Source organism: Chelmon rostratus, chromosome 10 (assembly GCF_017976325.1).
Source record: "Chelmon rostratus isolate fCheRos1 chromosome 10, fCheRos1.pri, whole genome shotgun sequence".
In the NCBI taxonomy this organism is placed as follows: Eukaryota; Metazoa; Chordata; class Actinopteri; order Chaetodontiformes; family Chaetodontidae; genus Chelmon; species Chelmon rostratus.
The window spans coordinates 10392725-10514620 of record NC_055667.1 but is presented as its reverse complement, the minus strand read 5'-3'; the positions used below and the strand labels follow the sequence as shown (position 1 = coordinate 10514620).

The window sequence follows — 121896 nt, the reverse complement described above, 5'->3', positions numbered from 1 at the left end:
AATTAGCATATGTAATTAACCTTTGGACTAATCGAGCTACTAGAGCTGTATTTGTTTAACTGCTTTTATAGAGCTATGCTCTTCTGAATTGGCAAATATTGTCATCAGGGGATTATTTTTTTTGCGCCTTCCAAAAATGTGTGATAAGGTTTTGACAATAAAACTCCATTAAGTGGATAATTTCCTTCCATTCATGTGTAAACAAGTACATGACGACGAGATTTTGTGTTCATGTTTTGATGACGGTGGAGGAAAGTGCTTCACGCCATCAACCATCCAGTTTATCAGACGTCACATCCTCTGTTAACACGTGTAAAACCAAAAGAAGGAACACAAGTTATGCCATTATTGTCCAAAATGAAGACAAAATATCCAGCAAAAGATAAAGAAAATGTTACAAGCCTAAAGTTTGTGCTGATCAAAAGCTTGCTTCTTATCTCCCCAACTCCACCTAAATAATATCATTCAAATCAGTCTTCATCTATATTTTCAAAATCCAGTTATGTTTCTCCACTTGTTTATTCAGGTTTCTTCTGTCTGAGTGCACGCATGTGGAAGTGTTTTGGGGCAAGACACTGAATCCCAAATTGCCCCCGATTGCCAGACCAGCGCCCTGTGTGGTAGCTCGCTGGAGTCGGTGTGTGGGTGTATGTGCGAAGGAGCGGCAAAAAGCCCTGTAAAGCGCCCGGGATAAAAGTGATATATGGTGCTCATCCCTCCGGTTGAGTTCAAGAGGCTTGAAGAGTCCATGCAAAGGAGCACTGAAGCTGTTCTGGCAACCAACCATGAACCTTTAAGACCCATCTGCGGAGGGATTGGCTGGTTCGACTTGGCGTTGCCCTCACTGAGACATCAGAGATCACTGAGGATATACTGTATGTTTGTTTTCTAACTTCTGTGCAATGTGCTGCTCTTAAGATGATTATTCCTGTTGGATGGGATTGTTGAATTGTTTTAGACGACTTAGCAGCAGGCTTACATCCACTTCCTGTGCATAAATGCCACGTCACTCGTCCTGAGGCACAGCGGCTTGATTTGCCGCCCTGATCCTTCACACAGATGTCTTTTCCATGGCCTGCTGTAACATTTGCTCAAAGTCTATCTGGCAAAATTAGGAAATAGTATCATAACATCCATGGAAATTTCTCAAACTGCTCAAAACAGTCTGAATTATTGCGTCTCTGTTATTCATCCGTATGTGCAGTCCTATTTATGCCCAAATCCAGCACTGCTTGTGTGTTATGCTGTCACCCTCCTCCAAGCGCTGAAGCTCTGCCAGGAGGAGCATGTTTGGCCCCAATAACAACAATCAATAAATACTGAATGGATGGAGGAGGTGTAGATTGTGCTGCAGGAGTGTTTGGGCAGTTTCTGTGGATGTTTTGATGCTCTTTTCTGTCTCCATCAGAATCCGCTGTCACTGACGTGAATTGAAAGCAGCCCACAGGCACCGTTCTCTGTGAGGGAGCACACCTTTCTCCAGCCCACAGCGAGCGCCGGTTTGATGCTGAAAACATTTTGGATGGGGGAGCACTTCAAGTGTCATTCAAACGTTGTGCACGCTGTGCAGCAAAACTCGACTTCTCGAACGCTCATTAAAAGTGAGCGTGTTCTGGGCCCAGAGTGTGGACAGCCAGCAAAGAGCAGCTACAGTGTGCTGCCCAGCCACACACACACACACACAGTCATGCTTCCATCACTTTTGGGGACATTACATAGACTTACATTCATTTCCTGGAGACTTCCTGTAACCATAACTCAAGTCTTTGCTATAAAAATTTAATGATTTACATTATGGAGACTTACATTTTGTCCCCATAAGGAAAACCAGTTCCCCACAATGTGACTGTGTAATTAGATTTATGTCCCCACAACATGAGTAATATACTGTATGTCCACACACACACACACACACTGTTGCATAACGTGATGTGATGGTGCTGCTGGCAGTTATCGGCTGGCTGGTGCACAGACGCTGCTGCTGTGGGTCTGATCTGTCCGACATCGGATAAACACAAGGCTCACGTGGACGGCGAGGGAGGGAGCTTATGTGGTTGGAAGGAGAAATGTGCTGCTGTCACATGCTGCACTTTGTTTACATCTCAGCCAGCGGCACACACAGATTGTGTCTAATGACGGCCGGGCGCCATTGTTCTCAGAGCTTGAGTTAAACAAAAAAGTTTTTATGGATGTGAACACACACAAAAAATCTGTATTAGGACAGGAAAGAGGCTGTCAATAGATAATCCTCATACCAGGATCCAATAGCAAGGGTTGGAGTTTGAATACTCAGCGGTATGTCCAACTTATTCCACTGAGAAACACAAGTTTTGATGTCAGTAAACGGCAGCTACAGTTTAAAGTGGTGCACGAACACTTTGCCGGCAGCTGGCGTGTTATTCCCAGAGCTCGTTCCCTCTAAATCGCAGCTGCGAAAGACGGAACGGGGAGAGCGAACAGATGCTCATCATCAGCACAGGAATAACATGGAGCCCTGTTTCCAAGCTGATGACCAGCAGACAGCACCACCTTTAAACATCTGCCTGAACCCCTGACAGGAGGATGTTTTATGTGACAAGTAGATTAACCGCAGTTAAGATGCTGCGGCTGTCGGCCTGAGTGGAGCTGAAGTGCTGATTAAAGGCTTTAAAGGTAACTAATGAATGCATGAGGACTAGCATGGAAATATGATAATTAAATGACTAACCCTCTTTAAAACAAACTCGAAACACTGACTAAAAAATGCCCCCTCAAGGTCCTCTTACTCGCTTGTTCTGGAGCTTTTCACCAGATCAAACAGTCCTCATCAGCAAATGAGGTTCGCTCAGTTGCTGCAGAACAAGTAAGAGGCCCTTGAGTTGAATTCACCTTGAATGCTGAGAATTTCACCACAACTCCCCCCCCCGCCCAAATGTTCTCAGAATAATTGAGAGCTTGAACTTTTACAAATGAGACTGAGATATGTTTGAAAGGCCCGAAACCAGTAAGTGGACCTTGAGTCGATTGTTTTGTCCTCAGCAGTTTCCAAGATCCTAAGATGTCAGATTTAATCAAATATACAGACTTGTCTTTGTATACAAGCTGCATTTTTCTGTTATCAGGCCGAACAGAAGGATCATTTTCTTCTGTACATGTAGCTGATAAAAGGAACAAAGAAATCATGATTTTACCCTTATTATGACTCTGCTGAGTACTTATTCCCCTGCGTGCCGAGCACGAGGCCCAGGCTGAAGACAAGCAAGTTTCTCTTCTCTGAGCTCGTCTATTTGAAGAATTTCTAATGGAGAAAAGAAGAAAAAGCAACTTTTCACTGTTTAAAATATCTTTAATGGTTCAGTTGGTATAGGATTTGGAAGCATTAAGTCAAGACATGGTCAGCAGCCATACAAAACAAAACCAACTAATCAATGTCGACTGGGAGGAAAATAAAATAAGAAGGCAACACACACGCACTCAAAAAAAAAAGAAAGAAAAAAAGACAGTTAGGCAACGTCAGGTCATCACAGTAAAAAGATACATCGATCCTAGTCAAACTCAACAGCATGCTGAAAATCAAAACCGGTAGCACTTTCAATGATGATCACACACACTCACACACACATACACACACACATTCATCCATAACTTGAACGAAGGCTGCAGAACAACCCTGATAGGTAAAATGTACAGTAAGACGCCTTTTAGAGAGAGAGAGGAAAAAAAAAACAATGCATAGACAAATAGAGAATGTTTTAAAACAAAAGTAAACATAAAAAAGACGAATGTCTTTGTCGTAGGTGGACAGCGTGACACATCTGTTGGCCATTTACATTGCAATGATTGCTGAGGACATTCAAATCGAAGTTATTGCCAACAGGATATATGGATAACACTGTACCCATTGAAAAATGATTTTTTTTTTTCTGACACATTTTAAAAGAGCGAGAAGCTTCCACAAACGTCAAGAATGTACAAACAATGGTCACTGTGGCAAAGCTCCAAAAAGCCTCCACTAGAATGAACATTATAAACCACGAGGCAGACATGCTTGGCTTCAAAACATTACGTTACAATTATTTTAAGTTATACAAGTTAACAAACTGTACTTAAAACACATTAAATATTGAGCCTGTCACTAGAAAAACATGTCAGTTGTTAACAAATATTCATTTGAGCTATTCCAGTTGAGTCAATTAACACAGCGAAGGTTTTTATTTTTTTTTTTTAAATCACTGAAGGAATAAAAACATGGTTACAAAGTTTTCTTTTATCCATTGAAACAAACATAGAATCTCTGTGCTAAATATCAAAATGTATTTTTTGCAAATATCCCATTGATAATAGTGCAAGAGATACAGTACAGTCAGAAATAGCACATAGTTCTTATGTTTGGCCTCACGTGTTCAGTTACAGGTAGTTTAAAAATTAGAGTTTGTGTGTATTTTAGTGTGAACAAGGAGCCACTGTGGATGACATTAACCAGCGACTCATGATAGGATTTCACTATCTACTGGTTCTCCACCTTTAATGATGTGTTGGAGGAGCTGGGAGTCAATTCAGTAAACAATAAATTACAACTACAGCTTGTCTCTTATCAATTTTCATGTTAATTTTATCTTAGATAAAAAACAACCAAAAAATACGTACAATTGGCACAATCAATTCATTGTTGTGTTTTCCCAACTATCTGTACAATAAAAAAAGGTTTAACATGTCACAATAACCCAAAACCAGGTTCTGTTTGGGGAGAATGTGTACACCTGTGTTTCATGTGATTATAATCAGCTAGTGTCTTTAATTCTTATGCTTTCCTCGTGAGAAAAGCATTGTTGCACAAACAACAGCCTATGTTTCAAAATAAAGCAGCAGAAGAACAAGGGGGGCCCCATTTATAAAACCGTGCATAGATTTGACATGAGAAGAAAGCGGCGTACTCTCACCTGAACAGTTTTCCATTCAGAAATATCGATCATGTCATGATGTTTGTTATCCTGCCCTGCTGCCTCCCATAATCAGACATGAAGGAAGAATGGCAGGCCTGTTGTGAGTGCCAAGACATCAATCGGCATGTCGTTCTATTATTTGACCAAAACTGCAAATCCACAAAGAAACGCTATGAGGTCGAGTGTGAAATGTTGCAGATCTTGAGTCACTTAGACTTGACTCTCATGCTTTTGCGTATATTTATGGTTTGACTGATAAAGAGACGTCACAGCAGCGGGGAGCACTGCATGATCAGAGTGAGAAATGACTGGGAAATAAACATCAGCAAGATCGAGAGAACAATAACATGTTGTAGAGGTCAGAGGTCACCGTAGCTCACTTCACTGCACTTGATGTTGAGGTTCTACAACTGACTTCCTGCTGCAAGAAGGTGATAAATAAACAGGCCAGGATTTGATATAAAGTGAAATTAACTGTCTGACAAGAAGTATGAATACTTTAGATTTTATTTGACCACTTTGCCTGCGTGGTGGGTGCAGTATGCACCTTTCACGCCTCCTCCTATACACATGAAATGTTTAGAAATGAGGCCCCCTGTGTGACAGAATACAATAGCCTTTATAACACAACAGCTAAATCAAAAACAATTTCAGCCCCATTAGGGTAAGCAGAGATCATTAAAATCTGTCTCCTAACACGATCAATCATCACACTCACTGCTTGACCAAAACTCTATTTCTCTTTGCTTCAATCCGCTGCTGACAGGTCAATTCCTCCAGTGACCACAGCAGATGTAACACGTAACACTGCCTAAAGTCTCAACACAGACAAAATAATACAAAACCACCAAAAAAAAAACTGAAAAAAAGAAAAAAAAAACTGAAAAAATACTACATTTGAAATTCATCCACACAATCTGTGAGTGTTTTCACTGACTGCCTTGTTGCCAAGGCTTCAACCCACAGTGAAGCACTTGAGTGCATCTCTGGTAATGGTGTGCCAGCTTGTATGAGGAGGAGTCGGGGGTGGAAAAGGCTGGGGGAGAGCGAGGCAGCCACCTCCTGGTGTCTCTTCCCCTCCTCTTCCGTCCCTCCCAGGTACCCCTCCTCTCCTGAGCCCATCAGTGTCGCGTTTGTTGTTGTGGATCACGTTGTGCATGGCGGGACGGGGGTGGGGCCGGATGCGGAGGGGCAGAATGGGGGGCTGGGTGGGGGCAAGGGTCACTGGCGTCGATCCTCCGTCTCTGACCGTGAGAACGCCATCACCACATCTTCTGCACCTGAGGACCAACAGCAGAATGTCAGGTACGAGCTTAATTTAAATGACACAGATGGGGATATTCATCATACGCTCTGTCCTGAAACAAAGAGAAAAGCATCATAAAGGACACAACTGGACACCAAGAACTGTCCAATTTATTGTAACAGCTAGAGATGTTGGGAATGAGGGCTTTTAAGGAGAATTGAGTGTTATAGTGGAGAAATCTGATTCATAATATAACCCACACTTCCAGAAACGCGTTCTTATCGACAGACTGAAGACTTTCAATTTCTGTGTGTCACAGATGATAAATCAAGAGGTACAAGCCAACTGAAAATATGACTTTTATTCCAGTTGACTCGTCAACTGAATCTGGTAACTTGGTCAGTTTGAGATTTGGACAGATGTGTTCGTGTCCAGCACAGAAAAATTATATTTGCCTTCATGACTGACTGGAAATGTCTCATCTCTTTGCTTCAGATCAACACTTGTGTGACCTGTAAAGGACAGTTTCTGTCTAAATGTCAGACTGCCAAGTGAAGCGTGCACTTATGCTCACAGAAACACACAGAAGAGATTATCTGCATGCGGATACAGTTAGGCCTTGAAATATTTGGACAGTGACACAAGTTTTGTTATTTTAGCTGTTTACGAAAACATACTCAGTATACAGTTATATAATCAACATGGGCTTTAAGCTCAGACTCTCAGCTGTTATTTGAGAGAATTCACATCCAAATTGGAAGAATCAGCTTAGGTCAGATCAGCTTCAAAAATAGAGAGGTCAGATGAGACTTTGCCAAAAAAAGTCTGAAGAAGCCAGCCCAGATCTGGAAGAGCATTCCAGGAGAAAGTATAGAGAAGAATTGAAAGAGCTCATGATCCAAAGCACACCACATCTTCTGGAAAACATGGTGGAGACAGTGTGACGGCATGTGCATCCATGGCTTCCAATGGCAGCGGGCCACTGGTGTTTACTGTTGATGTGACAGAAGACAGAAGCAGCCGGATGGAGTCTGAAGTGTACAGGGATACACTTTCTGCTCAGATTCAGGCAAATGCAGCAAAGTTGATGGGATGGCGCTTCACAGTACAGGTGACCCCAAACATACTGTCAAAGTAACCCAGGAGTTTTTTAAAGCAAAGAAGTGGAATATTCTGTAATGGCCGAGTCAATCACCAGATCGCAACCCAATGGAGCATGGAGGTCACTTGATCAAGACAAAACACGAGGCAGAAAGACCCACAAACAAGCAACAACTGGAGCATTCTTACTACACTGCTTTTCCAGATCTGTGATCACTCAAAAAGAATTCAAGTGCTAAATATGAAGCGAGCCCAGTTTTCTCCAGGTCCTTGAATCCTGCAAATCCTGTCAGCTGTGACTATAAAGGCGAGAGGGAATACACGGCCATGAAAACCCTTTTGGTGCATTCAGGTAATTTCATCTCTTCCCCTGTTCACCTGTTGTGGAAAGCCGCCGCCTGCCATCGCAGCGCCCTGATGGGAGATATTGTGACGCGCTGAGTAGCCAGCTGACGGCAGCATCCTGCTCTCCCATGATAACGCTTAGCTCTGAGGCTTCAAAACCGCTCAATCTCCTCTGCTGTTGTAGTTCAGCGCTGCAAAGCACAAGATCGTCTTTGAGTAAACAATGCTAGACTGCAGCCGGTGATGTTAACCTCACTAAACTGTGGAGAAAAGAATCAATGGGCCCAAAGAAAAGAGAGTGAAACGATCTGCAGTATACAAGATCTGATTTCTCTCTACTCACTTTCACCAAGTTAATGAGGACCAGCCGATAATTTCCCTATCATCTGGGTTGAGTCGACTAATGGATCCTGCCAGCTACACAATAGGACTTTGTCAGCTGGCTGTTGTTTAACAAGGAATCATTCATTAGTCTGTTGCCAACTGTGATTCATCAAGTCATTTGGGCCTGCCAACACCTGCTGAGACAGTTTTTCTCTGATAAACGAATATACATTTCGCAATTCTATTTGAGTGAGATTAATCTAAATACACAGCGGCTCATACATCCAACTGTTCTACCATATAGGCCTCCAGCTTTTGGCAAGGACTTGCTATAATTTGAGCAATTCAGTCTGCAGATCCTCTGCAAAAAGACAGAGAGCTAAAAATGCTTCTGCCAGATGAAGTGGGAAAGTATTAAAATCCCTCTTGCACCGTCATGCTTGGCAGCCTGGTCAACTGCTGTTTCCTAATGGAAGTAAACTGATTGTGAAATATATGAGAGCACAAAGTACATTCAGCAACATTTCCAGTATCCTCATACCCTTAATTAAATATGTATCTATTAAAGAAGAGAGCGGCGAATGACAACTAGGTGCCACAGCCTACATAAGAGCATGGATTGAAATAAAAAACATTTGACAAGCTACTATCACATAAATATCATTAACACCATGTTCCACACCTTTGCAGAGGGCTGAGAAGAACTAATGGCACCTCGAGCATGTCGGCTATGAAAAAAAAAGAAAAACTCTCTCCACCACAGCCCTCAAGTGCTTGTTAGATTTAATTATTGTAGAGATATGAAAGTAGGCCAGGGACTGAGAGCTTCCACATGTATTTGGCACAATGGGCGGACCCTCCTCATCAGACAGCACAGACCCTCCAAACAGAATTTTGTGTTTCACTTGGCTATCTCGGCGGGGAAGATAATTAGCGCGCTTCTATTCGGGTCGTCGTGAGCTTGGTGAGATAGAGACTTTTGGGGGGGGGCCTTTTAATATGGACTTTCATGTTCCTCTTCCCACCGGAGCTCGCTGGCTTACCAAAATGAGGCTGTGGCAAAGAGGAAGCCAATAGGCCAAAGCAGCGCCGGGAGAGGAAACGAGAGATAGAGTGATAAAAAACAATATTGGTGGAGACAAGCTGCTCGACTTCAGTTAATAACATAAATCACATCTGCTTTGAGACAGCACGTACGGATAAAGATGCTTAAACAAGAGACAATTATGTAATACCGCACAGCAGGGAACTCCTGAATACCACTGCTGCTCCAAATGATGCTTTGACACATGCACTTGCAATAAAACCCGTTTATCACAATAAATGCCAGTCTGAATCTTTTTGTGCACGTGTGAGGAGTTCACCCTTATGTAACAGGCGGTCCAGAGGACGGACATGTCAGACACTGTGTAACTCGAGCCCGATGACCAACAGAAAACGCTCTCAAAATACATCCACAGAGCCAAGCGCACGCTGGGCTATATCTGTTTTACTTGAGCACTTTGCCTGAGAGTCATGTTCGGACCTCACCCTGCCACACACAGACACACACACGCGCAAGCTCAAATCAGCACGGTGGAAACTTCAAGTCCCTCAAAGCTGTTGCCTAGCGACAGATAAAATCAGACTGCTCAGTGGACGACGGGCTGCTGCTGCCTATGAGCAAAGATCTTTTAGGCTGTTTCAATGCGGCTCTGGCCCCTCCCTCCACTGTGCACTGATCCCCTCCTCACCAGACCTGATGGGGGCCAGCAGAGCGGCTCCGGAAGGTGGATTACATAAAGTACAGCAACAACAGGCGTGTCATCCGATTTGTCCTCCATAAATACTTTTAAAGCAAAAAAAAAAAACCCTCATTCATTACAGACACGGTCTTTCCAGGACAAAAGCACAGAGGTGAATGAACTATTTCAAAAGAGTTTTTTTTGTCAAATGAATAATGCTCAGAGATCATGAAATGAAATCAGAAAGAAAGAGAGCAAATGTTCATGAAGCCAGGTCGCATTCAAACATATATTTAAATGAGACATAAATTCAAACACATGCAACATGCTTCAGTGCTAAAACAATTAATGCTTTGATTGATCAAACTGATGGAAAATGTGGGTAATAGATCAGTTGTCATTTATCAAGCAGAAATCCCTGACAGTTGATCTTTAGGTTTAGTCCCAGAGATTAATGACTAAATAATCATTAGCTGCAGCTTTAACCAAAAGCCACCAGAACCACAACATCCATATATTCACCTGAACTCATTCACAGGCAAGCAAAGTCTTTCTTCACACTTCTGAGAGACTAGAAATCAATACGTGGTTGAGAAAAGCTACTGTAGAATTAACAAAATATGTACAATGTTCCACTGAAACCTCTGAGGATAAGCTGTGAAATGAACCTGAAGGGAGTCTGTTTGAAGTTCCCTCGACTCCCTTCGCTCTGAATAAACACAGGCAGCCATATGAAGACAGCAGCGCTGCAGCGATGGAGCACAGGGTTATTTGTCAGAGCAGCAACAGCATTTGAGGTCACAATCTGTGCAGGGTCAGCTGAGAGGATAAAGACACAGGACCCCCCCTCACGAAAACGACAGCAGGGGCGGGTTAAGAAGCATGACACACAACGGGGGTGTGTGTGTGGTCCAGCTCGACATGTTGATGTCAACAAACACAGCGGGTCTACTTTTACACAGTGCATTTAAAGAACTATCTGCTATTTACCAGTCACAAACTGATTACTGAAGAATAAAGTCCCTTCACTTATCTTATAGCTTAATGCATGCATTTTATTTTATTTTATTTTTCCATCATGTTCAGACCTCTTCACCTCATACTGCTGATTGATTATTATTTTGCCGGTATTTTACATTGCTGCTGTTTTTTTCCCCCCAGATCTCCTGGTTAGCTAAAGGTTAAAAGAGAATCTAGGACTTTCAGTCCATTTGTCTATTCTAATGAGCTGCAGCTAAATGTTTGTCATAATATTGCAAATTATAAAAGAGATTAAAAAAGATGGCAGTGTTTTCCCTCAATTCTGTGTTATGTAGATTTTCAACAGGAAATGCAAACCTAAAAAAATTCTAATTAAGTGTGTATCATGCAAATGAATGATTCCACGGAGAATGTCAGATTTGTGCAACAGTTAGCTCTTCACTTCACACGGTGATATTTCCAACATTTAACAAGCTCTGAAATGAGGTTTAAGCAGCAGCGATGTTTCCTCTTCTAAATGGGTCCTTTAAAGATGGATTCGATGAATCTGACATTTTATAGGCCACATCCATAAAATAAATTAGAGTATAAGGCAGTCGATTTTCAGGGAGGAGGCACAGAACTTCAAATCAGGTTTGTTTAAAATCTTGGTTTCTGTTGCCAATGGAGCAGAGATCATTAGAAAGAAAATTGGCTGATTCAGCAGATCCGAGTTCCTACACTGATTGTCTAGACAACCACATTTGGGTTAGGGATGAGAGCATATTTAAGAAGCCTCTGTGTTTCAGTTAGTCGTGTAGACATGGCACTTCATAACTCTGTGTCTCTGGCTCTGATTCTTGCTGCAGTGAGGAACAGGATAAAGCAAGAATCGATGCCACTCTGCCCTGGCCAGACGCCAAACAAAGGCAGGTCCTCGCTCTGTGTCACATGCCTTTCACTCTAAAAGGCTGGTTTAAGCATCGCTTGATACTGGAATTGTAACACAGACAAAAAGAAACAACACTGTGTATTGATTGTGCAGGGCTGCAGTGATATCTGAAACAAGAGAGGCCATATTTCAGTAGGAAGGGATGGGTCTGGCAGAGAGAGAGGCTGGAATATCACACTCTGGCTGTGTAATTAGCACTCCAGCTTGCCTCCAGGCCCCCTAATGACACCTGCTTCAATCTACCGATGCGGCATGTCGCAGCAACACCAAAGCCCACAGGGAAGCTTGGCTTTCCTGGGACAACTGAGGTTGCTATGGCAACGACTCCTCATCTATCCTCCTTTGTTGAGGCTCTCAGACGTCCTTCTGGGAGGAGTAAACTTTCCTCGTCAAATCAGACAGTATGACAAGTCCTGAGATTGCTGGCTTTATGTGGGTCTCTGACAAACTGCATTGTTTAAAGTGACATGATGTCAGTTACACAAAGCCGTGAATAAGAGAGTTAAACGGGGAAGAACAACAGCCTGATTGTCAAGAAAAAAAACTCAGACCTCCCCATATTATGTTGCAACTACTGCTCCACAGAGAGACACATTTATTATTCAGTATTACCCAAAAAAGGAGCAATTTACACCAAAACAGAGCCCCAAAAAGCTGGGTTTCACTTAATGAGTTCACACTTCATTTCCAACGACAATAACAATGTTTAAACATAGCATACAAAGTCCTGCTCGCCCACTGTCCTCCATTCGCCCACTGTCCTCTGTTCCTCTGTGCTGCCAAAATTCAGCGACATCAAGGTATTTACAGTGAGAAGCTGAATGGAAAAAATAAATATATATATTCTCAGCTCCAGAGCCTTTGGCAGAGAATTCCTCTTTGGCCTGATTAAAATTGCAAAACAAAAATCTTCATTTGCATGTATGGTAATCAGCCAATTAAAACTATCTGAAATGCAAATTCAGTGACCCATAGACTTAAAAGAAATATGAGTGGCAACCCCAGAGTGGGTTTTCTCTTGTTTCTGACAAGGACAATGCACATTTGGGGAATGATTCAGGATTCCCAATCAGGCCTATCAGATGTGATGAACGATGACAACATTTATGGATAGATAGATTAGACTGCAACACCTACAAATGTGTTTTCTTATCAGAATATTCTGAGCTGACAACAGCAACGATGTTATCCATTGGTCACAATAGCTTCTGTGTGCTCTCACAATTCCCTTGTATTTAGTGTTTCCCGAATACGGCCTGGCCTTGACTTAGAGTATTCAATACTGGATCGTGTCTCCACTACGCCATCGTGCCCTTGGCGTTCTCTAAGCATGTCGCCACTCAATCGATGCGCCATGTCTGACACGTGACACTTTCGCTCCATGCTGAGACACCTTGAGGACGCTGGTATCAGAGCATCCTGCATCAGCAAGTTCAAACTGTCCTCTGTTTCAAACTGCTGTGTCTGGACAGTTGCTGAAAAATCTCCACCTTCCCCCAACGGTGACTCCAGTGCTATTACACTTTACAATTTAACAATATTCAAACAATACATATTTTATAAGGAGTGACAAAAGATTGCATAAACCTTTACAGTAGCAGACTAAACGGTATTACTTGACAAGCTGAAAGGGGTGAGTCATCAACTCTAAATTATTACTCTTCAAAACAGCTAGCTGAGCAGCAATGATAGAAAACAATGTGCTTTTTCAATGATTTTAATATCTCAGAATGATATAATTAGAAATGACCATCACTGTGACATCACACAGTGACATCACGCACTGTGACATCACACACTGTGACATCACACACTGTGACATCACACACTGTGACATCACACACTGTGACATCACACACAGTGACATCACACTGTGACATCACACAGTGACATCACACAGTGACATCACACAGTGACATCACACACTGACATCACAGTGTGACATCACACAGTGACCTCACACAGTGACATCAGAGATAACAATATCTCAGAATGATATAATTAGAAATGACCATCACAGTGACATCACACAGTGACATCACGCACTGTGACATCACGCACTGTGACATCACACAGTGACATCACACAGTGACATCACACAGTGACATCACACAGTGTGACATCACACACTGACATCACAGTGTGACATCACGCACTGTGACATCACACACTGACATCACGCACTGTGACATCACACTGTGACATCACACACTGACATCACACACTGACGTCACAGTGTGACGTCACACACTGACATCACAGTGTGACATCACACAGTGACCTCACACAGTGACATCGGAGATAACACAGTGACATCACAGTGACATCACACACTGACATCACACAAATCACGCTGACATCACACACGGTGACATCACACACTGACATCACACACGGTGACATCACACACTGACATCGCACTGTGACAGCTGGCCAAACAACAACAAACGGCTGCGCGTCCACGAGTAAACGGCAACTGGTGGTGTTCTTGTGGACAATGTTCATCGATGACAACAGAGGAGGAATGTCTCTGTTGCTCAGAGTGGGACTTGCGGCCAGGAGATACGCGTTTGTTGTTGTTTGGCCAGCTGTCCCTCTCTCTGCCTCCGCATCCTCCTTTCAACCAGCTCCTCGTCCGTGTACTCCGGCTCAAAACGGTAAGGACGTCCATCATAAACAAAGTCATCGTCCACCACCTCAGACTCGGAAAAATATTCATCCATTTGGTGAAAAATAACAGTCGCAAACTACAGCTAAACTAGCCGACCGCCGCAGAGTTAGCCGTGCTGTGTCTGGTTGCTCGCAGCGCGTCGCTCGAAAATGACATCATCCACGTTAGAGGTAGTTTCCTCGAGACGCTGTATATTGATAACATGCCACCACGGGCTCAGAGGGGAATAGCGCCAGCATATCATAACAAAATATTGGAATATGAACGAGTTTCGCCGCAGATTATGCGTTTATAGAGGACTCACGGATGCCCCGATTACTCGCATTATACGGATATACGCGCCGCTCCTCTGGGGCTAATTTCTTCAAAACGACTCCAAATGCCACCAAAGTTGTCTGGGTGTCTAATGGTCGTATCTAATGCAACAAATAAAGTCCAGGTTGTAAAAAACGAAAGTTATCCTTTAATGTACTAAGCTCAATAACAAATCGGCAGCTGATTTGAGAGGCAAAATATGGAGCATTTTCCGTACATTATTTTTAATTTGTTTGGAGAGAACCAAACACTTGGCTGGCAGCAAAAAAGACGAGAAAAGTTAAGAACAACGCTGGACCAACAGGAGGAGCGATATTAAGACACAAAAGACTTGAGGACGCAGAGATTGACCAGATTGAAGCCGACAGACACGAAAAAAACACCAAGAGAAACACAGCATGGAAGATCGGTCTGCTAAAAGACTGCTGAGTGGAGACAAAACTGGAGTCAGATTTTTTAATGTCTGACGCTGAAAGCAGAAATCAGCTGATGCAGGACTTTTATCCATCAGTCCGAAAAAATAGCGGTAAACCAAACTCTGTCTCCAGCTACGTCTCTCACAGGTCTGGGATATCCCATCACTTCTCCACATTTGACATGATTTCGCTGAATATCTGTAAAGAAATAAGTTTTCCTGCCGGCCTGCGCACGGTGACAGGCGGTTGCTACGCAACGTACGTGTTTACTTTCAGAGCCGCTGCGCAGTGAGAGCGGTGACAGGCGAGAGTAGACTCATTTTAAATCAATAAAATATGTTTTAATCAGTATTTTGTGTCACAATATTGAATGCTTTATTAGTAAGCCGTGTTCTAAGCGGGATAACGTATAGTGAGCAGTTTCCTACGGAGAAGCTTCGCGTCGGGCTTCTATGTCATCCTGAAGGAAGATACATGATCCCTTACTTCGACTTATCTATGTAAACAAACTGAAGAAGGGCAGTCCATAGTAAGTCAAGCACCATCACGTCCATGATTAAATCTTCAATAACCTGAGCCCGTGGGTCATCTTTGGCAAATTTCTTGGACTTTTCGAAAGCCTCGCCGTCGCGTAAGTCCCGGTGGCTTCTTTGCGGCTGCCTTGCTAACGTTAGCGTCTTTAGCAGGCCGGCCGTCCTCATACGCTTTCCAAACTCCGTCAAAGCGGTTGTTATGTTTCAGGTGACTGATCAGGTATTAAAGCTCGTGCAATGTCTCGCTCCTAGTGGAACTCGCTTGGATCATTTGTTACGAACAACCAGCGAACAATCTTCTTCGGAAACTTTGAAGAAGTCTGAACTCTGTTTTCATAAGCACGCTGTGCCGCATGCTGCATTCAAGGTGTAACGTACATTCCCACGTTCCTCGTTTGCCAGTCGTTCTTTTGGCCAATTTAAGTCCTAAGTTCTATTTTTTGTGTGTAACAAGTGAAAAAATTCTGCGAATATTAATTCAAGTCAGCAACTAGCAAAATTATGACCAAGTTAACGAGTTGTTTTCTGGCATGAAGGGGTATTCTTGATTTTTCCCAGTGAGAGAGTTTTTCTGATTATGCCAACGTCACTTGAACGCAGATAATTATCGTGCATCCCTAGATGTTAGGTATATGTGTGTGTTATCGGGTATCGGCCTTTAGGAGCTGAAAGTTATCGGTTATCAGTATCGGTTTTAAAAAACAGTTATCGTGCATCCCTACTTTTTATCACAGCTGCTACCAAACCGATATACACTATTACCATAATAAGCCTGTGCAGGAGAGGAGTTGAGGTTAGTTTAGGCCAGGAAGAAAGGTGGATTCAACATCTACAGCTCAAACAAGACACTTTTTAAAAACTATTTTTACTCAGTACAAAGTGGAAGACATTATTCTTTAAATTGTCTTTCTTGCGACTGGGAAATATTACTCAAGCTACCTGTACAGAAAAAAAATGAAGCTACAACCTCAGTGTCTGCTGCAGAGATCAGCCGGGCCTGTTTGAGGTCTGAAGGTGGAAGTGCTGCGAGCAGACACACTAATGATACAAGATCACACACAGACAAACAACCGCTGCCAGGAAAAGTGTGGGCTTCTCACAGAAGGTGCTGTCTTGCTGCAGTACTGTGTAATGGTCAACCACAGGGAGCACAACCAGATTTACCTCCACCAGCCAGGTCAGTGCAATTAACACACTGGAATTCAATCACCTCAGAGGCAGAGTCCACAAAATTTAAGAACAGAATCCACACAATTACCTACATATATTATATTGGAAAAGGAATCAGATAAAATCTTACTTTGTATAATTTCACACAGGTAATCTGCTATTTGAAGTTTGTACTTCATTGACGGTATGCTTTATTAAGAAGTGACACAATGACTAGTTGCGATGCAATAAAACATTTCCTTTCATCTAGTTTTCCCCCTTTTGCCAAATAAGATCAAATAGTGGACTTGTATATAACTGAACCTCTTCACACCAACTCAAAAGGATCCCCCAACATGCTGATACCTGCGCTGGCCTTCAGCGCAGTGCTTAAAGTGGTTAACTCTCAGCTTTCTCCACAATGTCCTAATCACAGTACTTTAGATTAGATGCAGACAACAAATAATTAATTGACACACTGAGGAGGTGGCAGGCTGCCAAATGACACTAAATGTGTGTGTGATGTATAATGCATACTCGAAGCACCTTTCACCAGTCATATTCATCCATAATTGATGAGGCTCTTCCACCAGTATTGACACAGCACAGACATGGAGTCCTGTATATACTAAAGGGTATGAAGTAAGAGAATGAAGGTAGGCAGCGATAACTGACAGCAAGTGTGTCGTTGTTTAAACTGCGTGACTTAAAATCAGTGCCAATTTCAGTTTTGGTGCAGCGCTTTTAAAGACGCAACGCTCCACATTCTTCATAGTTAATACAACGCTTTTGCTGTTCATGAAGAAAAACACTGTAATAATGCAATCGACACTGCCCATGATGCAATGACCCACATTAAAATTTCAATGATGCATCCCATATTGCAGAATGAGGAAGAATTTATGACAATGCAGTTTAATACCCTGCAGGTCAAAACAAAGATAATAAAAAACAGCAGGGAAGGACAAAAAGACAAAGTCATTGTTCCTTATACCTGCATCCTTAATTCCCTGTATAATCCATAGACTTAATCCTTCTCCAACACAGAAAATCACAGATTTATCAATTCAAACAATGCTGACTGTTTTCTTGCAGAGGAAGGACACAGACAAGGACACATAACAGTTCACTATAGGTAAACTGTCGCAAGCAATTTCCCCCTGACTTAAAGCTCCCCTGAGGGACCAATATCATAAGGGACAGAGCGAGGCCTGGGCTCCAGCAGGTTTACCAGGAGGACAGCAGGGCTCCTGTCTGAAAGCCTTGTTTGGAACAAGCCTGAAAAGCAGCTGATAAGTCTATTACAGAAAATTCCTCTGGAGCAATTTGCAGCTGCTCTCTCAGGTAAGCAGCACCTCTACACGAACACCACTTTGTTTAATCTAGCACCCTCCTGTGGTTCAAAATGTGATGTGTGGAGGAGATATAGAAAGCTCAACAGCACCCTCTGGTGCCCTGAAAAAGCATGACCACCATAGGCAAGATCATATTACCAAGCAAATCAAGTCTTTTAACAGTATGAACAGTGATTTGCTTGATCATATAAACACACCAACATTGGAACTCGGTGCTCTATCTGTGCCCCTCGTGAGAAGCAGCGGTGAAACTGGCGGTGTCCTCGTGCAGAGGATGAGTCACTCGTTTCCAGTCAGCCACGCTGTTTGCTGTGTGAGTAATCTCACAGTGCTGGTGGGCAGCTGAGTCGGCCTCAGTGCACAGTCAGGGAATCCGTCAGGCCTGCTGGTGCAAGGCTTAAGAGCAGCGATATGTGTGTCTGCGAGTGTGTGAGTGTGTGTAGGGATTTTCCCTTGTTTTCAGTCTGGGCAAAGTAGCACTTCTGTGACATGTGAAATGTTTGTGAGCTCATGTAAATGTGTTTCGAATTAGCCCACTGTTGCCTTCCATCCTCACACCTTCAAAAATTCAAATATTAAACTGGAAATAAAACTATATCAACTTCAACTGTTGCCCTGCAGAGAAAAGGTAAGTAACTCCCACTTCAAACTGAAGCAAATGTGAAGCTGTTTTGAATAAAAACAAATGAAATTCCCACTGTAATAACACGGGCTGGATAACTGCACTTTGACCGTGTGAGTGTGTGTGTGCCTGCGTGCGAGTGTGTGTGCGTCACAGTCTTACCCTGGTCTATGTTGTGCTGTGGTAGCTGGCTCATCTGACTGTGGACCACACCTGCGTAATTCCGGAGAAAAGCCTCTTCACTCGGTGTAAGCTGAAGAGGAGTAAACAAAGTGACATTTCCAGAGTTTGCTTTTATCATGCTGATCTGTGAAATAACATTTCAATCGATATAACTCTCCCAAAGGCATACACGTGACATTTTGGAGTTTTTACATGATTCAGAGAAATAATTTGCTTTTCGCCTCTCCTCTTGTATTTTGGTGCACATCGATCTCTTCAATCATAGGAATATTGGACTGTTTTGTCCATTTAGAAAGTGAAAGAGTAGTTTGTAGACGTTTGTAGAAAATGTAACTCTACTACGGCGTTAAGAACCACACAGTCAGCCTGTCAGTCACTGAAAGCAGAGCATGTTCTGATGTCGCCTTTGGTGTCAAGTGTCTCCACTCTGTGGTTCATACCTTTGGAAAACATTTGTTTGCTGACTGGAAATTTAGACCTACTTGCATAAAAATTTTATTTATTACAACAAACCAAGGAAAATAATACCTCTGTTAGGAACGGATTCATTTTGACGTGGACATACAATTGTGACCAGGTTACTCAACTTACAACAGCTGATAGTGATGGCAGCTTTTAGCCATGTAAAGTTTATTATTATTGTTATGTCATGGAAATATCAAATCATAGTATCAGAAGCTATCTTAATTCAGAGATGTTTTGCTCATTGATCACACAACGCTTGAGTGACAGAATGTGAAGTACTGCACACACTCGAGCTTATGTTGGCACAAACAGAGCATTTCCAGCATCACACACAATCAGATGATCGGGCAGGTCGGGCAACGATGCCTCATCTCAGGGTTCTCATTTCAGCCAGCAAGTGTAGACTGCCCAAATCACAGAATGACACTCTGACACCCACAGAGTGATGCCTATAAGGGGGGGGGTGTCTCTCTGACTTTTTGAGGACATGTTTGCATCGTAAACTTGCTGCTGTAAACTCGCTATCATTTAGAAAGCAGTGAGTTTTTTTTGTTCTCCAGAGGCTGTTAATAAGCTCATCTCTGCTCAATTCCTCCACACTGTCAAAAGGCCTTTACTACCTGAGCTGAACAGAAAACACATCTGACGCTGCCATCTTCTCTGCCTGATGCATACATACAAACTCAGGTGGATATGTTTTCTGGGTGAAGTTAGATTTGAACTAATTTAAGAATACAGTCAATTTAATTACAACTTGACATGGTAATGATGGCTTCCGTCCTGGTGGTCATTTGGTAAGGTTTCATAGGGGCAGATTTCCAGCTGATATCATCTGAAGATGTGTGTCAAAACACTGCACTTACCTTTTTTGACATACATAGGAAATATAGATGACACTAACACTTAAAATTTATAGAATTGTTCCTATATTGTATATAATCTATAGCCCACTTATATAATTTCAATTCCTTTCCTTTTATTATTTATTTATTTATTTATTTATTTATCTATTTAGGATACTTGAATATTATTTTGTTAATCTTGATTGCTATCTTATATATTTTATTCTAATGATTTATTTATTTTTTCACATCTGCTTATTTTTGATTTCTATATACATCTATTTTTCTATTTATATGTATAAGTAATTCTTTATAAGATCATTATTTAATTACTTAATGGTACAGTAATGTTGTTGTAGGGATGGGGCTCTGTTGAGTGTGTGTGTGTGGGGGCGTTATATTGTATTCATGCAGTTCTGTTTTTGAAGTGTCATTCTGTATAAATTTAATATGCCAATAAAAATACTTTGAGCAAAAAAAAAACAAAAAACACTGCACTTACATTTGATCCCATTTTCTTTAGCATGAGCAGGACCCGCACTTTCTGTTGGATGTACATGTCTTCAGGAGACTTCCCCGGGGCCTCCTCGCGGTTCATCCCCCCTGCTCCTGTGGCTCTGGACACACAAACAAATCCACATTACACAAGACCTGCGAAAGATCACAGCTACGCAAACACTCAAAGTGTTATTACAAGATGTAAATTCTTATATACTGGGTTGTTTCAGCCACACAGTCTGGCTGGCTGCAAGCTGACAGAGTGATAGCTAAGACTGTTTCAACCAAGTAGCTCAATAGTGATTTGACGTGTTCTTCTGTGCGACTAAATTATTATGCGTAAGTTCTGTGCTGAATATAAAACCCTTTAAAAGTCACATTATCTTTCTGGCCTGACTTCGCCTACATACAGCACTACATGTATTACTATTAGGGAAAATAACACAATCTGTGTGTTAAGCATGACATTGATCGCCTCATATGATCCAAACAGTGGTGGTGATATTACATGTCAGGGGCCTTGTCCCAGTGCAGGTTTGGCATTTCACAGCGTGAATAGCTGTTATTAATATTGCATGGCAGTTTTCACACAGATCTCGCCCCTGCCTGCTCCTTCCATCTCTTATTCTTCGTCTAACTAATGACCTATTTTCACTGTCAGTCTGCAGAGATGCAAAATATAGGCAAAAGCGGAGAAAAAGGGGGAGGGAAAAGAAGGCGATAAAAGGAGCTGCCAAAGCTAATGCGGATGACAGAAAAGGGATAGGTTCCGCTGTGATGGCACATATAACACACATCAAGGTTGGCTGCTGTCGCATTAGATCTCTGCTATAACGCACCAACAAGACAAGGCATACAGCACGGCTTGATATTCAGCCTGAATTTGCTAATTGAAACGGCTAAACATGCAGAAGAAATAATTCACAGAAAAGAGCAAAATTAATCTCTAAAAGGATAAATCTGGTGACAAAAATCTGATTTAATGAAGAGAATATCAGTATGCAAGTCAGGATTTGTTCTCCCCTAAGAATCTTTCATAAAAAGCCTACAGGAGCCGCAGTGACTATGATAGTTCTGGCAATTTATTTTGGCCTCTTATCTATACAAAGGACCACTAATGCATGTTGACAGGCTGTTTGATGTGGGGTTATATTTAATTGAGGAGCTGGCTTGCCGTCCCCCTTCTCAGAGCCCAGGGGGGGAGGGGGAAGATGAATGGGGTACCGTTGGCCATTGGCTAGCGTTTGGGTGCCACTGTGAGCATGTGGATTCATCAAGATCAGTGCAGCTGGAGACCATGCTTCTGGCTATAGTTCTCATAATTATAGCAAGCTTTAGTGGCCGGTTACTGCAAGCACCTAGGACTTGACTTTGTCAACTGGTCTGTTTTCAGTGACACAAAGTGGTAGCAGGATGCTGAATGAGGGACAGATGAATACATTAGTGAATCACTTCCACCTGAGCGTCAGGCATAGTTTATTTGGAGAGCCACCGAAGTCTCAAAGCAAGACAGACAGGAAAAGAAGGAGAGAGCTTGCCTGAAAGGTCCTGCTCGGCACCCCTAGGGTGGTGGTGGTTTGTGAGTGTATTTGAGTGGGGGTAGTGATGCAGAGAGGATGTTGGTGGAGGGTGCAGTGGGTGGCAGTGTCTTCACATCAGCAGCAGTGACACGTTTGATCACGTCTCCATGCTCTTGCCTTCAGAGCTGAGACCCCGGGCAGAAAGACCCACCAGTGAGATGATGTACAGAATGAAGGATAGGAAGGCTGGAGCACCAGTCTGCCCGCCTCAGATGCTCACTGGGAATAAAATGGTCACTGCATGTGAGTGGATGAAGAGTAGAGGATGAAGAGAATGACTGAAGAACAGACTTTACTGCAATTGTCAAAAGCTGTTTGCTTGATACGATACACCAAACATCCATTAAGATTCAGGCATATTTTGAGACTTGACAACTTCACCATTTTCATGTCTGCTAGAGCACAAAAGGCCAATATATTCCACAATCATCATCTGTATAAATAGGCCCACTGCTTTCATGACTGAGTCATTTCTGATCCTCTGATGTTTGCTTTTGAAGTTTGAAACTGGCCATATTTAGTACCATCTCTGCCCAGGCTGCTGACTGTTTTGAGGCTTGCGATTTGTATTTTTACCATCTTGAAAAAAACAAAAAGCAAACATATAATCTCATCCCACTTTCATGGTGATATCTGCTATAAGAAGAACAAACAGTGCATGGAATCCTGCAGGGAGTACTCTGTAGGAAGTGGAAACATGGTGAAATTGTAAATGAGGGTGATCTGCGTTGTTCTTCTATTACCGTGACATGTTTGTGAGTCACTTTGTAAAAGAGAAACAAGTCTGATCCCATCCTTTTGTAGATTTCACCTATTCTTCTTCTGGCTGACTAATTTGTAGATGACTATTTTGGCAGCAGAGCAGCTGCAGAACTGGAATCATCAGAATTCTGGTACACAGTGAACTGGATGACAACATGAATACAATAGTGATTAACACTGTGCATATGATTATGTAATGGGTAGTTTCATCCATGTAATCCTGCTGAACACACTTGCTTTCCAACCATCCTTATAATTCCAACAATGCACCAGATGGTACTCGGGATGCCTGGCGAATAATGTCTCACTGCCACGGACTTAACCTCCAAATAATGGCTTCCTGGGTATCACTGCTGGATTACAACATTTTAAACATACTAGGTCATGGTTACACACAGTTAAAGCCAAAAATCACATATGTCCTAATAGTCAGGTGCATTACGTGGACATATTTGGTAATATGAATGAATCTATTTTCATCATCAATTAATGTTGGCATTTTCTTAATTCATCACTTAAAGGATAACTTTCGTTTTTTACAACCTGGACCTTATTTCTAGCATTAAATAAGACCATTTACTCACCCAGACAACTTTGGTGGCATTTGGAGTCGTTTTGAAGAAATTAGCCCCAGAGGAGCGGCGCGTATATCCGTATAATGCGAGTACTCGGGGCATCCATGCGCAGCCTCTATATAACGCATAATCTGCGGCGAAACTCGTTCATATTCCAATATTTTGTTATGATATGCTGGTGCTATTCCCCTCTGAGCCCGTGGTGGCATGTTATCAATATCCGGCGTGTCTAGGCAACTACCTCTGACGTGGATGATGTTATTTCCGAATGCCGTGCACTGCGAGCAGCCAGCCACAACACGGCTGACTCTGCGGCGGTCAGCTACAAATACGCAATAACGAACCATAGCTGTGCCAAACTACAGCTAAACCAGCCGACCGCCGGCTCAGAGGGGAACAGCACCATCATGACAAATATTGGAATATGAACAAGTTTCGCCGCAGATTATGCGTTATATAGAGGCTGCGCATGGATGCCCCGAGTACTCGCATTATATGGATATACGCGACGCTCCTCTGGGGCTAATTTCTTCAAAACAACTCCAAATGCCACCAAAGTTGTCTGGGTGAGTAAATGATCGTATTTAATGCTAGAAATAAGGTCCAGGTTGTAAAAAACGAAAGTTATCCTTTAATTCTTCTATAAGCACAAAAAAAAAAAAAGAGAAATCACAATTTCCTGCAGTCTAAGGTGTGGCTGGTTTTGTCCAATAATAGTCCAAACCTAAAGACTGAACAGCGAGACATGCACTTGCATGTTGCCAAAGCATAAGGGATCCTCTTTAAATTGCTTATGTCCAAGCAAAGCTCCAAAACCCCAAAACATTCTGTTTAGAAATTAATTTTAAAAGAAAAGCAAATCCTCAAGCCTGAATCTAATGCCAGCAAATGTTTAAGATTTAATAAAATGAGAAACGATTAATCAGTCAGAATTGTTGATTCATTTTCCGGGAATTAGTACAATTATCAATTCAAACAGCCAACTTTCTATTACATAAAATGCAGACTACAGCTGCAACGGTTAGACAATTGATTAGTCAATTGAAAGAAAGTCAATTACTAGCTATTGTTACAATCAATTAATTGTTATAGTGATTTTTCAAGCAAAAAATGTCAAACATTAGCTGGTTCCAGCTGCTTAAATATAAGGATTTGCTGCTTTTCTTTGTCATTCATGATGGCAAATGAAGAGTCTTTGGGTTTCGGACTGTTCGGAAAAGAAGCAATCTGAAGATGTCACTTCGAGTTCTGGGAAACTGTGATAAGCACTTTTCACAGTTTGTTGGCATCCTAGTGACTAAGCAAGTAATTGATTTATTGTGAAAATAATCTGCAGATTAACTGATAACAGAGACTGATACAATCTGACATGCATCCCTTAATATTTCTACAAGCTGCGTTCTGATCAAACTCCTCTAAGAAGACACAAAAAACTCTTCTATTTATATAGAGTGACGTCTGAATTACATGTTAGCCAAGCAACCAAATCCATCTAGACCACTCGTTGACAGTTTAGACCTCAACTACTTTCTGTTGGATATTTGCATGACATCTGCTAAATCATTCCATAAGACAGCTCAAAAGAAAGCACTACAAGTGACACAGATCTCAACTAAAAACGTAAAAATTGCATTTTGAATAAAAACCTTCCTGTGTATGGCTTACTGGGAGCATTATTCTGATGCATACGCTCTTCTGTGTAACATGTCTTGCATCATTTCAAGGGCCACAATAAGGATCCTGTCAGGCTCCTTTGTCTGTGCTTGATGTTAGGTTCTAGAGGTGGGCCGGCTCAACACTAATCCCTCTGGGGATGCTCAGCCAGCCTCAGACGCATGCGGCTAATATTCCAGACGTAATCAAAGGTTTTCTTTAATGCTGATCTAGGCCTAATCCCCCTTCTCTGCCCATGTTGGGCTCTTGTTAGTGTTGTGATGTTGGGCTGAGCTGAGACATCGAGCTCTGTGAGCCCCTCTAGGCAGCCCAGCTAAACCACAGCTGATACTGAACTGAGAAATCTAAAAGACACAAAAAAACAACTCAAGGGGCAGCTTCAAACCGCTGATATGTACACATGGTGGTGGTGGAACACAAAATTGATATGGAAACATATTGTTGTGATGCTGAAGATTAGGTGCATCTTTGCTGGACTCATTTTTAAACAATTCTGCTTTCCGGCACTTCAGCCTCAAGTCAGTTTCTACTATTTTCATATTAAAATGCTGGCACTCATGTGTATAAGTGGCACTGTGAAAGTGCTTTAAAAAAGCTTAAAAAGTATACTATCATACAAAAGTAATCATCATTCTCTCATCTCAGTCATCATTAATGACCCAACAGAAGTGCGTGGCTGTGTATTTATCAGCCCTCTGCCTGTATTTTCTTATTTTCTTTATATTTTTCTGTGATCGGGATGTTTCAGGTCTGCAACCTTTGGGCAGTGGGTGTGTAGCCCCGAGCCAATAACAGCGAGCAGGTAAGGTGAGGACTTTATAAAAAGGTAGCCAGACTGTGAGCAGCATGCATCCAAGAGGAAGTTGGGAAAACGGGGGACGCAGCACCGACAACTGTTTGCTTGCATGCAGCAACCATCTAAAAATGTACTCTGTACATATGTCCTTTAAAAGATGCTATTTCTCAGTTGTGTATAAAAAAATCAGATTGTGTTGTATTCATAAAATACATACAATTAATTTCTGGCTTTTGAAAAAGTATTTAACAATTTCAGAGGCCTGTTTTTCATGTTATCATGATGTATCACAGATGGCTGTCTTGCAATCAACTGTGTACTTCAGAATGACCTGTATTTCAATTCCACTGTCAGCATGAGCAATGTATTGAGATACTATTGTATCACAAGTTAACACCTGATTCCCTGCCTTTCGAGCACATGGCAAGAGACTGAGTCTCTGCTGTTGCTGTAGTAGGTTGGAATCAAAATCATAATATTAGCACAAATATTTACTTCAGATATGCATCTTGGTAAGATAAATGAATACAAAATCAGAATAAAGGCTGTTCTTCGACTGGTTCTCTTCATGTTTCTTGTGGCCACTTGTGTATCTACTGAGAAGACTTATCGAGACCACTTCAACACTGTGACCGGGCAACACAGTGCAGTGAGGATCTGCTGCCAGAGATTACAGTATGCAATGTGATAGGCCCTCACATTTGCTGAGGGTCATGAAGGGTAGAGTCTGCGACAGTACAGTCACACATGGTCTGGTACACTTGTCGAGCTTGTTATTGGTTCTAGAATCAGTTGCTCACATGATGCACAATGTCTGATTGTTTTAGAAATCAAATTCCTCCAGTGAGCAGAAAAACAAGAAACAGGGATCTGAGTTGATGGGACAAAATGTCTCTGAGTGGAGTCTGGATGCCGCTAAGAGCCAGAGCTCTATAAGACCCAGAGAGGTCAACAGCCTCTACAGACAGGAAAAACTGAGAAGGAAAAATAACTTGAATTCAGTTATGAGCTGCTCCAACATCCCACGCAAATGTGTGAGAAACTTAAGTAGGCTAGAAGCCCGGTGTGGCTGCCAGCTGGGCTGCCAACAACCTGGCCTGGTTCTGTAGAGCAGCTGTGTCACTGCAGGTACCAACACTCACACGCACACAGGCTCTCCTCTCCTGATGGCGAGCCATGTCATGAAACCTAATAAAACAACTCATGCTGAAATTAGGACAGAGCAAGCTTCTCATTCAACACTGCAGTGAAGAAAAACAAACATTAATTTGATTGTTTATCATGTGACATTTTAAGTATCACAGTATATAGTATAAGCAAATATTGTCATACAATATAATAGTGTACAAAAATTGCACTGCAATTTATGATTATTTTGATCATCAATTAATCTGTCACTTACACAAAAAGTGAATGAATCACTTATTTTGTTTCTAAAATGACAAATGACGATTAATTGATTATCAAAATTGTCAATAATTCATTTCTGTAAATAAATTGACGAAATGTTTCAGAACAAGAAAAAAAAAAAAATCCTTTCGACAGGTGAAGTCAGTCTACTTGCTCAACAAAACACAGCCTCTACCCAACCAAACCTGCAGGAAACATGATGAAAACTATTTGACCAGCCGGACACGCAGCAGACTGATTCCCTCCAGGTTGGAGCAGCATGGGGTCCTGAAACAGCGTGAGCCAGACGAGCAGACACCGCAGGCCAGAAAGGAAACTTATTGGATGTCTGCATGCTGCCTTTGTGTGAAGCCATCTCCTCACATGTACAGTGGCCACAACAATGGCTACAGTATTTGGGGACAATGGTGATGAACTGGATTGTGAAAACATGATTGATAAGTAGGTCATGTCTTGTTGTCACCACGTGAGGCATGAACTCAAACAATCCTGCCCAACTGTATAGGCTTAGTTCATAGCTGGGTTTCTGGGTGTACTTAACTGTCCTTTGACTATTTTTGTGCCACATTAAGGACTAGGACCTACAGAGAGTGAGTCACAGTAGGCAGGGCGTGACATTTCAGAAATTTATACTTAAAGTCACTGGGAAACAAAAGACTTCCCTAGACAGTTAAAAATATATTTCCTACAAGGCTTCAAATAATAACTTGCACATTTGCAATGCTGCTACAGTTCAATGGGAACTTGTATGAAAATGTAACCGTTTTTCAGGATAAACATTTTATGATAAGACTCAGGCAACCTCATTTTGCACATTTTTCCAAGTTAGCACATTTGATACAACCAAGTTACTCACACACCATGCTATATAACATAATTAAATCTGGTCTATGATCACAGAACATCTTAGCTCACTCCTCAGGGTCCCTCAAAGGAACCGAAACAGAAGCTGCTGCCTTAAGCTGGTCCCTCGGGGGGGCGCGGCTGCAAGATTTCAAAAGCGCCAACGTCAAAGCAGAGCATAAAATTCTGAAAGTTGTATGATCTATGAGCTTGGAACAATACAATGCAATGCAAATGTGCCGGATACACACTTGCACAACAGACAAAGAACTGCAAATAAAAAAGATGGCCATGCTTTCTTTAAAGTTAAAAAGACTTGTGACGGTCATCAGGAGGCCTATGTCATTTGCATCACATGCATAAGGCACGAATGGATGGAGGCAGCTCTAGAATCGTAGCGTCAGGTCTCAACAGGCTACTATGTGGGCTGGTTAATGCTGACCGGCTGACAACTTCTCGTGCCAAACGCAGAGGCTGTGAGATGAACCAGCCCACCCTCCCAAACCACTCTCGCAGGCAGCTGATGAGATCCCCTCGGGGCTCAAGGGGGTTGAGCAGCGACTGAAGAGCACCTGCCCTGCGCGTGAGGAGGGGAGGGAGGCGAGGCCAGGGGGTCCTAATTTCTCTCCAAAATCCAGCCAGCTAGGGGAATGTGCAAACTAAGGCAGGCTTGACATACTGTAGTCCATGACCAACTGCGCTTGTTGCCAGGAGGATTCAGAGCACTTGCCTGTGGCCAAGCCCTGATACCCACTGGCTGCAGCACTCATCAATGCCCCGCTGCCGGCAGGGTGCCAGCCTCACCACTCAAAGGGCTGTCAGCTATCTGACATGTGGGGGAAAGCGGACACTGTAGAAGGCAGGGTGGCACAATACATCCATGAGTGGCGTGGTCCAAAAATAGAAAACCAATGAAGGAGTTATGTGAAAAGCAAACTTGAACACGAACACCAATTTGAAAGAAAGTGACAACATGCGCTACAAAGCAGCTTCTGTGGTTGGAGCAGCATTTTAAATGTTCTCCACGTCTGAGCATTGTCCTGGCTGACTGCTAGGTGTTGGGTGAGTGGGACAAATGGGTCTGTAGTTTGTATCTACCTGCAGGTTTGCATCACACACGTGTAGTCTGCTAAATTCTGACCAGCAGGAGAGAGAAAATTATTATTTGAGACACGTTAAGTACAACACGCCTAACATCATAGTCGTTGGAACAAGTAAACCAAGCTGTAACGTTAACGCTAACGATGTTCTGCATAAGGTACACTAACGTTAGCTGAGATTCATAGTATTTCACTGCGGGTTATTTCTCGATTTTAATAGTTTCCTTCATGGACAAACTCTGACTGAAAAATAACACGGCAAACAAAAACGCCTCGGTTGGTTTTCTGAGAGATGGATACACATGACTGTGAAGGTTCCTGTTATCATGTTGCGGGACCCACTGTTCAAACTGTAGCAGCGCTCATGCTAGCAAGCAGCAAGCCCTCAGCGCGTTTTCGACATGAATCTGAAGCAATATTCGTCGTGGAAAAATGTATGGATAGTCATTTCTCTCAGTGGCTTACAAGTCGCATTCGTTTCAACTTGACAAACATTTGATTTAGTCTCCACCAAACCCGTGCTACCCTTGGCAAAGCAGCCAATGCTAACCAGGCGAGCTAGCTCGCTAGCACGCCCGAGACAAAAGCCTGAATGAAGTTCCTATGGGTGCAAACACCATCCAGGTACCGCTGCTCTGCCAGAAGTGTAAACGCCGGGATTCAAACACACGTATCGTTTCAGAAACCCCTGACAACGTGCGCCTCGTCAACAAAACGACACATAAGAGCTTACCCCTCCTGGTCCAGCTTTTCTTTCTTCTGTGCTCTGTTTGAATGGTGTGTGTTGTTGTAGGAGGGCGTCCTGTTCCGGGGTCACATCCCTCCAGTCGGCAGAGCGACGGCGAACTGACTCAACGCAGCCGGAGTCCTGCTGGCTGTGCAGTACCGCTGCCGACCACAGGGGCCGCCACCAGCCCAGCCAACATAGTCTCCAGGATATATTATAAAACTTTGTGTGTATCGTCTAAACACACATCTCAAAGAAAACAAAAACCCTGCAAATATGACACACTTTTTTTACATTCAAGTTTTCCTTTCCAATTTGAAATAATAATAATATAATATTATTGTAGCACAAATGCAGATTCTTATTTTTGTCTTTATGTGTTTCTGTAATTTTGTTTTTCTGACAACTCTGTAAGGAAACTATTTCCCACATAAACTGAAATGTTCCAATATGAAACTATACACACCGACTAAAATATATATGAATACATAGCCTACTCTGGTGCTGTTTCTTATTCTCATAATAGCTGCTCAAAACATGTACAATCACACACGATACAGACAACAAGTGTCTGTCATCTCTCCACCTTAGGATGTAGTATGTTCACTTGTCTTGTATAATGGTGATGTGTTCAATAAGGAGAAAAATCACACCTTAAACAATTACAGTATTAGAGAGTAGCTCCCGGAAACATACCAGTGTTCAAGATTGATATTTCTCTGAACTTTGGTACATTATTACCAAAACAACTGTGAACCCACAAGACGAACTTTATCACATTTGCCAAAACCGCCCTGCATAATCAGAAATTAATTTCATTGCTAAAGCCCCAAATGTAGAAGTAACACGAAGTGTGTTCATTAAAAAAGAGGGGCCCAGACAGAGCTATTGATTGATACATAAAACCTATAATAATTTCTTTTTTTAAGATGCAGGAAATAGGTAGATAATAAAGGTAGCATATGGCTTGGCTTAGCTTCAGTGCACTCTGCTGTTGCAAACTCTTAACTGAGTGCACGCTTCCCTCCAAACAGCAAGTGAAACAAAAGTAAAAACAGGATGCAGATACAGGACAGGTCAGGGGGATTTATCTGTCTTAGCTGCACACATGAAACTGAGGCCTGAAACTCAAAAGATTTGTACCATTTGACAGAATGCATGAATTACAATCAGTTCACAAGAAAACAACAGTACAATTTACAACTTGCAAAAATAGCCCGTCAACTCAGTAGACTCACTCCTCCTGGCTTGAAGCAGCTTAAAGCAGCAGTGTTTAGCTGAGCCTACACTGAGGGACACTGATGCCTCATATTTAAAGTCTATTCCCCAGGGAATATTTCGGTAGCTTTTAAATCTTCTTGCTGTGTCATCTACAGCCACACTTGCTCTTGTGTAAAAGTCATCATCGCACAGAGACTCATACAAATGGTACAGGTCATTTTAACCGCTATGCAAAATAAAAAGGCTATGAAAAGCGAATCATCTTCCTTGCAGGAGTGACAGAAAGATGTGCAGTATGCAAAATAATCTGACAATAGCATAAAATGAAATCCTACAGCACACAGGCTCACTTGAGCTGACAAACGCCATTTTGCACGCCGTTAGATATGTCAAAGTATAGAGGTGTCTGACACTACGAGCATGAAATTTCTTTCATGGCAACTGGCACATCAGTTCTAAAATGTAATGGGAATTACACAGTGTATAACTTAAATATTAGAAAATAACAAAGACACACACACACATACACACACAGAGACTGCATCATCTGAGATAGCACACATGGTCCAGATTTACACTTTCAAAAGGACCGTGTGTACAGCATCACATTTTGAGGAACACAACGTCAAGTCTATGGCTTATATGAGTCCACCGCTTATTTACTCATTTGGTTCTTAATGCCTCATATAGTCATTATTCGTCTGATCCTTTGACCAGACATTTATATGATAGCTTTGACTCATGGCTGAGATAATTTCTTTTTCATTTGCTAACAGTAGTTATTAAAGGAATAGTTTGACATTTTGGGAAATGCACATATTCCCTTTCTTGCTGTGAGTTAGACAAGAAAAGCGATACCACTCTTAAAGTGCATCTCTCTTTTAAATATGAAGCTGGGGCCAGCAGAAAGTTAGCTTAGCTTAGACTGGAAACAGAGAGAAATGCTAGCCTGACTCTGTCTAAAGGTAAAAACAATCTGCCTCCGTCTGTGCCAGCATCTCTAAAAAGTTGTGGTTTTAAGGGGGTTTTGTGTCTGCTCAGCACATCGCATAAAAAAAACTGCAAACTGTACTTACACACAGTTTTTTCTACAGATTTAACAAACAAGACATAACCTGTTAATTAGAGGTGCTGGTTGGCATTCAGCAAGAAAGCAAATAAGCATATTTACCAAAATGCCAAATTATTCCTTTAATGCATAGAGCTGTTTGGTAAGAGTCTGCTGGGTAATGTAGCCTGGTACACAGGAATGTTATCAAAATAAAGGTCCCATTTAAAGTTATTTTCTCTTACAGTAATTTGTAAATGGTACAATGCTTCCTGTCTACTGGCACTGCAAAGGCAACATACTGTACTTCAAGGCAATATTACACATCAATAAGTGATACAGCAGTCAAACACGTTTTTAAAATATCCTGCATGGCTTTGTACAAGTACTTCCAAGTTACCAAATTAAATAAAATACAACAAAATGAAAGGAAAGGACACAAGTGCAAAGAGGCCGTTGTAAGGAGAGGAAATGAGACAGCCACCCTGGGTTGTAAACCTTACAGGAGACTTGAGGTGAAACTGCCGCCCTGTTATTTTACTCGGTGTCGTCTAAGGTCATCATAAAGTTTAGTTGCAGTTCGCTCCCTGCTGAGTGAGCGCAGGAACTCTTGGTCTCTGCTTGTGTTTCCGTGATTCATGACACTTTTGTGCGAGCAGGTCGTTTACAAGCAGCGATTTGAACACACCAAAAAAGCGTCGTTCAGGATTGTTGTTGAGATGTCCTCAAGGCAAAGGCATTCCACTGTTTGATGGGAGAAAGATGAGTGCGACGGATTTCCTTCATTGTGAAAATATCTGTGTGTTCAAATGATGCTCCATGATCATATGACTGTCTTTGGATGCCTCCATGTAGTCGTTATGTACCACTGACAGGCCAGTCCCATGTAAACATTTGCTGAGTGTCTTTGAATGGCATTAATAAAGTAAAAGATTTGATTGTGTTTTCCTTCCTTTTATCTCCATGAGTTCAAATTCATCATTTTTGGTCGGTCTCCAGGTTCGCTTGGGGCAGTGTTCTTCACGGCCTATTATCTTTGGCCAAGGAGTGCATCATCCAGTTGACCTTCGTCTTCCAGCTCTCTCGCAGAGCTTCATTGAACTTCACTTTGAAATTCTTCAGTGCCTCGTCCTCTGATTTGCCCAAAGCTAAAGAGTCCTTTTGTAAACAAGAAACCAAGAAATTGCCAAATTATTATCATCCTCCTCAACCTCATCATCACCTGCATCATCACTGTTGCATACCTTTAGATACTGGATGTCTTTGAAGGAAGTGAGCTCTGGCAGTCCTGCTGCCTTCATCATGGCAAAGAGGTTGACGAACAGCGTCCCGTTCCTACACAGGATCTTATAGGCCCGCTCACAGTACTCCCTGAACCTGACAACACAGATGCGATAATCAACCATCGGTTATATAATATGTGAACAGAATCCCAGATCAGGAAACAGACTGATAGAAAAGATATGGTACCTCTCAAACTTCTCACTATTGTTCGTCTTTCCTTGCTGGATCACGTGCACAAAGTCGTAAGTCAAGATAAAAGGCACACGCTCCCTGTTGATCCCGAGTTTCCGCTTGAAGTTGCCCAGGAAATGCCCAAAGTCAATGTGGAAGAGCTGAGGAGCAAAGGCGAAAATGATTCCTTTGTTCTGAATCCCTGACCCCTGATCACTGACCACAGTCACATTTCTTCAAGACTCACTAACCGGTGAGTGACCTGAAGGGTTTTATCCCAAAATGACCATCTGATCTGACTGGAAATAGATTAAAAGTCACAACTAAGTATTAATAAGGCTCTTGGCTGATTGGAAACTCACACAGCTTGACATACCAATTAGTATAACATTTCAATGGGAAGAAAAGTTTTTTAAACATTAGGCATTGAAAAGTACTGCACTGAGCACCACTAAAGTCAGGTTGGACATCAGGTTGAAAGCAGCCCCCCAGTCCCCACTTTGTGCCTGATCGCCCCCTTGTGGTAGATGTCAGTGTCGTTCTGGATTCCTGAGATGAAAGACGGTACCTGTCCAGTTTCCCTGATCATGATATTGTCATTGTGACGATCTCCGATGCCCAAGACGTAAGTAGCTACACAGTAGCCAGCACAGGACAGCGTGAACTCTTCTATTGCTTGATCAAGTTTGTCCCTGGTGAAAAAAAAGGTCAGGGAAACAAGGAAGCAAAGCATGAGTGGGTTTTGTTCTTACAGTACACTTACACTTCTCTACAAACGCACACACGCACACACACACATAAACACACACATACACAGTCTTGAGGCAGAATGTCCTCACTGCTATATGAAATATTCACAGACGAGTTCCTCTGGCCGATTAATGATTGACCGTCACATCCTTTCACGGTCTAGACGTGCAGAGGGTTTACTGTGTCAAGCTTTTACTAATTATCTCCACTCCGTTTCGAGTGCTGCAACATTTCAGGCTAATTACCTTTCTGTTCTGTCGTGCCGTTAGCTGGGCCGGTCTTGCCAACGTGACGTACAAAGCCTTATTCATTACATTGAATGGTCCTCTCTCTTCTAAGGAGCTTTTAGAATAGAAGAGACCTTCAGACTGTCTGGCACCAAATAAAAATCTACTCTCATTCAATGCTTCTGAAGCTGTAGTCACCCATGCACTTTGTGTCGGTCTATCACGGTTTCAAAATGCTGCGCACAATAAATACTTCGAAGTAAACAATTCAAAGCAGACGCGCAGACATTCAGAGAGCGCACTTAAAGCATAAAACCTATAGATCGTGGAAGGACAAAATAATTTTCTCCATCATGTCAAGGAAAAACCACCTACATACTCTGTACCTGTGTGTTCATCTATAGCCACAGTATACAATGCTTAAACTGACGAAGGGATAACAATTTTACCTTTGTTTTACTGCACTGTCGTTCATTATCTGTTTGCATGGCAGCCTCTACTTATTGGTTGCTTATCACAGGCAAAGTTATAGTTGTAGACAAATACATCGATGAACAATTCCATTTATTATAGCTTATATACGTTTTTATAAATACAAAATCGAGGGAGGGTTGAAGTGAAATCTGACTGCCAAAACAAACAATGTCTGTTCAAAACAGATCCAGCAGATGTGACAAATTTCGCACCCTCAGCGCGTTTCAATTTCCTACCATATAAAAATACATTACGTGCCAGTTGGTGTACTTCTACCTTAGCTGTTTCACACATATTGCGATGCACTTGAACACATCGCCGGTGATGTAGTTGAATAAAAGCAATCAATACACGACCTCTTTGTACCAACAGGAAGCAACACAAGAGAGACGTCAGTCAACATGTGGTTTGTTAATGTCTGTTTGAAGTTTAAAAACTTCACAAACAGCAAGTGCAGTGTGTTTTTTCTCATGATTTAATACCTTTGTTTTATTAAATGTCTGTGGAGTTAACGTTCCACCAGTTCAGCTGCAGCTGTGGCTAGCTCTTACACTTCTGCTGTGCATTTCATCGTGGAGCATGTATCTCAACACCCCAACAAAAGCAACAATTTTGCATGCTGGCCTTATGAAGCAATTTTATTCTACAATTTATGTGAGTGATCAGACGAGAACTAGCAAACATACAGTACGTGTTTGGACCACAGCTCAGGACAGAGCTGAGGAGGAGGGAAGGTTACTGGGGAAAAGGCCATTTGGGTGGCTTTGCAGCATCTGTTGCTGTAACAAAATGAACTGATGGATGAAACTCTGTGGCTTTGTACAGTGTTTGGAGTGCATATAATGGACCCAGTGCTGGGTTTCTGGGGTTAAAGAGGGCAATCGATCATCACACTCACTCAGGATTCTTAGATTTGAGCCAGTTGAGCAGGGCGTCCTTGTTGAAAGCAGCAGTGGCGGCACTGTTACTGCTGTTGCGCTGGATATTGGCGATGGTGTCTGAGTTCTTTACCACCTCGATGAGCCCCATCTTGTTCCCAGTGGACAAGCAGCCATATGGGATCATCCTATGAGTGTGGGGTGAAATGAACAGCGTTAGGTTGGTCTGGAAGAGCTTGTTGTGCAAAACATCAACAGCAGCCGCACATATAGCTGTACCTGAGATCCAGGCCTTCTTTCTTCCATAAGTTCTCCATGAGCTGGATCATCTGGAGGGTCAACATGTCTTGTCGAAGATCTAAAAGTGAAAATATATAGATATTCATTTCGTTCATTCCATCCTCTCACCTTTCTCTTTTTTTGAATTTAGGTGACATCCCATTCCTAACCTGCTGGATGTGTTTATCTTTCCAGTGCATTTTAATGTACTGTGCTTAATGTATTTTGTATATTCCTATCGTGCTAAACTAAAGTCAACTACAGCTTAAATCCTGACACCGTCTGGCTACTGCATGTTAATATGTACTGAATGTGTGCAGTCATGACTCATGACTCAGATTTTCTTGCATCTCACCGTCTCCGTTTTTGAAGATGATGCCCACCATGTCTCCTGGAGCCCCGGGGTTCTTATACATCAGCCAGAGCGGCTTCATCTTGGAGTCCATAAACCTGCACTTATCTGCACTGCAACGGCAACACACACTCATTATAAGCACAAGATCATTAGAACTGTGCCAGGTTCATACACTGAGGACAGAATGCACTTGTTGAGAAAATGCCTGTATTTACAAAATACTATGACATTTTACTAATGGAGTTTTTAAATATGTATTCATTCATGACTAATGTCCCTTGAGGACCACTGCAGGAAATGTGGAAATTTTGTTAAACAAGCTAAGAGGAAATATTATTTAAAATCATCATCTGAAAGGGTTTTAGCAATGAGAAATAAGGGCAAATTCTGCTGGTGCTGCAACAACAAAGGGTTCATTTGTCAATATGCTACATAAATGTATTATTTTGTAATTCAGTAAACCCAGAAAGGGACCAAAACTGCCCCTGAAAATCCAATTAAGTAGTGTGTGTGTGTGCGTGTATGTGTGTGTGTGTGTGTGTGTCCCGCACTAACCAGATCTCAGCGAGAATGATGCTGGGGTTGAGTGGTGACAGAAGGTCTGACAGGGCCTCCAGGTAGGCCTCCTGTCTGATACACAGCTTCAGGTCGTCCACTGTCATCTTCTGGGAGCCGGACTTGACAAAGTCGCTCAGTGCCTTCATCTTGCCCAGAGCGTCGTTCTGTGTGAGAGAGGCGAGGCGGAGGCTGAGATTTAGCACAAAACAAACACACGCGTTTCAGAGCTTGAAGTCAGTGTGTGTAAGTGTGTGAGATCACCTGTTTGGTTAAGAGCTTGATGTGGCAGATGTTTCCCCTGCAGTAGGCCTCCAGAATCAGGCCAAAACGCAAACTCACAGACGCCACGTGAATCTCTGACCTTTAATGAACACAAGTTCTCCAGTCACACAAAAAGCTGCAGATGCACACAGTCTTGTTATTTCTGCTGGACCGCCTCTCACCTTAGGTGCCAAAACAGAAAGTGTCCTATCCTCCTGTTGGACAAAGCCCTCTCCAGCAGGAAAGTGGTGAGGTCACAGTCTAGATAGGACTCGTACTTCAAGACCTGGACCAGCTGGATTAAGTATTGTAGCAGTTCATCATCACTGTGTGCGCAGAAAACGTCCCATAAATTAACAGGTTGTTAAAGCACAAAATGCTACATGGATGTGAGCAAAAGCATGAACATGTGCGTACCTGAGCTTCCTGAGGCATCTGATGGTGAAAGAACGCACTGCCGGGTCGGGAAAACTGTAATCTAAGAGCTCCAAGGCGTGGATGGCAGGGAGGTCGGGCCAGTTCCTCAGTAAACTCACCATCTGAGGGAAACACATTTCTCCCATTAGCAACTTCTCTGATAATCGATTAATTGTTTGATGGCTTATCAGGCGCAAACATTTGCTCAAATGTGACTGTTTGTTGGACAAAATAAGCAATTTCAAGACTGTCACCTTGGACTATAGGAAATGTGTTTTTAGTTTTGAACCATGCTAGCAAAGTGGCTCCAGTATCAGCTTAACGCTGGTCTGTCGAAAATCTTTGGCGATGCCCTGACTTTTACACCAGCGGGTTCACATTTTTGGTTCACAAGGAAATGTCTCAACAGCTTGTGACCAAATACCTGAAAAACATTTCAAGAGTGGAATACAAAACGCCCAAACCCTCCAGTCATACCTGAACCACGTCCTCACGTTTACTCCACTTGGTGATGAGGAGCAGCTTGGACAGACTTTCAGGATAACGCTCGCGCACTTCTGCCCGATGCTTCCACAAGAGCTCCTTTTCGTCCTCGAAAAACTCGGTGTAGTTTTTGTTGTCCATGATTTCTTTTAGTTTCATGTACTACAGAGAGAAGAAAAAACCCAAACATAAAAAAAACAAAAACAAAAAAAACAAACAGTTGCAGCTTAGGATTGTGAGAAAGTCGTACTTCTTCTTTCGTGGTTATAGCTGCGTCGCCATTCTTCTCCACGCCACTTATCTGAAAACAGATGAGGATTTTTTGACTGTAGTTTAAATCCAAATTTCAGTATGTCCTTAAACATAGCTGTTTGGGAATCAGCACCTTGTCAAGTGGAGGGTAATAGAGAGGATGTGGCCGGATGTTGTGGAAGCGAATGAGAAGCCCAGCAGCGCTGTCCACATTGGGGTTCTTCTCGACTGTTCCCATCGGGTTCAACAGGTCGCCTTTGTCATCTGTGATGAAAACACCATGCATTAACTTTGCATGAACTTTTATCCACTTAGTGAGTATATTTTCATCTTCAAACCACTCCTGTATCTCCTGTAAAAGTGTCACCTACGGTCTGTAGAAGTGACAGTAAGCGTTAAACTAATTGCTCTGTCAAACTACATTGAATAAACATGCAGTCCTGATTTACAGCCATGTGTCTGGCACCAACAAACACTCATTTCCACGTCTTAAAAAAGGCTATCTCATGCATCATGAAACACATAATGAGTGAATACGTGGGGTTTTGATGGTGACACATGCCACTTTGGGTATTTCAGTTCTCACTGTGCGCTGCCAGGCGCTGTGGAGGAGACTGTTAACATGTGAGGTGCTTTTGAAGAGGAGGAGATGCAAGAGGAGGCACGGCTGAAAGTACCAGGAACAGATGGCCAAGTGGACAAGAGGAACTCCCCAGTCTTCAGCTGGTCCTTGTAGTCGAACACCATGGTGTTCACCCAGGCTATCGGACAATCCTGATGAGAGGGACGGGAAGGATTAGGTTTGTTGACTTGCTTTCAAGACCATCTGCATGCAGTAAGATCAGAAGAGCAGAGGGACAAAAAATGCTCTGATTTTCAATCGATGTGACAGGGTTTGATCAGTTACAACCAAATCTGCTCACTTCGTTGAATTTTTTTATTCTATCACACACATACAAAGGTTTGTGGTAATCTGTGAGATATAAAATCTCTTTATCTATTTTAACATCTACCTGCCCGGTTCAAGATTTCAAGAAGTCAAAATAAGTTCAAAAGCTAACTCAATTTAAGATTTAAGATTTTTTAAAGTTAAAGCATTTCTATCAATTAATCTGAAATGTACTGAATTATTAAATCTCTCTTGTGTAACATCTGTGTTCGGTTGATTAATCGGGGTCAATATCTGTCATTTTGAGATCATCTGCGATCACCAGAGACAACACACAGTTTTTATTTTCAAACATTCATCTGTGTTCACGTGAATAATACATGAATGTTAAATAAATGCTCACTGGGACCAAAAACAAAGAGATGCTACTGCTGCTATTGTGCGCACTAACAAAGTTACATCCTCTCTCAGAAACAGGAAGATGCTGCTGATAAATACTTACTTATTTTTTATTAAAAAAAAATGTTTTTTTCAAAGGTTAGTTTTTTTGATTACCTGTGGACATTTATTTCATTCATACATTTTCTGAATTTAAAATAAGAGCGCTGCAGACAGAGTGCAGATCTACTGAAGCAGAGACTGCAGAAAACAACATTAGTGTTAAATAAATGTTCATTTAAGTTCAGAAACGTTGTGTCTCATCTGTTATTATTCTTTATCGTTGTAAGTTAGATGCAAAACAACAACATGGTATCGGTCATCGGCCGCTTTGCTCTCTAAATGTCAGTCAATGAAAAACCCATATCAGTCGCCAACTAAAAGAAAAAAAACCTTTAATATTTTAATGACACACATTTTGTCAACTTTTACTTTATACTGTAATTCATTGTGTTAAATAAAAACTTCTGGTAAAAACTGTCATACATGACAGTCATGTTAAAGTTATAAACCAGCCAGAGGTCAGCAGATATAACTTATAACACATTTAGGTTAAACGTGTTCGGCTAAAAAAAGAGACACTGCATGTAAATAAGAACGGTTAAAATAGCTCGACTTTCGTCTGTGTTTCTGGCTTCTGTCTGCAGGACTTCTCTTCTGGGCAAAAGAAAAGAGAAGTGGCTCAGAAAGCAGAAGTGGGTTGGTGCTCAGAAACCCACCTGGGCAAAGTGTTTGGACGAACCTCCCAAACACGTCGCCCACAGCAGCGGAAAGCAGGGGAGTCTGCTGTTCACTGTACTTCCCAGTGTACAGTGGCAGTACTGCTGTTGTCCTGTTTCATACTACGTTTATTAACTAATAGTTGCATAAAGTAGCATATTATTTTTAACCTCACAAATGTAGTTAATGCTACAACTAATAATGATAATTTCTTTTTGATTTTTACTATTTCTTGATTAATCATTCTGTGCAAAAATTGCGTAATTGCTTCTTTTTGCCAACCAACAGTCAAAAAAAGATACAACGATATAAAACAAAAAAAATGTCACATTTGATAGCTGGAACAATCAAATGTATAATTCATAATTCATAATAATAATTCACAATAATTCAGGATCAACAAAGCAGCCACAAGGTTGCATTCCTCGTCCATTATAATCTCTGCTCCGTCGTTATGCTGATGACAGTCTTGTATGTTGAGAGTATAATCTGCATATCTGCATCTACACGTACAAAGAAGTGCTTCAATTTAGAAAAACTCTGCATAGCTCGCTGGAAGCATCGCAGCAAAACCAAACATGTAGAACAGTTTGAGCTTGAGAAGAATAACGCTTTGTTACTGCACTGGCTCCACTTTCACCGCTTCTTACTTACTGACTGTTTATATATATATGTGTGTGTGGGCGTGTATTTATTTTTAGATTTCTTTATATGCTATTGCTATTCAGGATATATTTATGTGCATACGACTACCCCTGTCCTTATTACATACATACGTTTACTACATTACTGTATTCTATATTAAATTATATTTCATTCCTATATTTCAACTTCCGCACTACTTTATATGTCTTAGATTCTAATTTTACTTACGTGAGTTTCTTTTTTATTCATATTTGTCTGACAACAAAGACTTTTATTGCCAATGGCTGCTTCCTTGTAATTGTTGTGTTGATGACAGTAAACAACTTGAACCTTGAGTAGCAGGAAATTGCTTTGAAGAGTTTTTAGGCCTCTACTCTAAATTGTCCCTTAAAGAAAAGAAGCAAGTTAAAAGATGAAGCGCTCGGCGGGCCGCAGGGCTGTCAATACGAATGGTGACTGTAAAGATGAATTTAGAATTCCTTGAAAATGTTTGCCAATTCCTTCCTTCCTTGGTGTGATGTACAGATAAAAGAGATGAAGCGGATGAAATGTTAACCGCAGCCTTGCCACTGAATACACTTGCACAACCAGACGCAGCAGCAAAACACACCCACACAGCACACACTGACTATGCACACTACACACTAGAGAGGAAACAGATCTGTTTGTGCTTGCTAACAAATTCACACCCACCAGCCCAAACACTCGCCTACTCAATCACAAGTTGTACACTGAGGCCTGAAAACGCCATGAGCTTCTGGCGTACCCACCGCTTTCTTATTCTTCTTTTTGGTGCCTCGGGGCTTCTTGGCTTTCTCAATGACGGCATATAGAGCGAAGCACAGGCGGCTCATGCGAGGCAGGTCGGCCACGTTTATGTCAAACTCCAGCTTTTGATCCCACAGCGGCTCGGAGCACACTGCCACCTCCGAGCTTGTCACCACCTTACAGAGCAGCTCGCTGCCATGGAAGAGGCCGGCCTGCACCACCAGCTGGACGGGGAAACACACAGACACAGGAGTGATTAGATGAACGCAAGCTGAAGAGCTGAGTGCTCGTGTGAGGGAGATTTTTTTTGTGGAAGATTTACTGATTTGACTTGATGATTCAGAGTTTCCTGTGTCTCTCAGGCTATGAGTCAGAGGGTCTCCACATTCATAACGTAAGCAGGTGGCGATGCCTTTGCGGTCAGGAAATGACAAACAACCACAGGAGTCAAAATTCAATAGTGCATGACCATTAAGCTCCTGCCTTTTGGCAAATCAAGATAGTCTGAATCTATATTTACAAAATCTATGAGTGGCTGTTCTCCCCCAGGCCGTGTTTCAAACCTTCGCCTGCCAACTGCAGACATGACTGATAATTATGTGACAGGACAAATTCACCATCCGTCATGATGTGCTCTGAGGCAGCAGCCGGAAGTGCACTTACACTTAATAAGCCATCTAAACTGTAACGGAGTTAGTTTTGAAACTGAATCACAAGCACAGACACACATTAACAGAGTTCCCTACGTGTGTTCTCACTCTTTTCTAGTCTTGCTTTGTCAAACTGGTTGAAACTGTCATTGCAAAAAAAAAAAAAAAAAACGCACATGGAAAAACTGAATACTATTTCTACATGCCAGTCATTTACAGGGGAGCAGCTTAAATTGAATAACACTGAAACTTTCCTCAAATTTCAACAAAGGTTAGGGTCTGTCTGCAATAGTAACAACACGCATGCATCGCCTACAAAAAAAGAAGTGCACTGAAAGCGAGAGACAGCAAGACGTCTGTCTTTTTTCTTAGAATCTAGGCCTCAAAGTGAGACATAAAAATCAGATAGGCCCTCCCCATTTCCTGTTTTGAAGTTTTAACCAACCGCCTTGATGAATTATGGGAAACGTGTGGTCTGGACCATGTGACCCCTTGTCATTTACATGTCAACCTCGCTGTTCGTACAACTGAAATTGAGATATTGGTAAACAAGTGAATGCCACACTTCATTGAGCAGAAAAGCGAGAAAAAAAACCCACACAAAACCACACCAACCTTCATTCCCTCGTCTGCGTTGACTCGGCTGCCCTGCAGCAGGTGAATGTAGAAGGGCTCATTGATGGACCACAGAGAGGAGGTATTCTGCTGTAGGAAGGAGTCAGAAGCGAGAGGAAATCTAATTTTTCCCTCCCATTTGTCAAATTAAAACTGCGTTCATGCCATTCCCTGAAGTCGCAAGGCATGAAACAGTTGCTACAATTTCCTGTTTGGCAACACGTCAAAAGCTAGAAACTCAACAATGTATACTTACAAAAGAAAGTTAAAAAAAGAGAGAACAAACTCGAAACTGGAAGAAACGGACAAAAAGCTCTCCAAGGTACTTTGATTAAGTCTGAAGAACATGTCATCTTATTGTTCTTTTCTGCTCGTAGTTATGATTTTTTTGTGTGTGGGAAAAAGCTTAAAAACACGTAATAGCATTCAATTAGCAAACAAGTTACAGTCAATGCAAGCAAAGGCGTAAATTATCAACATTGTGTTGCACGTCATGTTTCAAGTGTGACAAAGTCCACGGTCGGGTTGAGGAACAACTGCAAGAGGAGAGAGAGATGGAGGAGAGGGGGAGCCCATCTGTTAATGACAGACATCCACCCGCTGACCTCTTACCTTCTTCAGGGGCAGGGGAGGAGGCCTGGACAAGGAGCGACTCTTGTACACCTGGCTGTACATTCTGCCCTGCTCCTCCTGGTATTTGCGGATGGTGGCGTCGCGCACCATGGTCAGATGGGGGTTTTGGCCATTTCTCAAACACGAGAAAATGTACTGGGAGAGAAAAAAGACAGAGGGGAGAGGACAGTTTGTTTGTTTGTTTTGTTTACTGGTACAGCCATCAGTCAGTTGACCCACAGATATCTCCCAGTGTTCTGATAGCACTGGTTAACTCCTGGAGGCTGTTCATTTGCTGTAGGTTAATGCAGCCCAAATCTCATTATGTGTGGATGGATGCATTTCCTTTCTGCAGGACTGCTAGACAGATATGAGTCACCCCTGCAGGTAGCTGCAGTTTCAAATCAACACTGGGGTCTCCTGCCATGAACTCAGCCACAGACTGACCCCTCTCCTGATGTGACAATCATGTCAGCTGTTACGGGCCTCCCACACAAACTCACAAGCAACACAGAAAAGAAAATCTTCCACATCTGCTGAGAAATAACAGCTGTGGAGTCAGTAGAGTGCACTATTTTTCATGATTTTCTGCAAACAAATGTCCAGTGCACTGAACATTCCTCAGTAATGTCAGTCACAAAAAAATAAAAAAGGCATGGATGTATCCTCAGAAAGGAGTGTCCACATGAGTGGGACATTCACGAGGGAGGCCAGCAGGTAGCCAACAGCAGCTCATCAAGTTGCCCATTTGTTTTGCGAGTCACAGCTTTATGGAACAAAACAGAGCCACTGTTATAACTACACAGGATTCGATGTCCGAAAGCCCAAACCCAGAATTTGTGGTCGGGCTTGTAATTTTTTTTAAATTCAGCTGCCTCGTGCCACTTTCTTATAAAGGAGAATGGAGGCAAACTGAAGTGTTCAAATATGCACAGCTGCATATTATCCACGTAGACTCAAGGCTGTAATTGCTGCAAATGGTGCCTCTGTACCTCATGTTGAAATAACCCGTGTATTGCCCCATGAAACACCGAGACGCTGTTGTTGCAGTCACTCACTTTGAACTGGCACAAGGGGTGTTTCCCATAGATGAACTCCCACCTCCCGTTGACCTGCAGGGTGTAGTCCTCGGGCTCCTGTCGCACCGAGCGAAAGACGGTGGCCTTCTTCTTCAGGGCGCTCCTCATCAGAGTCACTGGGAGGTCCTGAGGGTCCTGCTGCAGCATGAAGCTTTCCTGCGAGAGTCACAGACAGCTTAATGCAAATAAAAGGGCCAGCTTTACCGAAAAGCGTACAAAATGTGGCCCTACGTGGTTGTAGATCTGGCTCCTGTGTGATGTTTTCAAGGTGGTGTTTGTGGTGTGGGAGGGGGATTTCCAAAGGTGCTCACACTTACTTCAAATCGTCCTCCACAATTTATCTACACAAGCTGGAACCACAGTTTTTCCAATCAGAGCTGTTGTGCTCTGTGTGTGCCGCCCCATCATACCATAACACTTGATTTGATTTGTCTTAACAACCTCTACAAATATGACTCATACAAAACTACAACAGCAGATCTACTCACATCACAAGCCTCAAACTTCACGTTGATGAAAATCTTCTTGGTGTTTTTTGACTTCACGCTCCCACGCTCCGGCGGAGAGCAGCATGGCTCCAGGTCACATGGGAAGCTGTATTGCAACCACTGCTGCCACGGCATTATCTGCCGCTCTTGAGCCTTCTCTTCGCAAAACGTTCGCATCTTGGTCCGAAACTCATTCACCTCGTGGTTCTTCTGGGCCTCAAACTCATGCAGACCTGGAAAATCAGAATGAAAGTGTCAGAAAATCAAAAAACAAGTCACGCAAACAATTACTGATTACTAATGCACTAAAAACTGAAAGAAGAATGAAAGTAGGGCTTTTCTGACTGACTGAACTGAAGCCTAGTGAGAAAGACAAAAGAGAACATACTGTAAATACATCACGCAAGTCAAAAACGTTACTCGCTCTAGTTTCAATTCAGGTGTTACATTGCGAACTGCTCAGAAAAACAGCACCTATTGGTCATTAAGGCTTTAGCTCGGCGGTTGGATCATTTCGAGAGCTCTGCATCACCGCCAGTCATCTTTTGGTGTTTATTGTGATGGTTGTTCCTCTGTGGGGTGACCTTCCTGTGGCAGGGCCTCTACAGGCTGACGTGAGTTGACACTGCTTCTTATCTCATACACAGTAACTGCACAACAATACCGCCAACCTATGAACCCTCTGTGGCCCCACGGCAACCCCTGTAGCAGCTCAGCTGGACCAGAGAAGGATGCTGCTGCTGACCTTTGCCAATTAACAGGCTGATCTGGGTGTTGGTGAGTTTCTCCACTCGGTCGCCCTCCCTCGCCACAAGCCTCAGAACGCACATGAAGGGCCGCACGTCGCTGATGCGCCTGGACTCCTCCTCCAGTTCCTCCCTCTCCGCTGTCTGGTTGATGCAGGTGAAGACATATGCGTCGGGATCGCCCAGGCCGCTGAACAGGGCCTCGCTTCTGGCGTTTCTCCAAACCATCTGAAACGGGAGACGAAAGCAACGCGTGAGGATTGGAGCTCAGTGTTTATGGCCAGAAATGTACAGTGTGTTCTCCGTGCATTTACAACGTCTGCTCGAGGAATCGTGTATGTCATATTCAAAAGCAAGAGACAGCAGCTAAAGCGCTATCAAAAAATAACGCGTTTATCGCCACTCTGGCTTCTCTAACGAGCCAAAAAGACGACCGATCGTGCAAAAAATGACCCTGGCAGTTTTTGAACATTCTCTAAATTTCCTGGTGAACCACCCCGATTGGAAAGACATTTAATCTCTTAATCATCTTAACAGCTTCCAAGAGTATCATACTTAACACGGCTAAATCAAACAGCCTGAAGTGGCAGAACTGTTGGCATAGAAACTGGCACATTCACATTTAACAGCAGATCTGCCTCAGCAGAGAGGTGGCCGTGTGCACCGGGGAGGAAAGCTATGGCTCCTTCTCGAACGGTTGCATCAAAACTTCAAGATGAATCAAAAGCACAGGCAGGCATTGTTGAGACTATGTGATGTTTTAATTAGTTTAATGTCTGACGGTAATATCAAGTCAACCAATTTGCTTAAAAGCACACTGGGTAAATATTGTAAATAATAACAGTATTTTGCAACTGTGGCCATCAGAGCAGCAGAGTCAGTCAATTGAAATCTATTAGAAATACAGACATCCTTTAACAGACAAAATGCAACATTTGATGACGTTCAACATCATATGTTAGTGGTAAAAAAGCCCCTACAAACAGGTAATGGTCATGAAATGTGGATTCGAGGAGACGTACTTTTTTGATGCTTTTGATGGTGTCATTTCGAGACACAGGGAATTTGAGGAAGATCCCAGTTGGCAGCAGGAAGTCCATCACGATCCCCTGGTTCCCCTCCTTCTCCCACTCCTCCTGCATCCCATACTTCCCCGGGGGCATGGTGACGGCCTCTCATTTACCGTCAGCTCCTCCGCTGCTCACCGGAACACAAGCCGGCCGGCCACACACAACGGAAACACAGCCGTGGGTTAATATGTCCACCGTTAACATGTCTCACTGCACATGTCCATGTGCTGTGCGTCATGCGACCTGCTGTTTGTACCCTGAATGTTTTTTCTTTACAGAATCAGAATCAGGCGGCACATGCAGAGTGTGTAGGACATGAATGAATGACACTGTACACAGAACAGCAGCCTGCAGCTGAAGGGCCTTGTTTCCTTCCATCTCCTCACTGCAGTTTAAAGCATATCTAAGAACAATAATATAAGATTTTCATGTGTTTTTGGAGTTCTGCTGTCAGTTTATAGTCTACAGTTGAATGCTTTGAGTTTACAGGTTTAATCCATACATCTCCACCCTCATGCATGTTCTGTCAGAAAGAAGTGCTCAGAGGTCAAATAAGGTGAAGGCACAGGATAGAAAAAGAATTATACACACTGTAAAAAATGCATAGAAATGCGTCAATTTGATGTCCATTTGCTGCAGGTCTATTGTACTGTGCAAACAGAAAACATGGTATGATGAGTGTAATCTTCAGTTGTTGGCCATAAAGTAATTCTACACTATTGATTTCAGTAAGAGGAAACTTGCTGTGCCGTGTAGCTGCCAGATGTAGGCTGACTTACGCTGCCTATAAATACAGCTGTATTTGAATCAATGTCAGAACACTGAGATCCAGTGTGGACACACTGACATAACACGTTTAAAACGAGAAACCGCTTTAAAAGCAGCAATGCGATGCAGCCGGAACGTGATATTTCGGCTGTCTTGACTGAAACTTCCACACACACACACACGCACAGCTGCCGTGTCACAGCCAAACCCTCGCCAACCTGTTAGCGCGGACACTTGCCTGTGAGCGCTACAAGCCGGTCATCTCCTCATGGCTCGTCTCCCTGCGAACACGGAGTCGTCACGCGGACATGTCTCGCTCGGGCGGCTGTCGGCTGCGGGTGTGCGCGCGAGGTGAGGCGCTGCTGATCCTGCTCAAGCGGAGCGGCTCATGTGAAGCGGTGAAGTGTCGATGAAACGTCGCCCCTGCGTCGAGGCAGTGGTGGCGTTGCGCTGATCCAGACTGAGCGGCTGCGCTCTGCCTCTGCAGCCTCCCCGCTCCCCCAAGGGACCGTCCACCAAAACTTCAGCTCGTGCGAAGTGAAAGTAAAACGCTTCTCTCTCTGACTTCCGCCATGCGTCCCTCCGAAATACTCCTCTGCGTATAGTGTAGAGTATTTATAGATGAATTATTTTTTGGGGCAAGAGCTGAAACAATTAGCAAATTAGTCAATTAGTCAACTGACAGAAAATAAACTAGCAACTATTTTAATATTTGTTAAGCAAAACTGCCAAATATTCGCCAGTTCCAGCATCTGACATGTTTCTGAAATGTGAGCATTAACTGCTTTTAAATGCAGTTTTTGTCATAAAATACTTATTTATCCATCTTCTCCTCATATTGCAAGCAAACAACTCACAGTCGTTGCTGATAGTAAACTGAACTGTCTAAATACGAGTGTTCACATCCCGTGAGTAAACCTGAAAGAAACACTAAAATGAAGTGAAAACTTCACTTCAGTAGAAGTACAGAAGTATTATGGGACGAGTGTACTTGAAGTACAAAAGTAAAAGGACTCAAACGAGAAAAGTGGTCCCTGTGACTACTATCACTGCATCGCATTTTGAAATTATTATTACCAATAAATGAATGTCTAACTAGCATTTTACTGCTATATTTGGTCTAGGTGGGTGAAGTTGACTTTTAGCTATTTTATAAATATACCACAAACAGTCACATGTTTTGTATGTGAAGTAACTAATAACTGACAAATAAATGTTTTGGAGTAAAAAGTACATCACCACCCTCTCAAATGTGGTTAAATAGAAATATAACGTCACATCAAATGGAAATAGTCAAGTGCAAGTACCAGAAATTTTGATTAAATGTACTTTGTTAGGCTCCTCCACTGGATCTGGACTGTCGGTCAGATGAAACAAGCAGTCTGAAAAACTTAGAATGGGTATTATCACTTTATTGAAAATGGTGAATCAATTGATCAAAAAAAAAAAAATAAGATGATGAATCAAGAATTAGAATAATTATTTGTTGCTGCTCTAATCCCATGTTATCATTTTAGTATCTATTTGAGGACATCATGTTCCTCATCATCATCAAATTCAGAAAGCTCCATCGGTTTGTCAATGACACCCTATTTAAATCATACAAATGATTTACTGACAACATCTGATGTAAATATAGCGCTACTTTCTCCTTTTGTCATCCTTCCACCGTTGCTGCTTCACAAGTTGAAGGCGCTCTGACACAGATGGGCCAGGAGAGGCTCCCTCTGTTCAACATTCTTGTGAATCAGATGGAGGTTAAGTATATTTCCAGATACTGCAGTCCAGCCCTCTGTCACACGACTAGTTGTGTTTTTATATCGATAAAAGGAGGTTCAATTATGCTTATGAACATATTGTTACAGTGCATTTAAGATTATGCAACCCATTATAAAGCAGCAAGAGTGAGATGATTTCAGAAAAGAAAATGCTACATTTTATTAGTTTAGAAATTCCAAAATGTAAACATGAAAAAGAACTCTTCTTAATATCAAAAATCTAAAAATGACAAAATGCTTTGTCAGAGTCTTCAGATGGCTCCTAACTTTACCCACAGTGAACTTTATGTCAGCCTTTATTTATTTTGAGTTTTATGGATGTCTGCAATCAAACTGAAACTCTTCAATGGGAAACCTGCCTTCCTTTTTCATATCTCCATACGGTTTTGCAACAATTAGTGAACAATGTTACCACTCTCAAGTGGAACATAAACCACAATAGTACTCCGGCGAAAAGGGGAAATAGAGGGGCCGACATCACAGCATGACATTACAACTATTCACTCTCAGCTATCTTGTGCACAAAGTATATCATTTTGTGACTTGATATCTATGTCAGACAACATCTTAGCAAGACACACCACAGGCTGATTAAAAAATAGTCTCTCGTCTTGTTTTTATGGTTTGGTTTGCAGGTGTTAATCCTCCATTCGCACTCTGTGTCTTGGTGGTCTAAACCTCCGAAAACTCTGGTTTCCTGTTGAATGACGTCTCAGAGGCTAGTGCCATGAGCACATAAGTTCTTCTAGATTCGGTTCGTGTATTTTTGAAAAACTCAACATGTGTTTGTGAGCGCACTTCAAACCAGCTGTTGAAAACAGGAAGTGATTGTGCAGAAGAGGAACTTTTAGCCAGAGCTGCAGCTGAAAGTATAAACCTGTTTTGCACCTGAAGAGTCAGTGAACTATTTACTGAAAAAACCTGTCTGTAAACAACCTTTTCTCAGCTGTGTCTGACATAAAATACAACTCTACCTGCTGTTTATAGGAGCTCAATCTCAAACTCCAATACTGTGTGCATAAGGGTTAAAGAATCAAAATAATTCGTGCTTGGATTTAAATGAAACTGCAGGTATAACTGTAGTAATTAATCACTGGTAATTAACAGCTAAAGTGGAAAGCAGTGCTGTTATTTTAACACACAGCAATAATCACCACTAACGTTTTCTGTGCAGCTAAACATTAAATATGTAAGACAGTGGATTTACCCTGAGTGAACACATATTAAAAGCTTGGTCATGTGATGCTCAGATGTGTGACCTGTTTACCGTCTGGGGCTTACCCACAGTTCTGTGGTGGGCTTGAGTAGGGGGTCTTGACTTCCTGGATGCGCAGTGTTCTGGCCCTAACGGCGAGAAAAAAGAGAGAAAAACAGTCAAGTCTTGAGATGAAAGTTGGTGCTTCACTTGTCTGTGCTTATTTCTTCCTTTTTAAAAAAAAAAAAAAAAAAAAAGCATACCGTTGTTGGATGTTGCAACATAGTGGTGTTGTCATTTTCTTGAAAATTATCAGGAAAGAGGGAGGAAATCGACCCAAATAGGGTGAGATGGTCAAGATAAAACTTAAAATACTACAAAATGGTTACATTAACGAATTAGAAACTGCAAAGCAGTGGTATGCAACAGGAAGACCAAAAAGCAACCATAAAGATGAATGATAAAACCACAAATTGTCATTTTGACACTTTGGTTTTTGTGTTGATTAAACAATGAACATATAACACGATAATAAGTGTGTTTTCAAGGTCAGTTTGGTCACCTCTGGAATGGAGCCATGCTGGTTTACTCCCCCTGTTTCCAGTCTTTTGCTAAGCTAAGCTAACTGGCTTATGGTCTTATGTTCAAACTGAACAGAGAGAAACTGTATGAGAGTGGAACTGATCTTCTTATCTTCTTACTCCCAGCAAGAAAACAGACGAGTTTATTTTCCAAAATATCCAACTATGCCTTTAAGCCATGAATAACTCTCTTCAGATCATGATATAAAGATCTTGAAAATTGTTGGAGGAAACTGGACCTGGCTGCTAAATTAACTTGTTTATCCAAAGAATGGTCTCAATCAAAGATGATAAGATTGGTGTCGGCAGAAGTTGAATTTGTTCTCGTTAAACTGAAAAAACCATCCAACTTTTGAGATCTTTGGGACAATCGCAAGGGATGGGAAGCGTATTGTGAGGAGAGAAAAGGATGGGACCCTATTAAGAATCCTTGAGGGATCCCACAGGGGATTCTGGTAAAGAGAATGATAAACTGCCCATGAGGACTATAAAAGTAAAGGTAGCAGGTAAACAAGTCCAGCACTGTGCCAATAATACAACTAAAGGTGGTTCATCACAATGTCAGAGACAAAAGCGAGGTCTATGAGGAGAAAACCAGCAGCATCAAGAGCTTCTGGGTGAAATCTGCAATCTGGTTCATACATTAATGATGAACTGTAATCACCTTGTTGATCCTCTGACTTTTCATCCAGCGCCATCATCAGGTCAATTTTAAATGTATCCAAATCTTTGGCTTATGACCAAAATCATTGCAAAATTACATTCCCGTCAGACTCAGTTGTGCGTTTAATGCAAATTAGCAAATGCAAGCTAACACACGTTGTTCATGATCTGGAAAGGTTATCCCGGGACGGTTAAATCATGGGGATATGGACGTGGCTGTTGATACTTAAAAATGTTTCACCTCTTATCCAAGGGGCTTCTTCAGTTCTGCCTGACTGCTGGTCCCAGGTACCGCTTTGGGGTCCCTATCAAGGTAATTGATACCATCTGGTTCATTTGTGCTCCTGGCTGTTGTAAGAGTATTTAGAGTTGTCACCTGGGTCTCATGTGACTCCAGGTGAGGCAAAGTGTAAATGTAGAAGTACCAACAAAGCAAGTGTGTAAAAACCAGGTGGTGAGGAAAAAACACAAGTGATCTGCAATGACAAGAAGAAAAAGAACTATTTCAGGATTTTTAACAGGAAAACAGAATTCAGATAGAGGCCATGTATAGGCCACCAACATATGTTTAAATGATTTAGGTTGATTCAGAAGCTCCTGTACAAGCATTTTAGTAAGTAAGTCAGCAAAAGATGTCAATTCTGTCAGATCTAGGTATGAAAAAAACAAACAAAAAGTTTTCTTCATGTTTTTGTTTTCTACATACTTTATGCTATTAATCAAACTTAAACTATTGTATAGTACAGTATATAATTGACTGTTTCTACTTATTGTATGTCAATGCGCCTGACATACATTAGACTGCAGGGATGTGAGCTGCTAAGAGGAAAGTGCAACAATGTCCAAAATGATAAAATGGCTGTTGGTCGTCATGTGACCACTTTTATAACCTGTAAAAGGAAATGGTATTGTTCAGTAAAAAGTGCACAGATACAGTCTTTTACATTCAGCCAAATCCAAACATTTCCCCTCGCCTCACTTCCTGGATCAAAGTTTACAATATAAACTGAACTGTGTTGAGTTTATTACATCAGTGACGATTAGGAGGAAATTTTTGGGCACAATTCTCTTGGTACACCTCTACAATTTTGATTACAACAGAATAATGTGTTATCTAAATCCATAGAAGCCGCTTATTTATCCTTGATTGCTTGGTCATTATTGCACTGCTCCCTCATCCACTGTGTCAAATTCAAAGTCTTTCATTGCTATGGCAACATTTAAGATGTCCGACTTCACTCAAGGTTTGAATGTGAGCTCGGTGCTGAACTTAAACCTAGTTTACCACCCAAGCAGGTACAATGTACCCTTCATGCCAGAAGGGGGCATATATAGCAAAGCTTGAAGAGCATCACCCAGATCAACACATCATCAGATACTTGTACCTGGATAGAAAGCAGAATCTTTAATTAATTAGGAAAAAAACACTTTATTAAAAAGTATGGGTCCAGATGAAACAAGCCAGTGTTGTTCCTTACAATCACACAGAACAAACAGCTTTTGCAGACAAACATCTGCACTGCAGAGCACAGTGGAATAACAACCCTTCAACAAGTAGTGAAATATTTAAGAGAACATAAATTCATACTCCGTGTCAAACCGTGACTCTGAAATGGACAAAATCTTCATTTGACACAAAGGTTACGTGAAGTCCAAACATGATATTCTTCAATTACACCTTGAATACAAATTCAAAAATAAATAAATCTTTAACTGAAAAAACAATGAGATTTGTCTCATTCAGGAAAATTCAGCATTGCCAAAAGAACACTTACATTTCAACATGTACATGATCCTTCAATGAATGAGCCTTCTTCAGAGAAGGAATAAACATACGCCAGGTTCCACATCACGTACAAAAGTCTGTAGACAGTATGTTAAAGGTTACAATAGCCTTCAAAAACTTATTCATTATAAGTCATTCAGACAACTTTCAGTAGCTAAGTTTTAGTTTTCTCAGAAATATTTTTACATTAGTTTCATTAATTATAACTTTGGCTCAAATTAACAACTTTAAACAAACTACACTTAACCATAAATCAAAATTAGAATTAAGTGACTGAGAAAAACCACATAACCCAATAACTGCTCAGATGACAAAACTGCCTGTCTCAAAAATCAAACGTGCTGCCATTCAACAATGACAAAATAAACATCCAAAAGCCCAGCAATATATGACTTTTACATGACAAGCAAACCAAGCCAACTGTAAACAGTTTGCACACATTTTACACATGAATTCATCTTTTTCTTACTCATATGTTCAACATACACACACACATAATAATCAAACATCTGTGCTCTTCATCTCAAATAGAACAATTCCAAATCGCATATTCAAAATACAACACAAACACAGGAAGAAAACAAGTGCAAAATCATTTCAGTTCATTTTGTACTGTAAATGCTTGACTGCAAGTTATACGAAACGTCTTGTATAAACAGTTCACAGCTCAGTTTGCTAAACTGCATCTGAATCTCTGCCGTTCTTATGCAAATATCATTCAAATTTGAACAGGATTTATTTCTATAGATTGGACAACTTTTTTTTTTTTTTTACATTGCACCTAACCTTTAGAGTTTTGCACGTTAAAAACTAGCTGTGAACAGGATATCTCTAAGATATAAGAGAAAATGAAATGGTTTGGTGAAAGAGAACTTCTTCTGTAGTGAATGATCGTGACATGTGTCACTTTGGTATGAGTTACAAATAACCATAATATAAAAATCTTGCCTATAAAACTGTCTAAGTAATAGAGTTTAACACACCACCCTCTCCCAGCTGAATATACACAGAAAGACAATGGCAAACACCAGTGCTGTGAAAACATTACACTACAAAGAGAAAAACTGTACAACTTTCAAAAATGCAAAACTGTAACTGCACAGCACAGACATATCATGCTGCTTCGTATTTTGCAATTTTTTGGCTAATATAGAGAATCAGGGGCTGTATTCACAAACCATCTTAAGGCTCAAAGTAACTCCTAACCGTCCTAGAAGCTCCTAATAAATAAGGGCATGTCAGTCCTAACCCTGAGTTTTGATCTAAAAGTAATTCTCAACAACGATAAATGACTTTCAAAAGCATATTTTATGCATGTAGTATGAAGTTGCTCGCTCAACTGAAAAAATATTACAACACTTAACAAGTGAATGTGTTTACATGGTTTCATGTAAATACATAGAATATTTTGAAAGGGCATCCATCTGTCTGTCTTCTTTTTCTCTTGAGTATTAATGAACACGAAACCACTGACACAGAGCCGTCACCTGTAATCGCTGTGGACTTTGTAAGTTCTCTCAGTTCTTCAGTCAAAGTGTCTCTCAGTAGCTTTCTGGGGAAACTGAAGACTTTTTCTAAGAACTTTTAGTAACATTTAGGAGGACTCCTTGTGGAAAAGTAAGATCCTTTGTGAATACAGTCCCAGAAATGGAGAAGAAATGACTAGACGTGGTTATATGTAAAATGACCCTCTGTGTCCAAGCAGCATCGACTGAACAGTACATGGATATTGCACATTTCACAGAATGGTCTTTAAAAAGCCATCAAGTATCAGTGCAAGGTTTGAGCCTTTTAAATGAATTACACACACACGCCTGTGTTCATGTAAGAGGAGCAATGACCAACCAAAAAAGGCCAGACCACAAAAGCCAAAATATTTTTAAGCAGTCATCAATCACGTAACATTTGATTTCACTATACGGTTTTCTCGTAACTCCAATCGAATGCTAGGTACGCTGCTGAAAATCGGTCAGCTGACATCCGTGTTTTCACTAAGCAGGAAGTTAACATAGCAGAAAGGGGATGTTTGCCGGCATTGCTGAATGACTCCCAGGTCCACAGACATGACAGAAACTCGCTCTGTGCAGGTCACAAGAGAACAGCAGCAGACCCGTCGACAGTTCACCCCCAGTTGTGGTACATATAGAGGCAGGTGAACAACAGGTTGGCAGTCAGGCTCGCCAACAAAAGCCCCGGCCAGATAAGACGCTTCACAAAACCTGCAGATGTCACAGAGGAGCATAATGCATGATCAGTGTGGCACAAAGGGTTTCCATTTTGTACATGTTTAACAGTTACATTACTCTCAGACAATTCATTTTCCTTCAGAGCTGATAGAGGCCACAGCTCGCTGAAATTTAACAGCATGTTGATAAGACCATGACAGTGTTATCTGACACCAGTGTATTTTGAGAAAGTCGAGACTGCCTAAAACTCAGCCTACAAAACAGGGAAGCATCAGGGAAGATCAGAGTCTGACGTCATAGAGCGCAGTTCATTTACAGCAAATAGGTAACACGTGCAACCTACAACTAATACACATCCTGCATAAGTGTTCATTATTAAAGAAATTTTAAAAAGTTATGAAAGACACACTTACATGAATAACTGTATAACTCATACAAATGACAGAATACATTGTGAAATTACTGAAATTCATTTTGAAATGTTATTTCATCTTTGCTCCCTCCTTACTCAAATGCTGAACATTTGAACAATTAAGACAGACTTAAAAAAGTGGGAACATATCCTTAAAAAAACCCTGTACAGACCATGTACATAGACCATGATTACGCTTGTAATAAAGAAGTCCCCGAATTAAGATGTTATGTCATGAAACCAAAATTAAACGTGACTTCTGACATATGGTGTACACGGCATCCATCTCTCTGCCATGTTTAAATCAGACTGCTCACCTTTTGGAGGAGGAGTGCTCTCCAGGCCATGTGTAGTAGTGCCAACCAGGCATGCAGAGGACCCTGAGGAGCTGCCCCGCCTCTCTTCCTCTTCAATCACAGTGCCGTCCCTTAACAAAGAACTCAAATCTGCAAAGCAGTGAAACCAGGTAAATCATAATCCCATAAATAAAACCATCTAACCATGAAATTATTAATGAAAGTGAGACCTTTTCTAAAGCCTTTACATGCAGGATTTGAGAATGTTTTACTTTGCCATCTGGTGGTAGTATCATGAATGACACTGAGGTAGACAGCATGCTACTGCAACCAACATACAATGAAAATTTCACTATTACCAGTTTAGTCACAGCGGCACCTACCATTTTGGCTTTGGAAGGGTGATATGTCACGTGAGAAGCAGCCGCTGTAAATGGAAGAGGTTGGCTCTACAAGGAAATGTGATGGAGACGCGGGTGGCGACATGAGCGTGGGTTCTGGCTCTGTTGAGAAAAGCCGGAGTTTCTGGCCGCTGATGTTGAGGCGAGCAGGGCTGATGAGGGGGCGGCGCTGTCTGGCAGAACCTGAGCTGGATGTAACTGAACCAGCTACTGAAGGAGTTGGGGAGGGGCCAGGAGATGACGGGCGGCTCCCAGACTTCAGTGAAAAGTAATCTGTATGAAAGAAGGCAGCAAAATAATGTCAACCAAGTGCTCTGAAAGGGTTAGGAGTTGTTTCAAATACAGAGATCACAAATCCACAGGAGTTTCAGTACCTGAAGGCGGGGAGTCTTTGTATTGTGAAGCTGGTCTGCTTCCGCTAAACAGGTAACCAGAATCTGAAAATAAGATAAATACAATATACAATCACACCATTCAGAACAACCATGAACCAAAGCTTTCCTCAAACCTTAGGTCATGGCAACTTAGTGACACAAGTGGTAGTGGTCCTGTCTGTCTCTTTTGATGCCTTTCTGGCCCCGAGCAGCAAAAAAAAAAATAAAATAAAAAAAATCAATAGTTGAAATGTAGAGTAGGTCAACTGTCAAGCAGCAGAAAACTAAAGTAAAGCTACTGAATCTTATCAATTACAAATCTTGTTTGTATGCCATGAACTACACAGCACCAAGCAACTCAAGCTCAAACATGCCAGAGCAGCTACGGGAAGCCATGCAACAAGAACTGCAGGCAGAAGTGGGCTGAATATTTCCAGTATCTATGCCAGCTATCTTCACTGAGCGTTCTGAGTTATTAGACCTCAAATATGACATGACATTACACCTGAACAAGTCATCTTCAGATTATGCCACATGACACAGAAAGATCTAGCAGTATCAGATTTTTTTTGTTTGTTTGTTTTGTCTGTCAAATCAGTGCGAAAGAAATCATTTTAATGTTACCTGTCCTGGTGAGGGAGGGGATGGTGCCGAGGCAGAGGGCTCTGTTGAGGCGCCCAGGCAGGGAGGAGGGGGAAGCCTTGCGCTCGCGAGGACTCTGTTGGCGGTTGATGAGCTTGGAGAGGTTGGGGGGCGGGGTGGGGATGAAGGACTCTGCCAGGTCTGGAGGCTGGCTGCTGAAGGGGAAGGCTGCAGAGCTGCCTGCAAGGTATCTGCAACACAAGAGCAACGGCACGGTCTACTACCTGAAATCAAAATCATAACAAGACGTAACAAGATTCTTATATGACAGAAAAAGAACATGTGCAGGAAATTGCACTGTCACAGAAGATGACCGCACAAAGAACATCACAAATAGTGCTGCAGACACTGAATTTTCAATTTAAGAAAAAGTCAATGTACAACATTGTCGACATTAAACTCCAAACTCTGAATTACTTAACAAGCACAAGAGGTGTCTGAAATCAAATCTGCGAACCAACTTTGGTACCAAAGAGCTCTGATATCCATTTAATGGGAACAGCTAATGACAGCAGCTGTCACTGAAATGCTGCTGCAGCTGTCTGGGCAACACCCTGCAGCTGAAAGTGCCAACAAAACAAAAGCTCAACTCACTCACATTTCCACAGCGCACAGTCATACATGTTATGTGTCAAAGCAGTGTCTACTCAGTGGTAGTCCGGCTTTGTCTTTCTAGAGAAGAAAAATAAATAAATAAAAAAAGAATCACAACGCTCCTAGCGAACACTGTGCTGAGATTTTCCTTTCCAGTGCTGTGCAATGAAGCTTCCATTTCAAAAACATACAAGTAGAAGAGATTGGGGTGTTTGTGCTGAAAACAAACAGACAAGCCATATCCTTTCACGAGGTGTTTATTACATTCCATGTACAGCAAGCATTGCTACAAAGACTTCAAACTGGAGCCCCACATTAAAAGCAAGACACCCAATTTCAGCACCCAAAACACAGTATGTTTTATTGGGTATGTTGCAAGAAACATTTCAACATGGACGGAGCTCCATTTCTGAGGCTGCTACACAATATATATATAACCACATAGTAACTGGTAAAATTGAGTGATATACTTCATTAGCTTATTTATACTAGTTTGGAATAGCAAATTATTGCTTAAATTGTGTAAAAAACTACCAAAAATTGGCACTGTGCTCTCTCATTTTTTAAGTTTTGAGTCTTTTGCAACACCCACATCCCTATAACATCAAGGACACAATCACATTTGTTAGCTACATACTGAACATCTATATTAACACAGTGCATAAATACATCTACATTCACAACTCCATTAATAAAAATGTACTACAGCTATCACTTAAAACACCACAAATAAGTTGTGGCAATGGTATAATGGTGTAGTTTCGTATGGCAGCTTTAACTTATGATTAACGTACAAGTTTGACTGTAGTGCTTCTGGAGCTACATGCTTGACACAATAGTCAATAGTCATACAGCGTATCAGGTAGATACAGGAATTTTCTAAAAATCACAGAAATAGGCATATACTCAGGTGAGATATTATGCGTATATCATTGCATAACAAACATGCACACTGGAGGTTTATAGCAAATAAACTCAAGCACAACATGTAATACTTTGGCAAAGATAATACATTTTAAGATGCACCTTACATACAGAAACAAAAGTAAGAAATGTATTATTGAAATATGATCGCACACATAGATTTTTGGTAAAATATTATCTTTGTCAAGAGTTTTACGATGGAGTTTGTCACATGATGCAGTTTATGAAAGGGAAAAAAGGAAGTAATTCCAGGTAATTACTGAATGATGTTTCTTATTCGATTTTTTCAGAGACAGTCTTGGCCTTACCTTGGAATTGCTCAGTATGAGTAGTAAAAATTTTACAGTCAGCATTTTACTCATAACTACAAACAGCATCTTTAAAGTCTTAGATTTGCCATCACTTTTGTTGCAAAAATTTACAGTTTAAAGCTTTGAGAAAACTGCACCAAAGGTGCTGGTTTGAGAACGTAACTCCATCTACAGCACAACATGCAATTGAAACCCCACAGTTACAGTACTCTACCCACCAAACACAAACACTCTACAGCCATTAGTTTTTAATACCTGTTTACATTTCTGTCGTATAAATATCTCCATTCATTCAACACATCCCAACAAAGAAAAATAAACAGGATGACAGAAAGAAATTTAGCAAGAGGGGAAATGTTAGCACATGCAGCTAGTTCATCCAGTATTTTTCATTTATCAACATGTCAGACTGTTGGTAAAGGAAAGTTAAGCATTACTGGAGGAGGTTAAGGGAAGCAATAGAAACTGCTAAATAAATCTAAAAGTTCTTTAGCTGCAAATGGTAAAGCAGAAATGTAATTAATTTGCTTTAATTTTAAAGCACACACTTTTTTTTTCAAATACAATACAGAAAAAAGACGACAGTCCAACATCTCACTTGAGACTTCATTTAAATTATTAAAATGTTAGAAAAACAACTCTGGAAATAGCTGCAAGTGAAAACTGTGCAAGTCCACTATTTCTAATATGGCTGATTTTGTAGTGGCTTATCTTGCACGAGGGCAACATTAAACTGAGTCTGATAACGTTGATTCTTACACTCAGCAGAGCACCTCTTACAGTTTCACATTACACTTACACGACCCGCCAGTGACCATACTCACTTGCACAGTTGAGCACTTCATAATATAGGCATGTTCAAGCGCTGATAGAAGGCTATTAGAGACTACTATTTGGTAGTCAACACAAGCCAAGCATGTGATGTTTTCACTTACACCCCATTTACATCCAGTATGAAAATGTGATGTGTTCGTACATGTTATCTAGATAAGAAAAACACAAACACAGACATAAATACATCATGATTGGAATGTGATTAGATCTGCCCGACCACATCTGGAGTTGGTCTGGCTTGCACTGAGTTTGTTCGGATCTTAGGTAAGTGAAAACTCAAGCCATATAACATGCTGGCCTCGACAGGCTACATTGCAGATACTCGTTTTTAGCCAACATAAAATACAGGCTGTTGTTCAAATTTAGAGGTTGAGCAACCAAGAAGGCCAAAATAAACATGCCTCTAATTACTGATTATTGGCCTATTCTGTGCAATGGAAGTGCCAAATGATATGTTATTCAACAGAACTGGGTGAAAAATTAAAGCAATTTAGGTGGGAAATGAATGATGTACAGTAATAAATAACTCCTTGTGTGACAGTGTGTACTGCACTTATCTGTGTAGATGATCTGCTGTTAACAAAGCATGTCATTTATCTAGTCAAAGAGTAGCCTACATGCCAGTACTCTAACACACCAGACTAACACATCTTTTTTCTATAAAGGGAAACCTTAATGTATTAATTTGCCGAATGTAAAACAGGGCAAATCATTCAAGAGTAGACAACGTTTTCACAAAGTTAATAAAGTTTCCCCTAACAACTCACAAAACGCCACGATTTTTTAAGGGAGTCTGGGGCTGATTTGCCATGATTTCAACTTACTCATGCACAGGCTTAGCTCTGGAGGACTGAGATCTGATTGTAATGACGATAACAAGAATGCATAATAAATACCAGGTGTAAAAGGCAAGATTGGATAATTGATATCCAGACAAAGTATCCCGATACAGTTTCCATTTTAATACCATGGGTGCTAGAGGCACCATTTTTAAGCATCAGATTTCAGCACAGCAGAGAATAACAAACATATAAGTGCAGTATATAACGAAATATTACTGGCTTGCAGTGAAGTTCAGGAAGCATAATCCAAATGGAAGTCATAGAGGCACAAGATCACGACAATGGGGACGAGAGAAGAGCTACTAATAGCTAAACCTTTGGCTACCAATAAAACCTGTTAAGGAAAAAAACTGATGAGCTAAAGACTGCTTCTCAAAGGCAGTTAAGTGTTTAGATTTTCAAATGGCTATAAGCATACGGAGTAGCCCTCACACTATCATGTTTTAACATTCATATTGTTTAAAAATTCACACAATTTGTATGCAGTGGGCTGTCTGTATGAAACTACAAAGGCAGCCACTTCACTACAAACAAACTACACACAAGGAAAACTTCCAGCTCTGCCTCGGGAACTGATCAGCTGCTTCAGCACTGATGTTATATCCCAAGGAGATTCCTTACAGACATCAGCTATAAATAAATAGTGGCCACAGTGAACTGATGAACACTTTTTTGCAAATATCCAGGGTCACTCTTTGTTCAGAAATTGTGGATAATGTAAAGGAGCACAGGAAGGAGGGATGCGGCTATTCAAAAACCACGTCTTGAGCATCACCTGCAGTTTCCTCGCAGATTAGTATTTCATGCAGTTGTTAGTTAGTAAACAATTTTCAACCCAAGGTACACCATAGTGTTAATAAATACATGAGCACATTCAAAATGCTGTTAAACAGATTAATACAGTGTAGAATACAGAGTTTAGTATTAGTTGGGCACTTGAATGTCAAACTCCAACTCCTTTTTGATCACATGATACCTAAAAGATTCCCATGACAGTTTCTTTCATTTAAGCAGTCCAAAAATTGAATACCTATCATTGAGTCAATGACAATTATGTTACCATACCATCTCATTTTTGTGCAACACTACCCTTAACTGCAAAAGGATTTTTAACCTCCAAAATTTTAAAAATGTCAGGCAACTGTAGAACATGTGCATGTGTGCTTGAAAGTGAGGTTTTGATGTGATTAAGCAAGTAGCAATAGTCTTCTGTTTGTATCATGGCCCACACACTCAGTCCTATGGTTTAAGTTTGCCATTCGCATGTCATATAACCTCACAGTCATTCACACACAGCAGTAAAAGAGGTGAGCGATGAGTAAAAATGGACAGTGAATTAAAAACAGCACGGTTCTGTTAAGGAACAATAAAGAAAACAAGGGGAAATTGATAACACTAATGGATTAGTTTGTTTCACTCTGGTTCTAATGAACACAAACCTTTCAGAGAAAGAGGACTCCCAAAAGTCCCAAAAATGTTACAAACACAATTTTAACATTACTGCTCAGATTCTGACCTTCGATATCTTGCTCTTCTTGGACCCAGGGGTTTGTGAGTTGCCACAGCGGCAGCAAAACTGACGAGGCAACAGAGGGAGATAGTACTGAGCTTGGCTGTGTCCATCCAGCCCAAGGCATCAGTCATGTAGCTCTCAGCAAGGTGGAGGCACAAGACAAGGAACCACAGGACAGAGGCCACGGCATCAATTCTCCTCAACCTGAAAAAGCAGCAACACATGAGCTTGCAGTCTGTTTCGCCTAAATTAAAATTGTGTGGGACCATCTTTCCAAAGGAAAACAAAGAGGTGGTGACTGCTTACCTCACTGGTCCTGCTAAGAAGATAGCAGTGAGACAAGTCAACAGACCAACAGCAACTATGAGCAGCTGGTTGTCCCTTCCATGCTGCCACACCAGCTTGGCATTTTCTATGGCCTTGTCTGGGAGCAGCTCCAGCAGACCCTGGTAAGCAAGCACCCCTCTGCTGCTTTCGGTGTTGGCGGTGGACTCATTGGAGATTTTAGGCTTTGGAGGAATGACCCCACCACTTAAAGTCTGTGGGTCACTGGGTGAGGTGAGCTGGTCGGGCAATTTGTAGAAAGATGTAGCAACTAGGAAAGCGCATATCAGGAAGGCAAGGGCTCGTAACAGGATGACCCCCATGGGAGAAGACACAGAATATGAGCTCTATAGGAGAGAGAACATGTTTTCATTGCGAATCTTGACATTTTCAGAACATATGGAAATCAATAAGCTGTGCAAAGGCTAATGTTGACATATTATAACAGACAACAATACACAATGAAGAATGAAGCAGATTCATGTTTTCACTGTAACCAAAGACTACACCAGGGGTGTGAAAGCCAATTAAATGAAAACAATTAAACTAAAGCGTTCATCTTTTTGCACTAAATAAAGTGAGGACTTAAAGTATTAAAATGTGGCAAAAACAGTATGCATTCATGATTATCATTAGTGTGGGGGAGAAATCACATGACTAAACTCTGTAACAAAACCAAGTAATGTCCTATCCAAATAGAGTGTAAATATCTGTTTCTTTAATGTTATAGAGTTAGAAATGCTTTATTAGGTCTCTTTGCTGGAAATGCCACATGCATAATTTACTAGCAGCTACTATGTTAAAAATGTGAGGATATCTTTTCTAATGAAATGCTACAGTGGGCATACCTGTTATTCAAAAGCACATGAGTGTATAAACATTTTTGTATTCACATATTTAACTGAGCGACAATGACGGCGCAATTATCTGACAGAACATGACAGAATTTCATTGCTTTTGAATATTGGTCATTCAAACAGTCAACAATTTTCCACCAGAAGAGTGTTTGTGAGATAAACTATTCTTACATCTCAGTACAATCATCATTCGTTTTAGTCTTGGGATGACACGTTAACATTCTGCATGCTAGAGCCATCAAGCTTTACTGCCTTTCATATCAATTCAATCATTAATTTATGCACACACTTTTCTCATCAGGTGCTAGCAGTTTTGGACTTTGGATTGCACTGACCTTTACAAAGCCCTTATCTGACTCTCGGCTGCGTCGAAGCTGGTGGTTCAGGAGCACAGTTCGAAGTTGACGGTTTTGATATTTGATGTAGTACTCCACTGCCGTCTGACACGGCCTGCATAACTTATAGGTCTGCTCCAAGTGGTGCTTGTAGGCTTCAATTTCCTCATCGTAGTTCTCCTAGAAAAGAAAAGATAATGCATTTAGCATTTACAGTTGTCAGTCATGGTAACAATAAAGCTGGGGTCGTAGTGAGAAGAAAAGAGCACAGTACATACATCATCCCTTGGGATAAATGAGGCCAGCTGCTTGATCTTTACAGACTGGTTGTTATTGCACTTCCTGCATAGCAGCATCTGACAGTTGACCCACTGCAATGTCTTGGGTGGCTCAGATGAGGGAAGGCCACCGGATACTCCATGGTTCAGATGCTCCATGTACTGAGCTGGGATGGGTTTGTTGTAATCCCCATTCTGAAAACAAGACAGATCAACAACAAGAACAACATAAGAACACACAGCTCACATCACAAGAACAAGAAGAAGTGACTGCAGTTTACAGACATTCAAACAAAAATAATTCACAGGGGTCATGCTCTTTTGAGACTTACCTCCTGGAAACCATTGTACTGGTCACAGTTGGGACAGTCCCAGCAGTTCCTGTTCCCATAGGGCACCACTGTGTTCTGATTACAGAACCAGCAGTTCACATTTGCATGGGTTGGCTTCTTTCTGTAAATAAAAGGAGTTCTTACTCTTAGGAACATGATACTGTCAATGAAACCTGAAGATGCATTTCTGACGTACAGGTGTTTCCCACAGTGGGATCCAAAGACCACAAATCAATCCTTCAGGTGGCCCCTGAAGATAAGAAAGTATAACTGATATATAAGACAGGCACTATTTGTCTTCAATACTGAAGCGGAGTACAAGGTATAAGATCATGTCAATCTGGTTGGAGGTCTTTGACATGCACAAGTTTAGGATGTTATTTTGATAACGCATAGACAAAGCAATCACGCTTAATCGGTATTTCATAAAGTTATGCACACAATAATTTCCAAAGAACAAATTCTAGAAAATAAGTGCACTCACACTGTGAAAATCACCACTTACAGAAACGTTGGTGTCACAAAACAAGCATTGACTTAGTAACTAGTTAGCACAGCGGCTAGCAAAGTTAGCGGTCGTGCTAGCGTGGGTGAGTAACGTCAAACCACTCTTAGGAAAGAGGAAACATATTTGGGCATTTTTGTTGCCAACACTAGTTCTTGAATGTCACATTTTTAACCACATATGCAAATGTTAAGCACTGTTTGCTAACTTGTACTAACGTTAACGTAGATCTAGCTAAAAACATTCGCCGCGGAGAAAAACGCTGAAGTTACCTGGTGGCAATTTTGTATATCAGCGCTCCACCAGCAACAAACGCCGTAGCTCCGACTCCACTGTACATTAATTCAGGATAGTCCAACAGAAGCTGGTTAAACGCCTCCATTTCCACCGGAATTTGCAGTTAGGAAGCTAACAAAGCATGAGAAATTTAGCTTCTGGTTGTCCCGCAAAACACGGCGCGAGAGCGCACGCGGCAAGTGTACCCCCTTTTGTTCACGCCCATGAGCGGAAACGGAATGTGCGTAACCGATTGGCTGCATTCCAATAAGTTTTATTAAATCGTTCTGTTCCACTCTGCCATTTGGTGAAAACACCAATGAAAAAAATATTACGTAATACTAAAGTATTTCACCAGAATTTGAGTGTTTTTGGTGTTCGTGTTTATCAAAATCTAAATGAATCACACTTTGCTTTGATTCTAAGCAACGCGTAGTGTAGTAGATCGGGTAATATGAAAGTGTTGGAATGTGGCGGAGGAGAATTTCTGTCTTCTCTTTCCTCGCCTGGTTTTAATCCCCGATACTAATGTACATTACGGTTAATACATTCAACAATCTTTCAACTTGTTATGCTTTCAAGGGTTTATAACCCCCTAAAACATTAGTGATCGATTTATCTACATCCTATCACTTATTAGGAAATAATATAATGTGAAATGCCATCACAAAAAAACTAAAAATTGCTATGGGCTATGCTACGCTTCTATGTATCAGCTAATTACATTTAAAAAAAATAGAGGATCATCATGGAAGCTTACCTCTACAGCTACGCTCAAAAACAGTAGAGACAATGAATGATCAAATAAATAAATAAATAAATAAATACAATATTATTATTACAACACTGCCAGACATAAAACATAGAAGAGAAGTAAGTAAATCGTATTCGATTTCGAGTATTTGATGCAAAAATAACATTTTATTTGAACAAATATGATGTATTTTACATCAAGTAAACATTCACAATCGAATAAGAAATCTGATCAGTGCTTCAGTGTCACCTGTTGCATAGCAGCTCGGAGAATGGGATAAACCCAGAGAAAAGAAATAAATAGTCACAAATGCATAGGTCTATTCCTAACTAACGAAACTATTAAAACACAAATAATAACAACAAAACACAAACACACACACAAAGAAAAGAAACTAGCTCATTTGGTTGCAAAATAATTATAATAAAAATAATTGTCCAACAAAAGAGGCATAAACTAAGGTCAGACTTGAAATTAGCTGTCTTCCTGCAGTTCACACTTGACCGGTGCCATTTCTGAAGCAAAATGCATTGAGTGCTAACAGTATTTCATTTGAAACTGTAGGCTGTCAAAAAAAAAGTTAACCAACAGCATATTTAACAGTTAACAGTGAAGGAATTTGCAACTTATCAAACTACCAGACAATTAACTTTGCCTGACAAACGAATGACAGCCGGGTTAAAACGGTGAACACGTGAATGTAAGAGTCAGGGGGGGTCGGAACAACTGAAAACCTTACAGGTCAAAGGTATGAGCGAGCGGCGCCTCCGATTGCCTCGCATAGGAGGTGAACTGCTGGTAGCTGCTTGCCACGGAAACGGTGCCTCCGTCTGGGCTCATAGGCTGGGTCACCCCGCCGTAGGGACACCCGTTGTGGGGGACCAGCACGGGCGGGTGGCGGTGGTACGCGCCGTAGGCAGGGTGGTGGTGGAAGAGCGGGGGCGGGCAGTAGGAGCTCACCGGGCGGCTGGGGGACGCGCTGCGGGTGCTCCCGGCCATGACCTGGGATGATGGGTATCCGGTCGGCTGGGACGAGCCGGGCTGGCACAGACCCCAGGAGCTCACGTAAGGCTGCAGGTAGAGCGGCTCGGGATAGTCCAGGGGGCTCCCGGTCAGGTAAGGCACACTTGGAGGTCTGTAGGGTCTCCTCACCCTCCTGCGCCGCCGGTAGTTCCCCTTCTCGAACATGTCCTCAAATGCTGGGTCGAGCATCCAGTAGCTGCCCTTCCTGTCCCCTCCGCTTTCCCTGGGCACCTTGACGAAACACTCATTGAGAGACAAATTGTGCCTGATACTGTTCTGCCATCCTTTTTTGTTCTTCTCATAGTAGGGGAAGTTGGAGATGATGTACTCGTATATTCCGCCCAGGGTTTGTCTCTTGCCTTGGCTCTCCTTGATGGCCATCACGATGAGAGCCACGTATGAATACGGCGGCTTCTCCGGCTGGCCGGACTCTAGCGCACCTTTGGGTTCAGCAGGGGCCGATTTGGAGCTGATGTCCAGGAGCTGCACGGCCCGATCGGCGGAGGGTCTCTCCTCTGCATCCATGGCTCAGATGTCCGCTCGTGCGTCGCGCTGGGTCAAAAAGCTGCAGTCTGCCGCTAAGCAAGGCAGCGCAATGAGAGTCTCCGCAGGTGCACAAACTCCTCCCACCGGTACGCGCGGCAGTTTATCGCCTTCTTTCATCTCGCCGGGTTTCTCACGCTGATTTTGCTACTGTAGCCGATGAGACCACAGTGCAGTCAGGGGTCATGGTTGGTCGTGATTGGCGCCAGTGAACCAGATGTCCAGTGCACCACTGGGTCACAGCCTGTGTTTTAACAATAGTCAAAATATTCCCACTTTGAAGGCAGACGATCAAAGACTGGTGCACCATGTCTTCATACACAGTGGTGGAAGAAGTACACTTTTTGTATATTTCAGATTTTAACGGCTCTATACACTTAATCTATAATAATATATCATCGTTTTTTGTTTATTATATTTCGTATTCATAATCTGAATCCGCAAAGTAATTAAAGCTTTGGTGTACAGTGAATGTAATGGAATATAAAGTGCAATATTTACCTCTAAAATGTAGTAGTAGGTAGGAGTGAGTTTAATATAGCAGTGGAAAGGAGTGCAATACACCAAGAAGCACAGCACTTGAGTAAATGCATTCGTTACATTCCAGCACTGATGATACACCATGTTTTAAGATCAGTGTAGGTAATAATTTTGCATAAGTCACTGGCAACAGATGTTTATTGTTTTTTTTACACATTAATTTAAATTTCATTTCACTCTTAGAAAATTGATTATCTACCAAGATAGATAGAAAGATAACCACTCAAAAATATAATGATTATGTTAGTGTTAACACGAAACTTATATATAACAACAAACAAAAGATTTGATCATCAGTGAACAAATACTCTTCATTACAAGCTCAGAGACGTATGCTATTCAGTCAGCTGCTACATTCATTTTCAAAGAGTTTAAACGTGTTGTTTAAGGTAGAATATACTGAAGTATCTGTCCCACAGGCTTTCAAACAGGAAAACATAATTCAGCAAACAATAATGAAACAAACAAACCCTGTCGTATATTTTAGGTTACGTGTGCATGAATGAACACATTCTTTAAGCTGTTTTTGTGAGTTGTTTATCCCTGATAGTGAAATGTAAAATAACCTGGCACAGACACGCACACGCACACACACACCATACGACACCCAGGTGTTTTTTTTTATACATTGTATGAACTCAGAGGCACATGATAGTTGGGTATTTCCAGAGCTTGACATGCAGAGAGCAGAAAAGTATTAAGGCTTGCAGGTATCAGAGCTCAGCATACCACCCTCATACAGTGAGGCATGAACAGCAGGCCCGTCTGTCTTCTGAGGATGGTAGATAATGATCACCTGCTCTCACCAGACAGCCTGTCTCCCCTGAACTGATAGAGAAACACAGATCTCAAAAAGTCAGCCGCCAGTGGAAAGGCAGCTTCGGCAAGGACTACCGAGCATTTTGGGCAGATCATTGTTATCACTGTCAGGGTATTAATTGGAGTTACACTGAATACCTTTCTTAAACAATACATGAAAATAGGCAACTATTATTACAATAATTGTAATAATAATGCAATGACTTGCATTGTAAACTCTGTGATCCCATGGTTTCCAAAACCATGACACCTATCATGTTGACATGACAAAGAAATACATATAAAATGATGCAAGGTGCAGCCATAAAAACATTTCACTCATAAACCCTGTCCAATTCCAATCACGCTCATATACCACTTAATAATTTTTTTCAATTCATCAGGAGACAAGGGTGCACTGGACAGACTTTAAGACTGATACAGTTACTGTGAAGTCTGAGAACAAGCAACTATAGGGAAGGCTGTCAGACAGGGTGGAAACAAATCTAAACCTAATGTTTATGTGAAATATTATCAGCTGATTAAAGTCAGTGTGAGAAACCCTGCACTGTAAACTCAATTATTTGACACTGTACAGCTTGTCTCGTGCACGTAATAAAAGTCATTCAATCACAGGATGGTCTTCTAGTTGTTCAGGACCTTTTTTTTTGAGCTTCCTGGCTTTGAGGATTAATGTCCAGAAAAGTCTTTTAGCAGAACACTGTGGTGTCACAGTGAAGCTGACCTTTGACCTTTTGGATGTGAAGTTTCACGGCCTAATAATTTCATCCAGTCAGACAACGTGTGAAATTTTGTCCAAATTAGTGTTTGTGTTCTTCAGTTACAGCCAAAAATGTATTTTATGAGGTTGCAGTGACATTGACCTTTGACCTTTGACCATGAAACTCACTAATCAGTTCATCCTCGCCTCTATCTGTGTGTGCGTTTGTACTGGTAGAAACCGGCCAAAAACATAAGATCTGTGGTCACAGATTTTCATTGTTAATAATGCAGGTGATGAACTTATATGTGAACTGAAAAAAAATAAATAATGGAGTGATTTGATTCATTTAAAGCAGATTTGATCATAACATCGGTGATCTGACTAAAACAGAGCCATGTTTTATTATTTCCATCTCATCCATCATTCACAACACAAAATTACCATTTATCACTTTAGGAAAGTGGCCTCAAGAAAAAACAACAACAGCAAAAGAAAGCGATGAAATGTTTGTGAATTTAAAAATATTGTCAATACTGAGGTCACTTTCCTCAAATGATAAATATCAGTTTTATGTTGTGAACAATGAATGATGAATGCAGGAAAAATGGCTCTGTTTTCATCGTATCAATCAAAAGACTTATCACATCAATTTCCATTTCACATTTTATCACTTAATTTTTGCTGCTTCTACCCCTCACCCTGACTGCACAGTAAACTTGCAGTTAACAGATAATGACTTGCACAATAACATTTGCATGCCGGTGACAACATCACATTTTCCTGTTAATCTGATAGTGATTGTTTTGTTACTGTTACACTGACAGGGAGGTTGAGAGGTTTATATATAACTATGGGATTGTTAACTGTATCATGCTGGAGGAGAATTATCATCACACAATTAAATGCAGATTGTTACAACTGGAAAAGTCTCTAAAGGTTATAAAGAGTGACACAACAGAGTGACACATTTATTTTTCACAACAAGATAATTCATGTTGGACGGTTTGTTTGAAAAAAAAAAAGCATTCTCTGCTGTTTCCTGGCAGACATGGAAAGTAACTGAGTACATTTACTTAAACACTTTACTGGAATATTCCAATTTTGTGACATTTTCTGCTCCGGTAACTTTCAGGAGGAAATATTTCACTTCTCTCTTCATTACATTTGTCTAACTGCTCGCTTACAAAACAGACAGTATGATCAGTTTAAAAATGCTGGGTGCTCAGCAGCAACACCTGAACCTACACTGTGATGACGCATAGAAATGAAGGCAGCACTACTTACAGTCTGAGAGGGACCGTTTTGGAGTGCTAATAAGTCAATAAAGTCAGTACATTTTATAATAAGAAAAAACTTTGTTTATACAGCACTTTTCAAAACTTGGTTACAAAGTGCTTTAAGTGATTTTGCTTGTGATGGAGTGTTTTTACATGACTCCTCTTCAGAATGCTTTTGCCTGAACAGGTTTCTGGCATGCCACCAGCAGTCAGGACGAGGCCTCGAAAGAACAAACAATGACTTTCAACCTGCTACAATCAGGAGCTTCCATGCAGTCATACCACAGATACCTTTTATGCACAGATGGTGACTACACAGCTGCTCTTGTCCAGAACACTAGCTCGTCTTCACAGATCAGTTGGCTCAACACCTTTACCTCTCTTCTTCCTGGAGGCTCGCATGGGTGGAAAGGTTGAAGGGCCTGTGTGTGTGTGTGTGTGTGTGTGTGTGTGTGTGTTTGTGAGGCAAATGGTCCCATCCTGTTGAGGATGTTTTTAAGTGAGATGAGTGATGTCCAGCTGCAGACATTTTCTGCACTTCGGGCTTTAAAATTCTTTCTCCTCTGGCCTCTCATGATGCAGATCACTGGATGGCTCACCGTCCTGGTAGCTCACAGCTAAGCAATTAACTTGTTTATCACTCATGGCCGTTTACACACTGCTGCAAATCAATTTTGTTGCAATACAACAAAGTAATACCATCTCTTGAGAGAGTTCGTTTGTCTTATATTCTGTACTAGTCCCAGGAAGTCATCAGTCTCAATACCAGGACCACGAAACTGAGGGAACTACATTAAATTCATCCATCACTGACTGTAAAATGTACACCTGTGCTTTTCCTGCTGTGACGTGTAAAAATGTCATCTGTAAAAAAGGCTTATTCCCCTCTCATCGTCTCAAAGTTTTAGTTTGGTTTGTGTCAGGTTCTTCCAGTGGCTTAAAAAGCATACCAGCGGGGACTGATTACATCTGCACAGAACACAAACATGTGTGGCTGGACTGCAGTGGGGAGAGCAGGTATGAAAGCTGACACACCAGGGCACCTGCAAAGCTGCGATCGGTGATAAAAGGAAATGACAGTATGTGTTGTGGCCTCTGTCTAAACACAAGCGCATGTGGCGGACCACAGCCGACTCCTCGGCTTACAGTAGTCATTTTAGGCACCACTCCCAGACCTTCTTAATCCAGGGATTACAGCAAACCTGGCTTCCCTCTGTTAGTGAGAGACCAAACAACATACTTGATCTGACGTGATGGGCACTCAGCAGACAAAAACAAGAAGCGCTGAGTGTAAAGTTTCGAGCCACAAGTGTTGCCACATTTCACATGTCCCCCCCACCAGAAAATGGCTGTATTTGTGGATGTTTCACAGGCGATGAACATGATCACTTCTTTCACACCTCTGACACTGCTTGTTGGCTGAGTTCCCATGCTCGGTGTGGCTCTCTCTGAGGTGATGACATACAGGTTCCCTGTTCAGTCCGCGATGCCACTGAACCGTGCCTCCTCCCACAATGCATCCCTTTGTAGGGTTCTACATGACGGCCTGTCAACCAGCTCTGTACCAGTCTGGCCCTGCAGCCCACATCTCCAGTAAATCCCTCCCAACTCCAACCCCCACTTCTCCATTGTTTGCATAGACAGACACGATCACGCTCACAGAAACTCCAAACCCACAGAAGATGATAAATGTCAGTGTGTGTGATTGTTGCTTTGTCAGGTCTTTGTTCTTTGCTGTTTGATACGCATCCTCACATGTAATCTTATGATTGACCCCGAACACATACATGTAATCATTGATGGTTTGTTCAGATTTCCCCCGATGCGTCTCTTTTAATAGCTGTTATCATTCATGGACTGATACGTGTCTTCATGGTGGAGACTAAATGTCTCGCTCTCAGGTTTAAGGTTAGAATAACACTGGTGCACCTTCCTGTCATTTACCAAAATACAATCTCTGCCAAAATCATGTCAACAGGGATTCCTCAGTGACAGATTGCACAATGACAGTTCAGGTAAACAAACCTCAGTGCATCATTTAATAGCCTCACAATGACACAGACAGTGTTTTATCACCCAGTTTCAGTTTGCTCTTCACATTTTAAGCACTTTTGCTGATGTTTCCATCTAAAAGGACAATTCACCATCTCATCGAATGGTTGCTGGACAGACTTAAATGGACGATCCTCCTGTTCGTCTTGTTTCCTCACCACAGATCAGCCTGTTGACACATGTGTGCCCTTTGTTAGTAGCAGTTATTCAAAGTTTTGCTACAGTGCACGCTCGCCTCTTTCCACATAACAGCTGGGAAAATACAAGCATTGATCTCAGATACCAGTGAGGTGTGTGACATCTCACTGACAAATGATTTCTATCTAACGCAACTGAGCCTCTCCCAGTTGGCATTGAGCTCCATGACTGAGGTCAGATCACATTTATATGATAAGGACACTGCCAAATACCAACCCTGCCTGAATAATCACCATGCATGTGCCCACAGGAGAATATTTTGCTTTTGTTTTTTTTGTCATTTCTCCTACTTGGTTGAGTTTGCAAAGTAGATAAATACTCTATTATTTAAAGGAAAAGGAAAAGCTGTCTGCACACTGAAATGTTCATATTTCCAAACTTTTAATTGATCACTTTAAGGTCGTACAGTACAGTCTGTATATCAGGCTTACATCCATTAAATCAAAAGCAGGCAGATAGAAAAGATCAATACATATCAATCATACAATAAGATCACATAATGTAAGATAACACTCGTTATCCCCAAACGCTATAATACCACACATGTTGTTTGAAAGACTGGACTGCCCATGCTTGCGTTTTTCTTACAACATTTTTACATTTATTTGCAGCAAAAAGAGAAAAAAATCCACTACAGTCTTGTGAATACCCAATTAAGCTTGGATGTGCGCACATACCACAACTTGAGGTCTAGGCATTGACCTGCAGTGTCAGGAACGGTCCGTGTGTTTCTCTCCTGTGCCATCTTGTGGAGGTGAATGGCAAACACAGCTGTAATCCAGCCGAGGTGGATCTCGGTAACATGGATGAAATGCTGAGAAGGATGGTCAGCAAGGTCCACAATCTTAATGTCCCACAGCTCCAGTCACAATGGTTCTACATTTAATGAGTGATACAGGAAATAAAGGTCATTAAACACCCTGAATATGACTCATAAAAATGTTATTTTAAGTTTGCTAATAAGATCAAATAAAAACAAGATACGGCTTTATTGGTTCCCACAGGGGTGATTTCTGTGATGCAGGAGCACAAAGACAGATGTGTAAGTACAGATAAATAGAGACAAAGTAAAAAAGAGAAAAGCAGAATAAAATAAATGATAAAAATAACAATTAAAAAACTATACAAAAGCCATAAAAGTCAATCTTTGAGCCATACAATGACCAGCTGCAGCTTAAACTAATAGTGCACTTCTGTCTGTTATAGTTGTCTGATTGGTGGCAGTAAAGTCAGCAAACTGTAGTAGACCAGCCACTGTATGTACTAATGTATTATGAGAGATGATCACATATGAAATGTCATATTGCATCTCTAATACATCTTGATGTAAAAAAAAATGCTCTCTGCAAAATCACATTCAAAAATTAACATGCAATAAAACTTTCAACTTTCAAAAATTCAATCAGTTTTTGCGTTAAAACAGTTAAACGGTTAAACGTGGACATTGTTTCCTGCCTCAGTGCTGTTTCTGAACTCTGGCAGCAGAGGGCAGCAGGCTGACACTCTTCAGGGCTGCAGAATGGATTTATTCATCTTTTTCTCAGTTTTTGTAGAACCTGTTAATATTGAATGTGGAAATGTTTCGACACTACCACGTGTTTCATATGTGTTGAAGTGTAGTTTTTCCTAGCCACAGTGCGACGATCTCAACAAAGAAAAAGAAAAAGAAAACAAGATTAAAGTCATAAACTGCAAACTAAAACATTCAAGATGAAAAATAATGCTCATCATAATGCATTTTGGTTTATTTTGTGACGTCATGCCAGTGAATGCAGCACAGCAGACATATTATACATAGAGCAGATATATGTTATGTAGAAAATGTAGGAGGTTTATGCCGATTTAATGCCATAACATGACCCCAGACATAAAAAAAAAAAGAACTGAAGAGGTAGGCTGGATGGTCCTTTATGTGCTGATACACTGTGGGGTGTAACCCATGAATTAAAAGATCATCAAAACAAAGGGGGCTTCCTTTTACCCAAATAAAAGTAGGAAGAATGTTTTGCCCATTACATGGATTCATCTATGAAAAATGTTTTGTGTTCCCGCTGTGACTCCATAGTTTTAATGCTGCTCGGCTTGGTGAGAAGCTTGGTAAACAACATGCAATGTTGGACCTGGTGACCCTTCAGTTTCGTCATTCTGACGTGTCTCGTTCAAGATAACTTTGAAGTCAAAGACAAAAAGAGGAAAATGTATCCCTGGGGTCTTTGGAATTCATGTGAGGAACCACAAAAACAACACTTCATCAGGGGCACCATTCAGCATGGTGATCAGCAATATATGGGGGAATTCAAATGAGAAGCATTGTGTGAGTGAAAAGCCAAAGAGATTTGTCTCGTCCTTGGCCCCTTCCTCCTTTTTAACCATCGTCTCATGAGTGACTTTGATGTGGACAAGATGATTGAAAAACAAAGCGGTGTAGCTCGATTTAATCCCAGTGGAGAATAGGTTAGTGGGATGAGTGGGTGGGATGGGGAGGCGAGGGGGAAGAGTGAAGTTTCATATGGGAGACACAAGAAAATCACATTTCAGCGAGTGTATTAATCTGCCAAGGAAAGGAAAGGAGGGGAGGACAGAGGAAAGTGGGAGGGCGAGGAGGAGATATGGAGCAGGGTAAAGTGAGTGGGGTGTGAGAAAAGGAGCTCCAGTTGATCGCTCTTTAGAAAAGGCCCCCCACTCTCCTGCTGGGTCCTGCTCAGCTCTTGTCCTCCTGGTACAATGCTAGTGGAGCGGCTGCCCCCCCACCACCCAAGGAAACCCCCTCCACCCCACGTGCCCCCCAACTGCCCTCCATGTGCTGGAGCTACGCTGACAGCCTGGACCCCAGACCCCAGCATATGGAGGCCAGACCAAGAGGCCTGCTCCCCAATGTGCTCCACAGCTGGGGCTCTGCTGGAGTGGGCAGCAGAGCTTCATGCAAACACATGCTCTCTGCTCACTCTCCTCACCACCAATGTCAAACTTCTTGATTGGGGTAGACAAGCTGAAAATAGGCGAACTTATGAGGTCAGTTCACGCAAATTCTGGAAAGAAAAACATATTTTCTTATTGACAGTATGTCTAGTGATATCAGGTCATGCAGATGCTGTTTTATTTGGGCAGGTTTTGAGATATCTGTACGATTTCTGCCACCATCCCAATACAAAACTTTAGTATTACCTATCATTGCTGTACATTGGCCTTTTCACAGCAGACTTTCACTCGTCATAGCAGGAAAAGCACATGTGCTATGAGTAACATTAGCTGCAGTTTTGTTTTATTCAAGTGTACCAACACCAGGACCCTGAAACTGAAGCAGCTAAATGGAATCCAGCCATCATTAACTGGATGATTTACACCTGTAGCAACATCCCTGTCCTGTTGGTCTTCACACAACACTGTCAACAGCACACATAGAGACCATTTATCTGATTGAAAGTTTACCTTCGTTATAGAGTGAGCTGACCTTATTCATCGTCTTGGTATATTGTTGATTCCACGTTATCATTTGAGACTCTTCAACCACACCGACCCTGCAGCAGGTCCATCACTATGAACTCAGGTTGAGTGTACAAGAAGTGGTAAAATCTATAGACGTTTATTTGAAATTCTGGTCCCAAGATTTTTTCCACAGATGCCACATATATCACGCTCCAATACAGGGAAATGTAGCCTATTAGAGCTGTTTTAAGTCTTTTGTCCAAGTCAAGTCTTAAGAAAACAAGCCAAAAGTCTACATAAGCAAATTCAGAAATAGGATCTATTATAATGGCCAGTACTTAAACGCAATGCAGAGGAACATTTTACAAGACAATACAGATACAGCCACGCAACTGAACGAATATAACAAGCCAGATAAATATATATTCTTAATAATAGCTTTAACTTCAATGTGACCTTAATCAGGCACTGGGACAAGCAGATGTAGAGATACACAGTACAGTATGTGATGTGTGAAAAAACATTCTGTCACCCTGAGTTATCTTCTTTGAAAATTCAAGGAAAATATGAATAATATTTGTTTTCAAGGAGTCAAATTAACACAATCAGATCCATACTGGCTTAAAAGGGAAATTGGATTTCATGTCACTGTCACAAAAACACAGTAACTGTAACTCTTTTATTTACTCTTTACACCATCTATAAAATCATCACCTTGACCCCATGAATCAAACCATGAACCGAGCCCACTCACTGGCTTTAGTTTGCAGCCTGACGTCAACCCCTCGATTCTGACATGAACCAATGTTGACTCATGGCAGGAATATGCGGCCATTCTGATGCTAATGGAAGCTTTAACCACCTACTTAACCACACAGCCCTCTCTCGCTATACAGCTCCACTCAACCTGATCCCAGTGCGTGTGTGTGTGCGTGTGTGTGCGTGTGTGTGTGTGTGACAGAGAGAGAGAGAGAGAGAGAGAGAGGGAGTAAAGAGCAGAGATACAAAAGGGAAAAGTGACAAGATGAGTATGGTGGGAAGAAGCACTTGTTGACCTCAGCTGGGTTGCCCTGCAGAATAATGCTACAGTACAGTAATGCAGTGATTTATGAAAATAAGCATGTTGACTAAGGCAAGCCACGGAGACTTTTGTCCATCATTCTGCATCTTAAAGCTTTTGTTTTTGTCACACACAGGATTATGCTTAGGTCTGAGGTGATTAATGATTGCACTGATTGTGCTCGTTACCTGTCCGGGTGGCTTTGGCTGTCAGGCTTGTGTTGGTGGAGACAAGGGTCACCAGTTAGCAATATGACCCTTTAATACCACGGGGATGCTTGCTGCTTGGCCTGGCATGGCACAATACAGTGCAGGAGCAAAGACAGGTGGTCATTAAAACTGCTGTAATCCCCTCCATGAATAGCTCATGGGCAAGAACAGAGAGAGAGAGCGAGAAAGAGTGAAGGATGGAGAGATGGGGAGAGAAAGACAAAGAGAAACAGACAGACAGGGCAACAGGGGGAGAGAGAGGTGAGGGTGGGGAGCGTTTGATGCTTGGACCATGGGGCTCTTTAGCACAGTCTGCGGGCCGCGCTTCAGAGCGGATGTGTTAACAGTTTCAGGCTCAATGGAGGGAGAAATCCCCACAAAGGGAGGTGTACAAATATTGTGGGAAATCCGTCCGCTCTTTAATATTTCATGAAGGCCCACAATCTATTCATGGGACTCCATTCCTTTGGAGGGGCCCACATTCAGGCTCACTCCGCAGGCTCAATGGGCAGCCCTTAATTGAGTGCCCGCTCATTCTTCATCTCCCTGGCAGATTGTTCGCCATGAAAGCCCCTGCCTCTTCATCCTCCTCTTCTTCTCCCTGAGAGTGGCCAAAGAAAAGGGGGCATGCCTTGCTGGTGGTGCATGTGGGAGGGTGAATAAGTAAGGTGGGGATGGGGGGTGGGGGGTGGTTGGGTTTAGGGGTAGTTGTGGATCAAATATGATAATAGGGCAAGAGGGGATGGTAGTGTGCGGAGAGGAGGGAGAATGGGGGCTAATCCATGGGGTGGGTGGTGGAGAGAGGGCGAGAGGACGGGGATGCATTCCCCTAGATGGCAGGAGTGCCTGTGGTATCGTGTCTGTGGGTGTGTGTCTACTGAGGAAGGGTGTGTGTGAGTCTGTGAGTGTGTGGGCGTGTGTGTGTGTGTGTGTGTGTGTGTGTGTGTGTGTGTGTGTGTTCTGCTGTACAGAAAAGGCTAGTTGGTGTGATTATTTTTGGTAATTCAGCTACAAATATTGGGAGAGATTGTAAGCAAGAGAGAACGGAATGAGGTTGGATCTTAAACCAGAATGTGCAGGTTGAGAACATCTTTTGATGGACGCTCACAAATTGTCATCAGGCATTTTCTTTTATCAGATTAACAGCAACAGCGCACTCAGTCACATGGGTGTTTTGGGTTCTGGTTCCTCTGTGGGAGTCAAAAGCAACGTTAAATGAACAGTACGTAATTTCTGCCACTAGGGGTCTCTTTATCTAAACAATAACAAAAGGTGTAGTTTGATGACATCATGATGCAGCCGAGATCATGGGAGCTGTTGGAGGCAGACGAGGTAAAGCAGTTAAATTAATTCATGTTACTAGTCAGGTAGTTCCCTGACCACCTTCCTCCCTCGCTGGTATATCATCTGTGTTTCCCTGGCAGCAACCAGAGAAAATATGAGAGCAGTGACAGGTGAACAAATGAAGCGCACTGTTACCTTGCATATAATTAAGGATTGCTCAGGGTTTGAACATTGTTGAAACTATCTGGGATAGTGTAAATGCATAGGTGTGGTTGTTTTTATACATTTCAATGTGGAAATGTTTGACATTATGCCTTTAAAAGAGGTGTAAATTTCAGACGCAGGCTGGGTCTAATGAAAGATGTCACTGAGTTGCATCATGGGAGACGTAAGATACATTGTTTTTGGAGCTTCAGCCATGCTAGAGGATAAAAGTCAGGATATCCTGGCTTCTGCTGCTTCGACTTTGACCATTTCATTTTAAAATCTGTCTTGTCTGAGTCCCTCAACTTTACGGAGGTCTAACAAAACGTGCGAGTGCTCACTCCAAGTGCTTGAGACTTCACTGCTGATTTCTCTGGCAAATGTAATGACATCCAAGAGCATTCACCATTCCTCATCTTGACATCTCATCATTGCAGTGCATCCAACCGTCTTGGCACTACTTTAAGTCAGTGTAACAATGAAAGAAAGTTCACCCAAAAGTTTTCCTCTGAATCACAGGCAGAAATTATTGCTGTTGAGCCTCCATCGTGATACACAATGTGTAAGTTGCGTATGAGGAGTAGTAAATCCAATAAAACCCTCCTGTGAAAGAGGTCGGTGGGGCTGGAACACGGAGAACTAGATCTCTGCTCAAAACTCATCTCTGACTGTGTGGATGAAGATCTTGCAGATTTATGTTAAGACTTCATCATAAATGTACACCTCATGCCTGCACTGAGTGCTTCATCCGGCCTAAGGCTACGTCAGTGTCCTGGCTGAAGGTGGACGGCCAGCTGCGAGTGTGACCTGGGGGCTCTGGCATAATCAGGGCTCCTGTGGGCCTCCAGCTGCAGACCCGAGTCCTGATCCCTGATTAAAGGTCATCCTGCTTCTTCTAAGGGCCTGTAAGACCCTGGGAGTCTGGCTCACTCCCAGTGACTCCCCTTCACCCCTCGGATGTGTGTCCAACAGGCTTATGCTGGCTCATGAGGGATGTAGTGGACCTGCAGAGAGGGGTCCCAGAAAGAGGAAAATCCTCTACATCCACAGCACAGAATCACATCCACACACACAGGCTTCACAAGCAAGGATATACACACACAAACACTGGATGCATAATTTATCCCTGTGGTACCACGCCTGGTATCCAGCCCAAGCACCCCCCTGGTGGAGTGTGGCAGAGCCATGCTAAATGGATTCTGCAGAGGAAGAGATTTAAAGCTTTCATGGCGCTCAGTGTGTTCCAGGCGGCCGCATCTCAGGGCTTTGATGGATTGTTCTCAGGTTCATTTCTGGATTTTCTGAGAGATTTTGCAGCGGTAACCCGGCTATGACTCAGTGCTGCCAGGGTTTAATGGGATTTGTATGAACACAGGATTCAATTTTGTTTTAAAAGTGAATGTCCTATATGTAATTTTTAAAAGGTTCCAGGTGCATTTGTAGAATTCTGCTGAATTTTTGATCTTCAGAAAAGCTTTTTTTCATGCACCTTGCAGCAGGGGCATGAAGTTGTGCAAGAATGATCTTGCACAATCTTGCCTGTTGAACATAAACATAATTTTTTTAACAGTGATTGAGAAGTTTAGCTGTAATTTGAACCTCCTGTAAGCCAACCTTTGAAACACAGGGAGAAACACATTGTTTTCTGTTGGACAGCACAGAAACAGAACATATAGTACTTTGAAATTCAGGACCAAGTCTGGACCTCGCTGCTGTGCAAGCATTAACTCTTGTAATATGATTGTACTTTGCTTGTTAACCTAACAAGTGCAGATGATTAAATTTGCTGACATAATCCCTGGCGGCCCATGGGCTCAGGAGGAAGTGGTTCAGGAACAGTCTAATCCAGCCATCTCCGGATATGGGACACTCTCACCATGCCGCTCCACTGGGCCTTTGTATCAGCAGGTATTAACACCACAAGTGCCGCCTGAGACTGAGATGGACACATGATTAGAGCTACTGACCGACTTGGCTGAAAGCTCCGAGAAGGGGGAGTTGACGGCGGATTTCATTCATCAGCTCGTAACTTCTGTTTTCCATGACTGCATCTCAGAATGTATTCAAGCTGATCAAAGCGATGCTATCTACTTTTTGTTTCACTATATATCCGAAATCCTAAATTTATTCATTATACTTTTAAAAGACACCATGGATGCTCAACCTTTTCATTAATTGCTTCAGCTGGAAAGTGTTAAAAAGCTTGACCTGCCACTTGGTCTATAAATTAATTCTGCTAAGTGGCAGCACACAAGCCCCCAAATTATTTATACCCTTACTATTGGTCAGGGTGTCACTTAGATAAACACAGCGGAGGTTCATCTCATCTGATGCACAAAAAGCCAGAGTGTGCCGCTTCCAATGGCTCTGCTGAACTTTAACCCTGACGGGTCACAGAGAGCATTTGTCCCTCGGTAATTGGACAGAAGGGCCCTTTCGCTCTTCATTTAACCTTTGGGGTCCGAATCTTTCTTCCCCAACTACCATAGAGCCCCTGGTCCTGACCCAGTGTTTTTAGGCCTATCTTTCCACCCCCATCGCAGGCCTTTGAAAGCCGGAGAAAAGCTGGAGTGTGCTTGCCCTGTCAGAGACAATGGCAGAGTTAGTGACCCCTGACCCCGCAGGCTGGGGCCATTCTTCCTGGATCAGGCACTGCCTTTCGCTACGGTAGGTTATTGCTCCACAGCTTGGCAACAGAAAAGGGTAAACACTTGTTAAGATTCTTCTTCTCTAGGCTCACCCCCAACTTCTTTTCTCTCTCGGTCGCTCCGGCTTATATTTTTTTCTCTTTTGGGGGGTTTGTGGGTCTGTTTAAGGATGGACAGGAGTTAAGGCAGGTCTCTTGTTTGAAATTCAGGCAGCAGCTTCATAATCCATCATTCTGACAGCTCTTTGTCACTGGTCCAAAGGGGACAGGAGTCACAGTTGCTCCAAGCAGAGAGAAAAAATACACCAGCTAAAGTAACGTAAATGGTTTAGACATGCATCTGCTTGTGTTTAGAAGCATTTGGACGTTTCTTGAAAAAAGAAGCTTTGGACAAAAGGCTTTTGTACAAGTATGTGAGCGGCAGACTGTCCAGTTTTGACATACACATACAAATGTGTAAGTCAATTTTAACGGTGTGCAGACTATTATAAGTTTTAGTTTTAGGAAATGTATTATTTGCAAGCTGGAAAATTGTCTTTAATTTCACATGATGTTAAAAGGTGATGAGTGGCAATTTCATCTGTGCTATTACAAAATTTCATTGGATCTTATTGTGAGCTTCCTTTGAATAAACCACGCTTGTTTTCTGCGTGGGGCTAATTCTGTTCTGCTCCGTTTTTCAGTCCTCTTGGGGCTTTTGCTGTGGGATTTCTGTGACTCTAAATCCAACAAAATTGGGATTTCACTCCATCTAGAAGTACTTCCTTTCCTTAATCTCTTGAGTGCTGCCCTGAATCCTTGTGGGTCGCTGCAGTGTTGCCAGGGAAACCCGGCTGCCCTCCCCAGTGCTGCAGTGGTCACCGAGGAGAGACGGTGGACATCGTGTGTCCAGATGCTGAGCATGCGGCCGCGGCGAGAGGAGCATCCTGTGAGGTGGCCGCAACCATATGGGCTGAAAAGGAGGACTCCTCTGGAGCTGCTGGCCTTCTCCTCGGGGACAGAAGCCCATTGTTCCGGCCCTGCCCTCCATGCCACTTAATGGTGCAGAACAGCACTGTACAGGATTGTAAACTGCTCTCTGCTCCTTTTGCCCTGTCGGGCCCTCAATAGCAGGGCCCTCTCCCTCTTTCCCTCTCACTCAGTGGGGGTTTTAGTGCCCTCTTCTTTCATCCCTTTCTTCAGCCGCCTCCTCCCTTTGCTACTTTTGCTGGGTTGCTCAATGTTCGCTTGAGTGATGGTCTAATTGTCAAGGAACAATTAAGCCATCTGATTTCTCCCCTCTCCTCTTGTCATGTCTGCTTTGTTTTAGAATGGGGCCGCCTGAGTACAGGAAAAGGCTGGAGGTCACTTCAATATCTGTCTGGGCTTTAATGTAAGGCCCCCACCATGTGGTCCTCAATTACAGCACTTCCCAGATAAAGGTCCATCAAAGATATGAGACATGACCACTTGATTTTGTTTTTGCTATTTCTTCTTGCCATTAATTATGAATCTGCTGCACTTATCGTGAGCTTAAAACTTCTATTCATATCTGCTCTGACCTACCAACGAGCTTTTGGAGAGTCAGACCTCCCAAAACAAGAGGAAAAGTGATTTATTGCCCATTGCCTAATAATCAGTCCACTTTAAGGCCTCCCCCTTGTCGAGCCAATAAATCTGTCGCTCCTTCTGTAGACATCAAGAAATATGTTCCCTCTTAATAGACAGGTGAACCAAACAGCTGGGAGACAGCTTTGCCCAAGATGGGATGTCTGCACACTTTTACCCCCGACGCTCCCATTGTTAGTGTAATGTCACATCTGTGACCCTGTCTGCTCCCTTCTCCCGTTTTGTCTTTCATCCTCTTCTCTGCCTATACCTTCCGCTCCATTTCATACTGTCTAGGTTCCTCCCTACGCGTGGAGGCCAGACTCTACACCAAAGTGCTGCAATAAGACGACCAGGCCCTCACGTCTAATCCTGTTTTTATTTGACTCTCCTCCACTGATGTGCAGCTAATTCCCACACTGAAGAACAGGGAATGAATTCTAAATTAAAACTAAATAATCAGACATGCAGTTTGAGACTGCGTTTGTGCTGTCTGGATGACATTTTCTTTCAAATTGTGATACTGCAGCTTCAGTTAGACACACTCAAAGCTGCAGATTATGAAATCACAGTCTTGGTAGATATGGATTTGCTTTGTGGACTTGTGGACACAGAAAACCTAACCCTAACCCTCACCCTCTGCAATTTTGTTTCATATATTCAGAGCAGCAGTGATTAAAAAAAAGATGATAAATGAAAGACAAAACATGAATAACTGAGAGGGGAAATAATGAGCTCCAGAGAGTACTAATACTTAAAAACCACAAACCTTTTTCCAGACTCCTAGCATTGTGCGGGCACTATGGGATCACCATTTTATATTTTATGTGCTGCAGCCACACACGTCAGCTCAGTGAATGTGGGGTTTCACTTTTGGTTTGGACTCATGAGGAAGAACAGAATCTCTTTCCTGACCTGCAGTTAATCAAAGCATCTTTTGGATGTAGTCTACTCAGCTGAATACGACAAACACTGTAGAACCCAGTCTTTACCATCGTATATATGACTTCGTATTAGCAACCGCTGTCAATTAAAACATTACTTTTGATATTCTTTCTTCTTCTTTGTCACATTTGTGTGACATTGAAGTTTCGATCGCTCCAGGAGGGTGGGTTAGGTACAAATATGGGTCTTTTTCCCATTTTGTCTGTTCCAGGTGTAAAAAGGTGTTAAGAGGGATGAAGGTGAGAGTGACTCGAGGAAACATTTGTCTTTTTGGGACTTCAATAGTCATAGCAGATGGGAAAGTGTAAGTTAGCCACTGTCTCATCTGCATTACTATACGGATGCAGCATTGTTGACCTTTGGATCAGCCCATTTCTTCAACCAGGCAATTGCAGCTTCTCAACTTTCCTTAGTTATTGGTTAATAACTGGTTAACTTGGTTAATTCTCTCTGTAGCTGCACATGCACACCATTTCTTCAGCCACACAGTAGCACCCTTGTAGCAGTCTTGGGAGCCCAGTGCCTTGCTCAGGAGCACTTGGCCCCCACTTTGGTAAAGTAAATGCAATATTCCTTTTGATATTACTGTGTTTTTCCCCATTCCTGTTCTGTTTCTTTAGATCCATCACTAATCACTCAGGGATGCTGTTATCACTTTAAAGGAACATATCTTCAGCTTGTTCTGTCTAAAATGAAGCTGTCGCATCTTCTATGTTCTGTATTTTGCTTCTATGTGAAGCATTTCAGAGGCTTGATCACAGTAAAACCAAACTACAAAATATGTGCTTGATGAGCTGAGAAAACTCTTTTTTTTTCATTGTCAGGCTGAATATTTCTCACATCCCAGCTAGTGGTTAATGATCTGCCTGTGAGAGCTCGCTGTGTGACAGCAGTGCAAGGCACTGTGGTGCTAATGAGAGAAGAGGACGGCCAGGCCTCCCCTACCACACATACAGCCCTTTGTCTCTCCCGCTGCCCCCCATCATTAGCTTAATGTGGCCCTCTCCTTCAACTAAAAAGGCCACTGCCAGTTTGGCAATGGGCTCACAGATGCAAATCACTGCCCAGTGCTAATGGAGGTAAATGAAAATTAATTGATTCTCATTCATAGGCCATTTTAGTTGCCTGTTCTCCCTCCGTGTTTTCTTAATATGCAGACCTTGCCTCTTCAACAATACACGCTTGCCCCTCCACCTTAACAATTCAAATTTATTGCAATTTACTTGTCATTGCTATGCAGAGCAGGCGACACAAAAGCGAGCAAGGGAGCGCATCGTCCTGACACCTCGGTATGTATGAGATGTGTACCTTTGCTCTTTGACCCAGACTATAGCCTGGGGTGTGGACTTCTTGTTAAGCAGTTCAAACTTAAGTTTTTCATGTACCTGCAAAGGGATAGTGAAGAACTTCCATGAATTATCTTCCACAGCCAAAATTAACAGCATACTGTACGCAGTCCCACCACTTTCAGAGCTATTTCATCAAGCAGATACTGAAATGAATGTTAAATTTCAAACTGGGCAACACCTGTAATCCATTTAAAAGGGTTTGATTAAGTCGAGGCTTTGAAATTTCATTTTCTTGGTAAGAGAGTGTGGCAGGTGGCCGTTCCTGATTTACTCACCAAAGACAAGTTTAACTGACATTTGACAATTGGCAAATACTAATTTCAGACACTTTCATCATGCAGCATCTAACAGCACCAAAACACAGGACCGAGTTACGCAGCAAAGACTAAAATTCTCAGACTCTTCTACAGGCCTGACAACTAGAGGTTGAGGGCTGTAAAAGAGGCGAGCACTTAGGCATGGACGGTCTAATTGAAGATGCTGTCCAGTTGTGTTATGTGAAATGTGGGATCCAGCATTTTTGGAGCCTGGTCCATATGAGAGATTAAAGATCTGGACAAAGTGGCCTCTGCTGCTCTGATTTGGGCCATTCTCTTGTGAGACCCCCTACTATATGAAAGCGTAATACTGGAGTACCCCTTTGAACCATCTCCCACTTCTAGTTGTGCTGCTACCGGCTGCCTCTGTGGTTTGATAATGGGAATCAGAGCTGTCTGTGAGGAGACAGTTCCTGTATGTCTACCTATGAATGCTCAGAATCCTTAGAAAAACACAAACAAACAGCATAACAGATAACATGAATACTCTGAGACCATCTTCCATTGCTATTGTTAAAACTTACTCTGCTCCTCGTGGTTGCTACAGGCTAAAAACATTTGTTTTTGGACATCTTGAGATTTGATAGCAGGCAGCTCCATCAACACCTCCTGATACGGCTATGATAATGACGTATGATGGATGGAGATGTCACATGTGGACGATAAGGAGGCTCGGCTCCCCCTTGTCCCTTCTGCTCTGCCTCTGCCTGTCCAGCCTGTTTGTTTACCAATCGATCGATCACCCTCTGTTTTCCTTTTGTGATTAACCAAGCCTCCTCGTCCTTCTCCCCCTCTCTTGCAGGAGGTAAAAACAGAGGACTAGTGAAACATTAACCAGACGGAGGAGAAGTGACAGTGATGAAATGAGCCTGGAGGGATGATGGCGTTGTTATCTACCAATGGGACGATTGTTCCTGAGCCTGTAAACTGCTACCAGGGGTCAGCTGAAGGGACATAGTGGACTTTCAGCCAGGCTTTATCTTCTGGTGGGAGACAGGGGCTCATTATGCTGATATACAAGACCATATTAGACAAATATACGACTTTCAAGCTAAAAAGACAAAAGTAAATTCACAGGACTTTATGGCTTCTCTGAATGTCACTTGTACCAATGATTTTAAGGGAGTCTTTAGGGGTATCTGAGCGGACCAGACAGGATATATAGATGTTAGAACTGTGCGAAAGTCTCATTGCTGTGTATCTGGTGGTATTTATGAAAAGCTGTGAAAATTGCACACATGGTGTTTATCTCACCGAGTGAAAAACATCACGACCTCCCAGGAAGTGCCATTCATATAAAACTGAATCACATTCACCAGCTTTGGCCAATGACAGATAGCTTTACATCATTCCACGGACCATACCGTGAGACCCCGGCACCCATCAATTTAACAAGCAAAAATGTACAAAAATACCCCCCCCCCCACACACACACCTCCCTTCTAAACACCACCACCAACACACACCCACACACTCCCCCGCCCTGCTCCAAAGTTCACACATACAAAATCGGACAAAAACCAACACGTTTCAGAATCTCAAACCAATCAAACCCAATAAAACTAACAAAGCTTGGGCAAGTTTTTTGAGTAGGGTATGAAAGAAAACGAGAGATGGCCCTACAATGAAAGCCAGTGAAAGGAGGGCCATTTGCTAAGCTATCATTCATGAGGTATGGGTCCCATGCCTGTACAAGCTTGCTCCCAGCTCTACACACTTGTTGCCATTGTGACACACTGGCAGAGAGAAGCCTCTGTAGTCCCAGGGATCAATTCAAACCCTGACAACACCACACTAAACCAGGGTGCCATTTGTTCAGAGGAACCCCCCGAAACCCCTCTCCCCATCTGTCAGGGGGCCTCCGAGGCACTTTGTGTCCATGTGTATGTGTGAATGTGAGTGGGTGGGAAAGGGGGAGTGAGAGAGGAGGTTAATCAAGATTTGGATGCGGACGGCAGTGGGAGGAGGGCCTGCACGGAGAGGGAGTGTGTGTGTGTGTGTGTGCGTGAGAGAGTGAATGTGTGGTAGGGGAGCACGGTCATTATGCTGATTTTCCTTTTTCTTTCAAGACGTTAGAAGAATACTTTCTTTTACGTTCCTTTTTCCTTCAGCTAGGCAGTCTTCTGCCACCTATGCTGCCCACTTTTATGCTGCGGCAAGGGTGGTCAGAGGGACAGAAATCTGGGAATCAGGTCAATTATGGATGGTGGCTTGCTGATAAGAGTGAAAGAAAGCGAGCAAGAGAAAGCAGGAGTAGCTGGGAGAGGGAGCGAGACTGCAGCAAGCCTGGCCTGACCTGACGGCCTGTTTTGTCAGATCTGTTGCGATGCTCCTAACTAGATCTGTTCTCACACAGACCTCCCTCTCGAGTGCCACATAAACTTGATTTTTTTTTTTTTTTGGCTTGCTGGTACTCCCTCTAGTAGCTTCACACGCACCCGTGCACACCTGCAAATTCTCAGACCGCAGCTTTGTTGTCTATTTGTGTTCATGCCATTGATGATGCAGAAAAGACGCGACAAAGCAGGACAACTATTTGTTCTTTGCTTAATTAAGAAACCGAAAGAGTCCCTTTCAAACGCTCCCGTGCGGTGAGCCGCCTCAAAGCACAACTCCTGTTCAGTTCACACATCCGTGGCCCTAAAAACCAACCGGGCACTGTTTCCCGCTGACCGCAGTGTTCGATTGGGGTTCATGTTGGTTCTAGCTTACAATGGGACAAGTGCTGACCTCTGGCCTTGGGAGTGACCCCCTCTCTTCCAGAGGTTAGGTGCTGAGACAGATGTGGGTAAACTTCCCCATGTGAACAAGAGAATGGGGCCCACTTGTTAAAGGACTCTGTTTTCTCCCTCGTCTTGGAGTAAGTAAACCTCAAAGTGGAAGGTGGGTCTAATTGGGAAAGGTCTGGATATGGGGTTCAAATAGCAGTAGACCAGCTGAAGGGCACAATGGATATCAGTGAGGCAATGGGAGACTTGTGAAAAGGTTTTGGTTTGTCCGTGCTCCTAATTGGCAGTATGAAGGTGTAATGAGCATCAATAGAGGCTTGTACTAATAGGTGCAACTAATTACACACCTTTCCAAAAAAGAAGCATTCTGAGCAGAAATCCTCAACTGGAAAATAACATTTATGGAATCATATAGTGCACATATAATTCTGTTACAATTACAACTTTTACTGTAGAATGAAGTAGAAAAAAGTGATTGTAATAACACAACTAAAACCCAAAATAAACTATAATGTGTTTCCATTATGAATCAACTCACAGTTGTCCCTGCTGTTGTGATGTGACACCAGTAGGTGGCACTCCAGGTCTGAAGGCGAGGTGACAGGAGGATGTTTAACTCAACACAGAATGAGCACACTGAATGAATGATGAGATTTTGTCCTCTAACATGTACAAAGAGACGAACGTAGGGATGATGTTTCAAGTTGTCTCCAGCCTTTGAAGTACTAAATATATAGTTTCCTCTCTTCTTTGCTCTCCTTTTGTTCTGTGATTCTCAAAACATTCAACGCGTTATTACAATTCTTTTGCATTTAGCAGTAGACTGAGTAAATGGAAATTAAACCTACCAACATGTTAGTTTGTTCCCAGGCTAAGGCACATGTCCTAAACCCTGGAAAGCATCAGGGATTATAGATGCAGTAAAACCCCAAATGAGCTGTGAGGGGGGTCAGCATCTCCCCTGTTTCTATTTTAATTTACACAGCTAGACTACAGATAACAATATTGCACATTTCTCTCCACTTAATGAATCTACTTCATCATTTCTTGCAGAATTAGGTTTTGTATAATAATGAATGAAATATGATGGGTTGTTGGAGTTTAAATGAGCCAACACTATAGATCAATTACATAAAATGTATGACAGACTATTAATAGCCTTTTTAGTCAAGTCAAGTTACACACTTTAATGCAATACTTCTACATTTCTCATTGTATGTTTGGATTTAAGTCATCTGAATACCTTTAACATTATGGTTGATTGCTTAACGATAAATTAATGTGGGGGCAAAGAACCACTTATACACTGATGAGGCCTCTTATCACATCTTTCCTCTGCATTTACTACATTGTGCAGTGTTATTGTTGTTTTATCCCGATTGGTAAAACTCAGGAGCAGCAGTTTATAGACAGAGCTCAAATGTGCCATAATTTGGTTGCCTGGGTTGTCACTAGTAATGTTTACGTGCATGTGAGATACCAGGCCAGGATTCTGCTGGCTCCAGTCTAATGAGTGCTGGTGAAACTAATAATTAAAGGTATCATAAGGCTGGGATACCAGTAGAGAGACAATGGCTGAGAAAGGCAATAACAGGCCAGTTAAATCACCCCAAATGGGACAGCCTGCTTGGATTCGGGGGAGACCTTTTCTTCAGCCTTTCAGACACAGCCCAAAAATGTGAGCAGCGTCTGCCCAGAGCAGCATCGCTCCCAGTGTGTCAGTGGGAGTACGAGAACTGTGAGTGTCCTGAGTGTGAACCTTTCATTTTTTCCATTGCCGAGGAGTCATAAATGTCTTGTTCCTATTGTGTGGGAACTCATCTTGGACATTGTCCCCGTGGCTCTGCCCACCAGTAGCCAATAAGTGGAACATGGTCTCCTATCGAGCTGCAGTCTAGCATTCCTGGCATTTCCAGTCGGCTGTCTGGCATAAGGTCGGAAGAGACACCGTCAAGCCGAGAAACCTTGTTTTGGTCCCTTTTCCCGGTGAGGAGGACCTGGGTGTCTCCAGCCTGGAATGCCATTGTCTTCAGCATGTTTCTCAGTGCAGAACCAAAACAGAGAACAAGCCACTGACACAACCAACATCTGAAGTAACTATTGATGTGACCACAAAGACAAGTGTGACATGATTTACTGCTTACATTTATGACTTCTTTAATTGTCATGATGCAGTGTGATCTGTCAGTTTTAACATTATCTGTAAGTGCAGCCACAGATTCCTGTCGTTTGGGTCACAGTATGAGGGTAATAATTCTTAGTAAGCCTTGAATTTTAGGTGTTTGTTCAAATGCCCCTAATGCAGGGAAAATGAAGCCTTGATTCTTTTACATATCATATAGCATAATCACATGATGTATTAAAGGAATAGTTTGACATTTTTGACCATATGAAAAGATAGATACAGCTAGTTGGCCAGGAGATGATTAGCTTAGCTTTGCCCAATGACTGGGAGTGGGGGCAAGCTGCAAGTCTGGCTAAGTCCAAAGCTCAAAAATACCCTTGCCAGCTCACAAATGTACATGTTATATCTTGTTTTTGGTCTTGGTGTTTTTCTTTTCTTTGAACAGAGCCAAAATAGCTGTTTTTCCCTGCCCCAAATCTGTATGCAAAGTTGAGCTAAGCTAGTCATCTCCTGGCTCTAGCTTCATATTTGAGTGTTAGCACACAGACAAAAGATGGATTTTCTCCTCTAACTCTTGGAAAGAAATATTAACAACATGTTTTTTTCTGAGGAACTGTAGGGAGGTTAAATCCTTCTCTTTGTCTTTCTCTCACTTTAGACCTTCAGGCCTCTCAAAATGAGTCAAATGAAACACGTTGCTGCGTGAGAGCCGCTCTTTGGTTGAACTGTTAAACCTGTGGCAAGGCGTCATGCACAGACCTCGCTTTGTCTTAAGGCCACACAACACCAAAAAGTTTGGAAACCAGCACTCAAAGTCCAAAAATCAGTTCACTGCCAATGAAGCAGCTCTGGACTGATTTCTACCTGACGTTAGCTCTGTTTTCAGAGCGGATTTCCTCCTCAAAGCTGCCCCTCACAGTCTAATATCTTCCATCGCTGGGGTTCCTTCCTGCCTCTGCTGCTTCAGCTCCAAATTCAATGAGCAGAGAGGAGAGAGGGTGCAGCATCCCGGCCTGCGCCGGGGTCGGCCATGAATTACAGCGAATGAATAAACGGAGTCCCTGGAGGGCTGGAGACGGGCCCGACGCTCGGCCCCGTAGCCCAGTGAAGGCATCTGCCTAATCAACACTCTGGTGGGAGTCCCTGCTTCATTATGAACTCAACAGTATTTCTCAAGAAAGGTCACCAGGGGCTTTCTTGTCATAATGTCAGTAAGAGTGGGGGATTGATAACCTTCACAGTGGTGCCATTTTGACTTGCCATTCTTAATGAAAATTACTTACAATGATGTTACTTTTGTCTTTTACAGCACCGCTGGTCATCAGCTACACAAGATATATTCAAACATACTTATGTAAATGTTGGCTTAACATTTTTCCTTTGGAGTTTTTATCGGCTTACTGCTCATTACATGAATGATATCATATTTTGGTTTTTAGTTTTAAGAGTTTGCTGTTTAAGTAGGAAGTATGATGCAAGAACATTGAATTGAGATACTAGTGAATCTAAACTTCAGCAGCTCTTTTTACTTCTGAAGGGCGGCTGAAAAGGCTGATTTAAGTTTTGCGCTCTGCTGTCTTTTGTAGTGAGAGTGTGTGATTTCATCAACCAGGTATTGTGACAAATGCTTGCTAGAAATTTAAGGACAGGTAAATCCAGAACACTTAATGGCCACACTAGTGGCTCTGTGAGGCTTTAGGCTTACTTTAGCACAGCAGTGCTTTGAGCTAAATGTTAATGTGCTCAGTGTGAGAATGTTAACATGCTGATGTTTAGCAGGTATAATAGTTACCATGTTGACAACCTTAGTTTAGCATGTTAGCATGCAAACATCTGGCAGCTATTAGTACTAACACGAAGTACGACTGAGACTGATGGGATTGTCATTAGTTTTGCTGGTGGTTTTAAACCGAAGTGTTAAATTACCTTGACCTTCCACTTTAAATAACTGTGCCAAATTTCTTTCTTGCCAATCCATTCGATAGTGGAAAAGCCAAAGCCAAAGCCAAAAATGTCAACCTGTCCAACCACACTGATAGCATGGCTAATAACACCGTGCTCACCCAGTTCCCTGCTGAGATGTGGCAACACATCCCTTTCTCCCAGAAAATATATTTTATATTATATATAATGTACAACTAATTTGCGAGAACGTATGTTTTAAAGGGAACATAACATACTGGGTGGATTACAGTTTTGTCAACATAATGAGGAAAAGTTAATCATCTTTTTTTTATTAAAAAAAAACATAATGAGGAAAAGTTAATCATCATATCAAGTCCAAATGATGTTGATTTTTAAGATATCAATAAAGTGTTCATTGACGTTGATTGTTTTCCACCAAAATATGTGCTCATAGGATCTGGCAGCACTTGATTAAAGTTATGGAAAGATTGTGGCATAAACTGGATTTTGCCTTAAATCTTATATCCTTACACTAAACATAGACTCTTTGTATTCTGTCATCAGTAGTTTGGTCCTCTAACACCAACATGCACATATGAACCAGCATCAACAAATCTGCCTCTTTGCACGCAGATGAGGGGAAAGTTGATGAGGAGCATTAACTCTTACTTGCAGTCATAAAATAAAGTGGTAAAGGGAAAACGGCATGCACTGTGTGTAAGTGAAGCCTGGGGACCAGTGTTTTACTGCTCTGGATTTAAAGTCTCGTTACTGGGAGATTATTAGACTTAATCTAGTAAAGAGGAGCGTGAAGTTCCGATCACCCTGAAGGCCTCCGACGGTCTTTTGAAACAGTAGGGGAATTCATCCGAGTCGGCCATATGTTGCCTCCCTCGTCCCTCCTCTCTGAGGGGGGAGAGGTGTGGTTAATTCTTAAGTGAAGCCCATTCAAACATCACCTGAGGCACTTCGCTGGCAGGTAGCGCCTTAGCTAGCCTCCAGAGCAGTTCCATGCGTTACGAATGGGCTGTTGTTGATGGAGCACCGGGTCACCCGCGGTGTGGAGGAGGGTGAGCTTTGCCTCAGGGCAGGTGGTGGCTGGATAGCAGTGGAGCAGTGAGGTGCAGAGGGTGACCATCATGGGAGCCCTTTGAACTGCTGGCTGCAGGTGGAATGTGCTTAGTCAGCAGGTCACTTTTTTCCTCCCGCTTAAGGGGTGAGCCTGGAGTGTCAAGCTAATGCTAATTGTCCTTGATGTGATGGTGTGTGACTGAGATTTACCAGTCATCATGACCAATCCATTGTCCATATTCACCAGCAGCAACCCAGACTCTTCCTCTTTGATCTGATAAACCAAATGCTCACTATATCCCTGGACTGTTTTTAGAGGGAAACTGCACAGAAGATTAAACACACAGATCTACAACCTGATTCAAGCTATGCAAACTGGACCTGACTGTGCATACATCGCTTCTAATGTTCAATATGACTTGTTGGATTTAATGTATAGTTCCTGGTGATGACTCTGCGGGGCTTCTTTCACCAGACACAGTGCATGCCCAGGACTGAGGAGCTAAAGGAGGAGAGAGCCTGAGGGCCACAGCTGCTGTTTTCACCAGCTGAATAAAATCATGATGTCCTCCCTACTGCCTCATGATCCTCAATAGAAACACATTTTGTAAAGCGAGTGATTGATTGCAAAATCAAAGGCAAAATCACCTCACTTTCAGGCATATTTACATGTGTACACGTACTGCACAGACCCATATACTAGGCAGGAGAATTAGAATAAACATGAAACTTCTTCCTAACAGAGGGTTTTCTCAAAAAACAGCATTTTTCCAGTGTTTTCTGCAATCTTGGCATCACTGAGAACAAAATTCATTCTTCTGTGTCTGCAGTTTGAAAAATAAAGTCCAGTCCAAGCTTGTTTAAGTAAAAAGTAATGTTGAAACAGCTTTGTAATGGTGAGATTTGAGATAGAGCACGACAGCATAGAGGGTCCCATATTCTTAATTATATGACATTTCTGTTATGTAAATGCACACTTGTCTAAAAGGAGCGAATGTATTCAGTAAATCGGGTCGGGCCACACTCAGTCGGACAGAAACAATTCAAAAAATCCACTAAACATATGTACGTAGCTCCAAAGTCAAATTCCGCTGGAGAGGTGGTTGTTGAGATGGTGTGATGTCAAACAGGGACGTGAATCCCTGGATGCAGACTGGAGCCACATGACTCAGGAGACTTGCTGTTCTTTCAGTGGAATCCCTTTGTGTCTCCCCAGACCCGGGGCATCTGACCACAGGGGCTCCAGACCACTGGAGTATTACACTCAGACATGCCAGCATACTTCAGCCTCACCCCCATACCAACAAAATACTGATTCACGGCCAACGGTTCCCCCCAAACAAGGGCGTGATTTGTTGGTCAAAATGAAGCTGCTCTCAGCGGCTGATGAGATATTGAATTTGCATAAGGTGGCTCGGCTTCAAAGAAAGCGCCCACAATAGGCGCTCGTTTCTTTAATTGTTTTATAGACTGGTTGTGCTGCAGTGATAGCATCAACACAAACAGTTATAAACTCTGTCTGACTTTTATGAGAGGGAATTGGTGAAAGGGGGCACCTGGTGGGGGAACAGAGAGTGGTGTGCCTTCCCCAAAAGGGAACAATTAAACAGATTAAGCCTGATCAACTCAGGACTGTTGGAGCATATACTGTATATCTGATGGTGCTCTGTGCTGTATGCTACTGAATGCTGCAGCAGCCCAGTCCCCGCTGTGTGTCACACTGCTGCTCACAGCCAACAGATCAAGGCCTTGGCCCCCGTGGTCCCCTGTTAGCCCCCAGCCAGCCTCCAGGTGGGCGCTGCTAATGAGCCTCCGTCGTAGCTCCGGCGTGGGCCTCTTCTTCCCAGGGTTGGAGGGGGCCACGGAGGGGGCAGAGGGGGTCTGTGGCTGGGTCAGCACCAGGCAGGGGGCTGGGGATGGGACAAGGAAGAAAAACACAAGGGGTATAGCTGAAAATCACACTTTTCAGACCTTATTAATGGTCAGTTTGTATATGAGTGTGGGAATATCGAGTCTGAGGGCTGTGTAAGGAAAAAGGTTGTGCCACATGGTGCATTATCAAACAGAAGTCCATTTTGTGCTCTTTGATCAGTGTTTATTGTAATTGACTGCACAGTAGTCCACTTGTTTCCGCGCTTGTTGAATGGGCCAGGCGGTAGGTTCTCTTTGCCTTTACAGTGTGAGATATTCCAGAGTAAACAACCCCTCCTTCGTCCGCGATGTGATACACGTGAAAGAGAGCGCAGTGACTAATGGGAGTGTTTGTCTGATGCTGCCAGCCTCCGCTTTTGTTTCCTGGGCTTTTGATGTGATTGATACATGGTGTTTTCAAAGACACAAATCGTCTCCTCCGCAATGTTTGGCCCAAAATAAAAGTTAAAGGGAGGGAACGCGCTGTGAAGTGTGTGAATCTCCACATCAGAGGGAAAGGAAGGGCGTTGGTGTTTGGGGTTCAGAGGGGACTTTGAGGATGGGATGATGATCGACGTGACCACAAACATGGAAGCGGCGTCTGTGGCTCTTCACCCATTGGGCATGCTGGTCATTGCTGCATTCAGGTGATTTTAGAGATGGCTAACGTACATACCATTTTTCTTTGCCATTTCACTCTGGACACAAAAGAATCCAGAAGCCTGTCCTGCTAGTCAGTGTCCTTTGTTTTACCTCCGGCCTTGTGCAGGAATGTGTTGAGCTCAGCTTCAGTAAAAAAAAAAACGCAACATAAAGGATCGAGTCAAGGAGCGGTACTCCACTCCGCCAGAGTCTTGCAAAATCAGCATCTCTCATTGGGGTGGAAAGTGATTTGTCTGTAGCTAGTCAGCATCCTGTCTTTTTCATGTTTGAGGCTAATAAGGGAAACTGTGCTAGTAGTTAAGAAAAGCTCTTTCCTAAAAGTGAGTTTGAAGACAGTTTTAAATCAAATTGATGCAGAGTGGAGCTCAGGAGCCAGATCACGTCACCTGTTCCTCACCTGGACTGTCGAGCACCGAGAGGGCTCTGGGCACTTTTAGAAGATCGAGAATTCTTGTCTTTATTTGTCAAATACACAACAATTACAATCATGGCAGTCACGTCTGACGATGAAATGCTTTTTCTCAACAATGCAAAAGATCAAAGATTTAAACAGTCATATCTAAGTAAGTTATTACTAAAAACTTAAATAATTAATAAAATAATCAATAAATTTAATACAAATAAAAATAATAATAAAATAATAGAATATCTAAAAATGGGTGAAACAGTGAAATGTGTTGTTTTATACTCTGGCACCAGACCGTTCTGTTCTTAACGAGATGCAACAACAGCAAGACTGAGGAGATGTGAGAAAAATGCTTTGCACACAATTTCCAGCTGTGTTAAAATAGCACTGCACTCATTTATCACTGCACTCCTAGAGCAGCCATGCTGGACATCTTAAAATTGTGGAATCGATGCAGTAAAACCAGAGTCTTTTCTGCTTCACGCATTCCTCTTGCTTCTGCCTACTTCACCCACGGTACGATTTAATCACTGACAGTTCAGGCGTGTTGTGCTAACAGTGGCCGATGTTGTCTCGAGTCACTGGCCTCAAACAGAGATGAAACGCAGGCTATAAAGGTCTGGGAGGTTCACGTCTTTCTATCTCCACACCTCCAGATCTTCCAAACTTGTGGTCCTCAGCTCCAAACATTTAATAATCTAGACATTACTAAGTATTTTAGTATATAAATAACTATCTTCGTGTTACTAAATGAAAGAATTTAAGAATGATTTATTCGTCAGCTGATAATAAATCTGAGGGTGTCATTGGCAGTCTGCCACACAGCCTGCAGCCTCCGCCTGTCATCTCGTCCCTCAGAATGGGCGCTCAAGAATGGGCAAAGATTAAGGCTTTTTTCTGGTTCTCTAACCTCCTTTTCGGGTGTAAAAGGAGTTGGTTTTACTGGGTCACCATTTTTGCACGTGTTGGATCTCCTGTGGTGCTGGTCAGTCAGAGTGGAATACCCTCGCTTCATGGCTTCACACCAAGGCCATAAAGGAGTCTTTGTCGCCCATGAGAGGGGTCATCTCTGTCTTCCACTGGCCAATAAACGTTCACATTCTCCACCTTTCTTATGATGTTGTTTAGCTCAAGGGCCCCAAACAAAAGTGCAAAGACTCGAATTATTCACAGGGAAATGAATAAAGGATTAATTTGCATTGATTTTGCTCCTCCACAAAAGGAGTCATTTTTTTGTCCAGAAGAACGAGAGAGCAAAGCATTTCTTCAACCAACTAAATTGAACAAAAAGATCAATTTAATATGGCTATCAAGGAGGGAAATCTCAAAATTCTGCTTTTGTTAGTTTGTTAGTTTGAGGGATTTTCCACTTGGTCTGTAGGCATAGACCTTTACGCTTTTGGTTACAAATTGAGAAAGCATCCGTCTAAATTTGAATAATTTGGCCTGTGAAGGTTTGGAGAGGCTCTTTATAAATCAAAACTGACTGAGAAGTCGGTGCGTTAATGCGGCGGCAAATGTGCCTTTTTCTGCTCTGTGTTCATGTGTTTGGCTTATTCAGCCGCATTCACCACAGCCTGTGAAAAATCTTGTTCTCCTTTTTACACGTGTTTGGTTTTGCAGGAATGGATTAGACACAAGCCCGGTTTCGACTAAGAGAGAGAAAAAGCTGATTTTCTGCCTGGCTTTTCTGCGTGTGTGTTGGTTATTTGCAACCACACTGACATTTGGTATAAATGAAGCACAGGAAACCTTCTTTTAAAAGATTTTCACCTGCAGTTTTGACAATTGCATTTTTTTACTTTGTGGGTTGCAACGGCTGAGGAAGATGATATCAGCTAAATGAAAACCAAACCATGAAAGATGTGGATGTTTGTGACGTATTAGCAGCTTTCTGTGTGAGCCTGACCGAAGCAAATCAAAAGCAAAACAAGTGTTAAATCATGAAAACACTTATTTTGTGTATCCTGCTCTTGTGTTAATCAGAACTTTGGCTCCATAATATCTTTCATAAACTGTAAACATGTTCACCTTAATGACAAACTGTAAAATTCGTTGTAAGTCACTTGTAAAGCAAACCAGTAAGAAAAATCAACAGAACAAATCAAGGTTAACAGGAAAATATGCATATTGCTGCACTCGAGCATCATTTCTTTGACACTAAGTCGATTTTTCGATTTTCTTTGCCCTCCACGTTTGATCCTTTGTCTTTGCCGTGCCCACCCTCTGTTTTAAATCCAAGCGCTTGTATGCAGAGGGATGAGGGGGTGCCAGTCCCATGGAGCGCAACCTTGTTCAAGAGTGCCCAAGAGGGCCATGTCTGTCATAGCACATTCCAGTGTGGAGCTATGATATGAATGAAGTGCTGCGGTGTGCCCAAGCTGCAAGTGTGGAGCTCAAAGGGTTGCTGAAATGCTGTAATGTAATTATGTGGACAGTCTCTCAGATCCATTAGCTTGAAATGGTCCTACAGCCCCCATTCAGTCAGTGGGCTGCCATGTCTTTTCTCAGGGGGGGCTCTGAAGTCATCTGAAAAGGCCTCCTCTGTACTCATTGTGCTCATTGTCTTTGTAAGCCTGTTATTAGTGGGGGAATCAAGTTACGGCACACCACTGATGAGAACTTCAGAGATTTTACAGTTACAGGTGGGGGGTGTATTCTTAACTGAGCATCTGTGCGTATTAATCAAGCAATTTTGCAGAAAAAGAATTGATTTCACTGTGGGATCAAGTACTTTCCAAACTTTTGATTCCTTTAATGACTCCCTCCAATTACCAAACCTGTTTAAAAAGTGAGTTATCTGGAGTTCTTTATCAAGAAATATACAGCTAGAATTAACTGTGTGATTACCCATGTGTGACGCTACTGTTACCCCATTGTTTTTGACCATCCGAGTGATCCCGAAGAGTTCAAAACAACAAAAGTCTCAGAAGAAAAATATGCTCACGACACTGAGCATCTTTCATTGGACGGCGGAGAATCATGGGATTTTATTTTTCAGGAAAAACAACAAAATATGAGAGTTAAACTGGGCATTTTTTGAATCCACTGAACAGCTGCATGAAATCAAAACAATAAAATCGCATTTATTTCACTTAAAAAGTATTTAACAAGCTGGCCGTGAAAACACTACTCTCATCCAAGTGTTGAGATAAAAGTGGAGATTGCATTAGCCTTGTAGTTTACAAAACATCCCTCAAACATTTATTTAGGAATCAATTTAAAGGTTCCAGTAATTTACAAAATTTGATTTAGAGCTTTGTGTTTACCTAATCTCTGGCATTCACACAGACACCAGTGGAAATGTCCAAATGCGTCACTGCACAACTTTAAAGGCCTTTCCCATGTATAGCAGCCTAGTGACCCATTCTAAATAACCTATATCATTGGGGAACTGCGCTTTATAAAGGAGTCCATTGGGACCTCTGCTGAAAAGGTTTTTTTGGGTGGAAGCCTGGATGAAAAGTGCAAAGAAGAGGATAAAGAAAAAGTATAGGAGATGTCAGGACGCCTTTGGAAGGAAAACAAACTGCAGAGACCAATGTGAGTTGACTTAATCTGATTAGACTAACCTCATCAACAGCCCACTTAAAAGGGAGAAGAAAGCCCTGAATTGGGGCGAGAAGCAAGAGAAAAGGGTCTCTCTCTGTTCAGAAAGCCAAAGAGGCTCCGTGAATACACCACATTGTACTGGACATGCTGGTCTGCAGATGGCAAAATGACAACAAGCCGCTTGAAAAGTGAGGCAAATATAATTGATCTCAGGGTTTTTTTCTGCAGGTATGAAAACAGCCGAGGGAGTAATGAGATTAAAGAAGAATAAAGTGAAAGTCCATGAAAAATACCACTTTCCCTCACGTTTGTGGTGCAAACATGCAGCTTTGAAGCCTTTCACTGGATGCACCCACCCCTGTAATGCCATGAGAAATATTTCCAAATTCATATTAATGTATTCAAATTCTGACCTCTTATGAAGCACCCCGCCGTCTTGGTAATACATCAAACACAGAATACTTGAACAGGAAAATAGCTGTTTTAATACCGGCACAATTGATGGGTGTACAAAAAAATCTTAATACATCTGGCCACTCCCAAATGTAAGAAATCCCTAACAATAATGGCCATGAAATATCTCGTCCTGCCAGGAGAAAATCCCTTCAGATCTTTTGCCAACGTTTGTGAGGAAAAGAGCTGCACTTTTTTGCACAAATATTTGTCAACCCAAATTCTTCAATATTTAGTTTAATTATATTCCATAATGAATCATCAGCCCTGTGTTTTTGGTATTCTGCAAATCCCTCTACTTAAAGTGGGAGGTGAATGCAGCAGCCACAGGTGTCCTTTCAGCCACTGGCTTAGATCTGCTGCTGGAAGGATTCTGGCTTTACTTGTTCCAGAAGCCTCACAGCGCTAACTAGTACGAACAGGACCTTTGAAGTCCTGCTGTCATCTCTGATTTGGAAACAGAACATCAAATGATTGTGTCCCGATCGTCATCACGTGTCTGGATTTGTGTCACCGGTGGTCGAGGAAGTACTCAGGTCCTTTACGTAAGTAGCAGTTGTAATACCACACTGTAAAAACACTTCATTAAGAGAAAAAAACCTGCATTAAAAGTGTTGCTTAAACCGAAGTATAATCAGCTTAGTGTATACATTATAAGTAAGGACCCAGTGCAGAAAAGTTGCCCCCTGTGAGTGTCACATTACGGTCAAAACTAAAGCTACCATCGAGGACACTGAGGTCCTCTGTATTTTCTCTGGGGGGAGTTCACATTTTACAATTCAAAAAATGTGGCATTGTGATTATTTTTATAGGCTGATTTTTAGTCTCAGTATATTTAAGTTGGAAGAACCAGAAATGATGAAATGATCCAGCATTTCTCCACCAGAACTTCAGGCATTGGAATACCATTTAGACTTAATGTTGGGAAATTAAAATTACACAAAATAATATGTAATTTGAAAGACAAAATATAAGTAAATCCTACTAATTAAAAACATTCACAGATAGGGGCAGGGGTCATGGAACTCAATCCATGGATTCAGAACTGATTATATATAATATACTTGGAATATTATTAATGATTCATTCATTATGTAAGCAGAATTTTACTGTTGTGCAGTAGTTGGTGGAAGTGGAGCTATGTTAACCGTTTTTAATCTAAAATCTTAATCTGTAGAGTAACAAGTAGCTGTCAAATACATGTAGTGCAGTAATAAGTTCAATTTCCCTCTGAAATGAAGTGGAGAACAAGTGAAAAATGGAAAAGAAGAGGGAGCTCAGTGTAAATACCTCCATTTTTACTTAGGTAGAGTGCTTGAGTAAATGCACATTCCACCACTGTGAGTCAAAGATGAGAAAAAGATCAAAATGAAAATGTTTTGGTCAGCCAAACAGCCTTTACAGCTTTTTAATGGCATTAGTAGACAGAAGTGAGGTTTTCACAGATGTAGTAGCATCCTGTTTTGTCCCTTTTCTGCCGTCTCTTTCTACAATGGCCACAGTATGTGAAACAAAGCAAAAGCCAGCCGAACAGGCTCTGTGACTGCTCGGTGTTGAGGATTCATCACAGTAAACATATCAGCCGGGACTTGATTGGGGAGTGTGTATAAAGGGATTGTCCGGCAGACACCAGCTAATACAGATATAATTGACTCTCCTTCTGCATTCTGCACATGGATTTGGAGAAGTGCACAGGCCCATTGTACAACAACAAATTAAGCAGGCAGCAGTCAAAAGGAGCTGCTGAGCATTCCCTGGATCTGGACAACAGACCACTGAACTCTGCTAAATCTGCAAACACAGCTTCTCCCTCCTTTTGGGCCCTTTCATCTCCCCCGACATCTCCTCCTGCAGACCCCTACCTCATAAAACTAAGTCAAAAAGCAAGTACTTTTGGCTCTTTTCTGGTGAATGTTGATCATCTCTTAAAAGCAGCAGTGGCTTCTCTTCTCTACATTCCTCAGGCCAGCGATGTCGGCATCAGCTTTAATGATGCTCTAATGGCGGAGTCACTCAAAAAGTTTCTTTCAGTTGAAGGGGAATTCCTGTTCTCTTTGTTGTCTGAGCCTGAGATCTTTGAAATGCAGGAATGAGGAGGGGGAATTATTGGTGGTTTGCAATATCAAGAGTTGTCAGACTTGGTCTGACTTCAGATCAGGTTCAACAGGTGCCGCTCCACCTATACAGAATTATTAAAGCAAAATCCCATTAACTCCACTGCAGCAGGGAGCAGTTGTGTAATCTGTGTGGAGCTCTGTAGAATTAGATCTGCATCATTTGGGCCGATCCGAAAGCAAATAAAGGCGATGTGAGCCCAAGCACACACAGCTGGCCCTTAAGACTCGGGATCCTGGGTAAACAAGTGTCCAGCATGCCTCGGCACAGCTCACCCATGGGGGGACATGAGCCACTGAACAATGACTGATACTCCACTAGAGACTGGACTGAAGCAGGGCTTAGCAAATTTTTATTACATTTGGTCTGTCTCAATAGACTGCTGACCAAAAGAGGATCACAGACTTTGTCATGATCAGTTTTAAGATTACTATGACATCTACGCCTCCTTAGACTTCGTAATGCTCTTATTGTTGCAATACACCCACTGATTTAACATGGAAATCTGCAGTTCGCTCACATAAAGTTTTCATTTGAGTCATGGTTGCAGATTTAAGAAGGCAACTGTTACATTGTCTGTGTTTTGAGGATTGAGGAGTGTAACTGGTATCAGCAACTTCAAATACTACTCTGTTCTTATTATTTACTAGCCTTCAGTATTTTCACATGATGGAGATCATTAGGTGCAAATCACACAAAGCTAACATGACTGCGGCTGTTTTTCTTTAAAGTCAGCTTGCAGAGACTTGGCCTAAGGTGGATAACACCTCACAGTTAACATCATGTCTGCTTTTACTTTTGTCACATGATTAAACTGTGTTGGCTGCATTCCAAATAATGGAGACAAAACTTTTTTTTACTATGTTTTTACAAATAACCTGTTATTTAAATTACATGCAAAACTGCAGCCTGTGCATGTGTGTTTGTAAGACAGTGAGTGATGCAGATTTAAAAGGTCTGTGTACATACAGTACATGCACAGAAATTGCACAGGCATATACAGATCCTACTGCGTATGTAAAGGGTGTATGTGTATGCAGGCTTGCAATGAATTCACACACACGCACACACACACACACACACACACACACACACACACACACACACACACACAAAATAGCTTTATGCATGCACTTTCCATCATTTTATTGTCTCTGACTAATTTTCTACATTGATTTGGACACAGATGTGCCACCTTGTGGTCATCTCAATACAACAAGCACAAAAGAGAGAGGCGCCATCTCTTGTTCTTATGCCTTGTTTATATGCCACAGCAAACAATAAAAAAAGTGAAAAGTCACAGGATTTTTTTTTTTTTTTGAAATTGTGAGGACATTAAGTGATGCCAGTAAGGAAGTCATTTTCAGAGCACAGACAAAATAATCATTACATCCCATGTCAAACATCCAGAAACGCTGGTTCCATCACAGCTGATGTTCACATCGTATTAGGCTTCATTTAAAGCACTTCATAAAAGCTTAGACCTTGAATGCATGTGTTGATTTACCTTGTTTAATGCCCCTGAAAGACATGATGTGAAGTTGCTAACTTTTAGAAATCGGTCGCTAGATGGTGCTCTTCTCCTTCAAACATTGTCACACCTGATCACAAACAGGCGCACGGAACTAGTGTGAAGGACGTGAGGGCAGTCAGGGGAAATATCTTGGAGTGTTTTGATGGTGACACATGCATCAAACGCGTTTTTGTCTTAAATATACAACCCGTGCGACGCGCTGTCACACACGTCTCATAATCATATGGCATTCAACGCTGTTGTATGTCTTGTCTGGAGGCTGTTTTTTTTTTATTTTGTGAGCTCAAATGTTCTTCTAATGCAGCCTAAATGCCATCCAACATCATGATTTACTCTCACGTTTTCATATTCAAATAAATGCAATTCTATTCTATTCTATTATATTCCGTTCTATTCTATTCTGTTCTATTCTACTCTATTTAAACTAAATGCTTCCTGATTCCCATGCTTAATATTATATGCTCCTTGGTCTCCAGGCTATAATCTGCAAGTTCTGGCACGTGCTCCGCGTAGACCGGAGAAGACTTTGCGGGAATGGCACGCGGACAGATGTGCCCCCCCTCCTTCCCTCCTCCTTTTCCCCTTTGAGCTGCTCCCGCGCCGGGATGATTGACACAGAGCTGTTCACACAGCCAATCGGAGTGCGCCCTGTTGTATTTGCATAAAGTGGCCACATGCCATTGGCTTGGTGCGTGCTACTGCAAACCGCCTCGCGTGCCATTACAGATGTCTTCTCCTTGGAGGCGCAAGAGGAGTCTTAAAAATAGGAAAAATGTGTATTTGTTTTTCATGCAAGGCCAAGAGAAGGTTTATGCTTTTTATAAATAAACAGTGTTGTTATTAGTCGCAGCAGGCATTTTCAACTCTGAGAAGAGGGCTTACAAGTTTGGAGAGGCAGATATATAAATATTCTGGGTTATTCTGAGTATTGGCACTTGTAACCCACCACAAACAGCTGACACCAAAATACACCATACACCATTTAATAAACAGTGCAGCCATTAAACTACACAATAATGATTTACTTTAATAAATACATATTTCTGTATATTTCCGTTTTCAATAAACACAGATATAGCCTGCATATCGTCTCTGTTCTGTAAAAGTCTTTTGTCAATACAGACTCTACATTCTTCCCGTAAAAACACACACACACGCATACACACACACACACACACACACACACACCAAGCTGTATAGCATTTTTGACGAGCACGGAGCAAAGTTGGAAGCAAACATCCAGCGCATTCCCCTCCCTTATCACTTCACAGTCCGGCCCGGCCGCTGCTGCTCGCTCCGCTTTGTTGTTTGTCCCTGCAGGGCTGATTGAGCAGCGCGTGACTGACGGCCCGCGGGGGTGTTGTCCAATCAGCGGTCTGCCCCGCGCCCAATGGGTGAGTCCTCGCTGCTATTGGCTGAGGCGAGTGTGGGAAAGAATGCAGAGAGGGTTTCACACGAACTGGGAGCACGCGAGGCGTGTATAAGTACGACCGCGGCGTGTGTCGGCGGCAGAAGCGGAGAGTCGGGCCGCACGGTTAGGCGCACGCTCCTGTACTCAGATGTCAGCTCAGTGAAAACACAACGCGCACTGATCGGTGGGACTGTCAGCCATCTCTCATATGTTCTTCAGTGGCTCAACGTGAATTTTTGAAATCTTTCCACAGCGTTTCAGGCCTTTTTATTTTCGCGGCGCTGCCAAAGAGGATTTACCTATTTGCGCTTTTACCTGGTTTGATCAACAATGCCAGCTGACACTATGGAAAAGCAGACGGCGTCTCCTATTGCCGGCGCCCCTGCAAACGGATCACACACACCGGACAAACCGAAAAATGCCAGCGAGCATAGAAAAGTAAGGATATTTATTTTCAGAGGCAAACATATTGCGCATTCTCCTGTGAGAACTTTTCAAATACTTTGTAATGAATTTAACAAGTTTGTTATGATGATGCGACACGGCATGCAGTGTGCCACTTGACATGTGCGATTGGTGAGCAAGAAATTTATGCAGAATTGTTTATTCTTTGCAGTCATCCAAACCGATCATGGAAAAACGCCGGAGAGCGAGAATAAACGAAAGCCTTGGGCAGCTAAAGACTCTCATCCTGGACGCACTTAAAAAAGATGTAAGTTGAGATCATTGGTTGATGTCTGAACTTTTCTTTAATGTTCACGGATAGTTTAATTTGCCTTGAACATAGACTCATCTTTTCATGTCATGTCCTACAGAGCTCCAGACACTCCAAGTTGGAGAAAGCAGATATCCTGGAGATGACAGTGAAGCACTTGAGGAACCTGCAGCGCGTACAGATGAGCGGTAAGTTCCTTTAATCATACAAGTAAATCAAAAACATTGTGAAGCAATTTGGAAACTGTTGAAAGAGCCTCGAATGCGTCACTAATGCCCGTCCCCTTCCTTTCCTCCAGCAGCGCTCTCAACAGATACCACCGTCCTGAGCAAATACAGAGCCGGATTCAACGAGTGCATGAACGAGGTCACCCGCTTCCTGTCCACCTCAGAGGGGGTGAACGCGGAGGTGAGGTCGAGGCTCCTCAACCACCTGTCCAGCTGCATGGGCCAGATGATGTCCATGAACTATCCGCAGCAGGCCGCGTCCCAACAGGCGCATCTGGCTCAGCCCCTCCATGTGCAACTCCCATCCACGCTGCCCATCAGCGGTGCTGCCATGAGCTCCAAACTCAGCCCTGCCGATGCCGTCTCCCCAAAGGTCTTTGGTGGGTTCCAGCTGGTGCCAGCAACCGACGGACAGTTCGCTTTTTTGATCCCTAACCCTGCCTTTACCTCGGCCACCGCCCCTGTCATCCCCCTTTACGCAAACGCAGGAGTGCCTGTTGCGCTCAACGCCAGTCCGGTGCACGGCAGCTCGGCACCGACTGCAGCATCTCCGGTACACGGCATGACGTCCTTCTCCGGGGGATCCCAAGCGGTCAGCCCGGTCGGGGTCAGCACAGGCTCGGAGAGCAGCGAGCCTGTGTGGCGGCCGTGGTAGCGCGAGGGACAAGAGACTCATATGTGAAACCAGTTTGCATTACTTTTCCAGTTTAGACGTTTAACTGACCGCACACACACACACACACACACACACACACACACACACACACACACACACACACACACACACACACACAACAACTGTTGCGGGGGTTAAACTCGGAACTTTACGCCACGGGACGGTAACTCTAACCACTTAATGCCCCCAGTAGGCCTAGCTGTCATTGTTTCGTTTTATGGAACATTAGTTGCCTTAAATGGCACATGTTTTTTATCATTTACTGCCTGATTCCAACATTTGGAGAACGGTGTTAAATACTGTACATGCAGATGGAAGATTTATAGGAAATTTTTGCTATGAAGTACTTTTTATGAAAAGGTTTAGTTTCGTACAGAGTTGTTATTGATTGTTATACCAAAGCTGTGTTTTATATTCTCTGTTGTTTTGTGTTGAAAAGAAAAACTGAAGTTGGGTGATGGCCCATTGTTTGAATAAACGAGATTTCAGAAACTAAGTTTCATGTCTAATGCCTGTTTCTATCACGTCCATGTTGCTTTTTTTATACTGTCGGAGTAAAAGTGGCCATATGTGGTGACGCCGTGCGTCAAAGTTACATTTCATGCGTAAAGGTCACATTGAGGAATACAACTTTTAAACAGACTCGGTTATAGATGAGGCCAAAAACTATCGATTATGTTCCCAGTATGAACTCCTTTATCAATTAATTTACTAAGTTTTAAATGGCCACTGTGTCGGCACTTTGGCGGGAGCTCTTTACATCTGGCTCACTGGAGAATGGTCCGCGGGACAATGGGGGGTGTATTTTTCTATTGCTATAAAGGTAATTAAAAGTTTGAAAAGGGTCTCATCCTGTATGCAGCGGGAGCTTTAAGAAGTCTTAAACCCTATTCATGAGCCTGGGAAATGCGCTCAGGGGTTAATGTCACTAACAGATTGCCTCAGTGAAAGAAGAATATGGAAGGATCCTCGCTTCCTTTTGTGTATCAATTGTTCAGTTCCACTCCCAGTGAGCCTACACCTCAATAAAAGGAAAACGAGGGAACTTGGTTCGACTTTTGTTTGATGGCGGGGAACCCTGACGGAAGAAGAAGAAGGGGTAGATATAAAAAACCTAGGACATCTAAAGCTTGATTACTCTCCAGAATCACTCACAAACACTCACTGGGAATTTGAATTGCCATTTTATTTGTATACAGTCTGTGGCCTAAATCTGGTCAGGTGCTCTTTCCTCGCAGGTCCACAGGCTTTCCTGTGCGCCTCGATCTCCTCCCCCTGCCTGTTTATCCCTGGGTGTAAACTTATCTTCCTCCGGTGAGTGGGGTCCGGAACTGAGGGCCGTGTCCCTGTGTCGGGCGGCGTGGCGCTAGCCGTGTGTCAGCCACTTGCAGTAAACGGGCCCCTTTACTTGGGATTAGGTTACAGCCTGATGACCGCCGGTCAAAACCCCTCAACATTTAATACTCCGCCGGCGCGCCGCGGGTGCGCACGGCTGGCACAGGCCACTCGGTTTTAAGGTGTTCCTCAGCTCTGATCACCACCAGCACAAGATAAACATCCTTGATGCTTTCCACCGTTCACAATATTTACTTTGCAAACTTAAAGTTATGTGCACGTCTAGTGCGTAAATATACTCACAGCGCAGAGCTGTCCATGTTTGGAAGTCTCATATTCGAGCTTAAAATCCCCTCTTTTAAACTACGAACAGCAGGAGATCTGCTGTTTCTAATAGTCTGAGGGATTTTGAGAGATTTATGCCCGATTTAAAGCGAGGAAATTACTATCGTAACGTGTCATTAACAGTTGTCGTCAAAATAAAATCTGTTTTTACTATAACCTGGCCTTCATGATCGCTGTTATCGCGCTGCTAACACCGCTCCTGTTATCATCTTCTTCAGCCTAACAGTTGCACTGTCTTGTTAAATCGTGTAGTTGCAGTCTCACTTTCACTCTGCTGTGTGCCAGTGCCCTGCAGATGACACCGTCAGTAAATGGCATAGTGAAACCCCCCTGCCACTGATGTTGAAGCAGCTTCCCTCTGCGAGGAGGCATACTGAAACACCAGTTGGCAGCGTGTGTGGGTTCTGCGGTTGTTCTTACTGCCTTCGTGTCTGAGTTAATAGTTGAGAGATGCCTTTGTGGAGCTGAGGTCGTGAGAACCGAGCGAACTAGTCTGCCTGCGGTCGGGCACTGCGCCAGTCAGTAAATCCCCGCTGGCAGGCCGGGTCGTGCAGCCGCTCCGCGGAGGTGAGGAGGCGAACACACACGCTCACGCGTGGCCGCCAAGAAGCGAGCCTAGTCCGGCGTAAACATCGAGGGATCGTGTGGGGACGCGGGTCCAGCGGTGTCCACTCCCAGGAGAAGTTGACCGAGTCCATCCTATTTTTATATGGCAGCATTGTCTGCTCTGTGGTCATGAGCATGTTGGGAAATATGAAGGAACATAAACAATTCATACAGTTTGCCCTGAAAAAAAAACAGGTCACAGCTCAACAGCGTTGTGTTAAGAAGAAACGACAGTGAAGAAAAGTTCTGAAGAAAGTGATATAGAGAGAGATAGTTAACAGTGTGAGGTGAATGTAATGGCACACACCACTAGAAATAATTTGAACACATAATCGCATGTATGTATAAAGATAGCTGAAAGTAGTGGCTGTCCAGATGTGGCCTGAGGGGCAGGGCGCACAATATTGCAATAAACAGCATTTAGGACATTTGGATTGGACCACCGACTATAAATAAAACGAAACAGGCGGGAAATCCCTATCTGGTGATGAAAAGGATTCCTCCAGAGGGCTGGATGTCCCTCGGGGATCTGCACCATCACGTCCCCTGGGAGAAGGCGCTATTGAAGCGCGTAGGGGTCGTCAGAGGAGCCACAAATTGTCATTCTCATTACAATGAATGGAGGAACGCGCGCACAACGTTGCCGCCAAATCATTAACATAACTTCTCCCTCCAAATACACAATTACCATTGTTGCTTTAGGCCTTGTTTAGCCAGCACTTAGTGCTTTTGGTATGCAGGTTGCACTAGAGCCAGGTAAAGCGAGGGCTGCTTTTTTCTCTAACACTCCGGGGACATGAGGGGAGGCTCCCTTTCTCTCTCCGACTTACTTATTTTAAGTACCAGTGAGGACGTCAGCTAAGATCATAAAGTGAGTAATTGTGACAGATAAATATGCACATTGCTCTCTTTCCCTGTCGTTGGTGCATTTTAACTGAAGTGAAATTAGGAAGTCTGCAAAGGTTAACCAAAAGTATTGTTTTGTCACACGCGTCTTGAAGTATGTTTATATATATATATATATATATATATATATATAAATAAGAGACCTGGAAGGCATAGTTGCCCGTTTGACAGTAGAAAGTGTTTTCTGGATGAGCCTTAAGCCTTGTTCATTTGTAAACCTGTGCAGGGAACCATGTGTCATGAGATACCCGGAATGAAACCCATCAGGTGATTGTGCTGGTTCCTTCTCACTAGTTGAAGGCTTGACACCTACACCCCATCCTCATTAATGCTTTCTTCAGAAATATACATGCTGCATAAACATATGGTTATGCTCATCTCCCAGTGGATCATCTAAAGCACAAAGGGCCTTTTTGCTTGGAGCGCTGACAGTTGTCCTCTACTCTGAACATGATAGGAAATATGGCCACCCTGTTGGGCCTGGGATTGTTTGAGAGCCTCACTGCTCTGACTTTCACATGGATGGCAGGCTATATTTGCCCCTCAATTTGAAGACGCTGCAGCTAAGAGGACAGAAGGAAATGTTCTGCATGCTTTGGCCACAGGTTCTGGTAGAGGGGAAGGTGGGGCTGGAGCAGGAATCACGCCTGAAGTGTTTATGTGTGTGTGTAGCAACACTCCTCCTTGCACCTGTTGTCTTGAGAATCAGAGGGGTTGATAGGGAGAGGCGGATAAGGATGAGGAGACAGTCAGACAGACAGGCTGTGAGGGGTGGGGACATGATAAAAAGAAGGTGTTGAAACTCAGGAAAGATTCCCTCAAGCGTGTGATTCAGTGTGTGCAGGTGTTTGTTTTGAAGGGCATTGGGGCAAATGATAAAAGCAGCAACACTGGACAGTAAATTGGCAGATTATGAACTTATCTTTTCAGTGTCACTTCACATTTGCCTCCCTGACACCTCATTAGCAACTGTGCACTTTTAATGTTTTAGCCAAACTCGCCATCCTCGCACCACCCGCCCTGTTTTGGCGCCCTCAGAGCTTCCATCCCGTCTTGGTATTTATAGCAAGGGACCACTTATCCCTGGGACTGGGTGTGAGGTGGTGGGTGCGTGCAGATGGAGGAGGTGAGGCAGGGCGGGCAGACGCAATATGGGACGCGTCAAGCCAGATCAAATATCACAGGATCCTGGTGCCGCGTGGGCTCCGCTGATCCTCACCGCTTGTCTACAGGACGTATTTCTGAGGCCAGGTTTGGCTTTTCAACAGCTTCTCCAGTTTCAAGGCATGAGGCCTGCGGCTTCTAGCCTTTGCAACCGGTGCAGATTCCACAAGAGAAAGTAAAGGGTCCTCTTGACAGGGCTAAAGGTCATCCTGCAGACTCCTAGGTGGCCTTGAAGGAGCCACATGTAGACACATTTTATTTATGTATTTATCTATTGAGGGGTTGTCCCTGCAGTCCCCTGCAGCTTTGGCGGCTGTGCTCTATTTTAGCTCAGGTTCAGAGTTCAGCAGCTGTGATCTCAGAGGTAAATACTTAACTACTCGAGCCCTAATGCTGAAAATTTAAACTAATTAGAGATGCAACGATGTTGGGGCTGCAGAGCCATCAGAACCATTTTCCCATGAATAACAGAGGTAAACACAGTAAATAACACTTAAGGGCAAATTTGTGAATTTGGGCAACAAAAATATACTGTTAGCTAACACAGCTCAGTGTTACGATAATGAAATGACTGTTAATTTTGTTAAAGGTGATTAATTAGGCTGGTACTGTATTTTGAACTTAATTAACTAGTGTTGTAAGTAAATTATACATAATATGGCATACATTTATTTAATCAATAAATATTCTAGTAATATTAACCCTAACCCTGTTGAAGTCCAGTGGTGATGCAGCATAAAGCATTTGAAATGATTAAAATTCAAAAAGATTCATCATAATACCTCATGTTCAATGTTGTGGCTATTGTAATAACCAATGAAAGTAGTTAACTTAATATCACCACCTACTGTATGAACCTCCGGAGAGTGCAGGAGTGAGTTTGTGTGTGTGTGACTCACACTGCCTCTCACTACATGCTCACACTTGTCCCCAGTTTAACACCTGAGAACATCAGGCACAGATCTGACTCACAAGCCTTTTTCAAGATGCCACCGTCTGTGTCTGTTGATTGTGGCTAACTTTATTTCATCCTCTTCCTCTCCCCGTGTGTGTGGCCGCAGCTGTTTGTTGCTCGCGCTGTTAGCTTCTTGTTATCTTTGTCATCATGAACAACGTACACAACCATGCTGGCAACGAAAAGAAGCTGTATTTTTACTGTATTTTTGGTTAATTTAGTGAAGCAGGAGTAGCCTAGCGTATTATGCTTCACTTTTTGATTATTTATTTATTTATTTTTGCCATGACCGGGTCGTTGTTAAAATGTTGTAACACTAGCTGTTAGTGGCGTCTAAATTTAACTGCCATCTGCTGAAAAGACACAACAGCCACCTTTGGAGCCTTCCAGCGGTGAGTTTTATACACTCGAATCGCATATTTTCAGTGAGAAAATGACTTACTTGGTGTCTCACTTAAGAGACTAACATCATTTTAATGTCAGAGCTAGGCCCTGATGTGTTAAGCCTAGCTTAGCACATAGAGTGGAAGCAGGGGAAACAATTAGCTTCTGGCTTAGTTTTTAAAATGACTCCCAATTATTCTAAAAACTATATATATCTGCTCCTGTAGGGTTTACAGTTCATATTCACAAGATATATGAGTATCTCCTACTCTGGCATCAGGATTTCAAACACCGGTGAGCATAACAAAGCTAAACAACAATAAATTTGTCAGCATTCAAAAAACTTAAGGGCCCATTAAGTTTTACTACCAGCGTGCTTATCACAACAGTTTCTTCCTGGTGCATCATAGCCACCCACACTGTCTTCTCATGTCATCTTTCAAACTTCTAGGTTTGAGTTAGTTTTGTTCCAGGGCTGAATTTGTAAGAATTTGTAATATTTTGCATTATAAAAAAAGTCAAATTGATTTTGAATACGATTTTGTTTTGTTTGTACGGAAAAAATGCAAAGTTAGCTTTCTGCACATCTTCCCATCACATTATAACTGAAATATCAGGGAAGCTGTCTTATATTTAGCAAATGAAATCCAAGCATATTTGACAGAAGGATGTTCTACTCTGGGAGGTGTTGAAAAGCCTGATTTCCTGACCAGCTATCCCACCGTGCTGAGACCTGTGGTCCTCTCTGGGCCCTGGCTAAGCTAGGTGGTGACAGCCTCACTGTTGCAAGAGCATTATCACCTTAGCACTGTAGAGAGGGAGGCATTGTCCCCTTAACAGGATGTCCTGGTGTCTGGTCCCATCTCATGTGGGCTATCCTTTGTGTGTGTCTCTGTCTATGGACATCGGGGCAAATCCTTAAAGCAGATGTGACCAGGATTTGAAAAGGTGCCATCACCTTTTTAAAAAGCCAAGCTCTTCCTTCCTTTACCATGTGAGTAGCTCAGCTTGTTTTTTTCCTTTCTTCACCATGACGCTCACCCACATATGGATTTTGACGGAAAATATCAGGCAGAAACTGAAAATGTGGTGTAGGTGATGAGTGTGTGTGTGTGTCTTTGCGCTGCGTGTGCTCGGGAGTCAGAGAGTTATGAGATGAGCCCCTTTTTTCTTTTTCTTTCCTCTTCCCTCTCTGCCTCTTTTCATGCCCTGGGAAGGTAAACACTCATCCTCTTTGCTCTTGTTTTTCTTATGGTAACTGTTGAACAGTGTGTGCTCCACTTGTGGTTTTATTGCCTGGATTGTCATGCAAGAGGCAGGCGAGACAAGTGTCAATAAGTGGATGGGCTCACGCCAAACAAATGCGCCCAGAGAATGGGCAAAGAGAGCTGAGAATGCAGCTGGGTACACACACACGCACGCACGCACGCACGCACGCACACACACACACACACACACACACACACACACACACACACAAAACAAATGGTCTCTTAATGCCCAACTCCCTGAAGACACTAGTCAAACATAATTCAAACAAGATATGGTAACTGCACAGCTCAAGTAGCTATAATTTCCATTTTTGAAAACTCCTTTGGGATATTATGCTTGAATAAAATGTCTACCTACATGAAGCTTTTACATCTTCAGGGGCAGGACTCTGTCAAAAACTCATAATTATAGAATTCAGGTTTTGACAGTAAAATTACCTTCATCTGCTTAAGCTGCAGAGCTACCTCACAGCCTTTCTTTCCACAGTTCTCATAAACCAGACGTGCAAACAAGAAGTGAAACACAATACTGCTTACAACACAAACAACGCTATTTACTGAGTGTTAATGCCTGGGCCTAACTTTAGCTGCTGCTGCTATTCATATAGGCAGTAAGTCGGCCTGTACTTTCCTTGATTGCCTTCCTTTACTGTTTGTAAATGGGGGATTTTTTTTCTGGTAACTGATATTAGCACATCTAATTCAGCTATTGTAGATTGTGCTTAAGTGGATAATGCAACTCATGCACTATCATGTCCAAATCAAAGAAAAACGTTGAGAAATCACATGTTGGTTTAAATGTTGCGACTGACATAACAGGAAATCTTAAGACATATGATATATCAACACTTTTAAACCCCCCTGCACACATCTGTCATACTCGTAGTCTTTATATCTTTATAACAAACAGCTTTTTAGTGGTGCTTAACAATGGAGTGACAGAAAGTAAACAGCGCCTCTGCTTGTGTCTGCCGGTGGCGATCGCACCGGGATGGATCACCCGTCCAGCACGACCACTCATCTCCAGCCATGCTCTGCTCTTGAGAGCTGAGGGAACTGGGCCTCACGATGAATACGTGGAGCCGTGATAAGATTAGCACAGGCCAAACACACACATGGGGCACTGTCTAGCATGTTATTCTCAGTCGCGGCCCATTCATGGAGCACTCCCTCCCTCTGTGAATGTCTGGCCATGTGTCTCTCACTGACACTCTCTCTTCATGCCTCCCTGTCTCCTGCTTTATTTGGGATGTTTAGGAGCGATGCTGCATTTGTTCCTCTGGTTCCTGTGTGATTGACTAAAGGGTTGATTCACCCAAAACACTTCATCCTAGTGAGAAAATTATGATATCTGTCTGATATTTATATTTATTTTTGTAAAAACGGAGGTGCATAAAATTGTGTTTTTGATGTGTCTTTCCAGAAACAGTGACCCTGTTACTCCTGATAACCAACATACATCAATGTGAAGAGTTTCCATTATAACTACTCTCTACAATCTAAAGTATCGATGCTTCCCATGTTAAGTCTTGTTTTAAGGATTGACTTTATAAAAAAAGGAATTGACATTAACGTCTTAAGGAAAGATACCAAAAAAACCTCTCATCTCATCTCACCATGTCGTTGCCTCTCTACTGCTGTTATTTGCATGTGCGCAGCGGCCACCTCCTTAAGTTTCACCTTTAAAAACTGCCTTTTAGTTTTATTTACTTCACACCTAAACAGCTGAATATTTTTGACTGCCAATGAGTCCTAGAAAGACGGATTTTGCCATTAGAGAGTACCAGCGACAGGTGTTCCAGACTGTTGACATCACATGGTTAATGTTGTGGAATGGTTGCAGTCTGCTTCGGTTTAGGCACCAAAACCCGTTGGTTAGGTTTAGGAAAAGATCCTTTTTTGGTTACTGTTACAAACACTTTATGACTTGACCTTATGTAAATTAGAGGTCCTGTGTTTGTTTGGCCCATCCATCCACCCCACCTCCTCCATATGCAGACTTTTGCTTTTTATACATCACCTGACTTCTTCCTTTGCTCCCTGCATAATTACTACAGCCACTAGAGGGCAAAAAATGTAAATATGGGCTATAATAACCAACTTTCTCAGATCACTGAAACAAACATTTTTCTGGTGAGGACAGGGTAGAGAGACATTGAGTCTGAAAAAAAAAGAAAAAGAAAAAAGATATTATTGAAGCACCATAAGCAAAATTTATTTAACCTCTATTACATCAAATGTTTCAAAGACATACATCTTAAAATCTGGGCAAATAAACATGAAACGCGCCCACCAACTGTCAAGAAAAATGTGATTTTTTGATTTCCTGTTCATAATTTTGGGTGAACTGACCCACTGAATTAATGCGTGACGTGACTGAACTAACCAGAAGTTTTTCAGAAGAGATGATGAATTGTTTTCAGTGAGATAAGAAGACACCTGTGGGTGCAGCAGTCTGTTTCTTAGAGCTGTAGTACCTCTAACCACTGTAAAGTCTGGGAACAGCCTGAGCCTAATCTGAGCGTTAACGTCTGTGTGAGTGTGAGTGTGTGGTTGTGGTTGTGGTTGTGTGTTGGAGATGCCCGGCCACCCCCTGCAGTGCTGCCCTGCGTTGACTGACAGCACCAGTGCGGCTGTACAATAGCTGATCTTTGCTCTGTGTCTGACTGTATAAACACAGAGTGGGATGACTCCCTCATGCAGAACTCCAGTATTGATCACTTTGGCGAGATCCCACAGCCACACTCATTGTCCTCTGCCCCTTTCTCTCCTGCCAATCAATAGCTCTTTGTGTTGATTTTTACCCATTGACAAATCACTCTGCCCCAATGCCTTTGTTAAGCTGTCAATCAAGCGGGATGTATTGCCTTATTTGATCCTCATTCAGTCCAGAGTTTCATATTCCAAGTGGGAAGAGTACAATCAGTACTAAAAGCAGGAATTGTCTTACTTGTGATTACCACCGAGTACAGCAAGAATCAGTGTTGTTTCATAAGAAGAACATGCGTAACATGTTAGTTAATCATTAAGTGAAATAAAGATAAACTTGATACACACATGCAAAAGCTGTAAGCTGTCTACCATTTACAGTACACACCTGTATGTCTGGAATTATACAAACTACATGCCTTTCGTTCATTGGATGTTTCTGATGCCGGTGTAAAAAGCCTGCATCCTCCATGTGCTAGCCTACAAGAACCTTTATTTTTTTCAACAAAGCTAACTGCAAGTTAATAGCTCGTATTATTACGTTCATCCTTTGGGTCAGACAAAGCCAGCGCCTATCAAGCTGTCACCAAATAAAAGTCGTGCGAGTCATTAAACCCCATTGTCTAAATGAGGGATCTCGGTTTCTGAGAATGTGGCCTGAGGCCTGCTGTGCCCACAGACGATGATGAAGTTGGCCACAGAGAGAGACGTCTGACATTAGCACACGGCTAAGCCTCACTGATTAACAGTGCATGGATGAGTCAGTCTGACGAACCTGTTAATATCAATCTGCTGTTTGCTTAAGATGTGGGCTGAAGTTTGTCCTCTCAGTGTTTTCTGCTGACAGATTTTAACATCTGCAACAGATACCAACCGTAAAGTCTTCCTTATCAAAATTTAAACACCAGTTGGATTATGTTCTCTGGGAATTGTAGGAAGTGTTGCCTTTTTGCACTGATCTGGAGTCAGCAGGGTGGTGGTCAGTGTGGATGGAAAACATAGGTATTTGACACTGGAGACCAGCGTTTGCACCGATTTGTTTGAATGTTGATAAAGTAAACTCAACCTGTTCAATGCTTTACGTCATTTTCCATATTTGGTTGGGACCAGTGCTACCAGGGGACCTCATGTGATTTAGAAATGACCGACCTGTGTTTTGTGTGCACAGTATAAGTCATTTACATTATCCATGCATATGATGTCAAGGCTCTGGTTAGCATCTGCCTTTGAACAAAAGAGCAATGAGCCTCCTGAATTTCCACCTAAAATACTGTCAAAACTTTCATTCATAATTGCCAGTGCAGCCTCCACAGTTCTCAACCAGGAAAGAGGCAGAAAAAGGCGCAGAGGAAACAAAAAAACTTGCAAAAAAAACGTAGATTCTCACGGGAGTAATATTATCACATGGCCTCTGTGTTTGGTGAAATAGGGCAGGTTATTTGTGGTGGAATTTTTACTTTACAAATTACGGATATGGCAGATTCGCACAGGATTAAGATCACAAACGACTTCCGCGATTGTTACAAATTACAAGACGTCGCCAGGTAATACTAATCCTGTGTGAATAGAGCTATTGTTGAGTTTTTCAATATTTAGCCAACACCATGATCTTTCCCTGACTCACAGCACTGGAGTCCCTAAACACAAAAAGATAAAGATATAGTGTTTACTCTCGTTCATCACATTGCAGTCAGATTGTTGGTGTGCTTGTGACCACGGCCATTGTTTGGTTCCACAAACTGAACCCACAGAAACCAGTTTGCGAATTAACCACCTGCTGAATGTAGATACAAGAAACCCTCTGACTTTCATGCCTTTCCCATTTTTAAGATACTTCTGTGCCACTGGTTTCCACGTATGTGTTTATCCCATGGTGCAGCCCATTCTTTCACATATGGCCAGTTGCCATGAGTCAGCGGCAATGGTCAGAGGTTTCCACTCCTAGACACAACAGTCTATCCGGGAAAAACAACTCTCTGATGCCTCAGTCTTCCTATATTGTCTGGGATGATTCCGAGTCGGGAGAGGCTTATTGTTTGGATGTCTTTGTAGTGCAGGTCCATTGCTGCGGAATGTGGGGATTTCCTCCCTGGCGGGTATTTTTAGATCTCTGTGTGAATTCAAGGGAGCTCGGCATAATGCTGTGCAGTGTGGGGTCTAAGGGTGGGGTCTGCACACCCGTGCACATGTGTGGGAATCTGTGAATCTGTATGTCTGCTCAGATGGTGTGTGTGTGCGTGTGTGCTTGTGTGTGTTTGTGTGTGTGTGTGTTGGGAGCTCTGCAGTATATATTTGTGCAGAAACAAATCTATGTCATACAAAATTAGGAAAAGTCTCTGCAAGGGAAATGCTCTGCTAAGACAAGGTTGAAGCATCATAGAGCCTCATGGAGCCTTGTTGATTGAGACGGATGGTCCGCCTGTATTTCATTTGAAATTTCATGGTGTATCTACACACTGTTTCTGGTCTGACATCTCCAGATTGGACTGTGGCGTCATTTGAAAACAGGTCCGGCCTGGACACAGCTTGTTCGTTGAAGTGTTTCGAGGGGGCTTCACCGGGTCACCTGGGGGTCTCTGACCTCCCAGGGTAATGTTCTCCTACAGGTCTCTCTCTTTGACAGCGGTCAATGGAGGCGTCCATGCAGGAGACAGGCAGGCGGATGGCTGGGGTGAAATCAGGGAATAGACAGGTCATATCCAGAAGGACCTGTCACCTCTGCATCAAACCAAGTGAGATCTCCTTCCGGTTCTCACTCACAACCCCTCACCCTAGCTGATTAAGTGACACATTGGCTTGACCCATCTTGTAAATATATGTGTGTGTGTGTGTGTGTGTGTGTGTGTGTGTGTGGTTGGACATTGGAGACATCCTCCACAGTAAATCATTTACTCTGTGCTCAGAATATTTTTTATCAGGAGGAACATCCATGAATTGATTTTAGATTTCAGACGAGTCTACAGCCTTCCGAGAAGCTCTGTGAGGCTGTACTCACGCACGGAGGCGCTTTGAGCCAAATGCTAACATCACCATGCTAACATGCGCACAATGACAATGTTACCATGAAGATGTTTAGCAAATTTACCATGCCCACCAACTTAGTTCAACCTGTTAGCACGCTAACATTTGCTAATTAGCAGTTAGGCCAATTTTGGCGCTGGGTGTGAAGTTGAGGGATTTCAGTTTTGGTTTTTATTTCAGTTCAGTATAGACATCGGATGTAAAGGCTGGAACTAACAATCCATTAAACAATGTGTTGATCTGTTGACTCTTTTTCGATCACAGCTCGCTATTGGGTCTGTTTTTCTGAGTTCAG

At 42.4% G+C, this 121896-nt stretch overlaps 5 protein-coding genes across 8 annotated transcripts; 1 reads left to right on the top strand and 4 right to left on the bottom strand.

The window, feature by feature from the left end:
* Positions 1–4162: 4162 nt before the first annotated feature.
* On the bottom strand, positions 4163–30195 carry ctnnbip1 (catenin, beta interacting protein 1). The gene is made up of 4 exons (XM_041946178.1): positions 30097–30195; positions 20628–20742; positions 18798–18888; positions 4163–6202 (listed from the first exon to the last, which is right to left on the bottom strand). Exons 2-4 carry the CDS (start codon positions 20721–20723, stop codon positions 6144–6146), a joined length of 246 nt encoding a protein of 81 aa, XP_041802112.1. The 5' UTR covers positions 20724–20742; positions 30097–30195; the 3' UTR covers positions 4163–6143.
* Positions 30196–31000: 805 nt separating this feature from the next.
* Positions 31001–48744, bottom strand: pik3cd (phosphatidylinositol-4,5-bisphosphate 3-kinase, catalytic subunit delta). 2 transcript variants are annotated; one of them, XM_041945732.1, is made up of 23 exons: positions 48475–48744; positions 47421–47595; positions 46398–46626; positions 45653–45885; positions 45144–45320; positions 44086–44241; positions 43474–43563; positions 42211–42432; positions 39426–39522; positions 38882–39012; positions 38747–38797; positions 38491–38658; positions 38014–38135; positions 37779–37922; positions 37597–37696; positions 37333–37499; positions 36778–36887; positions 36423–36501; positions 36164–36331; positions 34383–34506; positions 33830–33975; positions 33604–33736; positions 31001–33517 (listed from the first exon to the last, which is right to left on the bottom strand). In XM_041945732.1, exons 2-23 carry the CDS (start codon positions 47559–47561, stop codon positions 33380–33382), a joined length of 3126 nt encoding a protein of 1041 aa, XP_041801666.1. In that variant the 5' UTR covers positions 47562–47595; positions 48475–48744; the 3' UTR covers positions 31001–33379. The 2 variants fall into 2 exon arrangements, with proteins under 2 accessions (XP_041801666.1, XP_041801667.1); XM_041945733.1 differs by having other exon boundaries at positions 43474–43560.
* A 6147-nt stretch (positions 48745–54891) lies between these two features.
* tmem201 (transmembrane protein 201) lies at positions 54892–66683 on the bottom strand. Of its 2 annotated transcripts, XM_041945967.1 has the most exons (11): positions 66472–66683; positions 65695–65815; positions 65363–65557; positions 65085–65264; positions 63875–64239; positions 63572–63772; positions 58533–58741; positions 57909–57971; positions 57517–57807; positions 57155–57283; positions 54892–56458 (listed from the first exon to the last, which is right to left on the bottom strand). In XM_041945967.1, the coding sequence occupies exons 1-11, from the start codon at positions 66579–66581 to the stop codon at positions 56361–56363; spliced, it is 1962 nt and encodes a 653-aa protein (XP_041801901.1). In that variant the 5' UTR covers positions 66582–66683; the 3' UTR covers positions 54892–56360. The 2 variants fall into 2 exon arrangements, with proteins under 2 accessions (XP_041801901.1, XP_041801902.1); XM_041945968.1 differs by lacking the exons at positions 54892–56458; positions 57155–57283; positions 57517–57807; positions 57909–57971; positions 58533–58741 and having other exon boundaries at positions 58794–63772.
* A 690-nt stretch (positions 66684–67373) lies between these two features.
* foxl2l (forkhead box L2-like) lies at positions 67374–68836 on the bottom strand. Its single transcript, XM_041946092.1, has one exon. The coding sequence runs from the start codon at positions 68775–68777 to the stop codon at positions 67965–67967; it is 813 nt and encodes a 270-aa protein (XP_041802026.1). The 5' UTR covers positions 68778–68836; the 3' UTR covers positions 67374–67964.
* Positions 68837–107391: 38555 nt separating this feature from the next.
* On the top strand, positions 107392–109024 carry her9 (hairy-related 9). 2 transcript variants are annotated; one of them, XM_041945796.1, is made up of 4 exons: positions 107392–107725; positions 107904–107999; positions 108103–108190; positions 108304–109024. In XM_041945796.1, the coding sequence occupies exons 1-4, from the start codon at positions 107618–107620 to the stop codon at positions 108882–108884; spliced, it is 873 nt and encodes a 290-aa protein (XP_041801730.1). In that variant the 5' UTR covers positions 107392–107617; the 3' UTR covers positions 108885–109024. The 2 variants fall into 2 exon arrangements, with proteins under 2 accessions (XP_041801730.1, XP_041801728.1); XM_041945794.1 differs by having other exon boundaries at positions 108301–109024.
* The last annotated feature ends 12872 nt before the right edge of the window (positions 109025–121896 follow it).

Excerpts from the sequence above, each read along its gene's own strand:
- ctnnbip1 (XM_041946178.1), bottom strand. The coding sequence starts at position 20,723 with ATGAACCGCGAGGAGGCCCCGGGGAAGTCTCCTGAAGACATGTACATC. Across the intron at positions 18,889-20,627 it reads TAAAGAAAATGGGATCAAAT|CTTACACCGAGTGAAGAGGC; the intron begins GTAAGTGCAGTG and ends ACTCCTCTTCAG. Across the intron at positions 6,203-18,797 it reads ACAGCACAACATAGACCAGG|GTGCAGAAGATGTGGTGATG; the intron begins GTAAGACTGTGA and ends GTTGGTCCTCAG.
- pik3cd (XM_041945732.1), bottom strand. The coding sequence starts at position 47,561 with ATGCCCCCGGGGAAGTATGGGATGCAGGAGGAGTGGGAGAAGGAGGGG. Across the intron at positions 43,564-44,085 it reads CTCCCCTGCCCCTGAAGAAG|CAGAATACCTCCTCTCTGTG; the intron begins GTAAGAGGTCAG and ends TCCTTCCTACAG. Across the intron at positions 36,332-36,422 it reads AAAGAAGGCCTGGATCTCAG|GATGATCCCATATGGCTGCT; the intron begins GTACAGCTATAT and ends CCACACTCATAG.
- tmem201 (XM_041945967.1), bottom strand. The coding sequence starts at position 66,581 with ATGGAGGCGTTTAACCAGCTTCTGTTGGACTATCCTGAATTAATGTAC. Across the intron at positions 65,558-65,694 it reads AGTACAATGGTTTCCAGGAG|AATGGGGATTACAACAAACC; the intron begins GTAAGTCTCAAA and ends TCTTGTTTTCAG. Across the intron at positions 56,459-57,154 it reads GAGCACTCCTCCTCCAAAAG|GTTTTGTGAAGCGTCTTATC; the intron begins GTGAGCAGTCTG and ends TGACATCTGCAG.
- foxl2l (XM_041946092.1), bottom strand. The coding sequence starts at position 68,777 with ATGGATGCAGAGGAGAGACCCTCCGCCGATCGGGCCGTGCAGCTCCTG.
- her9 (XM_041945794.1), top strand. The coding sequence starts at position 107,618 with ATGCCAGCTGACACTATGGAAAAGCAGACGGCGTCTCCTATTGCCGGC. Across the intron at positions 108,000-108,102 it reads TGGACGCACTTAAAAAAGAT|AGCTCCAGACACTCCAAGTT; the intron begins GTAAGTTGAGAT and ends CATGTCCTACAG. Across the intron at positions 108,191-108,300 it reads GCAGCGCGTACAGATGAGCG|CAGCGCTCTCAACAGATACC; the intron begins GTAAGTTCCTTT and ends CCTTTCCTCCAG.